This window comes from Gavia stellata, chromosome 20, assembly GCF_030936135.1.
Source record: "Gavia stellata isolate bGavSte3 chromosome 20, bGavSte3.hap2, whole genome shotgun sequence".
NCBI classification, from domain to species: domain Eukaryota; kingdom Metazoa; phylum Chordata; class Aves; order Gaviiformes; family Gaviidae; genus Gavia; species Gavia stellata.
In genome coordinates, this window is record NC_082613.1 from 698526 (window position 1) to 815408 (window position 116883).

At 55.6% G+C, this 116883-nt stretch overlaps 5 protein-coding genes across 6 annotated transcripts; 2 read left to right on the forward strand and 3 right to left on the reverse strand.

Annotated features, from left to right (window-relative positions):
• Nucleotides 1-1425: 1425 nt before the first annotated feature.
• On the forward strand, nt 1426-17265 carry VSTM2L (V-set and transmembrane domain containing 2 like). The gene is made up of 5 exons (XM_059827356.1): nt 1426-1534; nt 4372-4374; nt 12135-12304; nt 13671-13721; nt 16954-17265. The coding sequence occupies exons 1-5, from the start codon at nt 1426-1428 to the stop codon at nt 17263-17265; spliced, it is 645 nt and encodes a 214-aa protein (XP_059683339.1).
• A 6611-nt stretch (nt 17266-23876) lies between these two features.
• On the reverse strand, nt 23877-37609 carry TTI1 (TELO2 interacting protein 1). The gene is made up of 7 exons (XM_059827290.1): nt 35311-37609; nt 34634-34822; nt 33681-33829; nt 32697-32837; nt 31076-31280; nt 30246-30333; nt 23877-24160 (listed from the first exon to the last, which is right to left on the reverse strand). Exons 1-7 carry the CDS (start codon nt 37607-37609, stop codon nt 23926-23928), a joined length of 3306 nt encoding a protein of 1101 aa, XP_059683273.1. The 3' UTR covers nt 23877-23925.
• A 583-nt stretch (nt 37610-38192) lies between these two features.
• RPRD1B (regulation of nuclear pre-mRNA domain containing 1B) lies at nt 38193-66099 on the forward strand. Of its 2 annotated transcripts, none has more exons than XM_059827116.1 (7): nt 38193-38356; nt 40148-40277; nt 41384-41517; nt 48199-48311; nt 50161-50287; nt 51320-51495; nt 63654-66099. In XM_059827116.1, exons 1-7 carry the CDS (start codon nt 38206-38208, stop codon nt 63801-63803), a joined length of 981 nt encoding a protein of 326 aa, XP_059683099.1. In that variant the 5' UTR covers nt 38193-38205; the 3' UTR covers nt 63804-66099. The 2 variants fall into 2 exon arrangements, with proteins under 2 accessions (XP_059683099.1, XP_059683100.1); XM_059827117.1 differs by having other exon boundaries at nt 48205-48311; nt 50167-50287.
• A 6665-nt stretch (nt 66100-72764) lies between these two features.
• TGM2 (transglutaminase 2) lies at nt 72765-87043 on the reverse strand. Its single transcript, XM_059827183.1, has 13 exons — nt 87003-87043; nt 84517-84696; nt 82355-82597; nt 80992-81110; nt 80038-80166; nt 79128-79308; nt 78099-78234; nt 77867-77970; nt 77506-77745; nt 77051-77323; nt 74363-74523; nt 73980-74116; nt 72765-73656 (listed from the first exon to the last, which is right to left on the reverse strand). Exons 1-13 carry the CDS (start codon nt 87010-87012, stop codon nt 73500-73502), a joined length of 2070 nt encoding a protein of 689 aa, XP_059683166.1. The 5' UTR covers nt 87013-87043; the 3' UTR covers nt 72765-73499.
• Nucleotides 87044-96618: 9575 nt separating this feature from the next.
• On the reverse strand, nt 96619-110943 carry KIAA1755 (KIAA1755 ortholog). Its single transcript, XM_059827199.1, is given in 16 exon segments — nt 96619-98060; nt 98142-98333; nt 99079-99201; nt 99476-99614; nt 100779-100927; nt 101172-101270; nt 101640-101756; nt 102426-102512; nt 103639-103732; nt 104112-104235; nt 104955-105119; nt 105229-105349; nt 105584-106522; nt 107049-107197; nt 107200-107246; nt 110909-110943. Coding segments are annotated over 15 exon segments (3513 nt in total). The 5' UTR covers nt 107246; nt 110909-110943; the 3' UTR covers nt 96619-97091.
• Nucleotides 110944-116883: the final 5940 nt, after the last annotated feature.

The following is a 116883-nucleotide window of genomic DNA, read 5'->3' on the forward strand; positions in this document are numbered from 1 at the left end:
AGCAGGATCTTGCCAGTTACGTTAAATGCTTTCTGTGGCAGGAGCAGGTTTGCCGTTCCCAGCCTGGCAGCGTGGTTGTACGGAACAGCCTTCCTCCCGCAGGGAGGGCTGATTTTGGGAGCTCCCTGGCTGTGCTGCGACCAGCAACGCCCCGGCTGGGCCCCCCGGGGGGGGCAGTTTGAGCCCACACGTGCCCCAGCTCTGGCTTTTTCATTTTGAGACGAATCTTGCATGGTCTGGGGTGGCGATCCCCAACACGCTCCGGGGCTTGCGCCCTTCCTCTTCCCTTGACGTTTAAAGAACAGGAGCAAAACACCCCCAGACATGCCATGTCCCTCGTCCCTGGGGGGGGGCCAGCTCCTGTCCCCGCTCCCAGGGCTGCAGCAGGAGCCCCGGGGGGAGCCGGGGCGCGGGCTGAGGGTGCAGGAGCGCCAGTACTGCTCCTAATTACCCGAACACCTTACTTCCCCGTAAATCATTTCTTTTTCCTGGCGGGAGGGGCGAGGTGCATCCACCGGCCTTGTTTCCCGCGCTGCCCGGAGAGTGAAACGGGGGGGCGGGGGGCGGGCTCCGCGACCCCCCCCCGGGCTCCGCACCCCCCCGGGCACCGTGACCTCCCCGGGCTCCGCACCCCCTGGGCTCCGCACACCCCCCGGGTCCGCACCCCCCGGGCACCGTGACCCCCCCCGGGCATCGTGACCCCGGGGCTCCGCACCCCCCCGGGCACCGTGACCCCCCCGGGCTCCGCACCCTCCCGGGGTCCGCACCCTCCCGGGCACCGCGACCCCCCCGGGTCCGCACCCCTCTCCCCGGGCTCCGCACCCCCCCGGGCACCGTGACCCCCCGGGCTCCGCACCCCCCGGCTCCGCACCCCCTGGGCTCCGCACCCTCCCGGGCACCGCACCCTGGGCTCCGCACCCTCCCGGGCTCCGCACCCTCCCGGGCACCGCGACCCCCCCGGCTCCGCACCCCCCGGCTCCGCACCCCGGCGTCCCTCCCCGCAGGGGCCCGATCCGGGCGCAGGCGTGCGCGGCGGCGGGCGCTGTCCCGGGTGCTGAAGCCGCCGCGTGGCGGGGCCCGGGGCGGGCCGTGCTCCCGGCGGGAGACCCTTCCCCGCGCCGGCCCCGTGGGCGCGGCGGTGCCGGGGGTCCCGGCGGGGCCTCGCGTGGGCGCGGCGGCCCGGCCCCGCCCCGCGCAGTTTAAGAATGAACGGTGGGAAAAACTTTGGGGGTGTGCGCGGGGCCGGGATCCCTCCGCCGGGCGGGGGAGGCTCCGGGCGAGCCGCGGCACCGCCTCGGCGCGCGGCGCCCTCCGCGCGAGGGAAGAGCTCCGCAGCGCGGCGGCGCCGGGACCGCGGCGCAGCCCCGGGGACAGGGCTCGGCCCGGCGGCGCCGCCGCCCCCGGGACGGACGCGCCCGCGGCAAGATGGGCGCCCTGGCCCTGGCCCTGGGGATTTTCCACTACCTGGGGCTCTACCTGCAGCTCGGCGCCGCCTCCCGGCACCCCCCGTGGGACGCCCCGGCGGCGGGCAGCGGTGAGCGCGGGCAGCGGGGCGGGCAGCGGGCGGCGCCGGGGCGGCGGCGCGGGATCCGGGGCGCCGGCGGCGGCTGCCCCGGGGCGGGGGGGGGGGGTGGCCGGCTGCGCTTGGAGCGCTCCCGGGGCTCGGTCCCGCGCGGTGCCGCTCCACGGCGCTGCCGGTCCCGCGGGCGCCGGTCCCCGGCCGTCTCGGCCGCGCGGGGGCTGGCGGCGGGTCGGGGCGGCCGCGGGACGGGCGGCGGGGGGGGAGTCCCGGTGCCCGCGGCGGCGCTGGGCTCCGCCGCCGCGGGCAGCAGCGCGTCGCGGTCCGTCGCGCCGGCGGCGCCGGGGGGCGGCCGGGCCGGGCCGAGCCGGGGCTGGGCTCCGCCGCTCCGGGGCGCGGGGGGCGGCCTCTGGCCCCGCCGCCGGGCTGCCGAGCGCGGGGGGGGGTTTGCACGGTGCGCCCCCGGGCGCACCCCGTGCCCGCCCGGGCACACCGGCACCCCCGCCGCCCTGCGAGCCTGCGGCCCCGCGCGCGGCCCCGTGCCCCCCCGCGCAAGCGAGCACCCCCGTGCGCGGCGCGGCGCGTCCCTGCGCGCTGCCACACGCCGTGGCAGCCACTCTCCCCGCGGGGGCAGCGAGGCTCCTCTCCCGCCGCCGTTCCCCGCCTGCCGCGGCTCCTCCGCCGGCCCCGGTGCGCGGCGGGGCGGCGGCGCTGCCGGGGCCGGCCGGGGGCTGGGGAAGGGGCCCCTCTTTCTGCAGACCCCTGCGAAAAAGTCTGTCCCAGCGAGGGGGCAGCTCCCGCCCCGGGGTGCTGGGCAGGTGACGGGCGACAGAGCCCCCTCGGAGGAGAGTGCCGAGACCCTCCTCGCTCTCTGTGGGGTGACACGAGCGGCTTTAAATCTGAGCCCGAGGGGTGAGCGCGGGGTGCGTGCGGGGGGCCCGGGGCCCGGATCGCAGCCGTCCCCCTCGCACGGCGCCAGAGCTCCCGGCGTGTGGAGGGGAGCTGCTCTCTGCCCCAAGGAGCCTCCAGGCACGGGAAGCCTCGGAGCCGTGCCGCTGCTGGGGAGGCGTGCGGCGTCCTGCAGCGATGCGGTGCATGGGCCGGCAGGTACTGCCTGCACCGGGAAGGGATGATCTGCCTTTGCGTTGGGGGGTGAAGGCAGGAGGGTTTCCGGACCTGCCGGCCTGGCGTGCTGGAAGGAGATGTGGGCGAAGAGCCTCCATTAGCCGCTGCTGCTCCCCTCAGAAATTCAGCAATAGGCAAATAAATAGTGAAATGGTCGCTGTGAGGGAGCAGGGAGCCAAGGAGAAGAAATATTCTGGGAGGGCGAGTGCACTTCAGAGCCACATTACAGCTTGCTACTACGAGCAGTTCTGCAGCAACTCACTTAATCACAACAGAAACCTTTATTAACAATACTGAAAAGCAGTGAATAAGTGGGTCATGTATAATAAGCCATTTGTGTTCAGTAGTTGAATACCAATTTGATAAAAGCTGTGTATGCTGAAAACCTGTATAAATTGCTGTTTAGCAGATTGGAGATTGATCATTCCGTTACTCGCTGGTACAGTGTTCCCTCCGCACCGCAGGAGCCCGGTGGGTCGGGGCGTGGAGTAGGAGAGGGGCCAGGGCCCACAGGATGGATTCGGCCATGGCCAGCGACATGGGCAGCTCCTGCCAGGCTCTACCCGCAGCCGGCAGTGTCCGGAGCTCGCCGCCATCTCTGCCCGGTGCAGGCGGCCTGGAGGAGCCTCTGCTGCACCGCGAGGGTCTGGCACAGCCCGGGAGTGCCTTCGCTGTTACCTTTAACTTGTCCGCAGTAGATGCAGCGAGGGAGTTGAACGGGAGCAGTGCGTGCTCCACAGGCGTCGCGGGTAGCTGTGAACACTCTTGGGGTGAGGGCGGCTCTCCCACCCTGCCTCCCGGCCGGCGTGAGCAATGTGCCTCCATTCCCATGGCAGCCAGGGCTGCTCCTCGGGGAGGGAAAAAGTCTCAGTCAAAGAAAGTCCTTTCCCTGCCCCCACAGCAAAGGCTCTGCCTGGAGCGAGGATGGGGTCTGTCTGCCCCCCTGCCCCCAGGAGAGCGCCCGAGCCGCAGGATCCTTCCCTCCCCTACCCACAGCGCTGCCGCTCTCTCCTCCTCTCTCCTCTCCTCAGGCTGGCGCCTTCAATTATTCATGCCCCCCGTTGCAGACAGCCTGTGCACGCTGGGCTGGTGCCATCGGCTTTCAAACCGGCACTAGCTGAGAAGCTCCAGCCGCCTTCCCAGCCTGCCGGTTCCCGGAGCAGGGCGGCGAGAGCCGCTCGGTGAGCAGCTTGCATTCCCGAGGAGGAGAAGCCTGGCTCCTTCCTTGCATCATTTGCAAGCGTTAGTGTCTCACCGTCAATAAAGCTGCTGTTGAAGGGCTGAAGGCTGGAGGGAGTGGTGCCCCCGCTCCCCCGGGTGCTGCCCTTCTCCTTTCTCGCACACCCCGATGATTATTCTATCAATTACTTTCATAAACACTTTGCATTCTGCCGGGTTTTTTTGTGCTTCCTGATGGGAATTCTCCACCCGATGTGTTTTTCCTGCTGCTGTTCGTGCAGTCATTCAATGCAATTACTTCTGACACCTCTCCTCATCAAATGTCTGTGCTTTCTTTTCCCTCGAAGAAGCTGACAGACGATGGGCCAGACACTGGGAATTATTACGTTAGGACAGTGACAGCTAATTTTAATCATAACGTTCCCTTTGAGCGAGGCAGCAAATCAAACGAAGAGCAGTGTGCGGGGAGCGTGGGCAGCACCGGGGCGGGGAGCGGGGACCCGGAGGGGGCCGGGGAGCTGGCGGCTCCGCTTCGCTCCCCCCTTCAGCAGGTGCCGCTGCCGGGGCTGGCCAGGCACCCAGGCGGGACCTGGTTGGGTGCTCTCCCCGTCGCGGGTGCTCTGGGATTTTGGTTCATGGCGCGAGAAGGACTCGTGCGCCTCGGGGCTGACAGCCCTTCCTGGCCCCGTCGCCGACGGCTCCGCCTGTGTCCAGGCTCCTCTCCATGGCCATTTCCCCTGGCTGTGGGTTTATCCCCGCCTGGGCGTCCCCTCGGCGAGCAGCCAGGCACCGGGGCTGTCAGCTCGGCTCGGCCACGCCGGATGCATTGGTGCCTTGCACCACGTGCTGTGCACGGAGCTGCTCCGGGATGAGCCCACCGGTCGTGGGCAGGCAGAGCCGGGCAGGAGGGTGCTGTGCCCGTGAGCACCGACCGGGGCTGACGGCTCTGTGGGACAGGCGCCGGCACCGTGCGCGGTGTGGGCAGCTCTCTCTGCGGCGGCTGCCGGTGCCAATCACTCGTGTTTCGGTGCTGGGTGTGAGACCGGGGGGGGCTGATCTCCAGCGGAGCGCAGCTCCTGCCTGCCTCATGCTGGTTCCTGCCTGCTTCCAGGTGCCCTGCCTGCTGGGAATCTTCCCCTGGCAGACACCAGCACCAAAGCGCATGGCGGCTGAAGGATGGCTGCACAGCGCTGCCGGGGGTCCCGCCGGGAGCCGTCATAACAGGCCATTTTAGGGTTTTTGCTACTTATACTATCAAATAACTGCTCCTCCTCGTTCCCCTTGGGAGGGAATTGTCTGAGAACCACGACTCCCTGGGAGCCAGCTGGGAGCAGCGAGTCCTCTGCGGAAAGCTCCTCGTAGCGGTGGCCGGGCTGGGGGAGGGTTCTCACCGCTGGCGTCTCTTCTGCCGAGGCGATAAAACCTGGGCAGGGGCGAGGCTGCTGGGAGGGCAGGAGCTGGGGGGCGGCCCAGCCATAATGGTTCGCTGTTAGAAACACTCGCAGGTTTCAAGGTTAATTCCAGCTCCCTGGCAAGGTGAGCTCTGGCCTGACCACAATCACCGAATTAGCTGGATTTTTTTTTGTTTTTAATTTATTCTGCAAATTTGAGCTAATTCTGCTGCTAATATGACAGTAAATAGGGGCAGAGAAATGGCGCTCCCGTCCCCAGCGTGCTGGCAGGAGCCCTCTCGTCTCCGGCCGGCATTCGCGGCGTTCCAGCCTGGGGCTTCCCTTGGAAAGGGCAATCGCATGATTGCCGGCGGAGAGTAGTGCTCCTGCGGTGCCAGGGACGGGCTGCGAGCGGCTCGGCACTGGCCAGGTGCTCACTGGGCCAGCACCCACCAGCAGAGCCGGGAGCTGCCTGAGTGAGTCTGTGGCCGGATCTGTCCCGGCCTCCAGCCCTGGCCCTCGTCCCGTCCCTGCCGGCCGCTCGCTGCTGAAGCCCTTTGCCCGGCACAGCTGCTGGAGTCGGAGCTGCCTGCCCTGCTCTCGCCGGTGACGCCGGCTGTCGCGCCGCTGTGTTTATGCATTGGTTTGTGGCCGTGATGTGTTTTTGGTGACCCAGGGTCAGCATCCCTGCTTGCAGGCTTGTCAGGAGGAGATGCATCCACAGATGTTAATGGGCAGATGGGAAGAGGAGGGAGGTTTCAGCCCAGCCCGCACAGCACACGCCAGCAACCCTGTGTCCCCGCTGCAGGGACAGCGTGGGCCCGGCACAGCCAGCACGCTGGAGCGGTACCCGGGCTTCTGCTCCCAGGTCCACCCAGGGGGATGCCTCCTGTGCCTTCTGGTCTCCCGGGGTGACTCCTGCATGGACAACCCATGCCAAGGGGTGCAGGGGCCCCGTGGCACCGAGGAGGGTCCGTCCCTCCCCGGGTTACTGGCCGGTGCACGTGCTGGGATGCGCTGCAGGTGCCTTTGCTGCTGGCTGGCCATCGGTGCCTCTGCAGCCGAGTCTGTCCCTCTCCATCAGCCGGGGGCGACGCGGGCGCCTGGGGAGGCGAAGGTGCCTTCAGCTGCCTTTGCTGTCAGATGCATTTGCTTTTCCTGCAGTGGTGCAAGCGTACGGGGTGGGGCAAACCCAGCGGGTTGGGGAGCCAGCCCTGTGCCGGGGACGCAGGGCAGGATTTGCGCGGACTCACCAGCGGGCAGAAGCGGGCCCTTGACAGCTGTCCCCAGGGAAGGCTGAGCGCTGCCGACAGCCCTGGCGCCAAGCTGGAGAGCGTGGGGATGGGGAGGGGGACGGAGCGGGGGCGGCTGTGTCGACAACTCTGCAGGGTCCTCTCCAGGGGACCTCCAGGCACACAGCTGCAGCCGGCAGGGAGGGAGCGGCTCGGCTCTCCTGGCAGCGCCGGCGGCTTTCTGCTGCCTCTTCTTTTGCCCTGTGGTGGTGGGGGGCCCTGGCAGCGTCTGCGCTGGGAGCTGCTGGTGGCAGGGAGCCGGTGTGGGAGCGGTGCAGCCCCCAGGGTGGGTGGGTGGTGATGGCAGCATCCACCAGCCGGTACCCTTGGCAGGTCTGCCTGCTGGTAGGGACCAGCTCGCCCGGATGCAGCCTGGGGGGATGAGCTGCCGGTGGGATGTGGCTGCTGACACCGCTTGGGGCCAGGGTCCATCGGAGTTGCTGGGGGCACGCTCTCGGTTGAGGGTGCCAGGGACCCGGGGCCACGGTGGCCACATCTGAAGCTGGTTCTCTTCCTGCTGTGTCTCATGGACAGTCCTGCTTCTGGGGCGCGGGGAGGGGGCCAGCGAGGGAGCAGATGACAGGAACGTGAGGCTGAACCAGCAATTAGTCCTCCGAGTGTCTTGACTCACCGAACCATAATAAACCATGAATTATGACTGGGAGCTTTGTGAAGGGAGAATAAGCCCACGGCGTAACAGCGGCAGCCGGAGGGAGGGATGAGGGGCGGCAGAGGCTGCTCCGGCCGCACCGTCCTGCACTGGCCTGCCCCAGGGCCTCCTGCTCCCCTGGGGCCGGGGCTGCCCAGCCTCCCCCAGCCCCTGTCCCTGCCCGGCACAGGACGGAGCCGGCCCCCGCCGCCTGCCCGCCACGTGCCACCCTGGCTGCGGCTCTGGCGAGGGGCTCCTGCTCGGTTAGGCAGAGAAAGAAGCGTCTGATTGACCAGTGCTGTAATGGTTCAGTGGGGTAAATAACTCACAGAGCAAGCGTGAGCACTAACTAGGTGATTAACATGCATTTGCAAATGTCCAATACATATTTAATCGCCCTCCGATACATGTTTACACAGACGTTAACCTGAGTGCATGCCCACATCACCGTTTACGCCATGGCCGTCCCAGCGGCCGGCAGCTGGAGCCTGGTGTGAGCCGTGGCGGGGGGCCGGGAAAGCCAGCCTGGCTCCTTGCAGGGCTCCGCCAAAACTGCGGGCAGGGTCCTGGCCGGACTCCCGGGGGCTGCGTGGCCTCGCCTGCTCCGCAGGGCAGGGACGGCGGGGGCTGCTGGGGGACGGGGCAGGGGGACAGGGCAGGGGTCCACTGGGTCATTTCCCGGCACTGGGGGTGATGCACGACCTGGCGTGGGGTGGGTGGGGGCCCCCATCCCCACTGGCTGCCGGCAGTCCTCCCGCCTGTGCCGAGCGGGGGCCGCGGTGATGGATCCTGCCCGCTGTGGGGAGGGAGCGCAGCAGCCTGTATATCTCCGGTTTATGAGAGCACCAAGCTGTCCCAGCAGGCGTTTTCAATTCCGTTTATCTGTGTTTCCCCATTGAGTTCATTTTATTTCCCCTGATTTTTGTTTCCTGGAAGATTTATTGATCCTGATTTTCTCAGTTTATGACAGGTAGCAGGCCATAAAGCACGCGGAGCAGCCAGCCTGTCGCCGGCCCCCTCCCTTGCGCTGGGAGGACACAGCACCGATGTCAGCGGTGGGGAGAGGGATGGAGCTGGGCGATGGTGGGGGCCGGGGCGGGCAGGGGGCTGCAGCACTGCTCGGCTCTGGCAGCTTGGCTGTCCCCTGTCCCTGCCGGCGGTGTCGGTGGGAGTGGGGTCCGGGCAGCCCGGCTGTCCCAGTGCAGGGTCCGTGCCCAGCCATGGGGCTGCTCGTGGCTGGGGGCTGCTGGGGGAAGGCCAGATCTCCTCTGCCCGGGTCCCTGCGGAGGGGCAGGGCTGGGGCTGGGGGGGTGCAGCGACGCCCATCCCCACCGCCTCGCCTCTGCCCGGGTGGCTGGGGTCCACCGCGTCCATCGGGGAGGGCGCGTGCTGCTGCTGGAGGGATGGGGACTGGCCCCTCCGTTCCTCCCCAAAGGTGTTCCCTCCCGGCAGCCCTGCAGTGGCAGTGGGCTGGGGGGGCCGGGGGTTCTCTGCAGACACACACTGCCCTTCCTCCCCACCGCCACGGCCCCCTTCTGATGGGGCCTCTGGAGGGTCCCAAACTGCCCACCGCTTCCAGAGGCCGTTCCGAAGCGCCAGCTGCCAGCGCGCTGCCTGCGCAGAGGCAGGGCCGGAACAGCCCTCATTAAAGCAATTCTTTATTTTACTTTTGCCAGCAGCTGCGGGTCTGACGCTCCTGCCCTTTGCTTTGGCGTCTGCTGCCGCTCGAGGCGGGGGGGGTCAGGCCAGCTGCTGCTTGGGTGCCCGGTCACGGACCGGGAGGGTGCCCAGCAGACGTGGCTGTGCCAGGAGCTGCGTGTCAGCTCAGCACGAGGGTGGTCTTTAGCACGCCCTGCAAAAGCACAGTTAAATGCTCCTGCTGGAGTTCAGCCGCTCTGCAAACATCTGAGCTCTCGGCTTCCCGGGTGGGGATTGGCTCCACACCCCCCCCCCGGTACCGGCCACGTACCGTCCTGCACAAAGGCTGCGCAGGGGAGTGCGGACCGGGTAGACCAAGAGACGTCTGCTCCCAGCAAAGGGCTGACTCGGTGACATTGGTGACTTGTTCCTGCAAACACGAGCCCTGAGATGCCTCTGCCTCCTCCCCGCCTCGCCAAGGCACTCCTTCCCCGATGGCTCAGCCCCAGCTCTCCCGGGCCGTTCTCGCGGCCAAAGGGCTTCGTTGCCCCCCGGGAGCTGCCATCCCCCTGTCAGGCTCCACTCATTTTTCGGCAGGGGCAGGAGAGATGAACCGCCCCCCGGGTATCTCCTTTCTCTCACTGACCCATCACCTGGAGTTTCTCTGTCCATCTGTCTGTCTCTCATCTTACATCTGCTCTGCAGTGCCGCTTTCTCCCCTGCAGAAGCATCCGTCCCTAATCTCGCCACCCCCCTCCCAGGCTCTGGGTGCTCTGCCCAGGATGTGGTGACCTGCAGTTATTAGGAGCCTTTATTGCTTTTCCCTGTAACACATCAAATGATCTTTCCCAGCTGAAAAGCAGCATGGAGGTGACCCGTGTGCTTCCAACCCCAGGCTGCCCCGCTCGCTCGGTCTTGCTCTCCCAAAACTCATCCGTACTTATGAAGTGGAAATCCCCCAGGAGCCAGGGGACGAGCTGGCCTGGCCTGAGCCCGCTCTCCTGGCACCTCTCCCCGGCCATCCACCACGTCCCGCTCTCGTGGGGCCATGCGGGACTGTCCTGCCGCAGTGCTGGGGCTGGGGACTGCGCCGGTGGTGGCCTGGCTGCCCCTTGGCCGGGGTGTCCCGGGGTGACTGCTGGGGCTGGGGGGGGCCAGCGCAGCCCAGCACCCCACGGACATGAGCTGTGTGTGCATCCCCTGGCACTGGGGTCCTGGAGCCCTCCCCACACAGGGACAGGGGGTGGGGAGCTGGGATGGAGGGGGGAGGGCAGTGAGGCAGAGGAGGGGATGAAGAGCTGGGATGTGTGGGGAGGGATGTGGGGGGATGCTCTGGGGTCTGCGGTCCCCACAGAGTCCATGGGAGGGGGCTCCCAGGGCAGGGACTGCCTCGTGGGGAGTCAAACGCTGCAGGGCCAGCGGGTCCCCAGCGGGACCTGCCCCCCTTTGGATGCACTTTGAGGCGGTCAAGCCCTGGGGTTAATTAATACATACGCTTCCCAATTAAAATCTGAAAGAAAGAAGGCGCTTGATTCAATCAAGCCTTTTCTCCGCTCATCTGCCAAATTCCCATCTGTGGGAGTAGATTTTAATTGTGTTCAGAGTAACTTGGACATGGCTGGAGCGCTCAGGCCATCGCCCCCGCCTCTGCTCCGCACACCCGGCCAGGACCGCGGGGTCCCGGGGGGCTGGTGCGGACTCTGCCGGCACTCTCTGGCTTCAGCCATCGCTCCTGCCATTAGAAATCCTGCGGAGCAAAAGCCCGATCCTGGGCCATGGTCGGGGAGTGGGTGGGCGAGTGTTGGTTAACGACTGGATGTAACGGCCCTGGCAGCACCGCAGCAGGATGAGCCCTTTGCCATGTGCGAAGAGCAGCTGGCACTGGGCAGCGCCGGACCCTCCTGCTCTTCCTGCAACCTTCACCCCCTGGAGCTGTTCCCCAGCCCGGGATTCCCTCTGCTCCGTGTGCGGAGCCCGCACGGCTGCTGGCGCCAGGGTCCCAGGCGAATGGAGGGTGCAGGAGCCGTGCCGGGAACCCCGCCGGGAGAGCAGGGCTTGTTAAAGCCCTTGTGCTGGGTATTTCCCTCAGTTCCTCTGCTAAGATGGATTAAAGGAAAGCGATAAGTATATGGGATTTCCATGCGTCCAGAGGGACGGGGAGATATTAAAGGCATTAACTTTTCCGTCTGGGCTGATAATCATTCGTTTTCAGAGGGGATCAGGGCTTGGCGACAAGCCCTGGGGAGCTGCATGCTGCTCCCAATGGGACACGTGTCCTCGGGGGCTCCGGTGGCACCGGAGGGACCCGCACGTTGGCTTTGAGCCGGCAGCGCTGGTGAAGACAGGAGGGCACAGGGCACCCGGCGCGGATACAGCGGGACCCTGACCCGGCCTCTGTGACCTGCCCGGGCTGGGCACCGGGCGCTGCGGCTCATGGTGGGGCAGGGCTGGCCAGCCCCACACCGGAGCAGATTCCAGCTGGACCAGGTCCATCCCAGTGCTGCCGCCAGCCCCGCAGCGATGCTCCTTGGGCGGTGGGGACAGGGAGGTGGCCCCCATGCCCAGCAGCCCCTGCCCCTGCCTGCAGCCCCCGCCTGTCTCCGTGGCCAAGACGGCGGCAGGGAGTGTGGGGAGGCTGGCAGCCCCAGGCCCGGCAGTGCCGGCATGGCGCGGCTCAGCCCCCCATCCCAGTGCCGTGCCGTGTCGGGGACAAGCCACCGCAGACTGACAATAACATTTGCTGGTGACCTGCACACCAGGGCCGTCTTTACAGAGGAACAATAATCTCTCCAGAGGAGATGAAAAGAATTCTAATTACATCTCCGAACAATATTTGTTTTGAGCACGGAAAGCAAACCATATGGCATGTGGGAGACTGTTTGGGGGCCGCATTAAACAAGGATTGTTTTTTCATTTATGCTCTGATCTAAGCGGAGATGCGATCATGCTTTATTTATTTATTACATCTCGGAGGTGCGTGGGGGTCCCATGCCCGCTCTGCGGTGGGGGGTCCCGGGGAGTGGCACAGGAGCGGGTGAGCCAAAGGCTTCTGCTCCCTCCCTTTCCTCCCGCTGCTCTTTGCAAAGTGCCGGGGGCTGGGGGGGCTGGGCAGCTCTGCCGGGCTGGGGAGGGGGCACTGGGGTGGGGGGGCGGACGGGGGTGGGAGGGGTCCACCTGTGTGTCAGGGACCTGTTCCCTCTGCGAGGGTGCTGGGTCTGTTTGGCTGGGGAAGGGTCCAGGCGTTCCTGGTGACCCTGCTGGCGTGGCCGGTGGCGTCGTCCCTCGCCGGGGCGGTGGCACATCCCCGCAGGCGCCCGCAGCCCTCGCCCTGTCTCCTGCAGCCCTCTTCACTGAGACCCCCCACGACATGACGGCCCAGGCAGGCGAGGACGTGGAGATGGCGTGCTCCTTCCGAGGCAGCGGCTCCCCCTCCTACTCCCTTGAGATACAGTGGTGGTACGTCCGCAACCACAAGGACTGGACGGACAAACAGACGTGGGCTTCCAACCAGGTAACGACCCTCGTCCTGCCGGAGGACCCTCGTCCTCCCCCTCCGGCAGCGTTCTGCTGGGCGCAGTGCTGCCAGGCAGAGCCCTTCCCCGCACACGCTCTGGGGGCTTCGCTGTTGGGGCGCAGGGGGTCCCTGTCCCGCCGCAGCGTCCCCAGCGCTGACCCAACCTGCAAACAGCAGGGTCTCGCCCCCCTCCGCTCCGTGCTCGTGGGCAGAGAGGAGCCCGGGGGTCCCGCGGCGCAGGAACATGCGCGGGGTGCACAGTGTCCGGCTGCGACAAGGATGCTCCAGGGCATGGGGCCGGAGAGGCCGGGCTGTCCTGGCCACCCTTCCCAATTAGCCACGGGGCCACGTGGCCCATCCCCTGGGACTGATCCCAGGCAGAGGCTTTGTCTTTGTGCTTGTGCCTTCTCCCGTATCATCACGACTCGTCCCCTCGCATCCATCCCCGCATCCTCCGCTCCCCCCCCCCCGGCCCTCCCTTGTTTTCCCCATTTCCGTGTGTATCAGTCTCGGCAAACAGCTGTCTCTCTCTTTATTTCTCTTTCTGTTCACACAGAGATAAGGGCCAAATAATGGGAAGGCAGCTTTAGGTATTTTAATGAGCCTTTATTATTGTGTCTTTGGCAGAGCTGCTACTGGTATTACCATAAATTGAGAGGAGCATCGGGGAAGAGCGGGGAAGTGCTGCGGCGCAGGAGCACTGCCGGGGGGCCAAGGGTTCGGGGGGCTGCAGGGCTGTGAGGGTGAGGGGCCACGGGGTGAGGCGCAGCAGGGATGCCCGGTCTGGGGAGCAGGCGTGGGAGCGGGCTGCGTGGCACCGCAGGGACCCCAGACACCTGGGCCCCGGCACTGCCGGCGGCTGCCGGAGGGGACCCAGAGTGCTGCCCGGCTCTCTGGCTGATCCGGGGATATTTGTGGCAATCGGGGCAGATGCTGGCTGTGAAGGGGCCGGGGTTGCTGGGGACAGGGGTCACGGCCGCAGTGGCGATGCTGCGGGGAGCAGGTCTCCATCCCCAGCCCTGGGTCGTGGGGAGCACCCGCTGACGGAGCTGAGCTGCAGCGGGGACCTGCAGGCGAGCACCCCATCCTCCCTGGTGCTCCGGTGCTGCCGTTCCCTCGCCTTCCCGGCTGCCCTGTGTGGCTCCCCTCTGCCCTGGGTGCCCGGGTGTGCTGGGGCTGAGCAGCCCCCTTCACCCTTCTCCCTCCTCCTCCTCCTCCTCCTCCTCGCGCGGGGCAGCCATCCCACTCGGGGCAGCCATCCTGGGGGTGGGCAGGGGTCCGGTGGGCTCCTGCCTCCTCCCTGCCAAGCTGACAATTTCTCTTCCCTCTCTGGTCTCCCTCCCCACCCCGCTCTTCCCAACAGCTGAAAGCATCGCCGCAAGAGGAGCCCGGGAAGGACGCGACAAAAATAAGCGTGAGTTTGGCTAACGGTTCTTGCAGGGGCTCTGGTCGAGGGCTTGGCTGGGATGTTTCCTGGTGATGCCGGCACTCAGCGTTGCACGGAGCTGGGGGGATGGGAGGGTTTCCTGGGGTTTGTGTCTCTGTGGGTCTTGTGGCACTGAGGGTCGCATCCTGTCCGGCTCCTGTCGGCATCTGAGGGACACGTTTATGCTAAGGAGAAAATAATCTAATCTACTCACCAGATTAGCATCCTAAAGCCATTTAGACTCACGTGAACAGAATGAGGAGACACTAATCAGTTAAATAAAATAAATGCTCTCAGCCTCCCACTGTCAGGTGCGTGCGCCCCGCCACTGGCCCTCCCTGCCTTGGGGAGCTCTGCGTTTGGGGGTGCCACAGAGGTGGAGCAATATCGGGAAGCGCTTCCCACCATCGCCCCTGCCCTGAGCCTCTTCTGGCTTTTCCATTTTTCCCTTGCTGAGTGAGCGAGGGGGGACGGGGCTCACCACGCACCCACGGCTCCTCGGGGCTGGGTGTCCCCGGTGCCCAGGACCCCTCTGCCCAACTCTCATCCCCGGGAAATGACATGTACAAGGGGTAAAGTGCCAGAAAACTTCACAATGGAGTGTACGGCCTCTCACCTCCCATCTGTGGGGACCAGCGCTTGTAGATTTTCTTGCTGGCAATTAATCCCCCACAGGGACCATATCCCCTTTAATCTATTCACGTTGTGGCTCCCCAAGGTTTCAGCCCTGTTTGTCACCATTCCTGTGACGGGCACCGCGACGTGCCCTGAACCCACGTCTGAACTCCAGCAGGTGCCTTCAGGATCCGTCCCTCGCCGGGGTGCTGTGACTCGCTGCCCCATGGCGCTGGGTCTGCTGCCGGAGTGGCCAGAGCCCGTGCCAGCCCCTGGGGACGGTGCTGCCCACCGCGCTTTGCAAAACACTGCTTGCACCGCTCGGGAGGGCGGCTGGAGCCCCCTGTCCCCCCCAGCCCTGCTCCCAGGGCACAGTGCTTTGCTCCCCGCAGTGAGGGTGTTGGGGTCCCGCTGCCCGATGCCGACTGGGGGCTGCAGGCAGTTTGCGACTGGGGGCTGGGGGCCAAATCCTGCAGCGGGCAGGGACGCGCGGCCGGGAGCTGGTGCCGTGTTAGAGCCAAGGGAAGGCAGGTCCAGCAGCGCGGCCAGCGCAGCCGCACGGAGCCCGGCCGGGGTGGCAGGAGGGGCTGAGGCGGGTGCTGTGGCTGTGGAGCCGTCCCGGGGCCAGCGCTCCTGCTCAGCTCGGCTGTTGCATTTTTTCAGCATAATCAGGCAGTTAATTGCATGCCGGAATGTAATCGATGCATGTGCATGTGTAACCAGGTTTTATTTTGAAGCGCTCGGGGTGCGACGCTTCTGCCATCTCCTCCAGATCAAGCCAGCAGGGAGAGGCTTGAGTTTTAAACCTTTTTTTTTGTTATTTTAAATGTCCTTGGTCATTAAGTGTTTAGAGACTGGAGGAGATAAATGAACACGGGTGAGACACCACCACGAGTGGTTCTGATAAAATGTGCGTTACAGCCACGGAGGCAATCGCCTGAGAACAAAGGGTGGCGTGAAACAATGCGAGATGATGCAAATCAGATGCAGAAACCACCGGGTCAGGCACCCCCTTGGCCATTTTTTATCCACCAAAACACTCGGTGCTGGAGGCACCGGTGCCGACTCTGCCCGGCGTCACCGCGCTTTGTGGGGCTGCGGAGAGGGAAACCACTGCTGCCCTTTGCCGTGCGTTAGCAAATACGACCGGTCTGCCTTAGTTTTTTTCCCCCTTGAATTCTTTAAACCCGCTGTTCTGCCACCGAGCAGCGGCGTGTTGCAGGGCCAAGCTGGGGCTGGGCACCGCTGCGGCTGTCTGTCCGTCCCAGCCCGTGTGGGGGTCCCTCCCCCCAGTCCTGCGGGGCTGTCACTGCCCTGCCCGAGCCTGCGAAGCCATGAGCGTTACGACCAGTCATAAAATTATCCCTTCCGCTCATAACCGAGCCGCGGGCTGAGACTCGGTGACCTGCTGGGCAGCGGCTCCATGGCCACCGGCAGCACCAGCAAATTGGGGGTTTCTTTTATTAGTTCTCAATTTCTCAGCCATTAATTTCGGTAAGTGACTCCTTGCTCTTCTGACACAAAGGGGTTTTTTTGAAGCTTTTTTTCCCATGACGGCCTCGGCGCCCAGGCACGCTCACACCAGAGCCTGGCAGCTCGCCTCCCTCCCGCCCCGCAGCCCCCCTGCGCAGCCCCTGCCTGTCCCCTGCCCCATCTCGGGTGCAGCTCAGAGCATCCCTTGTCCCGTCCTTGGAGAAACAGCCCTGCCACGGGACCAGCCCCCCCAGACCCGCATCCCTGCAGGGGATTGTTGCAGGATAGGTGCTTGCGGCAGCACGTGGGCTCTGAGCAGCCCCAGAGCCACCCTTTGGGGTGGCCCTGGCCACGATGTGCGGCACCGGCCACCTCTCAGCAGCCCAAAGGGTACAGGGTGGCCGGACGCAGCTGCTCGTGTGTGCTCACATGTGCTGGTATGTGCATGCACGTGCATGTGTGCATGCATGTGCATATGCATGTGCATGTGTGTGCAGGTGCTGGCTGCCCTCGTGGCTGTGGCGGCTCAGCCTGTCGGAGGGGCCGGTGACGGGCCCCCCATCCCCATGCTGCCGCCCGCGTTTCGGTGCTGCCTCCTTTGCCTTTTGGGCCGGGAGTTTGCAGCTCTTAGGTTGCAGCTCCCAGCCCCATTTCTAAACACCATAAAATCTTTAGCTAACAAATGCAGCGGCGAGTAGAAAAATGGCCTTTGCCATCCAGTGTGATTATAAGGAACAGAGCCAGGGGCCTCGGGGCGGGTTATAAATCTGATTTATTGACCCAGCCCAACAGCAGCCGCAGCTCTGGCTAGTGAGTAAGTCTTAAATTTCATTGGGTGATAAATACTGAGAGCGAATCAATTTGGTAGAAAAGCTAATTAGCCGGCGTGGTTCCGCATTGATCTCCGAGCCCCATGCGGCCAGGTGCACGCCGGGGACTCCATCATCCCGCGGTCCGGGGCTGGGGCTGGGGCTGGGGTCTCCCCGCGTCAACTGCCTGGCTTCGCCCTCCTTCGCCGCGTCCTACCCAGCAGCACGGCGTGGAGGCACGCGGTCAGGGGTGGTGCTGACCCAGGTGTCTGGGGCTATGGGGGTCCCCGGGGCCGCCTGACCCCCGGTCTGCTCCACTGCAGGTGGTGAAGGTGGTCGGCAGCAACATCTCCCACAAGCTGCGGCTGTCACGGGTGAAGCCGGCGGACGAGGGGACGTATGAGTGCCGGGTGATTGACTCCAGCGACGGCAAGGCACGGCACCACAAGGTGAAGGCGTACCTGCGGGTGGAGGCGGCGGGGGGCACGGGGCACCCCCAGGACACCCAGCTGCGGGGCGCTCCGCTGCTGGACCCCGCTGCGCCAGGCTCAGCCCATGCGCACCACCACCACCACCACCACAAAGCTGGGAAGGAGCTGAAGAAGCGCTCAGCGGACGCCTCCTGCGTGCTGTAGGCAGGCGGTGCCGGGGGGACGCCGGAGCCCCCCGCCACCCCGGACTCAGTGGAGCCGGCTAGGGTCCTGCGTCCCCACCAGAGACTGGCCCCACTGCCCTGTCTCACCCACCACCCCCTCCTCCCGCCGGCCACCGCCAGCCCAGTTTCTTCCCCAGCCCTGAGGCGCAGCGGTGCCAGGGCTCGGTGTGGGAGCAGGACCGAGTCCTCGCCGGGGGGCGCATCACTGGGACCGTGCTCGGGGCGTACGCCCGCACATGGTGGTCCCCATCCCCACTGACCCCGTGTGGGTGGGTACCTCGCTGCTTGCTGTCACCCGCAGTGCCACGAGCCGTGTTGCGCCCCAGCTTTGCGTGCCCGGCAGAGGCCCCCCCTGCCCGCGGGACCCTCCCCACCCTCCTTTGTGCTTTGCAGAACCAACCATCCGTTCCCGTAGGAGGCCCAGTTTAGTTGCTCTGTTCCAGCCCCGCAGCGCGTATATAAGTTCCAGCATCCATCTTACAGACCATGTATATCGCCTCTCCCTGCCCCAAAGCCGCCCTAGCACGTCACGGCCTGAGCTCAGCGGAGGAAGGACGGCACGGCGTGGCACTGCATGGCACGGCACTGCACGGCACGCTGCCGACACACTCCCCAGCACAGCTGTGGTGCTGCGGGCTGTGCCGCGGCATCGCCCAGCCAGGCAGCTGCCAGCGGGCCACATGTGCCCGGGGAGCCGTGCCGTTGGAGCTGGCCCGCTTTCACCCATTGCTCCTCCCAGCCCTTCGCATTTGACCGAAGAAGGGGAGCTCGATCGTCAGCCCTGGCTGCCCTTGCTCCGTCCCCACGGCCTGTGCCAGTGTGGCTCTCGGCCCCCTGCTCCCGGTCGACCTCCCTTCCTCCTGCACCAGGGCACCGCGCCGCCCCGGGCAGGGTCCGGCTCACGGGCTCCCGTGTCGCAGTGCAAATGGCAGAGCCCGTCCCTGGTGCCCCCACGGGTAAACACCACCACTGGGGACAGGGCCACGGGGAGGGAGAGGGGGGTACCAGGTCTCCCTATCCGGGTGCTGGGCGCTTCTCCCCTGCCGCCGCTCGCCCATGCCGCCGCGCCTGCCACCACCAGACCTGCTGCAGCTAATAAAGCTCTTTAATTGAAGCCGCTGGGGGTCTGTGGTCTCTGTCCCTGGCACGGTGAGGGGATGTGGCTTTGGCACTGTCTTGGCTAAAAAGGGGCACAGCTGGGGCTGTTGGGCACTGGGCTGGGGCCGGTGGGGATGAGGGTGGGGACGGGGATGGGCATCGGCATCGTCATCCGCAGCTGAGGGCTCAGAGCATTTAAAAGCTGCACATGGTGAGTGGGGTGGGAGCTCCCTGCCCTGCCTGGGAGTTGGGTGCTGCTGCTCTGTGGGTGCAGGATATGGCCGGGTCCCAGGTGAGTGGGGGCTGCTCCACACCGTGGCCATGGGTGCAGCGGGGAGGCTAGGTGGGCTACTGGGGCTCCGGCCCCTCTCCATGCTGCCAAGTGCCAGCCCTGACCCCTGCCTGGGCTCCTGGAGCAAAGGCCTTGTCTGGGGCCAGGTGGGAGGTCGGGGTCCCCAAAGTGGGGGTGCTGGCTGCCCCTGGGACTGGGCTCTGCCCCACCTGTGGGAGAGGAGCTCCCAGCGTTGGCAGTGCCTGGCTCGGCCCCAGCTGCCAGGAGTCCCCCGGCTGCTTTGCAGCTTATTAATCCCCAGAGCTCCGTAGCGCTCACCTCTCGCTTTGCTGATATGAAGCGATTTGTCATGTGTTAGAGTAACAAAAGCAAAAGCCACTGGCCCGGTGTCAGCCAGCGCCGGTGGCAGAGGAAGGGCACGGCGCGGCTGGTGACTGCGGGACGTGGTGAGAGCCATGCTCTCCTTTGCCACACGCTGTGGGTTTCACCTGCAGAGCCACGCTCTCAGGGAAGCAAATGGCCCAGGAGCCTGTAACCACACAGGGTACTTCGTCAGGAGAAAAATATTAAGCAGCTGCAGGGCAAGGGGGCTGTTGTTGGAAATGCTGCTTTCCCACAAGCAATAACAGCCGCCGTGCTGTAGCTCTCCCTGGCAGAGCCGTGGGGGCTCGTGCTACACTCGGATGCTCCTTGTCAGGGAGCTGTATCGCTGGGGGGGAGAAGAGGGAGCGGGAGGCATTGGCCACAGGAGCAATGAAAAACAGTCTACAGAGGAGGAAAACGAAGAGCTGGAGCTGCTTTGGGGAGGGTAAAAGGCTGCAAATCACCTCAAATGGAGAGTAAACAAATTGCTGTGTGGTGTAGTAATTTGCGAAACCTAGAGGCAAGCTTTAAAAATAACAGGTTTTATTAGAAGAGATTAATTTTGCTGAGTTTATATAAAATCTTGGGTGCGGGAGTCGGAGGAGAGGCTGGAAGCCCGCTGGATCTGTGCGCAGCCCTGTGACAGTGCCTGACCCTGGGGGCTGCATGTGGGGCCGTGCCCCCAACCCCTGGTGTGGGGCTCTCCCCACGTTCCTGCTGGGTTTGTGCGCGGAGGCAGCGGCTGGACGTGGGTTTCTCAGCTCCCTGTCCCCGGGAGGGTGGTTGGAGTGGGGTGAGCCGGCGGGCAGCCCCTCCGGCTGTGCCTGGGAAGGGCTGTGCCCCCCGCACGGCCCCTCCGGCTCTGTGGAGTCGGGGGCAGTGCCCGTTGGGGCTGGCTCTGCTCCCGGATGGCGAGGGCGCTCGATGGGCTGGAGCTGGGCACCCCTGCTGCACCCCGGGGTGCTGCCCCCAGCTCCGTCCCGGACCCCCGCAGGGTGGGGGGCTGCTCAGGTGCCTGCCCGGGGAGGGGGGTGCGGGCAGGGCAGCGGAGAAGCCCCTGAGCTCACTTGCAAATGGGCTGAGCTTAATATGCAAGTCACTGCTGGGGAGGAACCAGCCTCATGAAAATGCCATTTCCACGCAGTCACTCTTCTGGCCACTATCCCGCTTCAGACAAAAGCAATTTACTCTGCCTGTAATAAAGCAGGGGTGATAACGAAGCTGAGAAGAGCCGTGACAGGCGGCCGTGTGACTGAGACACGCCAGCCTCTCCCCGCTGGCTGCAGGGAAAACCTCCAGGAGAGCCGTGAAGCCCGGAGAGGGCACCCGGGGACGCTGGCACTGGGATTTGGCAGGTGTCTCGGTGCAGTCGGTTGTGCCAGAGACCTGGCTGGGGGGGATGTGGAGGGTTCCTGGGCATGCACTGGAGCAGTGACCAATGCACCGACCTGCTCACCGGGCAAGGCAGGAGGGTGGCCTGGGGGAGCGGGCGTCAGCCCTCCCTGCCTGCACTGCTCTGCCCTGCCCGGTACGTAACGCCCAGCAAGAGAAGGGGCTGCATGGGAAGGTGCATTTGCCTCCGTGGACACAGCACCTCTGTGCTGGGAAGGGGCATCACAGGAGGGACATAGCGGTGGGTCCTGCCCTGTCCCCAGGGAGCGTGGCAGGAGCGTGCCCTCGCTGTTGTAAGGACCCGAGCACCCTGGTCCCTGCTGTGCCATGGCAGTGACCTGCTGTCTCAGTGTGATGTGCCCTATTAACCACGGTGTGAAGTGTGGCAGCAGCTCCTGAGCCCCATCAAACTCCCTCCGTGAGCCCGGCTTCACGCAGCCGGTGCTGCCGCCTGGCTCAGTAGCGAGGGCTCCGTCAGCCCCGAAACCAGACGGCTGCGTTATGGGGTCACCAGGAAGCCCGTGCTGGAGCAGCAGCCCAAGGCCCCCTTCCCGATGGATGCAGCTGGTTCCAGTTGCTCCCCTGCCACCAGCTCTATTACATGGGGAAGATAGAAAAGTTCCCGTAATTACTAATTCTTCTCCTGTTGTCACAGCCCTCCTGCTGTCTGTACTGTCCTGCTGAGAAATGGCAGCCGCTGCCTCTCTTGCCCACCCACACTCGGAGGGAGGTGGCTGGTCCGGGCTCTGGTGCGGTGCCATGAGACCTCGGACCATGGGGCACATCCCGGCAACTTGTCCCTGTGCACGTGCTGGGGGTCTGCAGCCCCCAAATGCCGTACCTGCTGGAGACGGCTTTACTTCCAGCCCTGTCTGCAGGAGCTGTGGCGGCGCAGTCCCCACCGCGGCTGTTAAGACCCCAGGAGCGGGAGCTAGCGTGGACGTGACCAGAGGGGGATGTGTGTGCATCAGCTGGGGTGGGAGCGAGGACTCTGACGTGACAGTGCCGCCCGTGAGCCTCATGCCTGTCCTCCTGCGTGGTGGTGTGCCTTGTCGTGGGCGCAAGCAGGCTGGTGGCCTCAGACACCCCACCGCTGCGGTCTGCAGGGCCCCTGCGGCTGGGCAGGATGGGCTGGCTGCTGAAACCCGGGCAGGTTTACAGGGCTGGTGCTGGGAAGGCAGCCAGGGAGGTGTTTTGCCATGGTGGATACTGCAGATGCCGTTTGGTTTTTATGCTTTTCCTTTCAGAAACATGTATAACTTTATTCTAAAAAAAGCTAGAAAAAAGGTTATTGGTTTTTCTTTGAATCTTGCCTTGTCTCAGCGGAGGTGGATCCAGCCAGGCTGGGCTACTTCTGCTTCCCAGAGGTGACCAATTCAAACGGAGCAGAGCATGTGCAGATAAATCACTTGTCTGCCTGCAGCCTGTGACCAGCCGGTGACGCCCGGCAATAGGAGGGGTGCTTCTCGCCGGGCTGATACCAAGCTGCAGGAAGATGGCCCAGGTTTCCGTCGGCAATGTTTCACTTGTACTGCCCTGGCAAGAGGTGCAGCCCACAAGGAGCCCCTGACAGCCCCGCACCGGTGGCTGCAGGGAGAGGCAGTGCGTGGAGAGACCAGAACAGATGGCCTGGGCAGGAGCACCGAACACCATCGCAGTGCTGCTGATGTGTCACGTGTGAGCTCCAGCCAGCGCTGAAGGCAAGGCAGAGACGGGTTGGATGCAGCGTGTGCACCTGATGGATGAGTTTTATCAAGTGCTACAACAATCCAGAAAATTCTGCACCAACCCCAAGGGTGCTTTGAAGACCAAAGGTAATATTTCACCTTTCTGCCTCTCCTGTCTTCCCCTGTCAGATCAACTCTGAAGGGCTCCTTTGTACAAAATCCAACCCAGTGTTAAGCACTGAATATATATTTAAAAAAAAGCACAAGAGGGTAAAAGCTGAACTGCAGCCCTGTCCTACCTGGTAAAAAGCCACTGACTTGTTTTTTTCCTGGAGAAGCAACTAGGAGTAAAGCCTGCACAAAACCTGGGAGACAAGTGGAGATAATCTCAGCTGAGGGGGGTGTGGGCATCAGCAGCAATCCCCTTGGTCCCAACAGTTGAGACATGTGTTGGACACTCCCCTGGGATCCCCCCAACAGTGATGCACAAAGCCGGTTCCACGTAACAATCAGTTTATTGCTTTGGTTTTTGTATTTCTGAGCTCGCCTCCACATTTACAGTCAAGATCTCTCCCTTTGCTTCACTAGCATAAACCTTTCACAAGTGTCTGTGGGGAGGCAGCCTGCTGCCAGAAGTCGCTCTGGGTGAAGCTGATGAATCCAGGAGACAGCGTGGTCTGGGAGCAGCCAGGTAAAGCAGCACCTGCAGGCAGCCTCTGGGGACGGAGCCTGGAGGACTCGGGAGCTGCAGTACGCTACAGCAGCTTCCAGGCGAGCGGTGAGTCCGTGCCGTGTGGTGGAGGGGAGGCCCTTTGGCAGTGGCAACAAGCAGACCCCAAAGACTTGTCGTCCTCTCTGCTCACTGCATCATGCTACACCAGCTCAAGCAAACCGTGGCACTGCCGTGGTACCATCATGCTCACACCTAATGTCACTGCCCGCACCGTCTGACCACGTACACCCCACCTGGGAGGCTGTACTGGGGCACGGGGCGCTACTTCATCTAGTTCTCCTCGGGGTGGGTGTTAAGAATCTGAGAGGTCTGAGAAATGGCCTCTGAGAATGGCAGGTAATCTGGGAACGAGGAGGAGTCTTAAATCACTTGCAAGTTGTAAATCAGGGCTGGCTGTTTTTCTAAAGAATCTCTCCCACTCAGTGGTGAGAATCAGGGAGCACAACGCGTTCGGCCGGTCTCAGCAGCCAGTCTTAGCAAACTGCAAGCTATAAGGAACAGCAGGGATGTTTCTAAGAGGACATGTTGTTCTCACCAGTAATACTGCTGAGGAATTTATTGGAAATGCATTGTAACTTTTTCTGATATTAAGTGATTTTTAAAAAAAAAAAAAGGTTTTTAACACACCCCAAACCAGATTCTCTCCAGAAAAAGCTTTTGTTTGAGTTGGCAATCATTGTCCATGTGAGAACAGGAGGGAATATGGCAGTTGTGAGGAAGTTGGAGAGGGGTCAGGGGGTGCTGAAGGGCACCACCAAAGGATCGAGTGTTGGGAAGTCATTTCTGGAAAATGACTCTCTCTTCGTAACTGAAGATCTTGAAATAGATGTGCTATGCCCCTTGTACTTCTCTGCACATGGTGCTGGAGAGAAATCCAAGTCAGGAGAAATCGGGGCAATGCACCCACCTCAGCCTCAAACACTGTTTAAAAAAAATAAAACTTCTGCCCATGGGCAGGGTGTCTTGGCCAGTGCCCCAGGCTGGGCAACCCTTCCTTTGCCCCCAGAATGATTTGGGGCCTAAATGACGGGATTTTCCCAGGTGAGCTCTATCCCGGTGGTTCCTCTTTCCCCTCCCAGCTGCTGCGTAGGTCTGTCAAGGAGGAGATGCCTCTTGGGTGCCAGCCCATGGCGTTGCGCTCTCCTGCTGTTGCAGCCTCTGTAGCAGGAGCAGCACGTTGTCGGTGAACTCGTTCCGCCGGCTCCCCATCCCACTTAGCTTCACTGGCCACAGGCTGATGTGGGGGGGCTCGTACTGGTGAGGGCAGCAGACCTCATTCAGGAGCAGCCAGGTGCTGTCAGGGTCCATGTGCATTAAGTGGAGGAAAACACTTTGGAAAACAGTGGGAAGAAAGGAGAGAAGAGTAAGGAGAAGGCCTTTTGATTGGCACCCAACAGGGTCATTAACAGAGAGCTATGGAAAGCTTTGTTGTCTGCAGCCTCTGACAGCTGAACGGACTTGGAGGCTCATTAGAGAGAGCCATTAAAATGGCTCCTGTGCCCAAGAGAAGACAGTTCAGTGGTTTCATATCTACTAGCAAGTGGGAGAAAAATAGTTTGTTGTGCTACACAGTAAGTTATCGACACCAGACAAGCAGCTGGTGAATAACTGACCCTGGCTTTGGTCTCAGCATCATGGGCTGCTGCTGGCAAAAGCCGTTCTAAATCAGCCTGTCCCAAGTGCTGGAGAGGTGACTGTGGAGTATTGCATGTGCTACTTACATCTGGCGTGTTCTGGACAATCGCTCCTACAGAGCTCTTAAGAGAAGTTTTCTATGTTGTTCACCACCCCCTCTACTTTTGGGGAGGGGGTCAACCCATCTGGACTTCTCTCCCTTTTCAGAGGTGGCAAAACCAAGGGTATTTCTGGACAGCTGTCCAGGCTGGGCCACAAGTAGAGTTGAATGCTGTATTGAGGGCTTTTTGTTTACGTGAGGTCTCCCCTCATCCCAAGTCCTTATTAGCTGCCTCCAAATTGTCTTCCTTCTGCACAGCACCTTTCAAAAAGCAGGATTTTCTTTTTTAAAAAAAACAAGAAACCTTCATTAACAATAGAATAGAATAGAGGAAGAGAGGAATGACAGCCTCCTCTAATGCGTTACTCCTGTGCTGATGCCTTTTGCTTTGAATTTCAATACACCAGGCAAGGTGGGGGATTTGACTTTTGAGTATGCCTTCACACTTTTGATTCCGGCTGTGAGCTGCTGTAACAAAGATTTTGCAGACAGTCTTGGTGGAGAGCAGGAAGCTCCCAGGAGAAAAGAGCAAATGGCTGATTTGCATGACCTACACTCACTCCTTTCTGCCAGTTCTCATTGTCGGTAACCTTTGGGCTTGGCTAGGTCTGTGTCAGGGTTTAACTGCACAGAAGGCATATTGGGCTTAACTGGTATTAAGTCCTTTGGCTGTGCAACATACAAAATCAAACTAGAATTTGCAGGCTGCCCTGACAGTACTGCAAGGCCTCCTCCTGCATGGTGCTGAGTACTCTGTGCTCCCACAGAGACTACGAGCACCAAGGGTACGCAGCACTCGCCAAACCTACAGGTCTGCTTTGCAAGAGTCCAGTAAATGCCTAGCTGTACATCTTTAGGTCTCTAGTTTCTACTGAAATCATGGGGCCATGAGGAGAGCAAAGGCTGGGTGAGGTAACGTGAAGAGGACCAGAGGGTAGGCCTGTTCCCCCAGGCACAGGACAGAACTCCCCCCTCTAAAATCAAAGATCACCTGCTATAAAAGCCACACAAAATCCAGCCCTGATTGCTGTCAAAACTTCTCCCTGAAGAACTTTTATCCCTAAAGTGAGCTTGCTTGCTATGTAGAGCAGGCAGAAATCCCATTTTAGAAGCTCTCCTCTGAAACGGAGTGCAGTGCCATGGGTAACCTGAAAAAGCAGAGAAATGAGATGGGAGCACTAGAAAGCTCCCTTGTCTCTTCACAATAATCTTGTGGCTGTATGACTCGTTACCCCACGAGCGGTCAAAGTTGTTGCTTTTGCCTCTCTGCCATTAACCACTTGCCTGTCTCTCAGTGCAGGTCTCTGAAGAGCAATGAGGGAAGGACCTTGCCACTGCAAGCTGCTGGCAGTGTCCCTTTGCAGTGCCTATCTGTCTGCTCCAGAGGAACCCAGCGCGAACGTGCTCCGAAGTGATAGCTGTGCTTGGCAACAACGGCATCAGCAACGTGCCTTCTTTTGGGGGGATGGCCAGATGCAGGTGAGCTCATGGGGTTCTCCGCTCCCCGGCTTTGTTACTGCAGCTCTGCTGACTGGAAAAAGGAGGACTGGCCCGACCTGGGTGCCAGACTGAGTAACGTGCAGGCAGACTCGCCGGGGCAGGGTCTAGAGCTGGCACCTGCCAGCATCCCTGCACCAGCTCTCCAAGCCATGCAGGCTGCCAGTGCTCTCCTGGTGCTCGCTTGGCCATGACAGTGTGAGCGAGCAGCTCTCTGCCTGCCAGCAAAGAGCAGTCCCAGTGGCTTCCCCTAGCTTATGATGGGCTGCTGCTGGTGGGCAGCTGCATAGAAATAATCCTCGCTCCTTATGGCTGGGGCGGATAGGACTGGGCAAGAAAGGTGAATCACTGGGAAGTAAACATGGGAACAGGGAATACTATTCAGCTGGCTTCTGCTTCTCCAGCGCATGCACAACTTCACCTCTTATACTCACAGCAAAGACACCCTGCTCTCCAACCTCTTCCCAAGCAGCTGCTCTGGAGAGAGCAACCCTCAAGAGATTAGCTGGTCCCTGGAGAACTCCACTGCCTCTTGTGCCCATAATGGCCTGAGGCATGTGATTATCTCCTGATAACCCGGAGTGCTGTGCAGCCTAAAGAACAACTTGACTTTCACATTTTCAAACTAACTCTGGGGTAGTTTCTAAGCAACCTGTTTCCATGGCAAAGAATCCTGGGGTTAATCCAGGTTTGTTTTCTGTTGTTGCTTTTTTTTTTTACTTAAATATAATTTTATTGAATTTTGCCTTGTGCAGGTGGCTGGCTTAGTGTATGTCAGCCCAGCCTGCGAATGACAGCTGTCAATAAGTATCCAATAAACTACACAATCAAACCAAAAGAGGTACACTGCATAATCAACTCTGGTATCTAAAAAGGTCCAAAAATAGCTCATTTGTTCCAGTTGTGCTAACAACTTATTCTACTGGCACAGAGAAGAGTTTGGCTATTCTGTTGCCTTGTCTTTTCCCAAACTCTAAGCAAAGCCATGGCACAGTGAACAGGCTGGCAAAAGGACAAGTCTCTGGCTTTTGCATCTCTGCTGAGTGCTTAACTAGATACAGTTCACCACAGACTTCAGGAAGAACTGGGGAAATTTTTTTCTGCATCCCAGAAAAAAACCCATTTCTACCCAGACTGTTGACTGAAAGGTCAAAGGGTAAACTTCACAGGCTGTAAACATTTATTAGGAATTAAGTGACTGTTTTGGAGTTTACAGTTCAAACTGAAAAGATGCAGAACTATTTGTGAAGTGTTGATATAGCCAATGACAATTCCTTAATCTCTTTTCCTTCAAAGTTGGTTTGGTGTTGTTCCCCCCCCAAGTGAAAAGCTTGTCAGGGATGATGCAACTTAATAAATTGATGAGAAGCTCAGATTTACATATTGTGACTTTCAGTTTACACCATCTTCCCCCCCACCTTGTTCCCAGTGCTTGGCCCCACACCACCACCCCATAGCTGCTCAAGTGTTTCTGGTCACCTTAACCACAGTTGCACTGGTTTATTTTCAACGAAAGCAAAGATGTATCTAGTGTTCCCTAGCCTTCCCAAACGCCTCTTCAGTATTTTTTTTTTCCAAGCTTTGGATAATATTCCTCTCCTGGAATACTCCCAGCAGTCATCTTCTAATAAAGCCTATTGTCCCATTTTCTCTTCCTCAGTCATGCTGGAGTTGTTTTTTTCCCCAGCATCTATTTTTGCTTGTTGAGTATTGCATGATGCTGCAGTTACAAAATTCACTTACTCCCACTGCTTCATCTAATAAAACTACAGGGTCCCATAAATAGGATTAAGCAGCCTCCTTCGGGCATGATAAAATCCTTGGAAGACAGCCAAAACTCCCTTTTTTTTTTTTTGTGTGGCTCCAGCACCTTGGCCAAAAATTCCTGCTTAGCTCTTTGCATACCTACAGAATCCTTGCTTAGTCAGTGCAGGGAGTTATTGGAGCTACAACTTTGTAAGACCTGACCTTGTTCTTGGCAGGTCACAACTCATGAGTTGAGTATGAATCCAAAAAGCTGAGCAAAGGCCAGTTAGTATAAATCAATATGGCAAGCTGATTCCAAACATCTTTTTACCTTGTATGATTTCTGCAGCGATAAAGCTGAGTTATGTGATGTATGTTGGCACTCATGCTGTGGCTAAGATTAGTTCTGGTCTGTCTGTTTTTAGAAGCATTTAAAATGCACAATTTCTCATGTAGCAGGCTGATAATGTTGCCCTTGCCTACATGGAAAGGGCCTTACATGTGACAACCTGTGTCAGTTTGCAGGATTACTTTCAGGCACATGGAGAGCAAGGAAAAGGACCAGAGCTTACAGGAATCTGGTGGTTAAGCAGCTGGAGAAAGAAAGCTGAAGCATGGCTGAGAAGTGATTCTTATCCTGGTGCCAGAGCTCATTGTTATGGTGCAAACTAATTTTGACTTTTCCAAGCTGAAACCTCATACCATGTGTAGTATAGTTAAAAGTGATTGTGATACGTTTAACTCTGATCCATCCAGCTTAAAACCAGGGGGTCAGACAGGACTAAACTAAAAAAAAGACTAAAACTACAAGTACTGCCATATGCATAGTTAGTATCAGGCCAGACACGATCCATGCCTCAGTGCATGTGTATGTCGGCCAACAGAGCTACACATGAGAGCTGTTCACAGAAGACCTTGCTTTGTTCAGTGAAATATGTAATGTATGATGCATCAAAGGCATGGGGGAGTGGTGTAACATGTAGCATTTTTCCCTTAAAATAGAATATAAATAATATACAGGAGAAAAGTGTTACTTGCCCTGAACTTTGCTGCCCTTTTTCTCCAGTAACAGTGAGATTGCTTCACAATACAGCTTCTAATGACCCTATCACGTCATAGAGCTAATTCAGTATTTCCCCCCACCCCTGCTGTGGGGGGAAATTGCACAGCTTTTCAGACTGCTTTGTTAATGATTTAAAAGCTTAAGATTCCAAATATCTAGATAAATCCTGGTGTTCTGCTTTCCGTTCCAGCATTGCTTACACAGATGAACGCTTTATTGTATTAAGGGTATGCAAGCCTGCAGCGAAGAACCCCGTTGCAGAACAAATGCTGCTGAAGCCTGCTGCGATGCAATAAAAGCCACTAAGGTAAAAATAAACCTACTCTCACCGCGCAGGAATACAAACAAAGGTATGGCTACAGCTTCTGAGAGCGCTCTCCCTCTAAACCGCTGCCCAGCCACACAAAAGCCCTTCACACCCTGGACCCCCCTGGGAGGCCTGCGCTCCGGTAAAAGGGAACGGGCAGCTCTTCCCTTTCAACAGCCCTCTGAAATCCACACTGCCTGCTGAACCTGCTCACTGTGCGCTTCCTCTCCCCGCAGGGGAGGGGAGGGGAGGGTTGGCCACACAGAAAGAGGGGGGCTTTTACCCCGTCCTTCAGCACAGACAGAGGTGCATGGCTTTCTTATTCACTTTGCGTGTTCTGTAGCTGGACTCGTTTTGCCTGCTGAAATCTCTGGCCTTGTTTCCAGGTGACAACATATGACAACAGCATTTCTTATCCTGACAGCAGTTATATGCTGAGCAGGATTTTGTACACCAAGCAGCAAAGTATGTCTGTCAACACTTCACAGAGCTGATGTGTGTTCACCTAAACTGTTCGTGCTCTTTTAACCTCTCCCAGCCTTCTCAGAGTAAGACTGGTGCCAAGACTGACAGCTTCCCAAAGAAACTCTGGTCCACCCGGCAGAGCCTGGGTTGATGTGCTCACAGGAGCCCAAGGAAAATGGAAGGATAACAGAAGTAAATCCCCCAGCCTGCAGAAGGCATTAAGTGATAAAATACATGGGAATGTCTGGCACATTCTCTTGCATAGATGTCTTGCCTTCTGCAGTTTTATGCCACCAGTGGGCCAAGAGCCCTAAGTATTCTAGCATAGGAGGTGGTTAGAAAAAAGCAAGTAGCACATCTTCCCCCTCTGTGCCCAAATGCATTGCAAGGTAATCTGAAAGTCAACTGTAACTTGTGGGCAAGCTACCCTCTCTAGCCCATTTTGGGTAGTAACTGGTACTTCACCAGAGAAAGGGGTTAACTTCCATGAGAGACCCTGTTGTACAGGACTCAAACATGCTGGATGGAGGAAAGGGGTTACTGTGCTCCCTCTGTCCCACATTATTTGTACACCTGATACACCTGCATTTAAGAGACATTACCTCTGGGCAGCTTCTTGCAATTTCATGGGTTGCTTGGCGCTGAGGTAAATCAGGCAGGCATCTGCCACTTTATTCAGGTCAATCTCGCCTGCAGAAATGGAACAGAAAAGAAGGGTAGGAGGTAACCTACTCAGCGGCTGCTGCCTAACAGAATGAGCTCTAAATTGGCAGTAAGAGGCTTCCGAGCCTTTGAACTATCTGACCCAGAGCTCTTCTGACCTTGCCTCTTAAGAATCATGCTGCAAAGCTAGGAAAGCAATCAAGGGCATTGAGAGAGGAAAAGAGCAACTAGCTAGCAAACCTTCTCCCTCAAAGTCAGCTCCAGAAATTTAACCTAGGAGAACTTCAGAGAGTTTCATTCAGCAGAAGAATGTGATTTGCTGCATTTAAAGGGTCACCCAGAGAGATGCCCCAAAATGGAACCAGGCGGCTTAGCCAGAAGTCTTATCTGGGCTCCAGTTCTTCAGTTAATTAAGAACAAAGCATGGCCCAACAGGCCCAGCTGCAGCAACTCAGGCACTCCACTTTATACCCACTTCTCTTGCACAAGTGAGATAGGCAGTCAGATTCTACAAGGTGCGGGGAACCTTCTCTCCCATTTGTCTCTTGGAGGGTAAAGAGTGACCAGCCCCTCTGCACAGAGCTCTCAAAGAGGACAGATTAAGGCCCAACAGGACCTGAATGGGATGAGACTGGAGAAGCTCAGGAAATCAATCCCATGGGGCAGCAGAAGAATAAGAAGCAAATGCAGGCCTGGTCAGCTGAGATGCAAGGAGAAGAGGTAAGTCCGGCAGAGATCTTATACAACCTGTATTTTCCCTGGTACTCACCCATGTCCAACTTCTCACACAGAGAACCCAGTCCCTGCAACACAGCCAGCTGCAACTTGAAGGCAAGCGTGTGGTTGTACACAGGCCCGGCTCTGGCACTTGCTGGGGCCTGGCTGAGGAGGGAACTGGTCAGCTTAGGCAGGACATCTCTGGAGAATCTCTGCCTCAGAAAGTCCCCACACTTTTGAGCCAGGGTACACAGCACCTAGTGGAGAAACATCAGTTACTGGAGGATAGGTGCACAAACGGGTCTGGGAGGAGCTCAGCAATCCTTACCAGCTCGGGGGATAAGGCATTCATTCTACCTTGGTAAGTTTTTTGCAGTTGAGAGCAACGTGACCACACCTGCCACAGTTTCCCATAATGAGCAGAAGGCGAATGCTCGATGGAGAGGCCGAGCGACCTGCACCCTGCTCTTCAATTTCATATGGCTAACCTCCTGGAGTTGCCCTACTCTCGTTAGCACAGCAAAGGTAAGTAGCTTGTGAAGTCTTACTCGGAATTGCTGGAGAAGCCTCTGATGGAAAATGCCATTAAAATATAAATCACCTTTGTGGTGGAAACAGTCTATCTTTACAAGCATGCCAGTGAACAGAAAGGCCGACTGGCTACAGCATAGGGCACCCAGCACTACTGGTGTGTGCCCAGGATAAAAACCAAACTGGCCTAGAGAATGGCTAAAAATGTAAAACTGAAGGGGGCATCCATGGGGCCAACCCATGTGGCCAGAACATAGTTCTCTCTTGGAACTTCACTAAGCTCATGATCTTTGTGTGCAGGACTGATATGCTGGTTATGTTGTGTTTGGCTTACACAGATACTATGGTTCTTGTCCTGAGATTTAGGAAGGAAGAGACTCACAGGGGATTTCTAATAACAAAACCCAAACTCAGTGCTAATTGTAATGATCCCTTGGACTTTTCAAGAGTTAATTAGTTTTTGTGTAGCGATCTCTCCCTTCTTTTAGGGCTGGCACATGTGAGGTATGGCTACTCTGAAATTCTGGTGCATGGCTTCTTGAATTTGCGGAATCAAAACTCTTATTCACACTGAAGGATTCTAAAATGAATCTCATTCTGCACAGCAGAGGAAGCCCTGTGAAACCCTGGGACTGGCTACCTCTGGAAACATGCTTTATTGTCCAACTTGTGAGTCAGGAAGAGAATGCAATCAGGAGCTCTTCAATAGTGTTGTTATGAGGCTAAGTCTTTGGTTAACCTCTCTCCTCCCCTGCCAATGCCTCAATCGCAAAGCAATCCCTTCTCTTCAGTCTAAGACTTCCAAAGGGGGCTGCTGGGACTGTGGCTCCAGCAAGGGCAAGTTGCACCATACGGTGCCTCTGACGGCTGCTTAGGCTGTAAAAGAACTGTTTTCCTCTTCCCTGCAATAACCGCTAATATAGCCGTTTCCCCCAGGAACAGCGTCGAGGTTTTACCTGCAGATAAGCTGCAGTGGGAGGGGTACAAGCCTACCCACTGCAGGGTGGCGACCCTGTGTTCCGAGCCACATTTAAAAATCACTCCACAAGCTGAGTGCTTCTCTCACGGGCCTCAGCAATGCCTGAGCCACTTGCTTTCTAAGCACCAGCTTGAAGGCTGTTGGCAGAGATTCGCTACTGTACCTTGAAGGCTCTGAGCACTGCCAGAGGGTCATCACTAGTCAGCCGGGTGACGAGAGCCGGCCAGACACGATGAGCCATGGGAAGCAGATGGTTTCCGTGAGGATGCAGCACAGTTACACAGAGCTCCAGCATGTCCAGGACCTGGGCAGGAGGGGTAGGTAACAGACTTTCAGAGTGCTGCAGCACCAGCAGCACCAGGCATTCAGGTGGATCCCCAGCATCACACCAGGGAGCCAGGAGAAAGAAGGGCTTTAATACAAAAGGGTACAGTTTTACCTCAGCATGAACTGGGATAACAGAACAGTGCACAGAGCACAGGCCTGTTCAGAAAGGGACAAGTAGCACAGTGACATAACTTGTGCTGGGCTACAGAGCCAGGCTAGAACCAGGGCGTGATTCCTGGCCTGATCCTGCAGGCTGAGCTGTGCACTAGGACCTTACTGCTGCTGTGGCACGGCAGCAGATCACCTGGTAGGGCTGGGGCCTCTCTGGTAAGAATCTGGGTTATGCCTCACTGCTGCATTTTCTGTCTTGCTTTGCAGTTTCAAAGGAGGCCACCTTCAAAGGATTTTCATAATTAAAAAACCCCAGGCTTTTAGTCCTGCTTATCACCACCCCAGCAACTTCAGAAACATTCATCAGTCTGTGCGCTGCAGTCTGAGGAAGGGGGATGGGAGGTCTGGATGGGATAAAGATGCTTCTGCCTCCTCCACCAAAGGCTGAGGCACAAGACTTGACTATCGTGAGCATCAAGGGAAAGTGCCTTATGAAGCCACCCTGAAGATTCTGTTCACCCTGGCTGCCATGCCTAAACCAGACTACTCCCAGAGAACTGTCTCTCTTTCTCTTGCCGACACTTAGAGGGTCTGTCCTGAATAAGCATATGGCAGCACTAACCTCGTTACGGCGGGAAACCCAGCATGCATCGTGCACGTTGATGAAACACCAGCACCCCCTGTCCCCTCAAAGCCGGCATTTACTAACCTTCAGCCGCACTCGGAGGTTCCTGTCAGACAGCAAATGGATGCATCTCTCCATCACATCTTTGGCCAGTTGAGCATGGCTTGGCAGTGGAGTTTCTCCTTCTGTGGTGGAGTTGTTTGGCTCCAGCTTAGCAAGGGGGGAAACCTCATCTGGAAGATCAAAACCATGACTACAGCCATGAAAATGACTTGGAAGTTCTGGGAGATCACAACACCCACCCACAACTACTCTGCAAATTCTCAAGTGAGGCCTTTGGCATTTTTCAACGTATTCAGATATAGTCAAGCCTATGCTTGAGTTCTGTGAGTTAAGTGTCAGACTCGGTTAAGAGTGTGGGACTAGGGAAGGTTTGCTTTCTTTACTGGACAATGCAGTTGGTCTGACATTTGCAGGCTTTCCTCACCGTGGACTTATTTCCCATTGATTTTTATTAAAAATTAAAAGCCTGGGTATTTAAAGATGAAGTATTTAAAGGTCAGGATTGCAGCACATCCCAGCAAAGACTAAAAAGTTCCCTATATGAATGTCTGCAGGGCCTGCAAGGCCAAGTGAGAAGGGAGTGGTGGCATCATTAACCAGGAGAAAATGGTACAGGGATTCCCAAGAGAGGGTGAGGAAAATGCAGTAGCATCCTGGAAAGAGGATGCCAGAACTTTGGGTCGTGATGCCAGATGGCCTGCTATGAGGTAAGGAAAAACAGTGTGCTTGTGTCTTAGAGCTAGATAAGCCTTGATCTGCAAACGTTTAACTCCCTCCCCTGCATAGAACAAAGCAAGAACACCCAGCAGCACCTTACACGAGCTAAGGTCAGCTCCAAGCAGAGCTGAGACTGTCAGGAGCGCGCTAGGCTTTCAGCCTGGTCCCAAGTCTCCCATCTGACAAAAGGAAACCTCAGAGGTCACTGTCTTTCTCCAAGTTGAACACACTTTTCTCCAGTCGTGCACAGTACTGACCTGTCTCCTCATCTCCTGTGTCAGGAAGATTGCCCTCTGCGATCTGCTTCTGTCTGACATAGTCAAGGAAGAATCGTTCCACTTCTTGCCTTGTCACCACCTCCTGCCCCTGGGACAAAGTCCTGCTCTGCCACTTGGCAGTCTGCCTTTGCTGGTGTTCCTCACCACAGGACGATCCAAACCACTGGACTGCAAAAAAAGGAACTGATATGTCACTAAGTAATCATGATCCCCTCCTGTAAGTCAGCAAGGTGCCACAGACTCCTTGAGAGATGAACATGACTCTCAAGTCTCATGGGACTGAACTACAGAATCAGGCACCTGCTGTCACATCACCGTGACCTCCCTGATGGTATGAGAACATTAAAACCCCAAAGTAAACAGGAAAACGGTCCACATGCTTCTACAGAACGCTTATGGGAGCAGCAAATCCATCCTCAACCACTACAGGCCACGTTCCTGCAAGTCTGCAGGCCAGGCCAACAGAAACTGGCTGTGGGGAGGGGAAGCTATTGGCAAACTTTGCTTGAGAGCTGGCCCACCAAGCAAAGCACAGTTGCCATCCCGCTGCAGTACCTCGGCTAATTGAAATCTCCCATGGCAAGTCGAAAGGTCAAAGACAAGTACCCTTCGTTACAGTAAGACTGAATTACACAAAGTAAACGTCGCTTAGATACCTAAAGCTGCCATTACTGAGTGGAGGACCCTGAGGAAAGAGGAAGCCTGGTTATTGTAAGACTGATCTAGTGCAGACAAGACATCTTGGATAACGTCTTCTACCAGTGGCAGCAAGCTGGCATCTGAATGCCTCAGCATAGTGTCCAGGACCTGGGAAGCATGTGGTTGATGTGCCAGCTGGCGCAAATTCAGGGAAATCCCGTTCACCAGATAGTCAGAATTCTCATTAATCAAAGACTGCATGGAGTCATAACTGCAGGCCTCGCATATGTCTACCAGCGTCCCCAGTGCCGTCTCACTGATGAGCAGAGTCTTGTCACCAGCCTTCTCCAACACAGGGTAGAGAGCTGACAGCAGAAGCAACCGGAACTCCTTCCCAAGGACAGCAGCAAAGCAGCCGATGCCTTCCAGCTGGATGCAGATCTGCCAGATGTTGCTGTTCATGGTGCGGGTCGTTACATGGGGCTCTGGGGGTGGAAGGAGAATGCTACTGCATGCACCTCCTGGACGCGCAGTAAGTCCTGAATGTTGCTCAGAGTGCTCATGGCTGATTTCTTCTGTATCAATGCTAGTGATCAAATACCAGTTCGCCTGGTCTGTGTACTCATCGAGAATGGACATTATGGACCCTTTGAGATCATCCATGTTCAATGAAATTTCCCTTTCTTGAAGGACATCCACCCCCATTCCAGCAGCTCCTGCAATCAGCTCATTGAGGACCATCGCTGCCTGCTTTCGGTACATGCCAGATTCACTGTACAGCCCCATGAAATGGTCCACAAGCAAATAGAGGTTCCCGTAGTAGCCAAGAACACGACAAACTTGCTGAAGGAGCTGGAAAACTTTCTCCTCCGTGAAGAAGCGGAAGTATTTCTTCTGACATCTGCCCTTCGGCACACTGTGCTGCAAGGAGCCCGAAGGTCCGCAGGCACCCTCGTAGCCGCAGCGCCTGTCTTCCACTATCTTTACATCTGTCACGTCCAACTCCAGAACTTGCATCAGCGCTTTGGACAGACGGTGGAGGTGGGATACGGAGTTGAGAACAATGTTAATCTTGGGGCCCAGCAGCTTCAAATAGCCGAGCAACAAGCTTAAAGTGGAAAACTTGCCCGTGTCATCCTGAGAGTTCATCAAGCGAGGAAGAGCTGTGGCAAGGGAGTGGAGGTTCTCGGAGAGGACATCAGCAAGAGCCCTGTTCTGTGCTATGATCCTCTGCTCTGCAATGCCTTGCAGAACCTCATTACACCTGCTTTGAACTTCACTGTTTTCGTCGTTCACCAGCCCAACCAAGGCCTTTAAAAGATGACTGAACGAGTCCACCAGTGAGTGACTGCAGTTCCTCAGTAAGTGGTGGACCAGTTCCACCAGCTCCAGTCTCACTTTCCAGTGGGGGTGAACTGAAGAAAATTCAACTATTTTATGCAGCAGGAGAGAGAGTTTTTCAGCAGTACTTTTACTCCAGTCAGGTCCTCTATGGACCATTAGTTCTGATATTCTGCCTTGTTCCACTGGCAGCTTTTCTTTATTCTTTGGGATTCTGGCTAGCTGTTCATCAGCCATTACCAAGCCCACAATCAGATAAAAGAGTCTGATGGCAGAAACAGTGGTTTTGTGACCTTGTTTGATGTCTCCAGTAATAACCCGAGACAGTGTGATGGAAATCCCAGGTAGAAAAGAAGCAAACAAATCCCCACACTGCTGTGCCTCGTCTTCGTCTAGGTGTCGATGCTCCTGGCAGTCACACTGCAGAACTAGGACCTGTAAGCACTTCAAAGCAGAGATCTTAATTTGCTTTGCTCTTTCTTGCTCTGCTAGGCCCAGAAGCAAAGATACAGCAAATCCTAAGAGAGGGAGGGTGGAAGGTTGATACAGAGACAAGATAACATCCCCATAAGCTGAATGCATCAGGGTGTGGAGTGCCTGGATTACAGCCAACTTTAACTCCTCTGACAGCGAGGCTGGTTTGCTTGAACCAGACAGCGGAGAGAGGCATGTACAGAGCTCAGAAAAAAGCTCCTGCAGGAGCTCCTGCTTCTTCACGCACGTTGCTGTGAGGATGGAGGAAATGCACTGCACCACGCTCTGCACCAGGCGCTCCTGCTTGGGCCCCGGCACCTTCAGGGCGAAGCGCAGGGGGAAGAGGACGTACTCCTGCAGCTCCTGCAGGGCCGAGGCGCTGACCGCTGCCAGGTGGGCCTGCAGGCGCGCCACGTTCTCCATGGTCTGGGCCCTCGTCAGCTGCACACAGAGGGGGCGCAGGGCCCCGAAGGCCTCCTGGGGGGTGTCGAAGACGGCCATGCTCGGGCGGCAGCCGAGGGGCCGCGGGGGGGGGGGGCGGGCCGCCGGCGGCTGTCACGGCGCTGGGCCGGGCGGCAGCGGCCCGCAGCCTGCGCCCCGGGGCGGCCTCGGGGTCTCCCACCCGGGGCTGCGCCCGCCCTGCTGGGGCCGGGCCCGGGACGGCCCCCGAGGACCGGCGCGCCTACCTGCTCCCGTAGGGGGGGCGGCCACGTGCCGGAAGTGACGTTGAGGTAACCGGGACTGTCAGCGCGATAAAGAGCGACCACCGGAACGCAGAGCGGAGCTAGTGCTGTGAGAAAAGTCCCGGGTGCGCGCAATACGCATGCGTCTCCTGTGGCGCCTTGGCGGGCTCCGGCGACGCGGCCGCGCATGCGCTCTACTTCCCCCCATCCGCCTGCGTGCGCGGTCTGTGCCGAGCGTAGCGGTTCTCCCCTTCTCCCTCTGGCGATCCGTACGATGCTGCCCTTCGACCCGCCGCGGCGGGGTGAGAGGTCGGGCGGCCATCTTGTGGCGGCGGCGGCGGCTTCTTGTCGGTGAGGCTGCGTCGCGCCCTCCCCCGCGGGCGGAGCAGGCCCGGCGCGGGCCGGCCCGCCGCCATGTCCTCCTTCTCGGAGTCGGCGCTGGAGAAGAAGCTGTCGGAGCTGAGCAACTCGCAGCAGAGCGTGCAGACGCTCTCGCTGTGGCTCATCCACCACCGCAAGCACGCAGGGCCCATCGTCTCCGTCTGGCACCGGGAGCTCCGCAAAGGTACGCGGGGCGCGGGCCCGGCGCACTTGCTCGGCCCCGGGCCTCCGCCGCCGCGGGCTCGGGCAGCATCCCGGCGGAACGCGCGGTCGCCGGCTCTGCCCGCCGCTCCGGCCGGCGGGGACCCGCCTCGGGCAGCTGCGCCCCGGCGGGGAGGGCGGGCTGAGGGGCGCAGCGGCTGCGCGGGGAGCCCGCTGAGCCGCCCCTTCTCCAGCGGGTAACGGGGGGCCGCCCGCGGAGCTGCTCGGGAGTGGACCCGTGCGCGAGACGCCGTTGTCCTGCCGTGGTTGCTTGTCAAACGTCGCAGGGAGCTTGGGGCGTGCTGCTAAAGGGGGTGCTTGGGGGACCGAGGATGGAAATGTTGGTTAAAGTAGCGAAGCGTTGGTTGAGGGGGGGAGGATGCTCAGCCAGGCAGCTTGGTTGTAAACCAAAGACGTCCTAAGCGTTTTCCCCTGGGCGTGCTCAAGTTGACTGTGAAGTGCTTTGTTGGCTGTTCAGCTCTTAGATTTTGCTTTTAAATTTTGGGTTTGGCTTCATCGTACTTGTCTCTTATAGAATCGCACTAAGGGATTAGGAGGTAAGCAGAGTAAAACTGGTTCTAGAGTTCTATAAAAACGGTTTGGTAGTGTTATCCAGAAATATCTTGTGGGTTTTTTTCTTCACAGATTAACTTAACTAAAGTTTGCCTTCCTAAGTGCTGGTAACTTCCCAAATTGCTTCATAATGAAGTTAGGGAGACTGCCAGTGTCAGTGTTGATGCCCTGTCCCCAGGGGCAGCTGTGAATCACAGAATCACTAAGGTTGGAAAAGACCTGTAAGATCATCAAGTCCAACCATCAACTAGCACCACCATGCCCACTAAACCATGTCCCACAATGCCTCGTCCACACGTTCCTTGAACACCTCCAGTGATGGTGACTCCACCACTTCCCTGGGCAGCTTATTCCAGTGTCTCACCACTCCCTCGGTAAAGAAATTTTTCCTAATATCCAGCTGTGAAGCCAGGTGATGTCACCTCTCTCATCCTGGGCAACCATCAGCCTTAGCCCCTTGGAGCGGATGATGCTGATGAAGCCCTAGCTGGAGTATTTTTCATGTGATTGCTAGAGTTGCCGTTTATAATATGTTAAGTATGAATTTTTGAAAGATCTGAGTTTGGCCTGCTGTGGAAACAAGCGCTTTTGTTTTCTGCCTCTTGCATGCGTATTTGCAGCCAGTGCGCTCAGGAGAACCACATCTGCCCACAGTAAAATAGAAACTGATGGTGTCAAGAGGGAAAAGTTATGGTATATGGAAAAAATTTAATGTTGCTGTGGCACAGCATTGTCTGAAAAAAATATTTGAGTTTCCACAACAGTTTTCTCATAGTTTCACTCTGTTCTGAATTAAATGGTTCTATACCAAGTTTTTTTTGCTGAACTTAATTAATGAAAAATAAGTCTGTTATTACATTAATTTTCTGGTAGGTTAGAACAGCTCGTTTTAGTCATGTATTTAAAGTTTATTTCTTATGCAGCTTTCCTCAGAGTTGAGGTGTCGCTGTGCGCAAAAGGTATTAAGCTCATGTTTGTTTTATAAATTAGTTAGAAAAAACCCAAATAGAAGTAAGGAGATCAAGAACTACTTGACTTGAAGGCCTCCGATTTGCCTTGGTAACATGGAAATATTTTGAATTTTGTTTTTAGGCTAAAAAGCTATAAGCAACTTTGAAAACCATGTTAATGATTCCAGGTGAAAGAAGTGAGAAATAAATGCAAACTCTCTCTCTTTTTTTGTTCTTTCCCCTTTTCCCAGCAAAGTCGAGTAGGAAGCTTACTTTCCTATATTTAGCAAACGATGTCATCCAGAACAGTAAGAGGAAAGGTCCTGAATTTACTAGGGAATTTGAATCTGTTCTTGTGGATGCTTTTTCTCATGTTGCCAGGTATGTTGCTGTATTATGTAGTTCTTAACTTTTCTCTCTAGAGATTTGCATTCTTGTTATACAAAGTTGAATTCAATTGGGTTTTATTTTGTTTTGTTGGGTTTTTTTAAGTCTCAGGGATACTTATACCCAGTCTCCAGTAGAGATTAGATTCTGACTACTTTGCAGCTAGGAACTGTTTAGTGTTAATATTTCTCTTCGGGGAAACTTGTTTGTATGTGAATCAGCCCCTCACAGCTTTACACAGTTGTTCTCTGCATGTAACTCCTATGTGCTTTATTTTGTTACTAAAAGGTCTTGTAGATCTGTTCATGGGTAGTGAAACTGAATAGTTGCATGTGTTTATTAAAGCCACATAATGAATGGCTCTTCCCTGCTGTCATAAGACTTTAAAAGAGCTGATATTTTGGGTCACTAGATTCTCATCAGTCTTCTGGTTCGAGCACGGTTTCTTTTTGCATTGCTTGTTTTAACGGTTATCTGATCATTAGTCTCCTTGCTAGGGGAAGAAATAATTTTATACATAAAAGGGAAGAAGTGATGCAGCTACCAACCTATAAAAAACATACTATCATTTAGTTAAGATTTTCTCTAAATAGCGTAATAATTCCTATTATCTCAACTAAACAACTTTAATGTTCTGTGTGTTTAGTAGTGTGCTGTTCTGGATGGCTGTCTAACTTTCAGTGCGCTATACAAGTACATTTAAGTGCCTAATGATCCAAACAACCTGCTTTTTAATTGGGGTATTATTGACTGAAACAACTGTTTAAAGTTAATACTCTGAATTGTAAACATGTCAACTTGGGGGTATTTTATAACTCTTCTTGCAAGTTCTGAGTGATAGAAAGTTTCTTCCTTCAAAACTTGTCCTGCTTTTACTTTGGGGTGGGAACATGGGGTACTTTCAGGCAATCTTTGGTTCCAATAAAAGGGGAAAATTGGCCACAAATGTGTTTTGTAGTTTCTGTCAGACAATTTGAGAGAGAGTCTCTCCAAACATGCAAATATTGCAATGGATGCAGCTGCTGGTTTGGAAGATGCTCTCTTAAAACATAACGAATATTTTTCAGCTGAACTATAATTCTTTTCTAATCTTTGGACAGAGAAGCAGATGAGGGCTGCAAAAAGCCCTTGGAACGATTGCTTAACATCTGGCAAGAAAGGAGTGTGTATGGCAGTGAGTTCATACAGCAACTGAAACTTTCTATGGAAGACTCCAATAGCCCCCAAACGAAAGGTAAATGCGTATTGCTTTTGTTGTGTGCTTTACTTTGTTTTTTAAACTGGTACATGTTTCACTGAAAGTACTGTGAGGAGTTGAGCTCTGGGCTCCTGTAGTTGAGTTGTTGCCAGAGCTGGTAGTGGAGATTCTTTGGGATTGTCTTGGGAGAAGCCTGATTTTCATTAAACTCGCAGTTCCAGTTTGCAAGCGTGTTGCCTTGTGAGTTGTGGCTGGCAGTAAGCTAAACTCAAGGTAATTTCTGCGTCTGCTCACGCAGATAGAATGCTGCAGGGCTGCCTTTGGATGTGAAGACAAGTCAGTTGGGTGCAGGGAACTGTTGCGTCCACCTTGAGAGTTAAAATTGTCCCACTGCGTCTCGGAGAGTGGTCGGCTGGGTTATTATAATGGTTTATTCAGTATTGTTAGTGCTTCCATTCTCATATTATTTTTGGTTTTTTATTTTGCATAGTTCAGATTAGCTAAAATCACATTGCTGCTTTGACCAAATTTTGCTCTGTTCCCCACAGACGTGTGATACTTTGTGAGAGAGTTGGCTTAGTCATTAGTAAAGTGCTCTTATGCCATTCTTAGATGGTGAAAACAAGCAAGATATGTCTACTGGGGTTGATAATTAATACAGAATTAATACAAAGACATGAGCATTAATATGAGACGTGCATGTGAAGACATACATCTGTGGCTGTGGTTTTGTGTTTCTTCATGTGCTTCTTCAGGCACCATTACTGGGTGGGTGCTTTAGCAGCTTACAACAGAGGCCTTCCAACTTGCCGTAATTTAAGTATGACATTCAGAAGGTATTGCCATTTTTTCCCCAAATGCTGGGAGACCAGCTGACCTGACCAAAGGGGTGGTCTCTTCTGTATCAGGTCAGAGGGAGTCTCTGCTCTGAGTGATGGGAGAGGGGAAGGGTGGAAGGTGTACAGTCTCTACATGAAATAGCTCAAATTGGGGGGTTTTCTGTTGCAATGTGTAAGACACCTGTTTGTCGTGAGAGGATGGAACTTATGTGCCCGAATTCCTCTTGAACTGATTACCTGAGGGTTTGATACTGTTAATTTAAGCTACCCAGATAAGTGTTTCACAAGTGTTTAATTTTTAATCTAAACAAAATGATACTGTGTGTCCAAGAAACACAGCTGTGATTTCCTGGTGAATTGGCAGCCGTTACTGAGTGTCATCCTCCCTTTGGCTGGTGGTATCAATCATTCCTGCTACTGTTATCTTCTCGACTTAAAACTGTTTATACAAAATCAAAACCTTCCTAACTAACAGACCTTTGTCTGTGGGAAATGGAATGAAGAAATGCAAATGTTTTAAGAACTGCTGTGTGCACATCTTCACTTGGTGAGCAACTTAGTTTTTGTCTGGGTAATTGGCGGTGTTAATGTAGTATCTTTTATTTGAGAGAACAGTTCAAGCCTTTTCACGAGTGTGAATATTGCTGCCTTCTTGTCAATTCATTGTAAAAAAAAAAAAAAGAAATTGAAATTTTTTAAACTAAGAGAAAAAGAAATTTGAAAAACTCAGAGTTCTCCTGAGTTTTTCTCCTTGTTTTGACTGGCTTGTTTTCAAATTAGCTTCTTAATAGTAAGAGCTAGTTTCACATGGGATTTTTATGGATTTCTAAGATAAATTGGTGTTTGTCCAGTTTCTGGTGGGCGACTATCTATGCTGCTGAAGGCTTTATTGTAGTTACTCTATTCCCTTTTCAAACAGGTGAACCTAAGCAAGATGGACAGTAATGTATCACGTTTTACAGATACAACGGTTATCATAAAAGTAGCAAACTGGAGTACACTGCTCCTCCAAAACCATTCTGACTTCCTGGTTTTGTGTACACCCAAGGTAGACACAGCTGAGAAGTAGGTAGTATTAGTATCTTTAGATTGGTGCAAGGCTGTGCTGGTAAAACAAAATTTCGAAGCTCCTTAAGAGTATCTGGTGGTGTGATAATGCGTATTCTTTTCTTCAGCCCAAGGTATCGCAATAAGTCTATGCAGGTAGTTCTCTACAGCTTTTTCGTATTGCAGTGTCTTAAATTCTTGGGCTGGTAGGTGCTGCTTTCTGAACAGGATGGCTCTGCGTGGGTTGCAGAGCACCAGAGTTGTGAACCTTGCCAAAATAAAGCAGAGTCCTGTATCAGTGACGAAAGACAGCTTTAATGCTTATCGGTGCGTGTTTCAGTGGTGCAGCTGATTTCTTGTTTCATTAGTAGCGAGGCCTTGGGTAAATGTATAGTAATTTAGTTGGCAGCATATGCTAAGTTCCTGCCATGAAACAGAGCTGATTGCACAAATAATGAAACTTTCCCTTCAGAGAGGTGGAGGGGAAAGAGTACTGGCCCTTTCTAAGCATTATATTCCCTGGTTTTGACTTCCTCAGTGGTGCGGGTCTTTCAGGTTCCTTAAGGAAATATGCATATACATGGAAATGAGCTTTTGAATATTGAGATCTTATATTGTTTTAACTCTAAATGTATTCATTAAACTTGCATTTGCTTTCTCATTAATCTCATTTTTATTAAATGTTTCTTTTTACAAGCAATAGGGGAGAGAAGAACCACCCGTTTATCTTAAAGCCTGGGAAAACTAGGTCTGTAGAGGTTTGATGTAAAAGCCTTTAGGTAATATAACCTATATAGCTGACGTTTTCTTTTCATTGTCTTTGTAATAAGCAGTTGAAGGAAGTCCTTGAATGTGCTCTGTATTAGAGTAGGACACTCCTACATCAGAACTTAACTGCTACCCATCCGCTCTGGTTGTGTTTATATTGCAAATTCTGGCACAGGAAGTCAGACCCGTATTAAAGTATGGAGAAGAACATCAGAGAGGAGAGCAGGCAGGGATGCTTCCAAGAATAACTGAAATAAAGGTACCTGGGGACAGGACTAGGTATAATTTTGGAGCGGAGAAACTCCAGTTATGCTTGACCTAGGAGAGGCTACCAACAAATGTATGTTGTAATGAGAACTTAAACAATCATGAGTAATCTACCCCCAAAGAAAAAAAGGGTTAGAACAGTTGGAGGGGACAATGGACCATTAGGGTTATCTTATTTTGTTCTTCTGTGTCTTCTGGTGTTCTGTGATGGTCTTCTGTTTTCTTTAGGAAAGCTGTTTATTTTCTGTTGTTGTTGTATTCAATGTTTTGTCCTCAATTACTTTCCAAAAGTGTCTTTCATATAAGTTTACTTGGATCTTCCACAAGTTTCTAAACCCCTGGTGCTTGGAACCTAAAGCCTACAAAAGTTTAGTTTTAGTTATAGTTTTGGGAGGCTTGTTTTTTGTTATGCTGATTGAGGATGATAGCCCTGCCAACACATAAAAACCACTTAAATTCAGCTGGTCTACCTTTCAAGTAAATGATTACCTGTAGAACTTCAGAAGTAGAAACCCCTGTTTTACAGATTTGCCTGTTATTCTGGAAGTACAGTAGCTGTTAAATGGGGTTTCCTTGAACCTTTCCCTGTAGACAGAAGTTTCTGCTCATGCAACTTGTCATATAACTGTGTGCTTAACTGTCAGAAGAGTCACATGATGTAGCTGGGCCATGACTGATAAATCCTCAGGTGAATTAAGGCCTATTTGATTTTTTTTTTTTTTTAAATCTGAACCCTTTGCATAGTTCCCTCCAGTGAAAGGCATTATCTACATCAGGAGTTCCTTACCATGTGGTGTGGCTGCTACTTGAATGAAATGAACATAACCAAGTCCTCCTGAGAAAAGATAATAATTATATATTGCCTTGAGATTAAAAAAAAAAAACACATAAAAACGCTGGTTTTAACAGAACAAAGTTTTAAACTCCTAGTTATCCTTTTGAATATGTGTATACAGATTCCACAGTTGGTTTCTCTTTATTGTCCATATGAGCCTGGAGTCAAACCAAAGAAGGCTGTTTACTTCTAAAACCAGTTGTCGAGAGATAAGAACAAAAAGGTGAACACCCTAGATGGGAAGATTTCCCATGTTGCCAGCTTACAGGAAAAACTCATACTTTGTCACTAAGGTCTTTGACACTGTAAGCTTCCACAAGCTACTGGTGATGGTTTGAAGACTGAAAAGTTGATGGAGAAATACCCTTACAAGTCTCTCTGGACACTGCAAGAGCAAGATAGCAACAACCTGGAGTTTCATGGCAAAGCTGTTATGACAGAAATTGTCTGTCATTTTTGAGAAACAAAGTGCTTCACTCTTTGAAGGCTTTTAGGGAGTAGTTCAATTTCTGAGCTGTGAAGAAGACCCCAATGAAGCAGGAAAGCTGACTTCATCTCTGGTAGCTAACTTCATCTCTAGTAGTGGCTTCTTTATGTCCATGTGAAGAATGGGCTCTTGATTTTCCTGGAAGAAGCTGTCCATATTCTACAAGGATATCTTGATTGTTTTGGAAGATGTCTATTACATACCATTGTTGGATTCTGATCAGTTTTAGATGCTCTTAATGCTTGCTTTCCTCTTCTCTTGTTGGATTTGAGAGGCTTTTTCAGAAGTGTAGACTGCAGTGCTTAAATTACTTCTGGCTGGCAGATTTTGAAAGCTACCCAGGCAGGGTGTGTTACAATTTATGCCTTGCTTCCTGCTCTCTTTCAGGGGTCCTTTTCCACCATATGAGTTTGAAAATAACTGGGGGGATGTTTTTCTGTTTTGATGAAATGGAGATGGTGTTTCTAGGATTCTTCAACAAGGTCTTCTGCTGTCCCTGTTTACCAATACCAAGGAAAAAAGTGCAACAGTCCACATCTATGGCATGCTACTCATGCCCAAAATGCTACTTTAAAGATGACTGCTTTGTTCCCCTTTGTCTAAGGGCCACTTTGCCCCATCAGCTGCTGTTCATACTCTCAGGGAGTGGCCTCTCTTCAGGTACACCAGCTAGCGACAAGTGCTTAGGACTGCAGGTGTTCAGGCACCTACCTTCTTCAGAGTCTTTCCCATCAAACTCACTTGGTCTTGTTCAGGCAGAAAATTCAATTCTGAATACTCCGTGTTAGAGTAGCGAGCAAGAGTAATGCTGTGTCTTGTGGTAGACCAGTTGGCAACACAGCAGGAATAGCTCTTCAGCAATTTGGATCCCAATTCTCGTTTTTGTTTTCACTTCTGTGTGCGCTACAGTCATGTATTCTTCTATTGATTATCTTGTGTTTATCCTTTGTTGGTCAATTACTTTCTGATAAGTACCCACAAATGATAAACATTGATGGCACATTGCATTGGGCTAAGTAATTTTAAATGCTCTCTTTGGCCATTTTGTCATCTGCACATCACCTCTTGAACTCAGCTGGTCTCTTTTGCAGAACTCAGTGGACAGCAGCTGTTTTTCTTGTTGATCTGGTATCTTGCTTGTCAGTCACATTATCAGGCACTCTATTACATCAGTTGTATACATACAATACTTAGACTGTACCTTTTTCTAGCCTAGATAGCTTTGCTCTAGCGTGCATCAGAAATTAATTTCGTCTAGGGTAACTGTTTTCTGTGCTTCTTTGCCTTCCATTGAGTAAATCTGTTCTCTAACAGAGATGCGTTTGTGTCTGCCTCATGAGGGTCATTCAGCTTTTTCCCGCACGAGCAGGATGTACAGCACCTCTGACTTTGTCTCCATTAAAATAAAGTTTTTCAGACATATGTCCCACCTGACAAGGCAGGCAAAGTTCTGCGTTTAAGGACAGACCTTTCTGTTTGCTTCCTAACTAGAGTTGGGCAGAGTGATTTAATTCTAAATCAAGAGTGATCTTGGATTTTTCCTGTGAATCAAAGTATGTACAGACTGTTCCCCTTGAACTCCGTGATTATCTTGGCAAGACTTGATTCCATTGAAGAGATATTCTCAAGACTCTGTCCAAAGCTTTCTTTCAAATTACCGTGGTTTGTACAAAATTTGGTAGCAAGTCTGAAGAGTGATCTGTCTTCTGAAGGCTCTATAACTGGATCAAAGGCTGCATTAAGACTTCTGACTCATTAAATAAACTCTCTCTTCCCTTTCAAGCTAAGGTATGCTATGCTAAGGTTGATGTAACCAACACTATCTTGGTTTATGAAATCCTTATTTCTGAAGTGTTATAGGTTACCTGCTTGGAGATCAGTTCATGCTCTGCCCATTGCTGTTGTTGCTGTCACATCTTAGAGTTTTAGTTTCACAGAGCTGTCCTGAAGTCTATTTTTATGGAAGACTGGAAGGTTGGATAACCAGCAGTTATTTATTTGATTGTGGGACCACGGTGAGCATCTGCTTGGTGCAAAAAGATAACTTGAAATTCTTCTGTCCATGTGTGTCCTAGCATCAATGCTTCATTTCTACCAGTCGAAATCCTCACCTATATACATGGTATTAACCAGAGAATCTGAGCAGGGTTGAAGACCTGCCATTTATTGACAAATAGGACATTTACTTGTCTTTCCTACTTCCAGTGTAGGAGGCATACTGTATGTATACAGTGCACACTGCTGATGTGAAGACTGTATCCTTGTACTTGCACATACGGAGATACATGTGTGAGCAAAATCAACCTTTTATTGCTGTTTTGCATTTGAGTGTTTGGTATATGATGCCAGCATTAGAGTCCAACTCTCTCTTTAGAGAGCTTAATCATCAGAGCATCTGGTACAGTTTTTTGAAGTAGAGATAGTCAAGGTGGGTGGATCTGGCATCCAAATGAGTTGCTTATATGCGTCTTTAGTTGCAGAGGAGAAGAAGTCTTTAAAGCGGACTTTTCAGCAAATACAAGAGGAGGAAGATGATGATTACCCTGGGAGCTACTCACCCCAAGACCCAAGTGCTGGGCCCCTGCTGGTATGTGGGATGGGTTGAGAGTGGGAGTTGTTCTGAAGGCCACCTCCTGTGTGGTACAGCCACAAGGTGGAGCTGCCAACAAGTAAAATGCTTTCAATGGAGAAATTCAGTTGGGGGTTGAGAAGTCCATGTGGAATGGAACGGATTCTTTTTTCATATTGAAACACTGTGCCACTCTGAGTGATTTCAAGTAGTCTAAACCAAGGTCTGAGTAGTACTACCAGTAAAGAATCTCAAAGGACTACTGGAAGAACAGTTCATATTTTATATTATTTCTAAGATAATCTCTCAAACCCAAAGTTGTACACAGTTAAAACTTAGGGGTTTTTGGTAGGACATCTCTCTCCATGAGGTATTAAAAAGCTCAACCTTTGATAGATTTGTATGGAGTTGGTTAGGAAAACCAGTTCTGAATACTTTATTTTGAGGCTGACATGTTAGTGGTGTGGAAGTAGTCGGAATGAAATAGAGGATCATTCTGACCATTTAAGGCTACAAAATGAACGTATGTTAAACCATTGTCTATTTGAAAAGGACAAAAAAAAAAATGCCCCGTCCCTCTGGTAGAGTGTAAACATTGAAAATTAAAATAATAACAGTTGTCAAGGAAATAAGTGAGATTTTTTTTTGTTGTTGTTTTTACCTCCAGATGCCTCGCAGCTTATGGTTTCTTTTGATGATAAACATTGTGTTTGTTGGAAATCATTAGCAGTTTGCAAAGTAGTAGTAAATATTAAGTAATGGACTTCCTTATTTTTCAGATTAGAAAAATATTGATTTAAAATTTTTCAGTGTTTTTATTAGTTTTCAAACTATTGAAATGTAGTTTAAACATCAGTGGTGTTGTTTACAGGGCTGGTGTTCCAGTTTCCAAAACCTCCCATTAAAACGTCAGTATTTTTTAAAACAAAGAAGCAAAACTTTTTTCTTCCTGTTCAGGGAGTCTCTCTTTCTCCTTTTCTTATTTTTTTTTTTGATCAGGGAGTATTTTGGGGAGGTCCTCTGAAGGCTGTCCTCATCCACATCCTTTTTAAATGAGGGTATGTTTTGAGTGTATTCATTTAAACTGACACATTTTTCCTCACTGCACTAAAACCAGCTGAGAGATTAAGCCGAGGGGATATTGTGGAGTCCAGTTAAATTGCAGATTGCAGTGTGCTTCCAAAGAGCCAGCTGAGCTAAGTGGGGAGAGCAATGGCTTTGCAAAACCAGGAAAATATAAAGTTTGCCTTAACCAGGGATACCTTTCATTGTCGTCAGAGTTTATGGTAGGTAAACAGTTACAAAATTCTAAGTCTTACAACGATGGAAATCTGACACAGTTTTGTTTAGACCGATACAAGTTTGGTTTTAGTGTTGGGGTTTTTTTGTTTGATTTTTTTTTTTTTTTTTTTTTTTTTTGCTATGTAAGAATGCACCTTCGGAATAGAACAAAGGTGCACATACACTCCTGCTAGCCTAAGAGAAAGTGTCAGGGTTGCTCAGCTAAAAGATACAGTCCCAATTTGATGCAACACAAAGGGCTGATGGCTGCTTCTCAAACTGATGCGGTCATGTACTTTTCAGCTTTGTCTTGAATGATCGCTTCTCTTAACTGGAATAAGTTTTCCATTGCAGATTCTTTAAAAAGATGATCCTACTGTAATTATGCATAAGTTCCTAAACGTTGGGATATTGTAAACTTAGTGAATACTCCCTGTGTTAGGAAACAACAGTTTAAAAATTACATGGAGAAAATATTCCAAAAATGGTTGCTTTCAAAAGTTGGTGACCTCAGATGCAGTGATCACATCCACAGGAAATGGCATAAAAGTTACCTGGTTTTAATATTAGCTAACTTGTCTCGTAGACCGAGGATTTGATCAAAGCCCTACAAGACCTGGAAAATGCAGCGTCAGGAGATGCAACAGTGCGGCAAAAAATTGCCTCTCTGCCTCAGGAAGTACAAGATGTTTCATTACTGGAGAAAATTACAGGTATGAAACTGGAAGATGAATGAACATGGATCCAAAGAATAACTTAGAAATCAAAGGTCTTAAATAATCACAGTGTATGGTGGAGTGAATTCCTGCTTTTGTGTCCTTGTTTTGTAGCTCTTGGGTAATTAATAGATAGCAGTCCTATGGAGTAAAATTGAAGATGAAATTTAGATAGCTTCTTCCCTTTTTTTGGCTTGGACCAAGGCTTTTGTACTTGGAGAGCATCAACAGCATTTTGCAAGAATGTAGAGGAAATAGGGCCAGAGTTCTCAAATGGATGTGTTTGATTTTGAACACCTTGACTGTTAAATATTTTCGAGTTTTATCAGGCTGTGCTGAGTACACACATACTCCTTGATTGCTACGGAAAAGGAAACTTGTTACCCCCATTAGTCTGTCAGTCTTTGTTTAAATGGACTTTTGCAATTGTATTTGAAAAGTAATCTTAGTAGAAGCATTTAAAAGTTGAACTGATTTGACTCTTGTTCCTGGAAGTAGTTTTAATTTAGAACTCATTATGAACTGTCACTTATTCAGTCCTTTATAATATACTCTTAGCATCCAACTGTGAAGTGTAGTGTGCAATTCATATGTTTGCTTGTATTGATACAATAGGAGTTATTCAGAGAAAAGAGGAATTAAAAAGTGCACGCCATGTTCAAATGTGAAAACCACCTGATTTGATTAATTGAATTCTGAAAGTACAGCCTAAACTTTCAGTTTAATTAGCCTGTGTATAGAGGCTAACTTCATAGATTTGTATCCCCCCAGCCCCCAGTCATTGACACCTCTGCAAGGATAAAATGCAGTCAATCACATCAGTGTCTAAAAACCACCATTCTTGGGTTGTTAGTCCTGCCTATTTCCTTTATATCCCCTGTGATAACAACTCTTATTTTCCTGTCAAGCCAGAAGCATATGTATGAATGAGATGTTATTGTGCATGTGCCTGGTGAATTGTAGCCCCTCTGTCAAAGATAGAAAGTTTGAAACTTTGTCCTCTAAATTACCCAACACTTTTTCACATAGACAAAGAGGCAGCCGAACGTCTTTCGAAGACCGTGGACGAAGCGTGCCTGTTACTAGCAGAGTACAATGGCCGGCTGGCAGCAGAGCTGGAGGACCGGCGCCAGCTGGCACGCATGCTGATCGAGTACACCCAGAATCAGAAGGATGTATTGACAGAGAAAGAGAAGAAGCTGGAAGTGAGTACTGATTACACCAGTGCTGGCAAGCTGATTGCCTCACCAAATGCTCCCGCTTGACTCCTTATCTATGTGTTTCTCTCAAGGGAAATGATTCTAGGTGTTACCTTTACATTTGGAGTAAAACAGGAGTAAGAATGCGGTGTAAAGAGTCTGGAGAAGACAGATCTGTTCTGATGTTCAGTCTAGTATGTTTTAATACATGTGGACATGGAAGGCCCAGTACTCAATACTTTTAAAAGAAAAACAGGCTTACTTCACAAAGTTTCTTCAGATTTACTCTATTTTTTTAATGAAATACCCATTTCCAAAAAGTCAACCTCCCTTTGCCGTAATTAGCTGGGGGGGGTTATTGGTTGTTTTTTTTGTTATTCTTTTCCTTACAGTTGGGTGCCCCTTATCTGCCTTCCCAGCCCCTTCTTGGTAAGGGGATGCAGTTTAAACAAGATCTTCCGGCATCTGTCCTTTAACAACCACTCTTACTAGAGCTTCTGTGATAGAGTGTAAATTGGGCTGATACTGGGAGATGATGACTTGCATTTCCTGCCATAGCTCCCTTGAACAAGGAGGGCAGGACGCTGTAAAATGAGACGATGCTGACTGGACCCGAGCACCAGCTGCACATCCTAGAGCGAGTGCACGGGCTGCGGCAGCCAGCCGTTTAGCTGAGACGTTCTTTCTCGGAGGAAGTTCTTTCAGCACCGCATCTTGGGACTAGTGTGGAAGTTTAATTAATGATTGTGGTTGTACGTTGCTCTGCCATCTGTTAAACTGCCCCTTGGCGGCACATTAAGGGCTTCCTCCACACTGTCGGCTGCTGGTTATTATGAACAGCTGGTGCTGGGTGGGACATGAGTTGCTGTAGAGGACAAAAATCTTCTGGAAGGAGACTGTGCTGTAGCAATTGCAGGCATTGTTTACTGTCATGACAAACGTAATCCTCTGACAGCTAGGCAACATTGTTCTGAGGTAAATTTCATTTTGAATGTTTTCTTTGTCATGTGTGTTTATACTAGAGTTTCTCAATGTCTTGTGACTGAACATGTTGCTTTTCCAGAGCAACATTTGTTCCAAATCAGCCAGACGGGTGCTGATGCTGCATTCAGTATTGAAGTGGATAGTTAATAATTCTGTTAGCTTGTTTAGCTTGAGTTTCTTCAAGCATAGCGTCTGTCTTGTGACTGAGTCATTAAAAGGCACTTTCAGACATGGATATGAAAGATGCCATAAAACCAAATCCTGTTTAGCACCTGATTTATTTGCTGAATACTAGTGGAAGTCTTGGGTCAGGTTTTTTTGCCTTGCTGAAAGAAGGGCATGTGTCTGGCAGGAACACATATATATGTGTGTGTATATATATAAAAAAAATGTATAAATGACAGGCATATTGCTGTTTACTTTTTTAAAAAAAGGCAAGAAATAGGTAGCAAAATGCTGCACAGCAATGATTTAAAAAGCTCAGAACAATCCATAAATTTGAGTCAGTTTGAGACTGTGAAATTAAGAAATTCACAATGGCAACATTAAAATTTCTAATGCTCTAGCTGAAATGTTGTGACAATTATGTTGGGTTTTATATTGGAAAAGATCCTTTTAGTAAGGAATGTTACTTGAAAATTGTAACTCTGGTAGGGGCAGAAATAATTTAAGCAGTTTACTGGCTGAGCTGCTTTGTTGATGGAAATAATCCTGTTGATGGCAACAGGACAGTAGCTTCCCCACTGTTAAGTGTAAACACACTCTTTAATAAGTTGGAAACTAAAGAATGATCTTATTAAATATCTGTTTAGGTTAGCATCTTTGTCATTCTGCCAAAACAAGGTGGCTTTACTGCTGTAGCAGTCTAAAACGAGTTGCAGGAAATGTCACTCTTTAATATGTACTTAACATGAAGGCACAATTCATATCCATGTCAAATCTCAAATCTTAGCTGAGGGATATTGCCTGATTAAAGCATTCCATTGTTCTTGAGTTGTAGAGGGTTAATAAGTAGTGGAAGATGTTGGTTACAGATATGGCAGGCCAGATCTGCTTATCAGTTTTGTTTGAGTCTTTGATGTTCTCACAGTAACGTTATTGATAAGCCTGGATTTTACTTTGTAGTGCTAATAAGCATTTTAATAGAAGGCTCCGAAATTCTTGTAGCAATTAAGAATGTATTAAAAACCAAAACATTTACTCAAGTGAAGACTGAAATAATAACTTAGAACAATCTAATTTTACATATCTTTGCATTGTATGCTTTGCTCTCTCAAGGTATCTTTTCCAGAATCTTTGGTACTATTGACTGTAAGTTTTTTTTCTCTTGTGAAGTAAGCTTCCTGACTGTCAGAGGATATGGCATTTCTTAGACAGATTGATTGTTTGCTTCACTATTCTGATCTAGCCAAGGCTGCTAGTTAGGGAGGGGGGTCTCTGGTAGTGATATGACTCAGGGCTTTATTTTAAGATATGGAAATGTCTAATTTGGAAATTACTCTGGATATTTCTTGTATTTTATTTACTCACAAAGCAAAGTCTTTCACTATGACAGCAATGAAAGTAGCTAATCTACATCTTTTGAAAAGCAGCTTTTGTGGTCTAAAGAGCTACAGTTCTTTACTAATCCTATTAATGCTATCCCTCATGAAACACAGCAAATTCTCAAAACATATACATGAACTCAGTGTACTTATGACTAGTGGGCTAATGCTCAAAATACTTTACAATGTCAAAACCCTGCGACAAAGAGCTCTTGTCATCAGTTGCAGAAAAGCTGTTTAATTAAGGGACAATATGCTGAGAAAGGTGGTCTTCGACAATGAATTACACTTCAGCATTGATACAGACTGGCATCGGTAGGGATTGAAACAACGTAGTGCTAAGAAGCACTGGTAATTTGAAGGGAGAAAGCTGGCACAGAGCCTGAAGATCATAACATATGAACAAACTCTGCTTTTAGAGTAGCAATGGAAAAAATTGAAGGTGTAATAATTAGGATTACTGTGTCTGGGGGTGGGGTGGAGGGAGATTGTGATAATTTGATTGTAGTCTGAAAGTGCATAGAAGGAGAAGGTAGAATTTCTTTAATTCTGGCAATCAGCTGCAGAGCAAAATCAGCTGGACCAAAGCTGATGCTGAACAGCCTATAACAAGGCATATATTTTTAAGGGTAAATATTGTTTAACTTAAACTTACTGAAGGGTATGGTGGATTCTGTCATTCAATGTCTGAACACAGAATTTCTTTTTAAATGGTGCTTCATCTCAGTTAGAAATTGTGGGCTTGATACTGCAGCTGCAGTATGATCTTCCATGGCCTGGACTGGATCAGACATCAGCCTAGACTTTCATAATAGCAGGTGTCAGGAAATAAAATCCATTTTCAGACAGGCATAGAAACAAGAACTGGTGTTTCTATAAGAATGAGATAAGGCATCTTCATATCTCACATGAGTACTTAACTTCCAATGAAAGTTCTCTGATTTGTGTTATTTTTGGCCATTGCTGCCCCTGTTACAATTACCGAGTACAATCAGCTGGGGATGGTTTTTGTCCTTCAGCACCTGAGTCTGCAGAACTTCAAGGGGAAGGATTATCTTTTGAAGTCGATGTACTCTTCCTGAATGTGTTGCAGGCAAGTAGAAAAAAATCCAGGGAATCAGTTTGTGTAAAACTGAAATGTAGGGGGGAGATATCTGGAAGAAGAGTTCCGTGTTGGTGTACCAGGTGACTGTAAAATGCAGTCAACTAAATAGATGGGACTAGAAGAACCAAGTGGAAGTAGTGCTAGAAAATGGCAAATTGTGTGGAAGCTTCGTGGTTATCTGAAATAACTACTGATAATAGAAAATTTGGAGTAAGTGGAGGTAGGGTTATTTTAGTCTAATGGGGAGAAGAGGCAAAAAAAAAAAGTGTGCTTTCAGAATTTCTGTTTTGATTTGCGGTCAGTGATGTTGAGTTCTTCCCCATGCCCTCCAAATATCTTCTGTACATGTGTTTGTAAAAGGTGACATGAGGAACATGCTATAGTATATACAGTACATAGATATAGTACAGTGTGTATGTGGGGGTGTGTGTATACAAAAATGTATGTGTGTTTATATGTGTGCATATATATAAAAATAGAAAGAACACTATATTTAAGATCCAGTTTAGGGGAATTTTTCTGATTGTTGTCTGCACCTGGGAAATTGTGACTTAGAATCCTGCTGAGAGCTGTGGGGGTTTTTAGATGTCGGTGGGTTTTAATATTCATGGCTTCAAGGCACCTTTAATAAAGTGTTAAAGCTTTGCCCATATGAATTTGCAAACTCTCTTTGTTCGTGCATCCCTGAAGGATGTAGTACAATCTCACTTGAGGTTTTCTGGACTGCTCAGCACTACGCATTTTCTTGAAATAAAATTTAGTTTGGTTGGTTGCTTCCACTGCTTGGGTTTTTGTTGCATATCGCTGTTGACTTGCCTTTGTGGCTGCTGCTTTCCTTTCAGACAAGAATTCTTGGGTTGTGGTATATTCATTTCAGTGGTTTAGGCAGGGAACAAGAGATGAAGTTTTAGTTTTTCTGCCAGGAAACAAAAATGTCGGTATTTTACATGCATGCAATGAGCAGGAGATAGTGACAGGAACTAGACAGTGCAGGGAGGTCTCCTGCTCTACACCCCGGGCAGGGCAAAAGATCCTGACCAGGAGCACCCAGGCGAAGAGTGTCATGCTCAGGTCTATAAAACTGAACTGCTGATTAACACGGTAAAAAGTGACTAACTCTACATCAGTATTTCCAGCTGTGCGCCAGTCGTGCCTTTGGGTGTGGGACAAGAACGAAGGCTGTTTCATAGCGATACAATAAACTAACATTGCGGTGAATCTGGTTCTGTTGTGCGGTGTACGGCTCGAGGCAACAGCTGTGTTTCTTTGCACAATGCAAAAGTATAATTTCTTCACTTTGTAGGTACTTGTAGGCATTCATAATTATAGTAGTACTGCAAATGAAATAATACGAAAAATATAAAAATCATCCAATATTAATATATAATCTTTTTATGCATTTTACTGAAGTAAACCAATATATAACTACCCTTTTGCTTAGCAGTCAAAAGCACGAAGATGCTTGAAGAAAGAGTGAATATGTAGCTGTTTGCTTGTGCCCTAAATGTTGACTTCTGTCGCGAACACCATTTGTGCCCTCCCAATGTTTATTGTGGGAAGGATGTGCTGCACATGAAGCCAGGTTTCATTGCTATTGTACAGTGGCAGCCTGGGCCAATTCTGAGAGAGCTTTTAAACGTTTCCAGCAGATGATGAGGAGGCATCTCCAGCAGCTGGAGAAATAATCTGCAGAGGCCTCTGCTGACTCTTCTATTGGACAACTTAAAAGTTGTCCTCAGTAAAGAAGAGAGCAAGGGGACAAGTTATGGCTTCAGAGCATGTAATTGTGCCAAGAGCGAAATGCTATCTCTGGTGAAGTGTAATGAATGATGCTACAAAAGAAAGAAGCCTTGTCAAATTTAAAAGAGCAAGACTGCGAGCAACTTTTAAGGTATGAAAATGAACTGTAGCTCTGTAACGAAATATATCGTTCAAGCTGTGATTCCTGGACCGCATCTTTCAGATGCGTTATATGAAAACCTCAGGTTTCTTGGTTTAGTGCTGCTGCAAAAGAAGGAAAACTGGTGTCACCACTAGCATTTGTTTTCACTTTGCTTTTGAGGTGGGTTCTGCTGCACTGAACTTGTGAAATGGAAGACGTTTCCCTCTCTGCTGTCCGGCTTCTTGCAGGGGCAAGTTGACTGTGTGGCTGTTAAGAACCCCTCAAGGCATTTGCCGTGCTGACTGCAGTGCTGCTTTTGAGTTCTGCCAGGTACTGGAGAATATTCTGTCCCCTCGGCACTAAAACACATGCTCCTGCAGTCAGGGTGTCAGGACACAGGCGATGTGCTGTGCAGCTGTAGGCATTTCTGCACTCTTCTCCACAGGTTTGCGGCTGCTTTGCCAAGAGGCTGTTCAGTGCAGCGCTGGGCTTGGGCTGGTTAGCCCTGCAAAGCGGGAGGAGCAGGGCCGCCTTGCTGCCGGGCTTGTGCAGCTGCCCAACTGCACCAGAGCAGATGCAGGTCGTCTTCAAGGTGGCATTTGTGTCCTAGTCCAGCAAGTGTCCAGACAGACTACTTCAGAGGACTTCAGGTTCTGGATCAGGCCTTGAATGTGTCGAAATCTTTCACTTGTGTTTGGTTGAATTTGTATGGGAATAAGCAAGTTTATGGATAATTTATGTTTTGTTTCCGGTTCTTTTGTCTCTTGATTTTTGTGTATTTGTCAGCTGCCTTCTTTTGACCAAGACTACTTTTATTTCTAGGACTGTAGGGTTTCTTTACAAGGCAAATTCATGTTTGTTTTGCAGACGACTCTTTAAAATCTGCTTTCTATGAGGTTTGGGTGGTTATAACTGATGTGGAGAAAGCTGTTCCCCCACCGCCACCAATTGAACTGTTAGTAATTCTGCTTGCCACACTGACCAATGCCTTCCACTGTCACATGGGGGAGATTGACTTATGCTTATACAGTATGAAAAAAGGGTAGAATATCGTTTTAAAACTGGGCTTATTCAAACGTGACACTTGAGAGAATGTGGAAGGAGGTAGGTTTGAAGGCAGGAGAAAAGTGCTGATACACTTGGCACACTTTATGTTGGAGAAAGGGAATTTTGAACTGCTTTTGAAAAGGCCAAAAGGAATAGCCTGGCAGAAGGTGGAGTGAACAAGTATGTTGCATGCAAACTGGGCATCTTCTTTACGGAATTGTTCTTGAGCATGAAGCTGAAATCAGATGGTAGACTTTTTAAAAAGTTATCTAACAAATGATTTATGCTTAAAAAAAAAAGTTGGGTGGTCCTCTAGGTGTATATATACTGGAAATACTGATTAATAATAATCCATGCTTTCTTAGATAATAAAGAACAACCTTGGGGCAGGGGGGAACCCCAAAACAAAAAACCCCAAACCCCTTACTGTTCTAATTTTGATGTGCTGTGTCTAAATGTTCTGTCAGGATGTAAGATGAGGGCTTATGTGTGCTATTCACATCCTCACTGAGCAGGAACTTGACTCTCCTTGCTTTAGAAAGCTTTAATTTTTGTTAATTTTCTCCCAACACCCTTCATATTGGTCATTGTGACATTCTTATCCTAACATGTTTTAATGAGTATGTTTTAAAAGTACTTCACATAGGTTAAGTGACAAGCAGCAAAAGCTATATTAGTGTTGTATACTTAATGTTTTTAAATAGAGATTTTATGTGACCGTATAAACAGATTACTGTCAAACCTCTCACTTCGCTCTTTTTTCAAATTTCTGTCAAACCTCTGGTCTGTTTTTTTTTCCCTGAATTCTGTGGTGGTCTGCTTTCATACGTCTGCTCAAGCTACAGCATATCAAAACTGAGACTGACTGGCTGCTCTTCCTATTCACTTTCTAAATTCTTATTAATGCTTAACTAGATGTTTTTCAGTAGATGCAATTGCTGTGATGACTTACAGCATGTTACTGCTTGACCCAGCACAGGAGTGGAAGTGTCCAGTGCAAATTCTAAGCTAAAATAAAATGAAGTCCATGCTGTGTAACTTGACAAGGTGAAGCAAGCCATGCAGCTGTCCTCAGAGTGAATTTCCTGTCATGTCAATTACAGTCAGTTTTATAATGTTCAAGCAAGGCTTCTTTTGAACAAAACACCATTGTCAGATTCGTTCAGTGGTGTTTAATTCTGATTTTGCATTTGTTTCAAGGACTAAGTATCTAATTCACTTGGCCACTGTGGATGTAGAATGCTGCATACTGAAAGGGAATGTTGATTAGCAAAAGCATTTGTGTGGCATAGCGCCAGTTTTTTCTGTATCATCCTGAAACTCCTGCTTACAGCAAAGATCTCATTATTTTGTCTAAAAAAAGCAAATAGCATCCAAATACTGTTAATCTTAATGAAAACCTACTACGCAGGGAGGCAATTTGCTAGACACATGGAGTAAAAACTAAGAGCTCAGCAGCAATTTCTGTTAAGTGCACTTCATATTTTTTCAGTTTTATTGAATGGAGGGACCTTATGCAAAAATCTGCAAGATGCAATTTCAAATCATGTCATGGGCTACATGAAAAACATGGTTTCCCATAAAACCTGCTTCCAGAGTCCTACGTTGCAGAATACGGCCACAGCTTGGTTTGCGGAAGAAGAAAAGCCCTGAGCCTGGAAGGGGGTTACACGTCTCTGCTTATGCATATTCCTGAGTGGAGCTGAGGTGCGTTCCTGAATAGTACAAATGGCAAATACAAATAAATGTGCCTTGCACTTCAGTCAAAGGATTATGTCTCCCTGGTAGGTGCTTCTTCCATGTTGCAGCAGGACTTCAGAATTCTCAGCTTCTAGGAGCGGCTGCGCAGAAGTGACGGGCTGCCTCCAGGCTCTGTCTTTGATAACCCATCTTTAGATCATAGCCTTGTTCTTGGCTTGGGGTGCTGGCCAGGTGCTTCAGTGCAGTCAGCCCTCCCTGACCAAGCTTTGGTGACCGGTCTCTCAAGTCCTTTACAGCTCTGCCACGAATCAGCATGACGTTTCGGTACCAGAGCAGATGGGAAGTGTTAAGCATGCAGGAGACAGTTCTTTAATGTAGTCTGTGTTGTGTGTCATATCTGTCTGGCAAGTATTCATCTCTTCTAGGAAATCTTGGTTGCTGGATTACTCCTTTAGAACATCGTTTCCATTCCTGAATTTAGTGACATTTTTCTGAGCCAGAGTTTTTAATGGTTTGGAGGCTGTTACTGCCTTTTCCTTGTACTTTTTTTTCCTCTCTCTCTCTTTTTTTTTTTTAACAGATAGGATTTAGGCCTCACTGCTTTAACAAAAACTTTAGTGTGGACTAGTTAATGCCTGCATTAACCTACTAGTAAGGTAGAAGTACTTAGAATTGAACGGATGTGGTTCTCAAGGTGACTTGATTTTTTTTTTTTGTTGGTCATCATATATGTACAAAAATCTCTGTTCAAATTGAGAAGGTATTTCTGAGAGCTCAGTACTCCATGTAGCTCTCAGTGTAGAGTACCCCTAAAAATGGGGATATGTTAAGAGCAATATTTTCCTGAACATTTATTTGAAGCTGTTAATTGTAAATCTGGGAACAGGTTGCTGCTGTTAATGTGTAGGGGAATTGCTCCTCAGTCTGTATGTTTGCCATAGCATAAAAGCTGGAACAGAAGTACAGTTTGCATACATCTTAGTGGTTCTTCATTTGTCGCTGTGTTATCTCAGAGCTGGGCTACCAAGCCAGGCGTTGGAAAGATTCTCACTCCTTTAAATAGTTCTGTTGGGAAAGAAATATTGTTTAGATCTAATATAATTGTAATAGTCACACAAATCTTCTTCGGCTAAAAAATCATAGTGTCCTAGTCCTAATTGTCCACTAGAAGTAGCGTATCCTGGTCCTCTTGTCAGTTTTGCCCTGAAAGTGGCAGGACAGTAGTCTTCCCATGGAGGTAGGCATTGTGTTGTACCTGTTTTTATAGAGTTCTCATGCGTGGATCTTGGCAATTCAAGCAGTATTTGAGGTATTTTCTTGGCTTATGCTTGGAATTTGCACCCTCTACCCATTTATCAGAACTGGAGAACTTGCCAGCTGCCTTACCCTTCTTGATTTCTTTCTTATCTTTAGTAAGAATTACTACAGCAAAAAAAATCCGCCGATACTCACTCTTGATAGAGTTCGGAATTCTTGAGAAAGCGCTGCCCTTTCTTTCCTGGCTGGATATCCATCACTCCCTGACAATGTCCTGAATTATGATTTTATTTATTTATTTTTAAGATAGTCTTTTGGGGGTGGCAAAAAGCAATCTCTGAATCCAGCCTCTTCCACCTTCTATCTGCAAGCATTTGCAATACAATAATACAATAAATATTTTTGCTCTCTATATCCCATATGTGCAGGCACTGGTGTTCCGCTGTCTCCCTGCCTTGCGTTATTTGTGATGTGCCAGCCTTGAGCAGAGCACTCCATTTACCATCTTTTTCCCAGTGTTGGCTACCATGTGCTCTTGGAGAAGTACCCCAAGTGTCGGAATGCAGTACTTCCATGGTTTTCCTCTTTATCTGCTTTCGTTCTGTATTCATGCTTAAAAATCTGAGTTTTTTTCCTGTTTTTGTTCTCTGTCTTCATAATGTGACTTACTGGACTTGTTTCCCTGTTTAAGTATTTCCCGAAAGGGTATGACTAGGGATGTGGGGTGCATTCTTGTTTTGATCCTGATTCTTCATCTTCCATTAAAACAAAACAAATCCTCACAATCCTAAATTAATGTGCACACCTCCTCCTGAGTTGGGTTGTTGTTGTTGTTGTGTTCTCTAGGCTTGAGAACAGTACACTTTAGTTTATGAAGCTGGTGGAGCTTTGTGTGGACTTGATTATTTCAGTATATATCCCACATACATTAACAGAAGTGTTTGGTTATGATGGTATGTTAACTCACTGAGCCTCATAAAAGGATTTAAGTTTGAAATAGGCTCTTAAAGGACATTCTTATTTGGCACTGGCAGGAAATTTATGGAATATATTTATATAGCCATTCCAGGTGTAGGGGTATTCTGAGTTGTTGCTGCTGCTCTCACTATTCTAATTCAAAGTAACGAAACACACAGACTGTAAACTCATTGCTTGTAACCCTGCAGGAACTGCTCTGCTTTGATATTTGGAGAAGGTGAAGAGAATTTCCATCATTGAGAAGGTTAGAAAGACTGGATTAAAGTTGTAAACTCTTCAGAAACATGTTTTGATTAAATGTGTGCCTAGTTTTATTTGATTATCAAATATACACTTCTGTTTTCTGGTAAACTGTTCTCTTTGCCAAGTAATTAAGAAATGAAAAGTAAGTTAATATTACAACTGACTGTATGGAAGCCTATTCTGTGTACTATTTTTCTTAAGCTCGTTGTTACCTGCATTCTGGAGATGCTGCTGAAAATATGCCGTGCGTAGTTGGGTGAAGACCGGTGCATTCCAAAAGAGATGATGTGATACTGGTTTTTTATTACTTAAATAGCTGTCTTCTGTGACTGTTAACATAAATGTTTAGAATCACAAAACTTAGAAAATGACATAAAGGTAATGATTGAGCTTCTGTATTAGATAAGAGCAGACCAACACACATCCAAGTTAAAAGGCCTCTAAACATCGTTTAACAAGGTATGGTTGGTTCTTCCATTTTCAGGGTCCAAACTCTTCCTCTGTCTTCTCATTATGAAATACTAGTAACTGTTACCTGGTGTCTCTTAGATTGTGGAGATTTCTGAAGATGGATGGATATTTCTTACTGGAGTTTTAATGCTCAAGCCGGACCTTATTTGTGGAAAAACTGCTTGCGAATTTCCTCTTCAGGGATTTTTAACTTGCTGGTTTTTTCCTTTGTGATAAAATTCTGAAAATTTTAGTTCTATATTTTGCCTGGTTTCAATCCAGTGTGGATGTGCCTTTCTCTGGTTTACATTTAGTGATCGTACACATTGCTGTGTTGTTTGCTACCACGCCAGTCTCATGGTACAGCTGCTGTGGTTGCTAACATGAGTTGTCTAACAACTCATAGAGGAGACCTTATTTCACAACCAAAACTTGGTTTTGATTTAATGACTTGAAAGGGAGAACTGGATTATCTAAATAACCAAAATTGGTCAAGCTTGGGGGGAAAAAAAAAAGGCATTTTAGCAGCGTAGTAATACCTCTGGTGTACCTCAGCCTGCTGCCTTTGTCAGTGGAGGTGTGTCTGAGGAATGCTCTGTCAGTGTTCCTCCTCTGGCAGTGGGTGGAAGTCAGTAGCCTGGGGAAGAATACAATAGAGAGCTATGTAATGACACTTCTCTCAGATACTCTACCGGGCCCCAGTGGGTGCATTTTACATAGCTTCTGTTAAAGTAACACAGGCCAGGATTAGTGGTTTGGGGATGGCAAAGCCTGTGGACTTCCTGTTGATTGATCCCAGGCTGTGAATTTGGGTGCAGATGACAGGGTCTGCAGTCATGCCAGCAGTTGCTCAGAGAGCCAGTGCCTTGCCACCTTCTCCCAGAATCCTCACCTGGAAAATACTCCTGGCTGAACTAAAAACACTGCTAATTAACCTGTGCTTAATCTTCGTTCTCTTGTCTCTTTCCTTCAGGAATATAAACAGAAGCTTGCTCGGGTAACCCAGGTCCGCAAGGAGCTGAAATCCCACATCCAGAGCCTTCCAGATCTGTCACTGCTGCCCAATGTCACAGGAGGTCTGGCACCTCTGCCGTCTGCTGGTGACCTGTTTTCAACAGACTAGAACAAATGGTGTCCCCCAGTTTCCATTATTACCAGCAGAAGTAAGAAGACTCTGGTGTTGACTGGAAATCCAGTCTTCCAAGATCTACAGTAGGAAGGAACTTGCAGACCCTGCTTTCAACCTCTTGGCTGCTCATGCTCACCCTCTCTCTGTGTACAGTGGCTCACGCTGAGGGGAGGAAGAAGAGCGAGTTTTTGTGAGCTCTAAAGGGAGTGGGGATAGTCCATATAGGCAAACTTTTCTCATATTTTTCCATACTCTTTAGTTGCTGTTTGCTCTTAGCACTTGTTACCCCCAGAAAAGTCATGAGAATCATGTACATACATACCTGGAAAGTTTTCAAAGAAAGGTTGACCATGTAACATTTTTCTCTGTAAAAGTACCGTATTATTTCTGAATAAGTCTTGTCTGTTTTAGTTGGGTTTCTGAACCTCATCTCTGAGAGCAGTAGAGTGGCTAGTGGGCTTTGTAGGGATGTGCGTGTGTGTGCAGGCACTGTACCATGTCAGCGTAAGGAGGAGGCATCTACTAAGCAATGGTACAGAGAAATATTTTTCTTAAATCTACAGTTCCTCATACTGTGTGGGACTGACATGAAGGTAGTTCCTATTTGGCATGTACATAAATTGAAACTCACCACAGGCAATAAAAATACGCAGCTTTTCTTTGTGAATTAGAGATAGCTTCATAATTTACACTCTGCTGAGCAGTGCAGAACTGGGTATTACCTAAATGAGAGTGGAAGTAACTTTTGTTCTAGCTACCTTAGATTTATACCACATTTTTCCTCTTCATTATACAAAATGAGATAGTCACAGAAGCTTTGGTTTAACGAACTGAGAGGTTGGAATGGTGTATTGCAACTGGTGATATCCCAGTGACAGGCACAGTCTGGTCTACTCTGAGGATGGTTGCATTGGAAATACTGTTCTATAAATTCTCTCCATAGCTGTAGTGAAGTTATTTGATGAACAGAAGTTAAATGTGGTATAAATATTTATTTATATGGAAAATAGACCCATATATATGCACATATCCTGTATGCACATGTACCATGTCCATGCATGTAGATATTAGAAGGATGTACTTAATTTTGTGTCACAGGTTATTGTGAGTTGATTTTTATAATCGGGAAAAGTAAAAAAGAAAAAAAAAAAGGCAAATTTAAAATACTCTTAATTCCATTATGTTGCTAGCCAATGTTTTAGCTGCCATGGATGTAGTTACATTTCAGTTTGTGTGTTAGGTCTAACAAGCTGGACTCTGATCACTGAAGACCATTCCAATTTGGATAACAATTCTGTTTAGCACCTCTCACTATAAAACATTTTAAGTTTCTGGAAACACTTGATCTGATAATACAGGTTTTGTAACACAGAGGCTGAAATTAGTTGAAGTGATGTGCTGTGTTTGTGCCTCCCTATAGTCTTAAGCTGCTGTTATCAAAGACATGAGAGGAAACCTACAGAATGCAAAGCTTGTTCTGCGTCCTCATTAATTTATTTTACAGGGTATTCATAGCCTATTCAGCATCCAGTTAAAACAAATAATACAGCATTTTTTGGTCATTAAGTTGTTAAGAATCTCATGCCCCTTTCTTACTGACACTTCCTTTTGTCCTTTTTTTTAAAAAAAAAAAAAACTCCTTGCACTCTTGCTGCCCAGCCAAGAAATGTGTTTTTCTCTTTAGTTTACAGGAAATTTTCCAGTGGCAGAACTATTCTTTCCACGAATTGGTTTGATTGTACACCCTTTTGTGGTCCAAACATTATTTAGATAAAGCACTGTACATTCTCTCTGCTTTTGCCAAAAATGAAAAACAGAAAAACCCCCTCCAAACCTTGAAAACCCAAAACCAAAAGACTCATTTCTATCCTGTTGCAGCTCATGGAGTTACCCTGAGGCTGTTTTAACCAATAATTATTTTGACCATTGATTGAATGTGTATCCATTATAGGACAAAAAAGCTGTCGTAAAAAAATTATGTAGACAAATGTGTTGATATCTCACACTGTTGTTTTGGGCAGATCTTCTGTGAGAGAGTTGTATGTTGGTTTTTTTTAATTGAAATGTTTTGATTTTTTTTTTTTTTCCAAATACATATGTGTGTTTTATTTTGCTTAATTTAAATGAAGTCTTGTGGTTTTTAATTTTATTTGTTTTACTTTTTGGGCAAAGGGCATCTGGTGAACTGGGTGACATTCTCTTAAGGTTAAACAGATTTCCCCAAAGTGTGTCTTTTTTTTAACAAAAGCTCAAATCTGTATATGAATTGACTTAGGAATTAATTTAGACATATAGGCTGCCATTTGTGACAGCAGTATATTCTGAAATGTCTCATAGATATCTATTTTTGAATAAAGAGGGTGTCGTTGAATAGCAGTGGTTTTACTTTTTTTTTCCATGATGCAGGTGTTGCTCTGGCACACCGTGGGTTTTGTTTTGGGGTTTTTTCCCTCTAAAATCAGAGGCAGTGACTGCTGAACGGTGCTTACATTAGAGTTTGTAGATGTAGAGTATCATTTGAGTTTGTAAAGTTAGTCACACTTTCTGACAGCTGATAAACCAAATCAATATGCAGCTTTCTCAGGTCATTACTGCAACGAACAAAAATAAAAGATGTTCCCCTGCACTAACCTCTGATTTGAGGGGCACAAGATGCAGAAGACTAGCTTCTTAATTCATAAATTAATTTAGGTTGTCTGGAGGACATGTAAATAATTACTCTTAAAAAAAGATGCAAACAAATGCCAAACCTGGAAGCCAGGAAACTGGCTTTCCTGGACAAGCAACAGGAGCTGCTGTTCCGGTAGGACTTGTGATGCTGCGTAATTGAAGCCTGCCTGCTTTAGAGGGGGGTCTTCACATCTTACTGGGTGTAAATTCTCTTAGGGGTTGGGGGCAGGCTTAGGGGTTCTTCACTCCAATTAACTACTCTGCAATGGTCTCTTTGGGCAAACTTAGTCATTGTTTCATATGCCTTGGAGAGCATCTGTAAAAGCTGCTTACGTTTTTATACCAATTTACAAATCTTCCATTAAAGGGACTATATTTAGTGCTACTTTCATAAAAGATTTGCAGAAGTTTGATATGCAGCTTTCTGTGAGTAGGAGGGAGTCTGATGTGATTCCTTCTAGTGAAAAGCCACCTTTGTATTGTGTTTGTAGGAACTAGAGCGAGGTTTTCAAAGGCATAAAATGCGGTTAAGTACAGGATGTCCTTTCTTGCCTTTGAGAATCTTTTTTTTTTTTTTTAAGAGCTGAAACAAATGCCTCCAAAAATATTTGACTGTTATGCAGCTTTTGATGCAGTTAACTATTTCAGTGCACTGGTGCGTGTTCCCTTCACTCACCAGTTATTGCTTTATAACGAACTAACGTTGGCTTACGCGCCTGTAGAAGGTGAGAACTCTATCCTAGCTGGCTAACGTGCCAGTCTGTAAGATCATGGGTTATAACGGTGATGAGAAAGCAAGGCTGGCATAGCCTCAGAGCGGCGGAGGCTTTCTGTGGAGGCGGTGAGCAGTTGTGCTGCCCAGCGCCCGACATCTCGCCCCAGAGCGAGATTGCTGTGGGCTTAGTCCAGTTATTTACTCGGACCAAGTGTTTAGAACTGACCAGGAAACGTATCAACTTTATGTATGTTTATCTTTAAGATTAGATAGAAAAAGTATAAAATGCATCTCATGCCATTTGGGGGAGAAAAAAAAAAAAGACCTTGTAAACATTTGAATGAAACGTCACCGTAGACACTACGATGGTCTGTTAGCAGAGGGAGGCTGGGATGAGTGTTTGCCGGTGATTTCACGTGCTGTTGGGGAAGTGCCACCGGTATCAGCTGCCTTTTTCCTGTGTGAACTTTCGCTATGGTTTGTAAGGTTGGGGCCCACCAAGTCTTCTAGGGCTAGTTGTATTTTGGAGATTTTTGGATCAAGAAGCAAGGAAAATGAGCCAGAAGAACTGGGAAGCTTTGGAAGCCTTGGCGGTTTGGTATTGCTGCCATACCAAGATAAAGGATTTTGCATGAGCACTGAAAGTATTATTTTTGTACAGTCTTAGAAAACAAATTCTCGTCTCCATAGGCAAGTAAAATGAGGCTGAAGTTTCAATCAGTGGTTTATAAAGCAGAAGGATAAAAATGTTCCTGTTAAAATATGGCAAGTGAAGAGTCTCCGACTGAATGCTTCATGGTACAGGAAATTCCAGGGGTGGTTTCACAGCGCAGGAGGCGGTTTGATGGAGGATGGGGAAGGTTGGGGGTGGAGGGAGCTGGCTCGGTGGAGCCGCACCTGATTTGGAAAGGAAGACTCAACGTTTGAGGTTTTACATACCTGCAGGCTTGGATTTCGCGGCTTTATGCTTGCTGCCGGAGGATCTAGGACGTGCAGGGGAGGGCCTCCGTGCCAGTCAGTGCACCGAGCCCGCGGGGCGGCTTGGCAGGGTGTCCAGCTCAGGGCTTCTCTATGAAGTCCGAGAAGCACATAAGCTTTTTTAAGGGATTACACAGTGAAAAGCAAGGTCTTGCGGAAAGAGGATTGAAAGGAAATGGTTGTGAATTGCAATGTAAATGCCTTTCTGTCTTCTAGAGAGCTGCTGCAGCCTTTCCCTTCTCCTTCCCCTCTTTTTCCACTTGCAGGAATTGTGTGAAAAGTCTGCTGGAAGGCCACAGTAGGTAGAAAATTGTTTCTTTATTTGTATTTTCAGTCGGGGCTTCACATGGCACCATTTAGCAAGAAGTTCAATAAAGGCTAATACCCTACCAAGCCTCCGCATATGCTGGAGCAGATGAAACTTCATGGTTATGCTGGTCCAGGATGCAGGAGGCTTTTAATGCAGGAGCGTCCGAGGCCCTTACAGAGGGATCAGCGCTCCTGGCCGTAAAATGCCCTGCGCAGGTAGGCAGTGCAGCGACGTGAAGGGTGGGAGACGAGGCATGGAGGTGGGCTTCACCTGGGAAGAGAGTGGCAGCACTGGGAATATGCCCCAAATCCGTGCTTGGCATCCCCTCATTCTTGTTACTAAACTGCCCGGCTTCTGCCACATGAGCCAATGAAGCAGCCGTTCCAGTGAGATGATGGGACATCTGCCACTCTAATTGCCACAGCAGATGACAATCGTCTACTCTGCTGCCGTTGTCAAATACAGGGTTTGAGCTATTTTTTGTGTAGTCCTGGGAATGGAGGCTAAAGCCTGTATTAATATAGGACACCCAGTTGTGTTCTCCCTGCATCTGCCTCGTGTATTTTTTGGCACAGAGTTAACTATGAAACATTTTTCTTCACCTAAACCAGTTTAAATGTCTTTCCACAGTTTTTCTGATGCTCTGGGGCGAGGGAAACTTAATATTTGTCTTGGGAGATTGAGTAGCTTCAGACAGGTCTTCTGTTTTGTTTCGATCAGCCACACTGCCAGCAGCAGTGGGGAAACACAGAATCTCCTCTCGGCTTCCTGATGGCTGTGTTGCTGTGGCTGTTCTGGGTTTTGTGGAGGAACCTGGCGGCGAAGCGCTGCAGATAGCCCTGCCCGGACGTGGCAGCAAGCTGCTGGGGCTGCTTCTCTTCCATCCCCGAGCAGGTAGGGAGCCAGCCGGGGTGCGGGCAGGGAGGCTCTGGGGACCAGCCGGCGTGGGTTCCAGCGGTGCAGCCCTGGGAGGGAGGTGTCTAAGGTAAAGGAGCGCTTTGGGCACAGAGATGCCCACCGAGCACCCAGCAGCCCGAGGGGCAGGTGTTGTGCAGCCCCACCGAGCCTGGACCCTTGCAAGTGGCTGCAAAGACACGTTGCTTTCTCGAGTTTTCCTCCCCTCGGGGATCTGATGTGGTCAAGCTTCGTTCTGCTGCTGAAATGAATCAGTGTGAGAGCTAATAATGAATCATAAGCAGATTTAGGGTCTTGTCTTTTATTTCTGGGAAGAGACAAGCGGCTGACTGAAAGCACGCCCGCCTGGCTGGCTGTCGCCAGTCTCCTTACTGGTTTGTCTGTGTGTGTCCAGCCGGGGAGGACGGGGACCTGCCCTGCGGAGCGGAGGAGACTGGGACCGAAACCGTGGGGTTGGGCTGGTGGGCTGCTCCCTCCTGGGGGCTGCGTAACGGGTTCAGGCAGGCACAGAAAGGCTGTTTGAGTTGTAACTCTACTTGTATGGCCATGCAAAAAGAAGCATCTCTCCATGGTGTCTCCTCACCTCCCGTGGTCTTGGAAAAGGGGGATGGCTTCCCGCAGGAGCTCTGGCCATCTGGGTTTTATTACGTGCTTTTCTCTTGCTGCTTGCTGGTGCCTCAGGTGTCCTGTTGGTTCAGCGAGCGTAAAAACTCGTCTGTGTTTGTGGAGAAGGAGGGAGAGCTTTGGAGAGGCGGTGGGATTTGAAAATCCCACAGAATTGTACCTGTGCGCACTCTGATTTATGGTAGTTTGTTCTAGTCTCGATCCATCAATGAAGGTAAGTTAAAGGTCCTCAAGTCTAAAATGAGTTTACAGTCACTTCTTGGCAAGTCAGCATCTCTGGCAAGCTGAGATGTATTAATAACCTCTCCTCTACATGTAAACGGTCTCACATTGCTTTGATGCTTGGGCTAATGCTGAATTACAAATTCTCCACTGCAATGGATGCTGTAAATATTTAATTTATAACTTATCAGTTGCATGGCAAGAGTGCCAAAGAGTCTCATGGACGTAGCACAGTACAGCATTTGGGGGTCCAGGGGTGTGTGCAAGGAAGCGGTCCCCAAGCTACGGCAGCCGACGGTGCCTGTTCAATCCGGGGAAAGGCCCCATGGCGGCTGCAGGACCGGTCACGTTGTTCTCACACTCCTTAAAGGACTAGTGTGTGGGGCAAACACCTGTGGGCTTGAAGGAGGTGCCTGAAGTAATTCGTTAGGCTCTGCAAACAGTCTGGAAAGGGGTGGTGGTTGCTGGGGGTAAGGGGAGAGAAACCAGCCCCAAACAGAGCCAAACCCCAGAGCCGAACCGTACACGCAGCGTTTGGAGTCTCTTAGGAGCTCGTTTCTCGTCAAAGCAGCCTTGCTCTGCCAAGCCTCAGATGGATGCGAGTGACCTTCAGAAATAGCTGTGCTAATGTTTATTTTATCAGGACCCAGCTTCGAACCAGAGGAGCTGCCGGTTATTTTTAAACCAGGCACTGAGCAGCTTGAAGCCTGGCTCAGCAGAGCTGCGTGTAACAAATGCTCTTTAAAGTAAGGCTGTGCATCATCGCTGGCTCTGAGGAATGTTCCTGACAAGGGAAGGCAGCGCTGGGTTCCTGCTGTTAACTCCTTCGGGCACCGCTGCTCCTTTGGGGCCGTCTGTGCTCCTGGGACTTGTGTCTCAGGGGTTGATGCTGCCAGAGCTGGGGACCGGCGTGGTCCCCACCGCTCGCCCTCCCAGCTGCAGGAGGAGGAGAGAATCCCCATCCCTGTCTCTCCCGGAGCTCCTGTCCTGTTCGCACACCGTGGGGTGGGCACTCTCAGTTTCTGTCCTTCAGGAGAGCTGCTTACGGCAGCTCCTCAGCCCTCCTGTGGGCCAGACCCTTCCTCCCCTCCGGCATCCCCACTGCAGCCCCACAGCAGTCCCAGCCGCCCAGCTGCGTTCTCTGGTTGTGTTCGAGAAAAGCGGAACGGAGAGCTGTGGTGGTTAAATCTCCACAAGGTAAGGGGAGGAGGATCGCGTGGCCATGCTGGAGGGTTGTCTTGGAAGACTTTTGCCAGCGAAATAACCTGCTGCCACGCTCGAAGCCGGAACCTGGCAGCGCCCGTCCCAGCCCCTCTCCTGGAGCAGGAGCCAAGGCTGCTGCCTGCCCCGGGCGGGATGGAGCACGGGCAGCTCCTGCCACTCCTCCCTCGGGGTGAGCAGAGCCGGGGCGCTGCGACGCCTGGCCGTGGACCCTCTGCCAGGCTCGGGAGAGGCGAGCAGCTGTGTCTAGGGCACTGCACGTGGAGATTTTATCTGTCTTAAAGAGAAAGCGAAGCTGGAGGAGGGGTTGTCCTGGGTAGGAATTGCTCCCGGCTCCCCATCCACCCTGGATCATGGCCGGGACGGGAGACCCGGACAGCCGCTGGCAGTGTCGGGGTGACTGGGACCAGCCAGGCACCAGTTCACTGAGCGGGGTCCCCTTGTGCTACAGACTGTCCCCCAGTTCGGGCGGGCGGTACCTGGGACGGGTGCGTCCCCTCTGCCTGGGGCTGCTGCGGACGTGGGAACCCTTGGCTGCAGCAGGAGACCACCACTTCTGTAGTGGTTTTTCTGGTGTTTGTTTAACAGCAACAGAGGCTCCCACGATGTTTGTGAGGAGAAAGCGGGAGGGTTGTGTTCTGGCGTGGGAAGCGCTTATTTTCAGCAGTGCCTTGACCCCTGTTCCAGGCTTGAGACAAATCCGCACCCTCCTCCTGCATCCCTGCGCTCAGCCACCCCTTTTCCCATGCTCCCAGGTTGGGTTTCTTGTGGCCCTCCACAGCCATGCTTCGGCTGCCCCCAACGAGAGCCTGGGTGTGCAAAATCCATTCATTTAATATCCCGTACGGGTTTTCTCTCATCTCCTTAGTGCAGTCGCAGCACCGGGCCATTCCTGCTAGGGGAGAAACGCACCGGGAACGCATGGCATCTGCATTAGCCTCTCGGGCTGCGCTGCCTTGGAGGCTGAGCGCAGGTTTACCCGGTGCCGCGGGTGCTGCTGAGTTGCGCTGTGGGACCGGGAGAGCCGTGGGGGTCACCACTCTTTCAGGGTACAACCCCTGAGCCGCAGAGCACCCCAAGAATGCCCGGCTGTGCCGGCACTGCAGCTCGGGGCAGAGGGAGGTGGCTGAAGCTGAGTGGATGGTGTGGCTTTAGTGCAGCAAAGCACTGGTGGCCACAGCAATAAACCCACAGCTTCGGTGCTGGGCTGGGGGTGAACTCGCCCCCCACCCGCTCGGATGTTGGGTGAGGAGCTGCCGGGTGCCTCCGTTTGGAGAGGATGCTCAGGAAGAGCTGGGTCTGGCTTTAAAAGTGAAAAATAGTTTTTATTCAGTGCTTGCATAGTTAATTCCTGTCAAGGTAATGTCCCATCCCTCACTGCACAGCGTTTGCAGCGACAGGAACGGTTATTAAAGCAAATACCCTGCTTTACCTATGCAGTAGATTATATGCAGTATGTATTTATATAGCTATAAATAGATCTGTTATATATGTATATAGCATATAAACAGCTTTGTGCTCACAGTATACAATCTTTTCTCTACTGAAATGCATTCAGAGAACTGCAATGGCACGCGTGAGCCTGGCTGAGGTGCAATCAGTGCTGGAGAAGGTTGTTCTGCTGTTTGGTTTATGAAATCTGCTCTGCGGCCCGGGGCTGTCAGCGCTGCGGAAAGAGGAGGGGGCTGGCCGCTGCCCGGCTGTGCTGGGCTCGGGGGTCCCTGCTGCCCCCAGGCTGGGGGACAGGCAGGTCGGGGACGTTTCCACCCCACGGGGTGAGGGAAAGGCGGCGAAGCGAATGCCACCGGCCCCTCTCTCCTGTCCCTGCTCCCCTCGCTTCTCTCCCCGCAGCACTGAGCACTCCTGGGGAGGAGCGCAGCACCGCGGCCGCCGCGTTGGGGTTGGGTTGGGCTTCGGCAGTCGCCCTTCCGCACGTTGCTGGGACTGTCTGGGGCTGAAGCGAGTGGGGGGCCAGCGAGCCCCCGAGCGGGAGGGGAGGCAGGGTCTCTGCGGCGGGGGGGGCCGCGGCGGCCGCTCACTTGGGCTGGGGTGCGATGATGACGTTGCGGTAACCCTTCACCCCTGTCAGCTTGTCGCTCTCGAAGTCCACCATCAGCTTGCGCAGCCCCGCCTGGCACGGCACGAAATCCAGCCGGAACTTGGCCTCCGCCTGCGGCTCCACGGGCTCCTCGCTGGGGGAGAGCAGGGGGTCAGCGGGGCGGCCCCTCTCCCTCCCAGCAACCTGTCACCCTCCACGTGGTGCCGCAGGACGGCACTGCGACCCTGGGAAGCGGGGACCCCCCAGGCCCTGGCCAAGTCCCCTCCCCAGCAAGTCCTGGGGCAGAAGCGTTCGGAGTCCCCGTGCCCCCCAGGAACCAGCGCAGCCCCAGCTCCCCCTGCGCCCATAGCAGGGCCAGGCCATGGGGCCATCCCCCCTGGGGGCCTCCGGGCACAAAAATCCGCCCCTGCCCTGTTCCCAACAGCCTGGCCAGGTGAAGGGAGGAAAAGCTCTTACAGCTCCTTGATCCGCTGCCCGTCGGTGAGGCCGGTGCCCTCCACCACGAACACGCAGTTCTTCAGGGGGGCTGCGAGGGGGTTCACCAGGCTGACCTCCGCCACCAGCTTCCGATTCTGCATCGGCTCCCCTAAAACCTGCAAGCAGGCAGGGTTGGACCCCAGCACTGCCCTGCTTGGGGGCTGCGGTGCTCCCCCAGCTCCTCGGGGATGCAGCCCCACTCAGCAATGCAGGACCTGCTGCCCAAGCCCCGCTGTGGCGGGGCTGCCCCAGCCCCAGGGCTCAGCTCACTGGGACCGACCCTCCAGCGTGATTGCAGCAACCCCCTGTGAACGGGGGTGTCCCCCCCAAACCCCCCTGGGACAGAGCAGCTGAGCCCTTACCCTGATCTTGATCTCTGGATTCTGGACGTAGACATCCCTGGTGGCCACAATGACATTGCTGGTCTGGTACTCGGTCAGGAGAGCCACCACCTTGATGATGTTGTCCTGGGTCAGGCTCTCCCCGTACTTCTTGTACAGGATGCGCAGGGACACTCTCTTCTCTGGAAGGGGAAGCAGAGCAGGGTCAGAGCTCGCCCCTCACCAACCCAGCGCCCGCGGCCCTGCGCTGGCACCCAGCTGGTCTGGGCTCCCCGGGAGCTTCTCCAGGCACCTTGCAAGGATGGGAAAGTCTTGGGGGAGCTGGGGGCCCCCCCAGCACTGGGAAGGGGTACCGCAGGGTGGGCAGGCAGCACAAGCTGCTGGCTGGAGCACCCGCAAGCAAGCCTGTGCTGGGGGGATGTCTTGCCTAATTGCTTCCCCAAGAAAATGGGTTATATTTAGCTGTCACCAACCCCCAGACCGCCAGCATTTCCCGAACAAGCCGCAGATGCCTGCAGCCGGTTGCCATGTGCCCGGCTGGGTCCTCGGGGTGCTGGGTGCCGGTGCGGCTCCTGCCCGCGCAGGGAAGCAGGGCTGCGAGCGCCCGGCTCGGGGCGGTGGGGAGGGACCTCGCAGCCTGGCCAGGGCTCCGGCACCAGGTGCCAGAAGTGACGTCCAGGGCCTGGGGAGGGGAAGGAGCTATGTGCCAGGGCAGGACCCCGGGGACACGCCTGCACCGGGGCCCTGGAGGGGCTTCGCCCGCCCTTTGCAGCCGGTGGCGGGAGGCAGCTGCCTGCGCTCAGCTCTGAGCGTTGTTTATCCCAAAGCCCTTTGGGGACTGGGCTGTCTTGTGCTGCGGGGGGAAGGAGGCTGAAGGCAACCAGCTGCAGGGCTGTTGTGAGGAAGGACCCCGGAGAGGCCGTGACTGCTGGAAGCAAAGCCCTGCGCTCCCGGGGCAGGACCCGAAGTGCTGGAGCATCGCCTGACAGGAGAGGGATGGGCCCGGCCCCACTCCGCGGAGCTCCCCATGCCAGCACAGAGTGCAGGGGTTCCCGAAAGGCTGCAATCTGGGGAGTCCTGTGGTCTGTATTCTCAGCCAGGAGCCGGTCCTGCTCTCCCCGTCTGGCCCCACAGAAGGCTCCAGAGCAGCTCTGCAGGCGCCGGTACCTGCCCATGCCGACACCGCTGGGAGAGTTTGCCAGCGTGAGCAAAGGCAGTGTCCCGCTTCCCTTCACAGCAGCGAGAGCGGGCACACTCATTATTCCCTTAATGCAGCTCAATAAATAGCAGAGCGCCGAGTGCTGCATTTGTTACGGGCCCCATTAGGAGAGCAGATCTTGGCGTAGATTAAAAATTAGGCAGTTCCAGGACAGCAGATGTATTACGTTTCCAAGCCCTGAAGGGTCTGTGGAAAACTGACATAAATCAAAACTCTTGTTTAATTAGCAGGTGGTAATGCTAATTTGTAACAAAGGCAAACGAAGGTTCGCCGGGCCGGTGCCAGGACAGCTCTGTGGCGAAAAACGCTGTGAGATGCCGTGTCTGCCCAAGGAGGAGCCACTGAGAGCTTCAGCGCTGCAGTGACCAGCCTCGCCGACAAAACCCAACACCGCCTGCTTCCCCCCCAGCCTGGGACCGTGCTATCGGAGCTGACCCGGCGTCAGTCCCGCTCTCCCTGCCTGTGGGAAAATCCTGCCGGGGATACCAGCCTAGGCCAGCTCCAGCTTGAGAAGCAGAGGCGTATGGAAGAGCAAGAGAGGGATGCAGACGAGTGCTGCAGAGCACCCTGGGATGAGAGCCCTGCGATGCGCACAGCTTGCTCCCTCGGCATGACAGATGCAACAGCAGTAACTTTCGTCCTCTCTAAATGCGTTTCCAGCCCCCTGCCTGAGCAGTGTTCCTTATCCTTTCATCAGAGATTAAAAATCCACAGTGGTAGATAAATAAGGACGAAGCCCAGAAGGAGGCATCGCTCACCGAGCAGCCTTGTGACAGAGCTGCAGCTCGCACGAGCCCGGCCAGCCTGGGCTTTGCCTGCTGAGGCGGTCACCGGTGAACGGGGGTGACACGGCATGGGGCTGGCGGATGGATAAACACCCCGGCACTAGCTCTGGGTCCTGGCTGTCCCTGCTGCCCAGCCCCAGGCCATGCTTTAACGCTGCCATTACTCCATGGTATTAAACAGAAACCACCCAATGCCGCCCTATGCCAGCCCGGAGCATGCCGACCTGACGAACCGGCGGCGGTGGTACAAGTGGAGGGGATACCATCACCCCTGCGGTGCCGGCAGTGCTCGCACCAAGCTGGAGAAGCAAGGACGGGGAAGGCTGAAAGCAAAACCCGTCCCTTGACTCGCACCATGTTTTCAGGGAAGTTCACGCTGCCCCCCAGGTCCTGAGCGGGGCTGTGGGGCTCTGTGCGAGTCTGCATCCCTTCCCGCTGCTCCCGGCTCCCTGTGCCGACCCCCTGACGGGACGTGCCCAGCTCTGACTGTGGCTCAGCGTTGTGTGTGCCGAACGGGCGGCTGTGACCAGGGTTTCCTCTCCGGAAACCTCTCAGTGCTCTGCCGGGGGCACCCATCCCCGGCTGCCGCACTGGCACTCTGGCCTCACCGCAGACCCCAGAGATGCAGCTGAACACGAGAAAATCGTTGACCTGACCCCAGCCCTCACCAAAGCATCCTCTCCTCACTGCCAGCGGGTCTCTTACCTTCCCGGGGCGCGAGGGTGACATTCAGCAGGTCCTTCATGCCGCACTGGGGCCCAACGGTGCCGTTGTAGCTGGCGGTTCGAGCACACAGCATGAGCCTGCAGACTCGCTCCGTGTCCGTGTTGTTGTGGATGACGGCAAAGACGTCGAAGTCGTAGCCGTTGTTTGCACCCTCCGACAGCTTGATCTTGAGGTGCAGCCCCTCGTCCTCCTCCCTGAGAGAGCTCTTCTCGTGCTCTACCTTCACAAACACTTCTTTCTCCTTCTCAGACCCTGTGGTGCATGAGAAAAAAGGTGGTTCCCAGGGGGGTACGGGGAGGGCATGGTCCGGGCTGCTTTGCCCTGATCCCTGGAGCCCTCCTGGTGCAGTTGCTGCATTAATTAATTCTTCTCTCACTCTGTTTCCCAACAGCCGACCCCCCCGGGGCATTTCTGCCCCCACTGCAACCCCATACCCTCCGGGTACTTGTAGGTGTGGGTGATGTCCTCCCTGCTGTCCCTGCCCACGCTTTTGGTGCTGATGTTCTTCCCCACAACTGACGAGTGGGTGCTCTTCTTCCACAACCCACTGTGCTGCACCACCCAGTACACCACGTCGGCGTTCACCTCCGCGAAGACGAAGGGGATGTCATACTTCAGCTGCATGTCGCCCTCCTTGATGGCTCTGACGGGGGCTGGCCCGCAGCAGAACACCCCTGCAGGGAGCGGAGCTGCCGTCACCGCCCTGGGTTTGGCAAGACACGGTCGCGGCGGGAGGGAGACCGTGCCGTGCCGGGGTGTGGGCAGGATGGAGCACCCACTCTGTGCACGCCGTACCTTCGCTCTTCTCCTGGGGTGTCGGGTCCAGTGCCTGCCACCCATCGTAGCCGGGTGACAGGTCTGGACGGGCCATCCAGGACTCCACCCAGCAGTGGAAGTTCCTGCAAGGGAAGCCAGGACGTAGGGGCTTCAGCCTCCCCCAGCGCCTGCCAGGCTTCGGGGAAGGGCTGGGGAAGGGGCAAACACTGCCCCGGGGGTGGGCAGGCGGGGGTCCCGCCGTGCCGCTCACCAGATCATGTCCCTGGAGCGCCGGTTCTCGTCCCCCGTCTCGTTAAGGTAGCGGTCGATGACCAGGTTGCCGTTGGTGTCATGGGCTGAGTTGTAGTTGGTCACCACCCGGCTGGGGATCCCCAGGCACCGCATGACTGCGGAGAGGCACAACAGGGTGAGACGGGGGCCCGGCACCGGGGGTCTCGGGTTTGCACAGCTCCCGTCCCATGGTGCCCCAGGTTCCTGCCCTTCCCTTTCCCCTCAAAGGGGTGCCTGGGGACAGATCCCCAGGATGAGCCGGTTCCTGCAGTCACCATGGGACTCGGCGTGCCGCTGGCGAGATGGGTGGCACGCGGCACTGAGTCTGCCGGGTTTTGATATTGCAGTAGAAAAAAGGCACAAAAGCAGCTGTGAGTGCTTTTGAGGGAGTGCACGGGCAGCAGCGTGCTGCAACCTCTTATTTAATCTCACAGCTGCCTTTTACTGTGAGCGGAGCTCCCTGGTGAACAGGGAGGTAGTTATAATACTTCAAAGGAAGGCCATAAACTTCCGTGAGTCACAGAAAATCCACTTTAGTTTTCTGCTATTTCTCTCCTCTAAAAGGGATCTCCTATATCTGTGATATATAAATGCACATGCACACTCATGCAACCCTGCAAGTGCAGCGTTTTTTCTCAGGGCGAAACTGTGCAAGTGCTGTGTGTGCTCCTCAACAGAAGCGAGCCTGGAATTTTTCTTCTCTTTTGCCCCAGCTCGACTGCCTTGGTGGCAGTGAAATTATTTTGATCTCAGCGGATTCGTGACTTTATTGCAAACTTGACCTTAAAGTCACTTTCCTTCTCCTGTGCCCTGCATCCAGCCCCTCCCTCTCTGCCTGGCCGGGGAGGCAGCGCTAATTGAAAAGCCAGAGCCCTTTTCTGTCATTTTTTCCCTCCATTTCCTGACAAACTAGACTAACAGAGAGCATAATCGCTAAGCAATCATTGCGGGCTGATTGTAATCAGTCCCAGTGGTTAGGGAAGGGGAGACAGGAGCCGTCTGCTCTCACCGGTACATGCCACGGCAGCGAAGACCCAGCACTGGCCGTACTTGACTGGCTGACACCCAAACTTCTTCCACCTCTTGAGAATATCCACACTCCCGATCCAGGCCATCGGGCTCATCCCATCTTCGTAATGGTTGTCCCACCGCCCCGCCAGCACCCCCCGGTCCTCGTCGTTACAATTTACCTGCGGCACGACAAGAGGGGGCCAAGAGGGGCTGCGATGGAGGGACGGCCAGGCACGGAGGGGCAGGAGCAGGCTGGTGAGGGAGGGAAAGCACCTTCCCCCAGCTCACACGTGCTGTCACCCCCATTAGCCATCCCGGAGCCGTGCAAGAGCGTGCTGGGATGCAGGCGGGTGCGAAGAGCGCGCTGGGATGCAGGCATCCATGTGCATCCCAGCACGCTCTTGCACTGTGACTGCCTGCATCCTGGCATGCTGGGGATGCGCAGGTGGGGGAACGGGTGGATGGAGAGGCTGTAATTGGGATGTGCTAACTGGGGATGGATTTTAGAAACACATCCTCCTGCCTGGGATTTTGGGTACCATTATCACCTGCAGCAGCCAGCGAGGAGCAAAGGCTGCTTCTGGGATGGTGCGTCCCCACCTCTGCTATTTCCCTCCTCTTAAAAACATCTTTTTTATATATATATATATATGTGTATGTATATGTGTGTGTGATACAAGAGCAATAGCAGGAAAGGTTGTAAAGAGGATGTGAAACACCTCGGGGAAGGAAACCGGTGTTAACTGGGCAGGGGAATGGTAAATGCCACCTCTCTGTCACAGCTATAGTTCCAAGCTGTAGCTGGGGGGACAGCAGAGGGGTGCTTGCACCCCAGGGGACATGGGGTGCTGGGGAGCCTGGGGACACCCTGCTGGGTGCGCTGGCAGCCGGAGCTCCACGGGACTCACCATGGCGCTCACCACCCTGCCGATGTACACAGGGTCGTTGCGGCGGGAGCAATCCTGGTTCTGGTCCCTCAGGAATTTGGGGTTTGTGTCCAGCAGCTTGAGGCAGATGGACAAGATGTCGTCCTCGAACTGGTGCAGAGGGGGGAGAAAAGGTGTGTGAGGTCCCCGCGGTGCACGGGGGCTCTCCCGCCTCCGTCCTCCCTCCCTGGCTCACCATGATGCCCCTGCAAGCGGGGCTGCTGGGTGACTTTCCCCGGTTTGTGCCACAACAGGGGCTGGCACTGCGGCCGGTGGAGGCTCAGCCTGCGAAGCCGGAGGGCGAGCTCCCGCCCTCGCACCGGGGCCGGATCCTGCTTCCTGCAGCCGCCGCTGCACAGGGCTCAGGCATGGACCTGACCTCCGGGGAAAACCACCTATTTCCCATCACCGGGAGAGTCACAGCCCTTCCCCAAATTGAGGCGCGGATCCTGCGGGAGCCATGGGCGCCCCTGCTCCCGCCAGCCCCACGGCTCCTCCGAGACAGCCCAGACTCGAGGAGGGCGGCCGGGCTCCCCCAGTGCCGGGGGCCCAGCGCGGCTGTCGGGGGGCTGCAGCTCAGGGCGTGAGTGTTGCCTTATCGGTGCGGCCAGCACCGCACCGGGGAGCATGTTACCGGCTGCCGGCTCCCGGCGCAGTGTGGCCGCCCCGATTAGGAGCGTTGGGCCCCGGGGCCCCCAGGAGCCGTGCAGGAACGCTCCCCTCGCTCTGCCACACTTCAGAGTCAGCGTGTTCCCCTCTCAGAAATGAGACCTCGGCTGTTTGTCCCACGGCTGCCTGGCGGGGCCGGATCCTCCCCGAGGTGCCGGCTGCGTTTGCAGTGCGTGTTCGGGGGGACACACGTGGCCCCAGCCCCTGCGCTGCCAGGGCTGCGTGGGCTGGGCTCAGCCGGGGTCCCGGGGTCCGCGGCCCGCTCACCTGGCCGAAGTTCCAGGGGGTGGAGGTGATGTAGTCACAGGTGCCCTGGTAGATGAGCCCTTGCTGGGACAGCACATACTCGCAGCGCTCGTCCTCGTCTCGGAGGAAAACCGTGTCCTCTGCGGGGAGAGTGAGAGATGGGGACGGGGACCGGGCTCTGCCCCGCGCCCCCCAGCCCTGCTCAGAGCTCCCCCCGTCCCCGGGGACGTGCCGGGCGGCGACCGGGGACGGCTCTGGTGGGGAATGAGGCATCAGGGCCTGGAACTGCTCCTGTCTGAAAAAGCTGCTGGATAATTTCAACCCAGTTTGATTTGAGCTAATGGGAAAATTTCAGCAGGCTTGTGGTTTTCTTTTCCATTCTTTCTCCTTTCTCTCTCTCTTTCCTCCCTTTTGTTTGATGGAGTTGGGTCTTTTCCCAGGAGGGGAAACCTCCCTGGTGGGAGAAGCAAGCAGTGGGAACCGGGAGCGCTGGCTGAGATAGCAGCTGAAGCCATTTTGCTTGCACAGCAGTTGCTGCTGGAAAAATCACTGTTTACTGGAAATGTTTTCAGAAAAAAGCCCAACACGTACATCCCCAGCACCAGTGCTCGGCACAGCGCTGGGTGAGCAAAGCTTCCTAGAGCCCCTTATCTCAGCAGAGCCGGAACCGCGCGTTTGGGATTCAGGAAACCATCCCTTTCAGCCCAGGTCTGGCCGGGTGGAGCGGGGCAGCTCCCGGCTGCTCCTCGGGGCAGAGGAAGGACATGGAGAGATGAAAATCCCGGCTGTTGTTTGCCCGGTGTCATTAAACCCTGCAGCACGATCCTCCCTTCTGTGTCAGGCTGCCCAAATTTCACCGGGACAGTGACACCCCTGGGAGCACCCAGGGCTCGTCCCTGCGCCCGCAGTAGGGTGCCTGGACTGGGGGGGGGTGGGTGGGGCTGGGCCGGGCCAGGCCAGGTTGGGGCAATTAATTAGAGCCAATTAGGGGCTTTTCCTCTGCCCACTTCCTGGCCAGGAGCTGCTGCTGGGGGCTGCCCAGGGCTTCACGCCAGCGCTGCAGAGGTGAGCTCCTGTGGGGCATCGCACGGTGGGGGCAGCCCGGATAGGGCATTGGGTGTTTGGGGTGCTGGCAAAGGGTCTCTGTGTGTTCTGGGGTGGGGGACGATGCTCGTGGCCCCGACCTGCTGCAGGGACCGTGTGGAGGTGGAAGTGAAGTGGGGATTTGTGCTTACATCCGAGCTCAGCCCTGGGCAGGGCTTGGGGCGCCCAGGGTCCGCAATGGGGTGAAACACAGAGGCGTGTGCTGGCCTGGCAGAGCTGGGGGGTGGCTCGTGCTCCCCTTACCTGGGAAACCTTGGTCTTGGGAAGGTGGAAGCCTCACCTGGGTGCCAGGCGTTGAAGAGCAGAACGAAGTCCCCGATGTGGCAGCTGGTGCCCTGGTAGCCGGTGGAGGTCTCCAGTGTCAGGCTGTAGCGGCCGACGCAGGCGCTGGAGGGGGAGCAGAGCGAGACAGACAGGGAGCCCCCGTCCTGCTGCTGGATCACGGCGCTCCAGCCCGATTCCTCTGGGAAGTTGGTCACAGCGAAGTGGGACCTGGTTCCTGACGTCTCGACGGGGCAGGGCCCTGCCAAGAAGGAGCATGTCGGCTCTCCGGGGGCCCTGGGAGCCCCACGCCGCGGGGCTGTGCCAAGGGGAGCTGCCCCACGCTGCTCCCGTGCCCTCTGCCCTGCGGCGGCTGCCCTGACCTCGGCTCTTGCAACCCAGGAGTGTTCGCTGTTTGGCTTGTCGGGTATCGGGGGCGCAGGGCAGCCCAGCCGTGGGAAGCTCGGTCATGTCTCTTGCTCTTTGGGAAGGGGCAGGATGGAGGGACTCACCCTGTGGGTGCCCCAGGGCCAGGAGAGAGGAGGGGGTGCTTACCCCACTGCCCACCCCAGGGCCATGTCTCTTCCCCTCAGCTGCACCCACTCTTGCCTCCCCTTGGAGCGGAGTTGCCACGTCCCTGTGCCCGCGCAGCCTGGTCCTGCCGCAGCGTGGGGGCCCCGGCAGAGCCCGGCTGCCAACGCCGGAGCCCTCGCTGCCGGGGTGCTTTCAGTGGGAGCCCTGCTATGTGTGTACAGCCTCAGGCGTTGCTGCAAACATCCCACAATTAGCAATTACATCAGTGGCCGCAGCGCTCGAGCCGAGGACAGCGTGATCCCTGCCAGCCCCTCTGAGCGCGAGGCTGCGTCCAAGCCACCTGCGCCGAGCCAGCTCCAAACACCGCTCCTCCGGGGTGGGTGACGCCCAGCCCCGGCCGAGCGCAGCTCTGCGGGGATGCCGGTGCCTGCACAGGGCTAGCCAGCAGCCGGGGCAGCGGTGCCGCTGCGGTCCGCTCCCCCAGCCGAGAGCACGGCATCGGGCTGGTCCCCTGCCAGCCTTCGCCCGCAGCGTGGGCAGGATGCCAGGCGAGTCACCAAAAATACTCATGAACTCATGAGAGTGACACAGTTTCTCCTCTCTGTCCTTTCAGGGAGGCCGGGCTGAGCTAACCCTGCCCTTTTGGCAAGGGCCAGCCTAGTGCTGCCATGGGGGTGGGCAGCCACGGGAGCCTGCCACCGCCTCCTCCCTGCCTGCACAACCCCGGCATCCCCCCGGGGCCCCAGGCGCCTGAGCAGGGCTCTTCAAACACGGCTGCTTTAAAAATAGGGCTCTATTTCTGCACGGAGCCATTCCCTGTTCCCTTTCTTTCCTGCGGGAGGTGGCTCGTGGCCTTGGTGGCCTCGCTGTCTGGGGTGGCAGGTCTGGTGGCCCGTGCCCTGGCTGCACCTCACCAGCCCCGGTGAGGGACGTGCTGGGGCCGTCTCCGGCGGGACGCGCGGCCGTGTGCCTTTGCGAGAGCTGAAGCACCTTTGCCCCTTTTTCTGCAAGCGCTGGAGCTGCCCTGGGATCGGGGGAGCTGCCAGCTTAGGGTGAAGCCGGGCGGTGCTGGGTTCGTGTTTGTCACCCCACGGTGGGATCGGAGCTTTTGGGGCGTTTTACGTTGCGAGGAAACCCGGGTGCAGTTTCACTTTGAGTTCTGGCCTGGTTGGCTCAGCAGGACGCTGCAGCCCCAAAATAACTCTTGCCCAAGAGCTTCCTCTCCCTTTGCTCCGAGCTGGCGGGGGCCAAGCCCCTGCGCGGCGGCTGCGCCTGGCTCCAGCCACGGAAGCGATGTCCCCGCGGGCTCTCGCCAGGACTACAGCAACAGTGGGGGAAACCCCCCGCACGGAGCCACAGGGACCTGTCAGAGGCTGCGCCCGGCTCCCGTGTACTGGCTCCGGCACTGCTCGGGGGGGGGGACATGCAGTGGGGCTGTGCGCTGGGGAGGCTCAATGGGAACGTTCCCATTCTCCAGGGTTTGTGTTTCCTGAGCAAACCCTGCTCCAGGGATGTCTGAGGGACTGCATGAGATGGGGCAGGTGCCTCAGCGCAGTGCCCGCGTGAGCATGGGGGGAGCCCTCGGGCAGGGGGCAGCTTGCCCTGCGGCAGGTGCTCGTGCATGGCGCAGGGCACGGTGGCACTCACCCGTCTTGACGTTGAAGGCGAGTTTGTCCACCCCCTCCTCATAGCCTCTGCCCGAGAAGTGGAGGGTGATGGTGAAGGGCTGCCCCCGTCGCACCACCAGCTGCTGGCAGCCCATCTCCGCCGTCCGGTGCTCCCGGCCGTTGCGCTCGCACTGTAGGTCCCATGTCTCCAGCACCAGATCTGCGAAGGCAGCAGCAGTAACGGCTCTCCCCTCCGCCTCACGCTCCCGGCCCCGGGGCACAGTGGTGCCCCACACACACAGCCCCGTGTTCAGGCTGGAAGGGATTGCTGTTACCCCCACCCTGAGCCCTGGGTTTTTGGACCTTGGCACCGGGGTTTGGCAGCCTCCTCTGCCCAGGCAGCCCTGTCCTCCCCCAGTGTGCCCGGCACAGCCTTGGGCGCTGCGTCCGTGTCAGGCTCGGAGCATCCCTCCTGGAGGGCTCTGCAGGCTGGGCTCACGTCGCGCGCTGCGAGCCCGCCAGGGCAGAGGTCCTGCAGCCAGCCGGCGGCCAAGCTCACAGCGAAGTGCTGCCCTCCCAACCGAACTGAGACGTATTTCTTGTGCCGTGGTGCTGCCTTCCACGGTATCACTGTGGAGGAGGGGCACCATGTGCTGCCAGAGCCGTGCCACGTCCACGGCTCATGGCATCCAGTGCTGGAACAAAGCCCAGCGTTTAACTCCGCTTTCTGGGAGGTGTGGGGCTCTTCGGCAGGGTTTGCTGTCTGTATTCCCCACCCCAAACAAGCGCCGCTGAGCCTGGAGAATGCCAGGGATGGTTCTGTGCCTCAGCCAGGCTGAGGACAGCTCTCCGGCAGCTTTACTGCTCCACCACTGCTGACAAATTGGAGAGACCGACCATAAATCCGGTGACAAAGAGGGTGTCTGATTCCCTGGCCTCAGGCGCTCTGCTCTGCCTCCCAGCCCAGGCAGGGCTGCGTGCCGGAGCAGCCGGCGGCCGTGTCCCCACCACCCCAGGCACTGTGTTGGAGCGCTGCGATATCATTCATCATTGCTCAAGGCCAGTGACCCGTGAACGCTCTGCCGTCAGATGGGTTAGTTGCCAGAATAAGCAAAAGTGTTTAGTGCAGGAGAGCACGCAGCGAGCTCAGCGCCAGTCAGGGACTGGGGCAGCTTGGAGGGGCGATGCTTGGCTCACTGCCCCTGTGCCATGGCTCTCGCGGGCTGTGCCCTTCCCGGTGCTAGCAGTGGCAGTCACCGAGCCCTCCTTGTGCTGGTGCCATATGGAAACGGCTGACCCTGAGCTTGCCGTTCCCAGAGCTAAACGGAAACCACATTCCTGGCTCTGTGGGCATCCCGGGGAGGCAGTCAGGCTCATCACCAGTCCTCACAGCACTGCAAGAGCTGCTGTGGACAGCTGGAACTGCCCATAAATAAGGGCAAAGTCCCTCCAGCCAGTCCATGGGGACCCTGGAGCACAGAAATGACTTTTCCCTTGCCACCTCTCCCTTTGTAAGCAGAAGCACGGCTCCGTGCTACAGCACACGAACCATGAGTGCAAACCTTGCTGACACTGAGCCAAACGTGTTACAAATATGCGTGTTAAGAGAGCAGGACTGGGGCTCCTCCTTGTCCCGGTCACCCAGGGTTATCCTCCTCAGTGGATTTAGCAAAAAGCAGATTTTTCAAAGCGCAGATGTCTCTTCCCGAACTGACCAGTGCCAAGAGACGGGCAGGGAGGGGGCCGCGGTGCTGGCAGGGTGTGCAGATGGCAGCGGGGTCCCGGGCACGGTGCTGCCCGAGGTGTAGTGGCTCAGCTTCGTGCTGGGAGCTGGTGGTGCCTGTGTCAGCGCTGCCCCCCCCCGTGCCCGACCCCAGGGATCCGCGCTGGCATCGCTGCTGCGGTGCCGGGAGCCCGGTGAGCCGGGAGAGCCCGCAGCGCTGCTGGGCACCGGGGCAGAGCGATGCCGCCTCACCCGGAGGGCTGCGCGCCCATCGGTATCGCGCAGCCCCGTTTCCCGGGACTTCGGAGACAGCTCGGTGGGTGGTGGGGGTGTCTTTGCCCCCTCACACGAGCTCTGAAGAGCCGCCCGCGTGGAGGGGCTTCTGAGGGCCAGGAGCATCACTTCTGACTGAGCCTCCAGAAATCCTCCTTAAACCGGGGCGGGATGCAGGCGCACGCGTTCCCAGCCCGGCTGTCGACGCTCTTCTCCGCCAGCACCGACAGCTCTCAACAGCCCCGAACTTCGCTCCGCACATGCCGGCCTCGCCCGGCCGGTGGCGAGCCCCGCCACGGCGGAGGGAGGGCAGGGAGCGGCCCCTGCCCGAAAGCTGCTGCCCTCGCTGCCCTCCGGTTCAGCCTCTGCCGTCCCCTCCCGCCCCCCCCCCGGGCCGGCACGGCGGCCCCCGGCTCCGGGGCCGCTCGCGGGGACGCCGGTGGGCAGCGAAGCGCTGGAGGCGCCGCCCCGCCCCGGCAGCGCGGTGCCCCCGGGCAGGTGCCGGGACGGGGGTCGTCCCGCGGGCTTACCTCCGGCCATGGCGCCCTGCACGGGGTCCGGGTCCCGGTCCTCAGCGCCCGCCGCCCGGCCCCGCCGCCCGCTCCATTTATACCGCGCCCGCCGCCGCCGCGCACACCCCCGCGGCCGGGATGGCGGAGGGAAGGAAAGGGAAAACAGAGTTTCCAGGAAACGGCGTGGGTTTGGTCCCACCTATTCAAAACAACCACCCAAAGTAAAGAGGCTGAAGCGGGGGTTCAGCTCCCCCTCGCCGCCGGCCCCCGGGGCCGCCCCCGGGCAGGGCTGGAAACGCGGCCGGTTCGGGGGGGGGGGGGGGGCGAGGGGGGCTGGGCACTTCGCACCGAGGTGCCAGAAACTTGGGGAATGTTTTCTCCTTATAAAGTTCCCTTCCCCCGTGCCTTATCTCCATAGCCGGCCGTTTCTGGCACGGGGTAGGGCTGCTCGGGATTGCAGGGCCAGTCCCCCTTCCCGTAAACCCGTCCCGGAGAGACGTGGTGCCCAGAAGGGAAACGTGCTGGGAACCTTGCTGTCTGCACCAGGGCACAGTGCCACGGGAAGGGGGGCACGGAGCGGGGACCCCGCTTGCCCTGGCAGCCCTTGCCCCACGCCCTCTCGTGCCCGGGGGTCTCTGGGCCCATGGGGCTGCCAGCGGGGCTGCCTGGCCTGTCCCTCCCTGCGCACCCCCAGGGTGACCCAACGCCCTTGGGCTGCCTAGCAGGAGCGGAGGGCAGAGACCCCCACGCTGCCATGGGGTCTTGGGGTTCGGGATGCGTTCCGTTTGCTCTGGGTAACGTGCGACAAACAGCCCGTAACGGCAGCGTCTGCCGCAGAGCAATCCGAAACAGACTTTTCTCGCTTGGCGCAGAAGCAGGAGCAGTTCCTTGCTGTGGGGGGTGTTGGTGTCTTTGGGGAGTGCAGGGCCAGGCAAGCCGGGGCGCCCGGCGCTGCTCAGGCTGCAGGGACTGCCACAATTTCTGTCTGGTCTTCGAGCCAAGCACAGAGCAGGAACAACTGACGGCGTCTGTCCCTGCTCTGGCACTTCTGTCAGAAGTGGCAGGAGCTGAGTGCCCGGCTGTCTCCCAGGCTTGTCCGTGGGCCCTGCGGGACAGGGCAGGGGGACCTGCCGGCAGCTCGCCCAGCTGAGCTGAGAGGTGAGGTGATGTGCCCAGGGCCATGCGGGAAATCGGAGTCAGAGCAGGAGCAGGGACCCAGTTCCCAGCTCCGCGCCATGGGGCTGGCTCGGGCTGTCTTCCTCAGGATGGGGCCAGCATTCGGGGCTGAGCCAGTGCACCGGGGCTCGGGGTCCAGATGCCGGCAGCACTGCCAGGGAGGGCAGTTTGTTTCCGGCTTTAGTGCCCACTTTGTTCACCACCACGTATCGCAGAAGCATCTGTCTGCCCAAGCACTGGAAAATGCTGCGCATAGAAGGCCAACCACGGCGTTATTTTTACTCTCCTTAGTAAGACAAAGTTGCATTAAGAGGGTGTTTGCACTGCTGGATGCCCAAAATAACTCATTTGCTCAAGGTGTTCAGCAGAGGACTGCAACTTCCCTCGCACCCACCCCTGTCCTGGAGCTGCTTCAAAGTGTCCTGGCTTCTTGCCTTCCCCGGCCCGAGCAGGCAGAGTCTCTGTTTGCTTTCCTGGGTGTGTGCCGGGGAGGCTGGCAGCCCCCGGCTGCGCCCGCACATCCTGAGTCAGTCTCTTGTGCAGGCAGATAAACACGCTGTGAAAAGGGATAGTGTCTTCCTCTGAGTCGCCCTGTGAAGTTGTCAACTGACTCTTAACCTTTTGTTTGCGTTGCCTTCCGCCCCGGGGTGTTCCCCAAAGCGAGGCCCTTGGCAGAGCCATGAGCCGCTGTCTCCCGCAGCCCTCCGAAGCCGGGGTGACCTGTCTGCTTCCCACCTTGAGCAGTGACCCCGGCAGCCGGAGCGCCTCGGCGGGGAGCCCGGCATGGCCCTTTGCCTGCCCCAGGCTCTGCACTGGGGTGGCAGGTCTGGAAAGGGGGCGGCAGGGCTGGGGCACGGCTTCAGGAAAAGGTTAAAGGGTGAGAAAGTGTTTTATGCTCACGATGATGGGGCTGGCAGGGAGTGTTTGTGGCTGACCGTAGGGATCCTGGCACGTAGGATGCGGCAGTTACCCTCCTATGCCGGAGCCGGAGAGGAGCTCTGATCTGCAAGCATGGAAAAATACTTCAAAAGCGGGGGGAAAAAACCTGTAGCTGCTCCATACCTGGTAGGGACTGAGCCGAGGGCTGGGCAGTGGTGGCAGACGGGGTCTGTAAGGGCACCGCAGCCCGGGGCGAGGGAGGACGGGCCGGCAGAAGGGGGAAGCTGGGGTCGGGAACTGCGGCACGGGCAGACATCACCGTTTGGGGCAGGGGCAGCAGCTGGCTCTGTGCAGGCATCACTCTGGTTTTGGGGCTTTTGGTCGCTGCAGGCAGCTCTGGCGCTGGGCCAGCGGTTGAGCAAGATGGGCTCGGCGCTGCGCTGGGGCTCCTGCAGCGGCGGGACTTTGGGAGCCGGCACAAAGGGGCTCTTGTTCCCGTCCGCGCGCAGCCGGCAGTGCCGGCGGGGCAGGAGGGGGCAGCTGCCCGCCAGGCCAGGCAGCACAGCGCAGGGAATGGGCAGCCTTTCCTTTGGCAGGAGAAGGGTCTTTTCCAAGGAAAGGCAGATTGGTTTTCCACCTGGCCCCGCAGCCAGGTCCGGGGAGCCTGGCGTGCTCCAGTGTTGCAGCCATGGGGCGTCCGGCGGATGCGGCCCCGCAGGGTTGAAGCATCCTCTGCTCACAAGGCAGGAGGAGGGATGTGCTGGCAGTGAGACGCGGTCCTGGCCTCTGGCTCGCTGCTTTTGGCACACGCCGAGCCAGAGGCTGTTACCGAGAAGTGGCGCCGAACCAGCATCGCCTGCGGAGCGGCGAGCCAGCCAGCTGATAGCCAGCTTCTCTGGAAAGCTCTGGGGCAAGGCACTCCGACCGCTTCCAAAAGGGGTTGAGGAGGAATTTGTTATGTCACAGTCTTTGTTCTTAGGCCGAGTCAGTGTTTTTATTTAAAAGAAAAAAGAAACACAAACCTCTCGTACATCTCTTGATTAATTTGCTCTCTGAGCGGGGCAGGAGGGCTGGGGCAGCGTTTCCCTGCTGCCCGCTGTGCCGCTTGGGAGCGGGCTTCCCTGGCAGGGCTCCCCAGGGATGGGGCAGCTCCTTCCCGCCGCCCCGGGGCGATGGGACCTGCGGGCGGGCAGCAGCAACGTGTGCAGGGGAGAGGGATTCTCCAGCTGTGACAAGCCTTTCCGAGCCGGTGGCCCTGGGATGGACATGAGGCTGGTCCCAGCCGCCGGCAGGGTCCTGCGGCACAGGAGGGTGGGCTGTGGTGCTGTGCGGGACGGACACGTATCCGCTGCCGGAGGAGCCATGAGCGGGGATACGGCATTTTGCAACCAGAACTGGTTGAACCTGGTGCGAACTGAATTCCAGCCTCCCAGTGTCATTTCCCAGCAGTTTGCTGGAAACCCCCCAGCCCTCCTGCCCCCAGGGTGCCTGTTCCCCACGGCGCCTCTCCCTCCACCACCCTCATTGCAGACAGGCTCCAACCGGGCTTGTGGGAGGAAAACAGGAGAGGTCTGCGCTCCTTGGCCGCGGCTTTGGTGTGTAGCGTGCTTGTGTTCCTCTGTGAGTGCACATGTCCGGATTTAAATGCCTGAAGCTGCGTGATTCCCCCAGGACTCGCACGCGAGCAACACGCTTCCCCCATGCAGGGGGTCGCCTCTGCCTGTCTGTCCCATCGGCGGCTTTCCGGGGGGTGGGTGTCCACTGGGCCCCTGGGCGAGCACCGGCAGGCTCATGTTTTCCAGCAGCCCCTCAGGACGGGGCATAGCTGGGATTTCGGAAAGCAGCCAGGCTGCCCTTGCTCTGGCCAGCTCAGACCAGACTGGAGTTGTGTTTGGCCTGCGGAGTTCGACCCTTTGGCATTATCTTTCACCATTCCTCTTTTCCTTTGGTATTGCTTGGTTCTTTGTTTTTCCATTTTTTATGGCCAACCTGCAGCTCCGCACCAGCCACCTCGGGTTGATGACAGGCAAGACCCGAGTTTGCTCTGTCGGAGCAGCAGCTTGCAGATAACAAAGCTGCTTTGGGTCATCGCTGCTTGCAGCTGCTTCCAAAACCCTCACGGAGCCGCAGGTGGTGCCGCATGGTTCCGTGTTGCCGTTCAGCTTCCTCTTGCACTAAGGGCTCCCTCTGTGTTTACCTGCTGAAACCAGACCCGTGCGTCTCGGTTGCCCTCCAAGAAGACAAATCCAGGCATGACTGCGTTTCCGCTGTGGTGTGCGCCAAATCCCCATCCTGTGCTTTGAAATGCCCGCGGCTGTTTGCGGCTGAGCCCTAATGCCAGGGGCTGCTGTAACGAGAATGGGCCCGCGGCAGCTCTGCTGGCACCAGAACTGCTGGGGGTCCTGTCCGGGGGGTTTGTGTTGTCCCACTTTCGGTTGTCGCTCTGCTTTTGCCTTGCCGCCCATTGTCCATGCTTTCCTCCTTGCCCGGGACGAGGGCACGGCCATGGCTCTGGCCGGGAGCTTCGCAGCCCTGGTGCCTCTTGCCCTGCCTGTTTCTTCCATCCTCTTCCCTCCGTCTCACTGTGGTTGATAACTCGTCATCCCTCCTGCCCCCACGGTCTGCAGGGCAGGGCTTGATGGGAACCCAGCAGCGAGGAAGAGGAGGAAGAGAAAGAATGCCGTTGCTGACCTCAGCCGGAGCTCCCTGCTCAGTGCTGACCTGGGTACCGGCTGCTCCGCTGGAGCAGGGAGCGAGGAGCCGTAGGGGCATGGCTGCCCCCGAGAGCTGCCGTGGGGAAGAGGAGGGCAGTGTCCCCCTGGGGCTGGCGTCCTTGCCTGACCCACGGCCTGGCCCGTCTCTGTCTCCAGGCTGTTCTGTCTTCTTCTGCATCTAACACTTACTACCTTTTTTCCTTCGGAAAAAAGTATTTCTCCAGGCCTTGCGGGAGCTCCCCTCCATGGGCTGGGCTGGCCATGGTACCCCGCGCCCCGGCACTGCCGGATCCCCGCCAGCCCGGCCCCGCCGGACACCCCCCGCCAGCCCGTGACAAATGATTTTGCCATTTCATGGGTGGGAAAGAGACATTGATTAACTCCTGCACTTGCATTTCTGGAAAGGTTATAGCTTAATTGGTTGGACTTGGAGTCATAAATCACGCACTGAAGGATCAGCAGAGATAAGAAAATTTTTGCAGAATGTTGCAAAAACATGTTTTGGCAGAAGGCATCCAGCTGTGCCCACCCAGCTGTGGGGGCTGAGGGCAGCCGAGAGCACAGGGCTCCTCTGAGGAAACAATTCACCCTCCAGCGAGGGGCCGGAAATTCTCCCTTCTGTTATCAGTTAATCTCAGGATTTGCAAAATATCTTTTTTTTTTTTTCACTTTTGGAAAAAGAAGAACAACAGGAAAGCCATTGTTAGCTTTATTCAGAAGAATCTGAATTCCATCTGTTTTGGAAGATGATTCTGTTTCTCCATGGAAGTGCTATTCCCCCTAACCCAAAAACTACAATTCAAAAAGCCCCAACTTTTTCCTGGCCCAGGAAGGCAGTGGAGAAGGGAGAAAAAGGCTCTTCCCACCAGGACAGAGGAGAGCGGACTGATGGCAGCACCTTCCCGCCCCAGGGACACGGCTGGTTTGGGCATCCCACTGCCTCGGGTGCTCCCGCACGGCGCGGGCTGGAGCAAAGGCGATCACGGCCAGCACTGGCCCAGCTCGGAGTTCGCTGCCACGCTGGGATCCCCTGTCCCCCGGGGACCCGCTGGCGCTTCTGGCCAAGCACTCAGAGTGGGCAAGGACCGGCATCGCAGATGTGAAGCATTTGTTATGCATGTCAGAAATGATTTCTTCCCTGATTCTCCCCAGCATTTGACGGAGGAATTAGGATGTTAATATGAGTCGTCTCAAAACCGCGCTGCAGACATCTCTAGTAGTGCTGCTGCTGCTCAAAAATGGCAAATTAGAAAATGCCCCCAACTCGCTGGCTCGACGCCGTCAGACCGTTGTCTCGACGTGCAGTAAAAGAGGGGCTCGGCATGGCCCCGAGCATCCATCCTGCTGCGGGATTGGTGCCTCTTGGTCTTCTCTTGACTATTCTCCTTTCTTCCCAGCATCCAGGCGTTTGCTTTGCCTGCGTTTATTTCTTAAACCCCACATCCAGGTCTGCCTGGATTTACCTCCAGCTCCTCGCAGCCCTTGGGGCAGCCTGTCCCCTCCCAGCCTGGCCCGGAGCTGAGACCCGGCTGTCGGGGTCGGGGCAAGGTCTGAATCCACAGAACCCGGCAGCCCGCAGGGATGGGGGCGAGGGGGTGCTCCGCTGCACTGCCTGGGCCCGGGTGCCAAAATCTCTCCAGGTGAGGTTAGGGGATGCTGAGGCGTGGAAACTGGCTTTGCTCCGTGTGCGGCGATGATAAAGAGCAGCAGCACGGATTTGAGTGCCTTTCCAAAGGGCTCCCAGGAAACACAGGTAGAATAAATAAAAAGCAGTGAGCACCTCTTTCACATCAATGTGGAAGCTAAAATAGATGTTGCTTGCCCCAGTTAAGAGGCAACTTCCCAACGTAGGGCTGTCAAGCCCAAGGCTCCGTCCCTGCCACTTCTACGCTTCCCGGATCTGGGTCGTTTCAGCCTCTGACCTCATATCACCACTGGAGATGGTGCAGCGGAACAGCAAAGCATAAAACACCTTCTGGGGCGCTGGAGGTGTTACTGCTATAAACAAGCGAAGCACTTCGGAATCAATACGAAGTTTTACTCGCGGCCGCTAGAGAGATTTCCTCTCCTGAATTGTATGATGGGATAAACGAGATCCCAATCCGGCTGCCACCCCATGTACCAGCAGCTATCTGTTCACAGCCGGGGTGAACGGCTCCCAGAATTAATTAGAATAATCAATCCTAGAAATGACAAAAGTATTGATTAACATTTTTACCTCTTCACAGCCTGGCAGTGCTGTGACTCTGGGCGCATTGCAGAGCGATAAAAAGCAGCCTCAGCTGTGGATGGGAGATGCTTATCCAGTGACACTGCGTGACAGCGAGGGGTTTATATGCAACAATGGCATCACCCAAATGCTTCCGCACAGTATTATTTCAGCAATAATATTCTCATCCCTCTTCCTCGCTCTTGTTCAATTTACACAGCGGTTCATTTTTAATTCCTGTTTACTACTTTCCTGGACATGGTAAGAAAGCAGGAGCGGTGGGGAGGGGACCCTCCGCACCCGCCGATGCCGGGTGGGCCGATGCAGGCAGGTGCCTGGGTTTTGGGCAGCTCGGCCCCGGAAGACCCCGGCTGGTCCCAGCCGGCCCTCGCCGGGCTTGGAGCTGCCTTGCCATTGCACGGGTCCCCACGGAGGCGTCCCTGCCCGGGAGCCGGCATGGCTGTGGTGGCGATGGGGTGCGCAGCGCTGATCACCAGCACGCAGTCTGCCTTTCCCAAGGGAGATGAGTAACGTGGACAGCGTGTCCAGCCCGTCAGGGCATCAGCACAAGCCCGGGGTGGGACGTGTGTGCTGTGCTGGTCGCAGGAGGCTGAGCTCAGCCGCACGTGGCCGCACACTGATAACGAGGACTTCCAAAGCCACGGGCTTCTGTGAAATGGCAGGCAAAAATCGGTATCTGAAGAGGAATTTGGAAGGCATGCTGTTTCTTCAGTGCACTGCAGAGGCAAGCGTGTAACGGAATGATACAACAAATCATCTGTCGGTAGAGCAGAGAATTGAGCGAGGGAACTGTCAGGCTGGGCTTTAAATGCTTTTGGAGGTAGAAGAGATGTTTGGCTCTCAGAATGAGCTGGGCACTGTCCAGGCAGGCACGTTCAGCCGGCCAGCGTGGGGACGGCCAGCCTGGGTGGCAACAGGACAAGAGGAAATGGCCTCAAGTTGCGCCAGGGGAGGTTCAGGCTGGATATTAGGAAAAATGTCTTTACTGAGAGAGTGGTGAGACACTGGAATAAGCTGCCCAGGGAAGTGGTGGAGTCACCCTCACTGGAGGTGTTCAAGGAATGTGTGGACGAGGCACTGCGGGACATGGTTTAGAGGGCATGGTGGGGTTGGGGTGATGGTTGGACTTGATGATCTGACAGGTCTTTTCCAACCTTAGTGATTCTGTGATTCTGGGTGGCTCACAGGGACGTCGGAGCAGGGGGAGGCGTGTGCATCTGCTCCTTCTCTGGATTTATGCACTACATCATCTCTGCAGCAAAGGGGTTTCTGAAGCCCTTTAAACTCGGTGCAGGGCCAGATGGTTGGGCACGGGTAAATATCATTACATGAAGAGGAAGGAAAAATGGCCTGGCTGGGTGACCTTGGTGACATTCAGGACGTGGTGTTAGTTGGAGAATGGAGCAAAGCCGGCTGGGTTCACCCAGGGTGGGTCATGCAGACCTCCCCCAGTGTCTCCCTATGATAACTACTTTTAAGCCCAAAAGAACGGGATAGATGTCGGCTAGTGGGATTTCAGTGAAGCGGTGATAGAAGTGCTACTAGGGAAATTAGTGTTTGAGCTGGAGAAGATGGAGTTGAAAAGAACTGAAAGAGAAGACAGCGGGTAGAACTGGGAGCAGAAGCACGGGCAGGAGGTCCCAGGGCAGCACCTGGGAGCAGACTGGAATCAGTCCTCATTAACACCGCCGTTAATGACCTGGGCAGGGGGAACGCGGCACCGTGGGGGGCGGCTGGGACTGCAGCCTCCAGAGAGGAGCTCAGCGGGGCTTGACTTGGGGATTTGGCAAAAACAAGGCTGAGAGGGGTATGAGTGATGCTTACAAACACTGGGATGGGCAAGTGCCCTTTGCTGAGGCGCAGCATCGCGAGCCATGACCGTGCCGTGGCTGGGAGGAGGGTGTTTTTCTGGAATGGCCTCTATGTGAGATATTGCTTTTTCTATGACGTTTCTTGATTAGCTCATGATGCGGCTGCCTGGGGTGGCGGGCGGCGCAGCACCGTGGCCCCGACAGCCCGTCCCCCGCCTGGCTTCGCCCACTCCCAAACGGGCAGTGCGGTTCGGCGGGACGCGCCCGTGGGGACAGGATCCCTGGGGACCCCAGGCTGTTTCAGACAGCGATCGGCAAGGTCGCACCCAGCTCAGCCGGATCCCCAAGGCTTTGGGACAGCCTGTTCCCAGCAAGTGGGGAGGCTGGGCAGGATGACACCACCCTGGCCCATGTACCGGGGAGGGGGTAGGATGGGAGTGAGAACCAGAGACAGAGGCATTTAACCCTTACAAAAGGGAGAGGGACTCATTCTGCAGATGCCTGCAGCCTGGCAGCGGGGGAGCCGGGGCAGGGCGCAGCAGGGACGAGCCAGCAGCCGTTTGCGCAGGACCGTCCTACCGGCAGCAGGATGCTGGCCGTGGGCAGGAGAGCCAGGCTGCGGCCACAGCCCGCGCAGGGGGCACGGGAGGCTCTCGCAGTGGCACTGGCTGCCCGCTGGCGCTGGGCTGGGGCAGCGGCGGGGAGCCCAGGCGAGCAGCCCGGTGCCTGGCTCTCAGCCGGACATGGCTTTTCGTTCTGCTCCACGAGGACCACGCTGGGCGCTTCCCTTCAGGTTTATTAACATTAATAACATTAGTCCCATGTTAACGAGTGCATGCAGGTAAACTGCCTGTCGTTGTCGCTTGGCCAGGGCTGCAGCATCAGCGCAGGGGACGGTAAAACCACCCAGCAGAGGGGGGAGCGTGGAGGGGCCAGTGGGCAGAAACAGCTCAGCACAGGTTTGTGCTCCCATGGGACGCTCCGAGCATGGCTGCTGACTTCAGGGAACCCTCACCACTGTCCTAGGGCAAACCTGGAGCTTGTAGGGATAAATGCACTTTACGTGAAGATTGCTACACAGTTAGTAGATCATTAACAAACCTCGTGAGGCTGGTGATGGGGTTACTGCCGTTACACAGCGGGGCGAGGGCTAAGTAAAGGGAACTGAAGGACTCTGGGACTGAGGGTTGAGCAACAGGTCCCAGCATCCCACCTCCGAGCACAGGACATCCCATCCAGTCGGTGATTGAGACTTCCACAAATGGACAGAAACAGCCCCAACTGGAAGGGACTGGTTTTACTTGGCATTTGCTTTAGCTGGATTCTCGTTGTGGTGGTTCTCCAGGTAAACAATCTGGGGGGGCTTTTTGGAGGGGCAAGATGGTCTGGGACTCTGCAGTTCCTGGGGCAAAGCCAGGCTCGCTGCTGGGGCTTCTTCGGTGGAGTTCTGCGAGTCTGAGTCTTCAGAGGAGAAACTGCTCTGGCTGGAAACCTGGAAGTACTGGGTGGCTTCTGCCTGCTTATCTGCAGGAGGACCGTGCGTGCCGGGGGCTGAGACAGTCCCGTGGGGCACAGCGGTGGGACACAACAGGTCAGCACCTGGAAAACGCGCCCGGGGAGGCAGGGTGAAGGGATGCCTCTGAAGGGGCTGGCTGTGCTCCTGGGCGAGGTGTCCTGCAGCTCCCAGGCAGGCTCCGCTCTCGGGTTTTGGGAGGGAGGTGTCATCAGAGACGTGGTGGTGAAAGGCATGGTCGCCCTCCGGCCCCTGACGGCAGTGGGGCTGCGGGGAGCTCGGCTCCGCACCCAGTGCGGGGCTGGGAACGCTGCCGGCCTGGGGCTGTCCTGGTCCCTGGGCGCTGGGCTCCGGCTGCTCCGCTGCCCCCCGGCCCCCCGGCCCCGCTGGCTCGGGGCTGGCGGTTGCTTTGCAGACTGGGGCTTCCTTGCACGGGGCTGCAGACCCCGAGCCGAGGGAGCCAGAGGCATCTCCCTGCCCGCTGGCTTGTGCTCCCCAGGCCTCCTGCAGCTCTGCCAGCAGCTCCTCCAAGATCTGCCGGGTCTCCTGGTACCTGTGCCGTGCCTCGGTCCAGGCTGCCAGCCCTCGGCTGCTCTGCATCCTGCACACCTGAGCCTTCATCTCCTGCAGCTTCTCCACAGCAAACTCCACCGACAGCTTCTGGAAAGAGCTCTGCAGGCACTGCAGCGCCTGGCCCTCCCCGCGCTTCACCCGGGCCGAGCACTGCCTGCAGTCCCGCTTCAGCCCCGTGATCTAGAAAAGGCAAGAACGGCTGTGTTCACGGCTGCCCAGCTGGCACTGGGTCCTGTGGGAGGAGAGAGCCCACGCACCCACCTTGCCGGAGAACCGGCCGAGCTCCTGCAGCAGCTCCCGCTCAGCCTGCCGCCGCTCCACCTGCCTGTAGAAGCTCATCAGCTTCGTCCGGAAAAGGGCTGCAGCCGCCTGGAAGGGGTCTGCCTCTGGGAAAGCTGCGTCTCGGACCTCAGCTGCCTCCTGACACAGGGCCAGGCCGTGCCGGTACTGAGCCTGCAGGGATGGCAGGAAGGAACAAGTTCCATGCTCGGGGAACGTCGCTGACCTGCTGCGCTGGGACGCGTGTGCAGGGTGAGGCTGTCTGCAGGTCAGCACTCAGCACTGCTATCAAACCTAGATGGGAAATGTTTCTGGGCAAGTGAGAAGAAACAAAGAATGGGGATTTTCAAAATCTCTGCTCTGTCCTGGCTCGGCTCAAAAAGCACAAAATGCATTGTTCTGTTGTGAGTGGAGTCACCTGCTTCGTCCTCCCTGCGGTGCATGTAACTAAAGGGCCTCTGTGTCTAGAGGTACGGGAGGAACACATCCTTGTCACCACATTATTTGTTGTCTGACGGACATCCAGGCTCTGCAGCCTGGCCCTGCGGAGGAAGGGGGCTGCGAAGGACGGAGCGCAGGCGGGGTTGGGAACAGCAGCCCCAGCCCAAAGCGCACCAAGGAGCAGCGCAACCGTCCTCCTCACCAGAGCAGGGCTGCCCAAAGACCCTGGCAAAGCTGGGTTTGAAAACTGCAGCTTGACCCAGCCAGGCTGGGGACACCCAGTTTTGCTCAGAAGCCTCATTCCAAACCTGGGGGATTTGGGCTGATTGTATCAAACTTTGTAAGGACGTTCAATCGTTTCTAATTTGGCGTTTTCCATTTCTGCTGAGCGCCAGGCAGGGGCCGGAGCCGCCTAACAGCGCTGCTGGCAGCAACACCCTAGGGATGCATGTTACAGAAAAGCCCCCTCCAAACATACTGTTGCCTGGATGAGGAACTCGTTAAACTGCTCGGCAGAGGCCGGGAAGCTGTCGGGGCTCCACTCCTCGGTGCCCATCTCCTGCAGCCGCGCCGCTGCCTCCCCATCCAGCCAGCACCCCAGCTGCAAGAGAGAGCGGGACCAAGGGTCAGGCGGGACCAGCCACTGGCAGCGGCGCTTCCGCAGCACCTCCCTTTCCTTCCCCGACCGGGGCACCCCATCCCAGGCGTGGTTACGCACAGTCGCGCCGTAATGAAAATCAAAGCTCAGGCAATCCTGTTATTGTCTGGGTTTCCTTCATCATCAAAAACTGAGGACATGTGCCCAAAATGCGCAGCTGTGGCAACCCCGCAGAGGACAACTTCAACTTGCTGCACGCCAGGGACACCCAACTCACCTTGCTGAACTCAGCCTCGAGCTCCCGGACCTTTCGGAGAAACTCCAGGCGCTCCAGGCAACTGTTGGACTGGGACACCAGGTCGTGAAGCTCTTCCTCCAGCTGGCTGTACAGCCCCTCGGCCGACTCCATGCTGGTCCTGGTGGTAGGGGAGGAGAGGGGCCGTCAGTGCCGGGTGCTGCTGGGCAAGCTGCCGGCTTCTCCTGAAGATGCCGGCTGAGGCAGCTCTCCGGTGGGCAGGAGGCTCTGGATGGGGCAGCTCCCTGGAAGCAGGTGCTGGCATGTGGCCATGCAGGCAGCTGGGAGCCAAGGGAGCGGATGGGCAACGACCCAGCACGTGCGGCTGGTGAGAGCCCTGCAGGTGCCCGGGTCAGGAGCCGACCAGGAGACCTCCTCCCCACCCGCCTCATGCAACCTCAGAGCCCACCCGGGACACGAGGGCACGTCCTGGGGTGCGGTGGGCTCCAGGCCCTGCACGCCAGGCATGCTGCAGCAGAGCACCCTGGCCCTGCAGGTGCCCTGACACCTCCCTGTCTCACGGAGCAAGATGGATGTCAGGGAACATTGGACGGGAAAGCACTGGCTGTCGGTGTGGCCTGGCCCAGCCAAGAGAAGGGAGCAGAAGGAAGCAGTGGGATTAGTGCTGCCCACACGCATGGACTGCCGGACGAGCACGGCATCGACGGACATGTGTGGCATTGCTGGATGAGCACAGCATTGCTGGATGAGCGCGGGCATCGCCAGACATGCGTGGCATTGCTGGACGAGCGCAGCATCGCTGGATGAACGCAGCATCGCTGGACATGTGCAGCATTGTCGGACGAGCGCAGCATCACCGGACGAGCGCGGCATTGCCGGACATGTGCGTCATTGCTAGATGAGCGCAGCATCACCGGATAAGCGCAGCATCGCCGGACATGTGCAGCATTGCTGGACGAGCGCGGCATCGCCGGGGCTTGGCCCCATCTAGTGGCTTTGCCTGAGACCAGCCTGGAGGGCTCGCTGCAGGCCTTGCTGAAGGTCTGGTCCTGGGGCAGGAAACCCTCCCAGGGACCCGTGCACCTTCCCCAGCCACGATGACAGGAAATCCTGCAAAGGGCTGTCGGAGAAGTGAGCTCCAGGCTTGGAGGGAGTTTGCAGGGCAAGAGGGAGCACAGTGCCAGCTCCAGGGCATGCTGGAAAGAAGCTCGCGCTCATGGGGACCGGGCTGTCCCTGCAGAGGTGGCTCTGTGGGCCAGCGGAGGAGGCCAGGGGTCCCCGGCATTGGCACCCCTCTCCTGGCGAAGCCACCCCCTCCTCCTACCTGACATCGGCCGAGGCGCTGAGCCGGGCGGCCTCCCTGCGCAGCCTGGCCAGCACAGCCCCTGCCTCGCGCTGCACACACACCAGCTGCGGGTCGCTCAGCACCCTCTGCATCAGCTCCTGGTGCTTCCCGATGCATGTGGCCACATCCTGTGGAGGGAGGGTCGGACATGTGTCTCACCTGGGGCCTCACCTGGCGGCTCCCGGGCCAGCACAGGACGGGCACCCGGGGCTGCACATCAAGGGATGAGCAAAGGGGACAGGGGACAGCCCTGCGGCCAGGAGCGGCCGGTCCAGGAGCAGCTGCACCAAGTTTTGGGGAAACGGGGAAAAATGGCACTGTGTGCTGGACTGCAGAAGGGCTCTTTGGAAAGCCCTACAACCTGCCCGTTACCTGCGTCCCCACCAGCGTGTCGGCACTCCGCAGCTCCTGGATGCAGCTCTGCAGCAGCTCCGATGCCCGCCTGAGGCTGGCCGTGAAGGGATGCAGTTTCTGCAGGTGGGACAGACAGAGGGTCAGTGGGGCCGGGGCAGCTGGGCGAGCAATGGGGTGGGAGGGCAGCCTGCCCATGAGGAAGAGGAGGAGGAGCAGTGCCAGGCCAGAGCAGGGAATACCGTGTAGCACCGGGATAAAGCCGAGGAGGAAGGGAGCGTGAAGGTGGTTGGGCAGTTAAAGGCAGGAGCAGTCAGAAGCAGGCAGGAGGGGGTTGCCCGCCTGCGCTCAGAGCTCTCCTTTTCCTTCCCCTCTCCTGGGCTTTCCTGTTGCTTTTCCAGGGATGTCTGTGAGACATGGAAGCCATGGTGGGGATGGAGGGGCGCCGTGGGGAGGTGAGGCGATGGCTAATGGTGTGATAACAGACACCTGGAAGAATTGAACCCACTCGCCGTGGCAGTAGGGGAAGGTGCCGTGCAGCTCCTGTGTCAGCTGGGAGCTGTCGACGTAGCGGCCCAGAGCCTTCAGCGATGTCAGGGTCTCCACCTGCGGAGCACGGGGCTCGTGAGTGCCGCGGCACCGTGCCAGGTCCCTCCCCAGAAACACCCCCAGGGACAGCCTGGAACAGGGGGCATAACCCCCTCCTGCCCTAAGCACCCCGCTCTGTTAACTCGCGCGGCGTGGCGGCTGCGGCAGCGCCGCATGCCAGCAGGGCTGAGCGTGCATGCGGCAGCTCCGCTCGGAGCTGCTCCCAGCAGCTCCTTGGTGTTTGAATGCAGGGGAGATCTCCAGGACTGCAATAATCTGCCAGGACAGCCAAGCTAGGTGATCAAGCTCATTAATATTTCACATTATATTAATTAAACTGAGCAGCACTAAAAGAACAATAAACCCTTTCAAGTTGAGCTTTATTATCCCTGTGCCTGCGTCCATCCACTGGAGGTAACTGGGAAGGTGCCTGGCTGCCCTTCGGCTGCTTTCGCCCGCCTGCGCAGCCCAGCGAACCTAAGGGCCTCACCCTGCACCCGATGCAGCGGGGACCTGCCCCAGCGAGGTGCTGCTCTGCCCAGGGTCCCCGAGCAGGGGAACTGGGGTCTCCAGGTGAGGGGACGGAGGGTCCCCCGAGGCGGGAGGCTCCTTTCACCCTGGCTCTGCTCTTCCCACAGGAGACAACGCGGGGACGTGAGGAGGGGACGGGGACGGGGACAGGCTCACCTGCACCCCGGGCAGCCTCTCGCGGTGGGTGACCAGCTCCTTCTCAGCCAGCAGCAGCACGGTGTGGATGCAGCCCGGTGAGACGCTCTGCAGGAAGCAGGGAAGAGTCACCATGGCAAACCCCACGGCGCAGCCCTCGGGTTACCCACAGTGATGCCGGGGCTCAGCTGCCTGAGTTGGCTGAGGCCGCTGAGCTCATTACAAAGGAAAAGGCTCCCGAGATCACTGGCATGGGAAATAGAAACGGTTCGCTCAGGCCATAACCCCGTCCCAACCACCAGCTCCCTGGCAGAATGGACCCATGGAAAGAGCCTCGTGAGCAAACCCCTTCACTCGCACCAGCGATGCTTCTCCGCACAGGGAGCATCGGGCCAGCGCAGGATTTATCGGACAGGCTGCAGCCAAGCCCTGAAGCCCTGAGCACAGGCAGAGCGGCAGGAAGGTCCCCACGGCCCCTGGGATAGCGCAGGGTGCTCCCGCGGCACTGCCTTGGCACCGGCACAGAAACCCGGCCAGGACAAACTGACCGTCGCTGTGGAGCTGATTTCCAGGTGAGCTCAGCTAGCGGGATGCTGAAGGGCTTGGGGGCTCGCTGCAATGCCGGGCAATAGCGGGGCCGAGACCGAGGCCAGATCCTGTGGAACTGGGAAGGGGCCTTCGGTCCCAAACCACTGGTGCCTCGCGGCTGGCGTTCGAGGAGCTGGAGAGATGCAAGCGCTGGATACGAGCTCAGTTCAGGGGGCTGGGAGAAAGGGGGTCTCTGTGCCCTGTTGGAGGACGGTCTGCGCAGCTGCAGACGTGGTCAGGAATTAGAGGTTTATCAGCAACTTTGGGAACAAAGTGGCAGTTGTTTAAGCGCTGCCAGACCCACAGGGAGTCAGGAGCCAGGACTGGCCGCTGGGGAGGAAGCAGCAAGAGAGATGTGGGTTTTCTAGATAAGTGTATTGCGATGCAGCCGCAGGCAGCTGAGAGCTGTCTCGGTAAATCTGCACCGCCACGCTTAGGGGTAAAATCTGCGAGCAAGATAAAAACCGTGGCCCCAGGCACGGCAGCGCCGCGGGCTGCCGGAGAAGCTGCTGCCAGCCAGGGGATCGCACCGTGCGGCGGGGCCAGGGTAGGCTCCAAGGGACCCCCAAAGAGCGGCAGCTCTCGCTCCTGGGCAGGGACTCCCCCCCGCCATGTCCGCGGCACCGGCACGCAGAGCCCGCCATACCTGGACAGAGCGGAGTGCCGAGTACAGGACGGGAGCGGGCGGCTGCTTCCTGGCATCCACCACAACGGTGAGCTCGCCGTCCTTCGCCTCTCGCCTAGCAAGGGGAAATAAAGCAGGAGGCAGAGCGCGCTGGTTAGAAGCAGCATGTGAAGCGGGGGTCCCTGCCCTCCCGCGGCTCCGAGCCCCCGGGCAGCAGGGTGAGGGCAGGCAGGAACCGGCAGCCACAGGCAATGGCCTCGTCTCTGTGGGATGCCCCAGCCGAGGGCAGCGCTGGACCTTCACTAATGTGAGCCCCCGTGCCCCCGGGGGTGGCTGCAGGGGGGACAGTGGACACGGTGGGGACCGCGCAGGATGTGCCCAAAGCAGCATGAGCGGGATGCTGGGCATCCATCCCAGCTTGGCCCGGGGGCTGCCCGGGACCCCTGAGCAGGGGAGCAGCCGGGGGGTCCCTGGCAGGTCCTCCTGGCCCTTACCTGGGGAGGGAGCAGAGGTAGAGGACGAGCCTCGCCAGCTCAGCGGCCGAGCACCACGCGGCCCCCCAGGCGCTGCCGCTGGTGGTCACCTGGAGGAGGGCCCTGCCCAGCCTGTCCGAGCTCCCTGAGGGGAAAGGGGCAAGTGACCCCTCCAGCAGCCACCCGCCGGCGGCAAACCCCAGCGCTGAGCAAACCCCCGCAGGGGCCGCGGCTGCCACCGGCCTCGCTGCTGCTCGCCAAGCAGGAACGGCTGCCGAGGGCTGCGGGAGGGGGCTCTGCCCCAGCTCGGCTCGGGGGGTGCAGCCTGGGTTAATACTGTGCAGCTGTGGCAGCGCAGCAGCCGCCCCAGTGCCACCCCAGTGCCACCCCAGTGCCGCCCCAGTGCCACCCCAGTGCAGCCTCCCCCAGCCCCTCTGGAGGGGCAGCACTAGCCCACGAGGGCTCTTGGCACGAACGCTGGCCCTGGAAATGCCAAGGCAGAGCTGCTGGGGACGTTTTTCCTGAGAAAAAAGATGGTTTTTGTCACAGTTTTCCAGCTCTTGGGAAAAGGAAGAAGCCAAATGTTTAGTGTCTGGCAGCTAAAAGCTGAACGGCTTCATTGGTGAGGAATGGTGTGGGAGGGCTCGGTGCAGCTGGGAACCGGGGCAGCTGCTCGGAGCAGACTGCTTGTTTTTATGTTTTTAATTTTTTTCCCCAGCTGAAAGGAAATTTTCCGATTGGGGGCTTTCTGGCCTCCAGCAAAGCCCTGAAACCTTCCTCCAGAAAACCCTCTCCAGCAGCACGGTGTTTTCCCTCCAGAGGCCTCTCCCAACACCCCTGAGGGTCTGGCGGTGCCGGTGGTACCTGGCAGGCACACGATGCCCGAGTGCAGCAGCCCAGCGTGCAGGTCCTGCCAGGCCGGCGGCTCCCGGCCAGGGGTGCCCGTGTCAGGCGTGGAGGGGCCGTTCTTGCAGCCGGTGCTTTCCAGGGACCGTTCCTCCGGAGGGGTAGCGGCTGCTGCATCCATACCTGCCCGCAGGGACAGAGGAGAGAGGAGCTGGTGATGTGCAACAAGGCAGAGAAATGCAAAAGCTCCCGCAGAGCCCGGGCAGGCGCCGCAGCCCCACTCGGACGGTACCTTTCCCGGCTGGCTTGGCTCTGCCCATCCTGGGCGAGTAGATGGCAGACATCTTCTTCCAGGCCCCTTCGTGCTGGCTGGTGGCTCTTTCATCCCCGGGGGCCACCGCGAGCCGCGGGCCCTTCAGGAAGGAGAACTTGTGGCCGGAGCCCGGGGGGAGCCGGGGGCTGCTCTGCCGCACCACCACCTCCGCCTGCGCCCCGGGACTCGTTCTGCAGGGACGGCGGGTGAGAAGCGTGGGGCTGCTGGCTCCCCTCCCGTGCCGTGCTGGGGTTTCACGTGGGGTGGCGGGGGGCGGCTCGGGGCCATCTGGCTCCTCCAGGATGGCTGCCATCTGCCCAGGGCCAAAGCTCACCGGGTTCTGCAGCGCGGCCAGGTAGGAGTCGCGGTGGCGGCACCGCGGGCCGTGTGGCCCTGGCTCCGGGCTCAGCTTCCTCCCCAGGCACGGGGTGCAGGGACCCTCCTCCGAGCTCAGTGCCCCCCCACAGGGCCAGGTGTCTGCCCCCGGCCCCCCGTTCACCCAGGGGAGTGTCGCCTCGGCCCTGGACCCCATCGGCCCTGCCAGGCGGGAGGGTGGCAGGGACCTGGCCAGGAGGTCCAGCTGCTCCTGGGAGAGCTCCAGCAGGTCCACATACTCTCCCTCCAGGTTCTGGCTGATGATCTCGCAGAGGCTGGGCATGGCCAGCGTGGCTGGCTTCTTCTGCAGCCCAGCCTGATCCACCTTGATCAGTCCTGGGTACCTTCCATGGCTTGACTTCCGAGAGGTGACCTTGCAGCCTGGGATGGTGCCTGCGACGTTGCCGTAGGGCACCGGGGCATCCGCTGTGCCGTGGGGTGCGGGTGCACTGGGTGCTGCCGGCTCCGCTGCAGGTTCAGGAGCAGGGCCGTGCCGGGCCCCCGTGGATGCGCCATCAGCTCCAGCCTTGGGCTTGTCGACGAACTCCGGCGTGGCGATCTTGCTCCATGGCAGCGGGGCGATGCCGTTCTCGGTGGCCACCAGGCAGGTATGCAGAGGGGCTCTGGCCCGGTCGCCGTTGATCTCCTCCAGCCACTCATTGGTGAAGAGCAGCGCGTAAGCAGCCTCGGGGACAGGCGTCTCCTCCACCGTGCGCAGGTCGCAGGAGAGGTGCTTGACGGTGATGCGCGCTGAGTGCTCCTCACAGGGCTCTGCTTGCAGGTAGAAGTCCCCGGGGCGCAGCAGGAGGGGGTTGAGTGGCGCGAGGTGGACGACAACTTTCTCGTGAAGACACAAGGGCCAGCCTTCGTGGAGAAAGATGCAGTTGAAGTACGGAGCCTGGGAATGAGGAAGAACACAGCACATGAGCGAGAGCTCCCGCCAGCTCTGTACCCTCCCAGCCAGCCCCACGCGCTCTCGCTGCCCGGCTCTGCGCCTCCCACAATGGAGACTGAAGAGCCTCGTGACTTGACGGGATGTCCCTGAGCGGAGCCACAGCAGGGTCCTGCAAACCCAGCCCAAGCCCGTGGCCATTCCCAGGATGCTGGGTGCTCCCCACGTGCTAATAGAGGGGAAACCCCCACCGGAGCCTCTCCAGGAGTGAGACAAGGTGATCCGGGAGTCCCCCCACCCTTATCGTGGGGACGGCATGTGCCAGGCTCTGTGCCGGAGCCGACCCTGGGAACTGGGCACACCACAGTCCCCTCTGCGGAGAGGGGACAGGACAGGGAGGGGGATGTGCAGAGAGGGAGCCTGCAGCCCAGTACAGGCCACGGCTGTACAGGGTGTCATGCCATAGGGCAAATCCCCCATGGCTGGGAGTGGGGCGCAGGGGCACTGCGGCGTGGGGGGCATGCGGGCTTACGCAGGCTGCCTGCCGCACGTGCTCGAAGAGGCGCTTGGCCGGGATGAGGAACTGGAGCAGGCAGCGGAGCCCATCTCCCCGGTAGCTCGTCTCCAGCAGCCGAAAGACCTGGCCCAGGACCGTGGGGGCCGTGGCTTCGAAGGGGGGGTAGAGGGCCTGAAGGGCACTCTGCACGGCTGCGTCCAGTGACCCGGCATCCTGTGGGAGGAAAGTGTCGCTGGTGGGGAGAGCGGCCTCGCGTCGGGATGCCGTCACCCCCCGCAGAGCCGGTGCCCACCACTCCACGCTGCACCGCGCCTCTGCCGGGTCCCCGGTATGCCCATGCTGGCAATGCCGCAGAGCCTGGGGGCTACAAACCTTCCTGGGCTAGAAACTGGGGAGGAACCGGGTGCAGAGCGCACTAAGCACCGCACAGCCGGGGCGCACGAACATGGCCGGGTCCGGTTCCCAGCACTGGGCTGTGGTTTAAGGAGCCTGAGATGAGCCCCGAGCGCAGCCTGCCGCCCCGCTCGGAAAGGCTGGCTGTGCGGAGGCGGAGGAGCCGCAGCAGCCAAGGGGTTAAACTGAGCCAGACACAGGAGCATGGGGATGTGCTGGGCTCAGCAGCTCGCTGTAGGAATGCAGCGGATGGGAGGAAGGACAAACATCTGAAGATGGATAGAGTGTTTTGGTTCAGACTCATCGCTGAATTCGCCGAACTCAAAATTAGTCCTCCGAGCGTTTTCTGGGAAGCGCTTTGCCGGGTGACAGCCCCCTCCCCTGCACCGCTTCCAGACCGGGGCGAGGACACGGTTCCATGCCACGTGTAAGCTGGCGGTTCTGGGTTTGCTCTCCCAGCTTCGCAGGAAACATCGGCTGCGCAGACCCGGCTGGCGCCGCGGGTACACGGAGGGAAGCCATCAGACGGCCTCCGCTAAATCCCAGCTGTGTTACGGGCAGCGTGGGGGTGACTACAGACATGGCTGCCAAAAGGAGCCCATCGGCGAGCGGGAAAGACGGAGACTTGTCCAACTCCCTGGGGGGTATTTCTGCAGGAGAGGCTCAGATAAACAACAAACCAGGCTGGGGCTGGTGTCTGGGGGGCGGGTGGGCAAAAGGCACCTTTTCTGCTGGAAACGGTGCTGCTGCGGGAGAGAAGCAGGTTTCTGCTAGGTGCAGGGTCAGGCCCAGCCTGGCTGGCTGGGGATCTGCGGCTCTGCAGCGGGACGTCTCTCCTCCTCCTCCTCCTCCTCCTGCAGAGCATGGCGTGTGCCACCTCTGCCGGCCGCCAGCTACCGAGGCGACCCTAGCTCTGCCACCCGCTGCAGCCCGCGGCAAAGCCAAGGCCATCACCTGGGGCCGGGCCCCAGATGGAACGGCGGAGGGACCCCAGGGCCGCGGGCAGCACGTGGGGAGCTGCCACAGGGATGAGCATCGTCCCGGCAGCCGGGGCCACAGCCAGGTCCCGCACCTCGGTCAGCCACAGCTCGCTGTCGTCCCCGTGCTCCTGTGCGGGCACCTGGGGAGTCAGGTGGGATTAGCTGAAGGTGGGATTAGCTGAAGGTGGGCATTAGTGTCAGGCAGCTAATCCCTGGCCTGGGAGCCCATACAGAGACAAAGTGGCCTCCGTTAATTCAGCTTAATTAGCTTTAATGCGCTTTAGCTAAAGCACTTTGCAGTCACGCTTTGGTTAATTCTTCTTGACTTTTTCTCCGTGTCTCCACACAGAGATCTCCCGCCCTTGAGCCGGGCAGGAGGAGCCACGGGGCCTGGGCAGAGCGGGAGGAGAGCAAGTCCCTTCCTGGTGCCCTGACCTGCCAGCGCATTCCCCTGCCAGGCCTTCTGCAGGCCTGCCGTCGGACCGCTGGGCTTCTCACGCTTGGTCTTACTTCGCACAGTTCCTAGGAGGAATGGGAGACCTTGCTCTGGAAAAGCCGTGCTGCGGGGTAAAGCCCGGCTCCCTGCTCCACCTTGCTCCCGCGGGGCCCCGGCGCAGCCGCCCGCTCCCAGGCACCGAGCCCGGCCGGGCGCCCACCACCTCCCTGCCTGGCACCATGGAGCTTGGCTCCTTCCCTGGCCCAGCACGGAGGTGAGGAGCCACCGCCCGTACCAGCGAAGGGGGATCCGTCCAGCTCCTAATGCTGCCGCGAGAGATGGGCCAGCGCTGCCTGCCCTGCCGGCGCTTGCCTTCGCCAGAGCCCGCTGCCCAGAGCCACCCTTGCACAGCCCCGGCACATCCCAAAACCAGCTCTTTTGAAACCGGACTAAACTCTTACTGGCCGAGCTCATGCGGTGCTGATAAAAAAGCGAAAGAAAACAGAAAGAGAAGCCAGGTCCCCTGAGACCGGGGCCGCTGGGGCTCCGCTCCGGGCAGGCTGCGTCGTGGGGTGACGAGCAGCCCCAAACCCGGCCATTCCCCGGCTCGGCCGCGCTGCCGGGGAGGGCTCTGCAGGACGGGGGGGGGCACAGACCGCAGGCGGACGGGGCCAAGGCGCACGCTTCCAGCAGCCCCACCGCACACCCACCATCTCTCGCGACACCGTCCCCCCAAGCCCCAGAGCAGCCTCCCCTGGCCGCGGCACGCGCAGCCCGGCTCCCCGGCCTTGCCCAGTCCCGCACCTTGGTGGCCGGGGAGAAACGCCCGGAGTTTGGGTAAACTGGCTGGGATAAACTTAGGGTGTCTAAGGGAGGGGACAGCCCTGCTGCAGGGGGGAAAAGGAAGATCGTCCCAACCACCACCAAAACCCCACAGCCAAGGGATGTACCAGAGGATGGATCGAGTGAATAAACAAAGCCGCTCCCCTGTCAATGGAATAAAAACGCCCAGGACTTCATCCAGCAGCGGGGACTGCGTGAGCCAACGTCGGGAGAGAACTACCGGCTGATGGAGGCACCAGACGCAGCCTGCGTTGTGCTGGGGAATATTTTGGCCTGGAATGACTAAAAACGTTTTCACTGAGTGTCACAAAGCACTTCATCACTGGGGGGAGGATTTTGGGGTGACCACAGTGCAGCAGCGCTGCGTTCATGGGAGAAGCTGAGGCCAGGCCGGCCGGGGAGCTGTTCGAAATCCAAAAGCAACCAATTAGCCCACATCCCTCCGCCAGCTGCGAGGGAGCACAGAACCGAAACAAAAGGCATTAGGGAGCATAAAGAGATTCACATTTGCAAAGCTATTTCCATTTTAATAAGCCAAAGTGCTGTTAAATAGAGATTGATATTTCTCCCCAAACACCCATATTTTTTGAAGTGGTTTACACCAACAAGACGAGCTGGGCTTTGGCGATTTGGTGCTGTAAAGTTGTTTAACTCGTACCCAAAGCCACGGGGTGACTCAGCTCTGTCTCCTTTCTCCCTCCCGCTCAGGAAGGAGCGAGGTTTGAGTGCCGGGACCAGCCCTGAATAACAATTCCTCTCCCTCTCCTGCAGCTCTCGCTGTCAGCAGCTTTGGCAGGGCACGATGCAAACGCTAACGAACAGCCCCAGCCCGGCGGAGCGGGCGGCCAGGGCTCAGCACAGCATCGCCCCGGAGCCCAGGGCAATGGCGCGTGCCGGCTGCGGTGACAAACGAGATGGCCAGCCCAGCGATGCTCTGCCGAGCGTCCCGTACCTGCGTGCCAAGCACGGCTCACGCGGCAGCACCCGCTTGCTGCACCCCATGCCCCCGCCAGACTTTGCGGGGAAGTCGAAGCATCGCGGGCCGCGGCCCCGCACGCGCCTGCCCGAGCGGCCGACGGCCACCTCCGCCTTCGCGCCCGACCTCCGCCTTCGCGCCCGACGCCCGCCCCGTGCTCGGGAGGGCCGGGGGCCCGCAGGTGCTGGCGGGGGCCGGCAGCGAGCGGGGCCGCTCAGCGCAAGGGTAGGAAAGCAGAAGGAATTACCATGTTTACCGGGAAGTGGCAGAGGGGCCGGGGGGCCGCGGCACCAATCCCCCTTCCCTCTTCCCTCTTCCTTCCTGGGGGGCCCAGCGCTGCCCGCGGCCCCGGCTCTCCCGCCCGGCGCGGCTCCCCCGGTCCGCGGGCGGCTCTTCCCCGCCGCCGGCGCCTCCCCGGGGGGGGCGGGCAGCCCCGGCCCCGCCGGCCCCGGCCCGGCTCCCTCCGCCCGCCGCGCCGCTGCTGGGGGAAGAAAAAGGACGGAAAAAGAAAGAAAAGGCGAAGAAAGGGAGCGCGGCGGGGCGGGCCGGGGGAGGGGGCTGGCGGGGGGCGGCTCGCGGAGCGCCGGCGGGCCGGGGCCGGCCGCTGCCGTCTGCCCGCGGGGGGGCCGGGGGGAGCGCCCGCCGCCTGTTCCCGCGGCGCCTCCCGGGGACCCCCCCCCGTCCCCCCGCCGGGTGCCCCCCAGGCGCAGCGGGCGGCGGCCCCCGGGGGGGGGCGAACTCCCGCAGAAAGCAGCCCCGGGGGGGCGGCAGCCCCCGGGGGGGGGGGCAGACCCCCGGAGAAAGCAGCCCCGGGGGGGTCGGTGGCCCCCGGGGGGGCCAGACTCCCGGAGAAAGCAGCCCCGAGGGGTGGGGGTGGCCCCCGGGGGGGTGCCAGACCCCCGGAGAAAGCAGCCCCGGGGGGGGCGGCAGCCCCCGGGGGGGGGCAGACCCCCGCAGAAAGCAGCCCCGGGGGGGTCGGTGGCCCCCGGGGGGGTGCCAGACCCCCGGAGAAAGCAGCCCCGGGGGGGGCAGCAGCCCCCGGGGGGGGGCAGACCCCCGGAGAAAGCAGTTCCGGGGGGTGGGGGTGGCCCCCGGGGGGGGTACCAAACTCCCGGAGAAAGCAGCCCCGGGGGGGTCGGTGGCCCCCGGGGGGGTACCAAACCCCCGGAGAAAGCAGCTCCGGGGGGTGGGGGTGGCCCCCGGGGGGGGTACCAAACTCCCGGAGAAAGCAGCCCCGGGGGGGTCGGTGGCCCCCGGCGGGCCCTGCCCCGACCCCGCGGCACCGTACCGGGCAGGGGCGGCCCCCCCCCCCCCCCCCCCGGGGCAGCTCCCTCCCCCGGCCCGGGGACGCCTCGCAGCGCCGGGCACCGGCAAAGCCGCGTGTGTGCGCAGAGGCGGTACTCGCGGCCGCTTCCCGCGCTCTCGGTGGGCGCAGGCCGGTCTGGTACGCGCCGTCGGGAGCGGTTCGCAATCAACGCCGGGCACTCGGCACCGCTCGGGGCTCTCATTTCTGGATTGGCCTACGGGCGCAGCAGGAGAAAAGTGTCTCTTACGGCTCTCTGGGATGTTTCAATGATGGAAAGTACCTACTTGAAGGCAGAGTTGTGTGATTGAGCAACCAGAAGTCATACAAAAACAATCGGCGTAAGAGCCAAAGCCACAGATTTGGTCTATCCTAGCGCAAACCACTGCTGCTCGGCACAGCTCTTCCGTCCCCGGGCACGGCACCCGGCGCTCTCGGAGCCTCTGCTCCCTGCTCGGGCTGAACTCGTTTCAGCTGTCGTGTTCGTGGGCACGGGCTCAGGGATGGTGCTGGGGCTGGGACGGGCGACAGGGTCAGGGTCGGGTGGGACGGCCAGAGCGTGGGCCGCAAGCCGCCGGGGCAGTCTCGGTAACGCACATTTGTCCAGGGATTAGCAAGCAGCCAAAGGACACGCTGTGAAAACAAGCCGAGACGGGAGGAGGTGCAGCTGGGTTGCTGGCTTGTTCAGAGGGAGGACGGCGCCAGGGAGGGCTTTGCGTTTGCTTCCCATTTCCTTGGGAGCTAACGAGAGCCCTTTCGTCACCGGTACGTGTCATGAGTGCTGCAAGGGCTCAGGCACCAGTGGTTGTGCCGGGTGGGCAGAGGTTTGGCTGCGGGGAGCAGGGCTGGAGCACCTGGCTGCAGCCCACCACATGGCTCCAGCCCCGCAGACATTGCCACAGCTCCATGCAGACCTGGCCCTCGGCTCGAACCTGGTCCAAGCCGTCTGCCTGGGATCCCTAATAGAAACTGGGGCCCACTGGGCCAGCTCCTCCCTTCCCCACCAGTGGCCAATTGCTCCCTTAATTGCATTAGTTCACATACTCCGCTTCAGCCTTTTTATAGTTTCCCCGAGTGCAAGGGGAGTATGAGCTCATGCTCTGACCTTCTTTCATTGCCTGGTTACCTCTGAAATGAGCCCAAGAACTTGCTTTGGTTCATGCTCCTTCTGACAGGTACGGGGGCTGGGTGAGGAGGCTGCAGGTGGGGAGGAAGGAGTGCAGGTGACCGGGTCCCACACCAGCAGGTAGGATCCCTCTGTGGCACTGGCGAGCAGGAGGGGAAGGATGCAAAGCCGAGCCCAGAGGGACTCCGGCACCGTGGAGTGGCCCGAGGGCAGCAGCTCCCTGCCTGGCCCTGGGCTGCTCTTACCAGCTGTGCTCAACTGGGCCACCCTGCAAATGCACCCAGCGTGGCTGGATCCAGCCCTACATCCCCGCAGCTCCCCGTGCCTCCTGCCGCCCGGAGACAGCAAGGCTTGCCGGTGGGAGTAGGGGTGCTGGGGACCAAGCAAAAGAAAGGTCTCCTGGGGGCCTCCCGGGTGCCCCTGCCACCCTGGGGCCCCTGACCCCATGAGCTCACCCTCCTCTTTTGCTCCCTTTCTCCATGTCCTGTTTGTCCCAAGCAGCTGCTGGGACAGGCTGCATGTGGCCTCCTGCCCTGCCCCTCCGCCGGCACAGAGCCACCATTCAGATCCCCCCAGGCTCTGCCGGAGGTCACCATTCCTGCATTTTTATTTTTACTTTTCTGCAAAAATCATCCCCCTCGGCTCTCTGCGTCCCCTTTTGTCTCCCACGGGGCTCCCAGACCTCGCGTCACGAGCTGGCGTGCTGCGAGAGGAGCCTGCCTGTCTGGGGACGATGGCAGCCCTCAGCGGGTGGAGAAGACAGACGCTCTGGCTGCAGCGCTGGTCCCTGGGGGACCTCAGGAACGTCACCGGGATGTTGGGGTGGAGGGAGGGCGGGGGTGGTGAGCGCAGCATCGGGGACAGTCTCTGGGGCTGGGTTCCTGCTGGGAGCCTTGCTGCTTGTGGCCGTGTCCCTGCACCCAGGGTCCTCGTCTGCCGGGCGCAGCTGCTCGCCGTGCCCCGCAGGGCTCCTGCTCTATGAGCTCTGGGGTCCCGGGTGTTCCCGGCTGCCTGGTTTTGATGCAGCGGTCAGGGCTGGCGTCAGCAGCGACCCCGCACTGGCGGAGAGCCCTCCCGGCTCCAGGAACAGCCGGGGCCGGGTCACACCGATCCTGCAGCTGGGAAAACAACAGCGGAGGAGCCCCTGTGTGTCCCCCGGCTGTATTTATAGATGCTGCTGGATCAAAGGTTGTCAGGGACTTGCAGGTGATGGTGGGCAGCGTCAGGCTGGCAGCGATCCCGCACATGTGGGAGTGGGCAGGAGCCGCAGCCCCCCCCGCATCTCGCTGCTGACGGTATTTTGCCGAGCTCTGGGTGAAGTCCCTGCGGGTCTGGGGACAACCATGGTGGCTGCAGGTCCTGGTCAGAGCCCGGTTCTGTTGGTGGCAGTGAACTTGTACTGGCTGGAAGTGGGTAGGGGGAGGTTTTATTTCTGTCTGTGGACTTCTCTTTTCCAAGTTCCCTCCAAAACCAGCCGGGTTGCTCCCGCTTTTTTTGCTCAGTCCCCCGGGTTTTCCCCTGCATTTCCCCAGCAGAACGTTTGCCAGCCCACAGCTCTGCCCTGCAGCTGCAGGGGCGAGCCCGATGAGCGGCAGCCGTGATGCCTCTGGCACCAGCACGCGCTGCCCGGGCCCCGGGGAATTCCCGGGGCAGTTGTGGCACCGCGGGAAACGGATGCGGCCGGATTTCCTTGCAGAAGGCAAATGTGCCTGGGTGTCCTTGCTCGCAGCCAAGGAGCAGTAAGACCTGCCGCACTGCCCTGCATCTGCCACCGGCCGTCCCGGGGACAGCTGGGCTGCAGCGGGGGCAGCGGGCGAGGGCTCGCTGTGGCAGCGGACCCAAGCTGGCAGCTGCTGGGGATGGAGCAGAGCCACAGCCCGACCCCCGAGGTCCCCCCGGGGAGCCCCAGCACGCGATTGCAGGGTGCTTTGGGCCATTGCATCACGCAAGCGTTGCGGAAAGAGCTGTGGGTGGGATCGGGAACTGCCCGCACGGTCTGAGGAGTGTGTGGGGCCAGAGGAAGCCCTGACCTGGGGAGCAGGGTGTGGCCTGGGGACAGCAGGGAGGGGGTCCGGACCCACAGCCCTGGGTGGGGGGCAGCCAGCAGCACAGGAGACGGACCTCCTGCAGCTCCCTGCCCTCCCAGCCTCTTGGCTCCTGTCTGACGATGGCCCTTTCCTGCACATACAGCCCAGCAAACCCCAGCCCAGCTCCGGCAGCCCTGGGGGGACCGGTCCTTCCCCAGCACAGCCACCTGGCAGGCGAAGCCTTTTCCCCTCCGAAGGGTCAGGTCGGGCAGGGCGGGATTTCACGCTCAATTCCCTGCTGTCATCCCTCGCTCGAAGCACTATCAGGACCAGCCCACAGTGGCGGGTGTTAGATGTGGTTTCAGCTGTTCCTTGCCAAACATGGGAGTGTTTGGTAAGGCTTCGTGCTGTTGGAAGGGTTTTTTCAGTCCAACTTTAAAATTTGCTCAAAACTGGAAGACTTTCTAGTTTTGCTTCCTCTCTGTGCTGCTCCCCATACAATTTCATTTCTCCTCATGGAAGAGGTTCTGGTTCCTCAATGCTCGTACTGAATGTCTTAAATACTGTTTCGAAACAGCCCCGCTGAGATGCGGTGTCATGGACAGGAGGGTTTGGGGAGCTTCTCCTCCACACTGAACAAGACCCAGCAAAGCACTGATGACGGGCAGCAGCAAGGTCATGGCACTGCGGAGGCTGCAAGTGGGGATTTGGCCTTTTAACTTTCTCCTCTGCTCTTGACTTCTTCTCTCTGGGCAAAACGTGTTCTGCCCATGGGCTCCTGGACCCCAGGCATGGATTGGGGCCAGCACTGACAGGAGGATCGCAGCCCGTGGATGCTGTCTGGGTGCCAGTGGGACAGGACTCTTCCCCAGGCTGTTCGTCCCTCTCTGGCAGGCACTGTCAGCACCAGACCTGCTGGGTTGCTGTGTCCTTGTTTTCCAGCTCTGGGTCCAAGAACCAACGACCGCTGCAGTGCCACTCTCCAAAGCCGTAGCCATGCATGCAAGTCTGGAGGGTGTTTGCTGTGTGTCGGCCAGGCAGCCTGCAAGTGCCCCTGTCTGAAACTCCGGGGAAGAAAGGCAGAGTGGATCCAAGAGCCCTGACCTCTCCAGCCTCGATCCTCCACGTGCCAGGTTTCTCCAGCACAGACACCCCAGGCTCCGCTTGCCTCGTCCCTCGGGGTCTCTTGGGGCTGCAGTGCCGCAGGGCACGGCCATGCCGGCGGCTGTGCTTGAGCAATAGCTGCATTTCACAAGTGCATGGTTCAGGGATGTTGCCTCTGGCAACCAGGACTTCCCTGGATCCAGCATGAGATCTGCCTTCATCAGCTGCAGCGGGTTTCCTGTGCCTGGTCCTGCTGCTTTCCCAACGGGAAATGAAAGTAACTGAAATAATTTCTTCTTCCCTCACCTCTGTCCTGCAGCCTGTGGGGAGGGTCCAGCCGGCCCCGCTCTCCCCGCTGGGGTCACGGGGGTGCTGCCCCATCACCCCTGCCTGGCTGCACCCAGCTCCTGCACCCATCCTCCAGCCGTCATGAGCCCAAGAGCTGTGCTGTGTCAGGGTCACAGAAGTTTTGCATCTGTGGCTTGTTCTCGGTGCACTGGGCATCTCCTCCCATGCACGGCTACTCTGTGACGGAGCCCCGTGCCTGGGGCTGGACGCACAGGGCACCCCACTGATTTAGTCACCCCCAGAGCCCCGCTGCGGCCACCCGGCCCAGGCAGATGCCCCTTCACCAGCCCTGCTGGGTGTGGGAGGACTCCAGG

What these genes read in the sequence shown, in the direction of transcription:
- TGM2 (XM_059827183.1), bottom strand. An exon ending in CCCCCTGGAACTTCGGCCAG is followed by an intron (nt 80,167 to 80,991) that starts GTGAGCGGGCCG and finishes CCTCTGCACCAG; the next exon opens with TTCGAGGACGACATCTTGTC. An exon ending in CGCTGCCGTGGCATGTACCG is followed by an intron (nt 78,235 to 79,127) that starts GTGAGAGCAGAC and finishes GCCTCTCCGCAG; the next exon opens with TCATGCGGTGCCTGGGGATC.
- TTI1 (XM_059827290.1), bottom strand. Translation starts at nt 37,609, where the DNA reads ATGGCCGTCTTCGACACCCCCCAGGAGGCCTTCGGGGCCCTGCGCCCC. An exon ending in ACCTCCGAGTGCGGCTGAAG is followed by an intron (nt 32,838 to 33,680) that starts GTTAGTAAATGC and finishes CCTCCTGCCCAG; the next exon opens with GTCCTGGACATGCTGGAGCT. An exon ending in CAGTGCTCAGAGCCTTCAAG is followed by an intron (nt 31,281 to 32,696) that starts GTACAGTAGCGA and finishes TTTCTCCACTAG; the next exon opens with GTGCTGTGTACCCTGGCTCA.
- RPRD1B (XM_059827116.1), top strand. Translation starts at nt 38,206, where the DNA reads ATGTCCTCCTTCTCGGAGTCGGCGCTGGAGAAGAAGCTGTCGGAGCTG. An exon ending in GCTTTTTCTCATGTTGCCAG is followed by an intron (nt 40,278 to 41,383) that starts GTATGTTGCTGT and finishes ATCTTTGGACAG; the next exon opens with AGAAGCAGATGAGGGCTGCA. An exon ending in CAAGTGCTGGGCCCCTGCTG is followed by an intron (nt 48,312 to 50,160) that starts GTATGTGGGATG and finishes CTTGTCTCGTAG; the next exon opens with ACCGAGGATTTGATCAAAGC.
- VSTM2L (XM_059827356.1), top strand. Translation starts at nt 1,426, where the DNA reads ATGGGCGCCCTGGCCCTGGCCCTGGGGATTTTCCACTACCTGGGGCTC. An exon ending in AGACGTGGGCTTCCAACCAG is followed by an intron (nt 12,305 to 13,670) that starts GTAACGACCCTC and finishes TCTTCCCAACAG; the next exon opens with CTGAAAGCATCGCCGCAAGA. An exon ending in AGGACGCGACAAAAATAAGC is followed by an intron (nt 13,722 to 16,953) that starts GTGAGTTTGGCT and finishes GCTCCACTGCAG; the next exon opens with GTGGTGAAGGTGGTCGGCAG.